Source organism: Eublepharis macularius, chromosome 5 (genome assembly GCF_028583425.1).
Source record: "Eublepharis macularius isolate TG4126 chromosome 5, MPM_Emac_v1.0, whole genome shotgun sequence".
Taxonomy (NCBI): Eukaryota; Metazoa; Chordata; class Lepidosauria; order Squamata; family Eublepharidae; genus Eublepharis; species Eublepharis macularius.
This window is the reverse complement of record NC_072794.1, coordinates 74,465,635-74,609,813: the sequence shown is the minus strand read 5'-3', so window position 1 is coordinate 74,609,813 and position 144,179 is coordinate 74,465,635. Positions and strand designations below refer to the sequence as shown.

Here is a 144,179-nt window from a genome sequence, read left to right as displayed (position 1 = left end):
CATTAACCCGTTTCGTGAGTGAAACTCACTTCATCCTGGGCATGAAAGAATTCAGGACTGGACACACTGTAAATATAAAATGCAATCAGCAAATACATACATAATATTACATGTAAAAATACATTTAAAACTCAAATATATGTTCACTTACAATGTGTTACAATCTCCAGCTATGCTCTCCTATGGCTTGTGAAGAGGTGGTGCTAACGGACAAGTAATAGATTAGGTAATGACTGTGTATATATCTCTCATTCGGGGCCGAATCAATCAATGTTCTATCTAAACCAATTGCAGCTGGAGGAAGGTCCGGGGGAATTCCACTACTTACAATGAATCACAATTCTCATAGGAAACAAGAGTAAACAATCTCTAAGTTTAATCCAATCCAAAGCAGGCCCGTGTGTGTCTGAGAATTAAGTTCCCAGCACAAAACTCTAGATACACATTTGCTCTGAAACCCTTTTGGCAGCCACACATTTGCCATGATACCTCTCAACCTGTGCATCAGCCAAGACAACTGAGATGTGACATGGGAGATCCATGAACAATATCCCCAGCTTTTTTTAAAGGCTAAAACCAGCGAGGTGTGTGTGATTTAGTTCAGAGCTTTAGCACTAAGGAAGGGGTTTAACTTCCCTCCCAGGTTGATGTAAATCACCTCTCTCTCCCTTCCTGCTGTAGTTACCATTTGCTGTTCAGAGTTAAAAATACATACTGCAATTAGCCTTTTAAAAAACCAACAAAACAGAGGGGGAGCTTCATGGCAGCGCTCCCAAGTCACAAGTGAGACCCCATTTTCTTCACAGCTGCTCCCTTGTCAAGTGGTGGCAATGCAAAACAGGATTCCCATGTCTTCAGTAGTCCTGCAGAAGGGAGAATTTCAACTAGTGCATCTCCTCCCATTACTGCAGCTTATTAAGGGAGAAACAAATCAGCCAAAATTCTTCCTTCTGGGCAACTATAAAAGTCACAGGAGCTCTGCCTCAAACTGAATATGGCAACCTTACTGGGTGAAGAACATACACATTGTTCTTGACCAGCACAGTCCCCAGCACCACCTTCCTGGTTATGCTGGCTCTGCCTACGTCTTCAGCAACTGCCCATGGAAGAAATAAATGTAGTGCCAGTTCTCCTCTGTGCCTCATGCCACCCTTCCATCCTTTTAAGTGCAAAGATGATGTCTGTGAGAAACAAAGAGTGAACTTTTGCTCAGTTTTGGACTGTATACTCTGCTTTATGCAGATCTTCATGTCAAATTCTGAAGAAACAGGTGAAGATTTTATGTAAATATCCAGGAATGCAATGGCTGATTCTTGCCATCAGATTTGGCCTGCTTCATTGCTTCGAGAAGAAATGAAGTCATAACAAATGTTTCTGTTGCTACAAACTACACATTCCTTGGCATTCTTTGCAGTATTTGTCTTCAACGAGCAATTCTGTAACTAAAGAAGTGTTCAGATTAAGCACCCCCCTTTTCCCTTCACTGTTGTCTCCATACACATCCCTGCTGTTGAATGGCTACCAACCCATCACCTCAATCACTGTGAGTAATTACAATGCAGCTCACCTACTGGCAGCCACTGTTAACATGTGGCAGATTACAAGCCCCAAAGGAATAGAAGATGGGGTAGTTTGATCAATAGTACAATTCAGAGCGGAACTACAAGTGACAAAAGGCACAGGTTGGACACTTGTCAGCTTCTCTCAAGTTTTGATGAGAAATGTAGGCATCCTAGTCTTGCAGCTTGACTCTCTGACTGCTGTCCAATGGACTTTGCAACTGTCACTTGTCCAACATTCCGCCAAGCTGCCTACATTTCCCAACAAAACTTGAGGGAAGCTGACAAGTGTCCAACCTGTGCCTTTTGTCACTTGTAGTTTCGCTCTCACAGTGGTATATTGTAAACTATTTGTTTACTTCTTTATTTACTTCGTTTAGATTTCACTTTTCTTCACAGTGGAGACCCGAAGTAGATACAACATTTTCCCCTTCTCCATTTCATCCTCAGAACAACTTTGTGAGGTAGGTTAGGCTGAGGGTATATGACCAGCCCAAGATCACCCAGCTAGTTTCCATGGCAAAGTGAATATTCAGACCTGGGCCTTCCAGATCCTAATCCAACACTGTATGCATAATGCTGTTTTATTTCTTCATTTCTTATAATAAGCCTGCTTTCTATAAAAAAAATCCAAACATGGTGTGATGAACCAGACAGGTTAGAGTGTCAAATTAGGATCTGGGAGTGGTTGTGAGGATGAAATGCAAGAAAGGAAAACAGCTGCTTTGGGTAACTGTTGGGGAGAAAAACAAGGTATAAATGAAGTATATGATGGTAAGTTTTGGCCTGCTTGATTCTGACTTCTGTTTTAAACTCAAGTCATCCACTTGGAGAAGTCACATAACTAATCTGTTTTATATTAAGTGTCTGTCACGCACAGCAAGGAGTCGATTCCCAATTTCCCCATACTTATGTTATCTGCTTCCCTGCCCTATATAAATGCTAATACATTTGTTGTTAGGCAGGAACTAGTCACCTATTTCAGTCATTAGCAGGAGAAATGCAAACAGATTATTAGCATAAGCTTCCCTGATTGGCTTTTCCCAAGCCCCGCCTCTTGCCATCTTGTGCAATACTGATTTTTGTTGTATCACTGGCTGTTTATACATGGAGGGGGAGATCCCCTTTGCCAATCCTGAAAGGTTTCAGTTTTTAATATACAAATGAGCCCAGATACTCTCATTTCTTGCTCATTTTACAGAATACCAGCATGAAGCCCATGTCATTTTTATGTACCTGGGATAAATCAAGAGCAGCCTAGCAAGTATGTAGTTGTGGATACCTTGAAATGGCCTAAACATGACTCTAAAATGATGATATGCCTTGTCCCTTATACTTTCCTGAGACAAAAAAACCTTTCCTTTTTACCAGATTAGAATTACCTTTTTAAAAATAACTATGCTTGAGATTCTACTTTCATAGTTAATAAACCTATTTTGCCTAATACACTAATCTGTCTCTAGATTTCAACCCTCTTTGCTTTACAGCCCCATCCTGAGACCCTGGCAAAGTTGCTGCTTTAACCCCAGTACTGTCTGGCTGCAGCTCTTTGGCCCTGATAGAACTATTAAGTGCTTAAAATGCTATACATACTTTTCAGTATAAGCCATACTTAAAATGACTAGATTTTATAGATCAACAAGCAGCAGGGGGGAGGAGGGGCAGGTCTGCAAGGACTTGCAGGGGCATCTCATTTCCCTCTCTCCCCCCACTTTCCTGCTTCCTTCTCTCCCATTAGCCAATCTATCTTTACCTATCTCCCTGGTTTCACTTTTCCCTATGCTTTGCAACCTCTACCCAGGCAAACTATAGCCCAGTTATGCAGTGCCAACCACTGGACTGATCCCCAGTATGTGGTGGTAGCTGCCAGCCCCAGTTACATTGCCCTGTACCCCACTCTCCACACTATTTCCTCTTTCCTGGCTCCTGGCAACTCCTTCCCCTGCTTCCTTCTCTCCTTCCCACCACCACCACCCAACTTTTTATCTGTCCTGTCCTGTGCTCTGCAGGCTGACTAGGTCTGAACTTCTCTGGAATAGGGCTGCTGGCTTGGCTGGCTAGACTTGGGAGCACAGACTGGAGCATAGAGCTGCAAACAGGGAGCTTGTGCCTAGTGGACTGGTTGATCGAGGAAGGCAGCCTTCTCAAGTCTCAGCCTAAACAGGCTCTTGGGCTGTACTGTGTTCTGGCCAGGATACTGCGAGGAAGTACCACTCTCAGCACTCTGCTCTGGATCTACAAGGAGGTTGCATGCAGCCAGTTGGCATTTTACTTCCTTTGTGCCATTTCAGCATGGCCTTCCACTGTTGCTGTTCCTGCGGGGAGAGAGAGGGTCCTGGGGAGCTATAGGCCCAGGTTCACATTTTGCCTGGTGAAGGCCTAGAGGTTATCTCAGAGGCCTGTGGCAAGGCTTCACTTGCAGCAGGTTCTGAGAGGGTGGCCTCGGGTGTACTGGAGCATGGTCAGCAGGTGCCTCTGCAGATCCTGCTGGGTCCTCCTGGTCCCCTGGCCTTGGCTCCTCAGGCTTTTCTTCTGAGCCCTGCAAGTCAGAATCACTGGGCTGGTCAGAGGGGGTCATGATGCCACCCCCCCCCAATCTTCAGCTGTATTTATTATGTGGTGGTGGTGGTGGTGGAAAGTAGCATCAAGTTGTGGCTAACTTATGGCAACCCTGGAGGGTTTTCAAGGCAAGAGACAAACAGGAGCAGTTTGCCTTTGCTTGCCTCTGCATAGCATCCCTGGCCTTCCTTGATGGTTTCCCATCCTAATACTAATTGGACTGACCCTGCTTAGCTTCTGAGATCTGACAAGTTACTTCATTTACATTCCACCTTTCTTCCCAATGGGCACCCAAAGCAGCTTACATCATTCTCCTCCCCTCTAGTTTATCCTCTCAATAACTCTTTAAAGTAGATTAGGGTGGGAGTATGTGATGGCTCAAAGTCACTAAGTGAGCTTCCACAGCAGAGTAGGGATTTGAACCTTGGTCTCCCAGATCCTAGTCTGAAACAATAACCAGTACACCACACTAGCTTGCATGGGGTGACAGCTGTTGAACAGTAGCAAGCTGCCAATCCTGGATAAGTCAAGCCGATTGAGATTCCATTGTAGCATGTTGCTTGGTAGTTGATACTCAGCCTGGCTCCAATAAGTCCTCTCACAAAGGACAAGAGTCAGCCCTGGAAAGGGCCTAACTCCTCTCCATGCCACTGCCCTTTTCTGACAGAAACCAAGGCTAGAACTATCTGGCATACTGTGTGGTTGCTTAGCAATGGCCACTGAGGATATTTGTTTCTTAAAACTACAGATGCTGCTTCTATTTGGGGAGGCTAACCCCCCCCCCTTTTTTTAGATTACATATTTTTCTGAAAACCTGGGATGTTTTTCAAAACTGTAGAAAGGTCTTTATCTATTTATAGCTCCAGTCAACAGATTTAAGTATCCACAAATTTGGCCAGGCTGAGAATTAGACATATTGATATATTGATGTTGGCACCCTTTGTATTAGTTGCTCTTACATTTATATCACAATATGTGGAAGTGCCATATATTATATGCTGCACAGAGACCTTTGCTAAGAAATAAAACAATTATAGCTTAAATTTGTAACACTAAAAATATTTTCCTAGCTCCGACTGGAAGCACCCTTTCCTCAAAATCCAGGCCTGCAAAGACAGTGGAAGTCTCTTGACCAAAAATTCAGTCTTGTAAACAATGGCTTGTTAGAAAGCTGCCCTCTGTGTTTCCCACTTCAGACTTTAATAACAACAACGAAAATTCTTAAGCTATGTATGTTTCAGATTTCTTTAGTGTGGGCATAGCTTAACTATTTTAGCTCTGTCAGGTTATGACAGAGATGTACAAATTTCTCATTTCTTTTACTGCATTTTTGCCAAATTTCTACTTTCTGAAATATCAGAATGAACACGTACGCAGGGGCTTCTTAAATACTAGCAACATTTATTCCAGCATATTTATGAATTAGAGCTCACTTCATTAGATGTATTGGAGTATAAATCCATTAGACTGATAACATGTAGGTGACTATAGAGTCAAGATTCATCATTATTCTTTGAGGTTTTAGCTATTTGTAACATATGTTTGGGACTTAGGAATTGGATTTTGGACATTCCTTGTAATATATTACAGAGAGGAAGTAAAAGGGTGAAGGAAAGCAGTCAGTGACATTGTTATGGTGCAATCATCTCATACAGTGATGGGCCCGGTGTCAGGGACACATTTTTTATCAGTGTCAAAGTGAAGTCCTCCTCTACTAGGATTGGTTCCTTGTAATGACAGCATATGCTTTCCAGTGCCATCACCCATCCCACCCCAAGTGGAGCAGATGCCTTTGCATCACTGCGAAGCAAATTTGAGCAGGCATTACACCTGGGAATATAGTAAGAATATTCCATGTTTGACTGCTGGCTGTCATGTTGGAAATTAAGCTATGGAAGCACTGCATCTGTACATCTGATTCCCTATCCTCTAAAACCAAAGAAAATCCAGCAGCCAAAATGCAGAGTGTAAGGCCCTATGCATACAGCTTCCTAACAATCTCAGCTATCCATTTTTATGGTTATGAGGATAGGCTTGCAAGTATGTAGGTGATAATTGCTGAAGGCCTTTGACACACTGAGGTTTTGCTACAGCTCAGCTTCTTAACTGCATCAGCTTTCCCCCTCCTTTACACACAATATATCCTGTCCTATACTGTTCTCCAAGTTCTTTCCAATTTTTTTCCAGACCAGTGGCTAGGATGAGGCTTCAGTGGCAGTCACAGTTCCTTGTCCATCCTCTGAGTAGCAAAATCAGAATAAATTATGCAAAATAGTAAAAATTTCTGAATAAATATGCAAAATAAAAGGATGTAATTTACCCCATTTGCCTCATTTTTATGGATAAGAGCATTTCCCTTTACTTTTGCAGATTACCTGTGTACAGAACTGTCAGTCTTTTTAGTATGTGATGTACATGGTCCTAAATATATTCTAGAAATTGCTAAAAGGTTCCCTTTTCTCTGATCATTTAACTACTTAATTGGAAGTAACAGGAAATTCAGATTGTGTGTGATATTTGCAGTATGAAGCTTATTGATAGGGTGTAGTGGTTTTACATGCACCCTATAATTTGCATTTTAGAGGGCAGTTTAAGAATCTCCCGCCTGGTGACTCAAACCATTTTCAAAAACACCTTGGAAGGCTGGCTTGGTTTCCTTACTTGTCTTTGCCGGAGCCCAGCTGGTAAGGTACAAGGAAACATATGGATGCAGTTTGATTTACTCTTGTTTGACATGAGCACTGCTCAGTCAATTTTCCATATACTCTGTTTGCTCTCATTTCACCAAGCTAATGCTCGGTGGCTCTTATTTTGACACTCAGGAAGCTTTTCTGCTTCATGCCTCTTTCCAGTTAGTCTGCCTAGCTTAATGAAACATTTATGGCTCTTATCTTTATACAACTTGTGGCATCCACCATCTATTGGACTTTGAGGCACTGTATTTTGTATCGGCGCATCACAAACTGGGGGACCTTTTGGCCCTCTTCTCTGTACTTTCAGTTTGGGTTGTTTTCCAGATTCCGACATTTTAAATCTTGTTTCTTCCTGAAGACATGGTATCTCTATGTAGCTTCAGCTTTGCCAGAGCATAGAGCTTCTCCAAATGCTATGATTTACCCATCAGGCCATTTCCACACTACTCCCCTTCATCCAGAATGCTGCAGAACATTGTGAAAAAAACGTGGAAGACAGCGTCTTCTTGTGCGAGTTTTGCGCGATGTCGCGCAAAACGCGCACGAGAAGATGCTATCTTCCACATTTTTTTCCCAACATTCCACAGCGTTCCAGATGAAGGTGAGTAGTGTGGAAACGGCCTGAAATATCAAAAGAAAGTTGCCTCAGCAAACCCTTCTGTTGTGGGGGAATCACAGTTTCAGTACTCGAACCACTAACCCAAGCTGCTTGTAAATTTCTGTCTCAGCAAACTCAGCTACAAACCGTAAGGATAGCATTTGTGCAAATGTTACAGAAATGCACTGAAAGATGCCTATAAGATCAAGGCATTTCCTTGCGTGGGAATATGGCTGAGAATGCAGAGAGAGCTGATTCTTCAGCAGGGAAGATCAGAGAAAAAAGGAGGTCCTCCAGCTGCCATTCATGTGTTTTGTGCATATATATTTTTTTTGTCCATCCTATCCATCCTGAATCTACTCCCAGTCAATTTCAACTTAGCAAGTACCCAAATTCTGTTATTATGGGAGAAGGAGAAAACTTCTTTATCCACTTTCTCTCCATAGTATATAATATAAAGCTCAATCATGTATCCACCCCCAAAGTAATTTTTCTAAACAAAAAAGCAAAAAACAAACAAACCCCACATTACATACATTTGGAGGAAGGGGACCTCTTCACATGCTAAGTAGCTCTTTGCAAAGTTGCTAACAATGCCAGAATGTTTGTAAACAAATCATGATGGGGGGAACCAGAAGCAGTCTCAAGAGCAATGGAAGAAAGTCATGTTTTATTTACTAACAAAGGTCCCCTATGTTGAATTAAACCATGAATAATCTCAAAAAAAATTTTAATTCAAAGTGCATGAAGTGCAAACATTACATCCAATGAGATTAATTACAGTCAATTACAATTAATTACAATTCATAACATTTCACAATTCCACAGACGCATACATTCCATCAGTTCTGTCTGAAAAAAATTAACACAACATTTATATCCCTAAGGACAATGACCAACTCCTCCCGAGTCATCAGCTATAACTTGCTGTAAACAAGAGAACTAAAGTGCAGAAGGTGCTGTGCAAAAAGCAAAGCTACTGTCTGTAGTGTTCAATCCTCCGAACGACGTTCCTGCCCTACGGACAATCGGCTGCTTCCATTTCGCACGTAGTACTCTCACGCCGTGCTTCCTCAGGGGCATAGTCAAACTAGTACAGGTTGCAATTAATTACGCCATTGCGTTTCTCTGTTCCAACTTCACAAATTCATTAGGGTCAACACCTAATGGTGATGGGTCTGATTTTAACAGTGAAAGGGATATATGGGAGTCCATCTGCTCATTGCTTACCTTCCTATAATCTCTCCCCCAAGCACTTTTCTCCCAACTAAGCACACTTCAGATATTGGAATGTCACTGAGGAGACAAGCACCTTAGGAGTACAGAGTGTGAGGCACTTTTCACCTGTGTGTCCATTTTAATTAATATATTTTAATGTTTTTATTAGTTTTATTTTGTGAGCTACCTCAGGTAGGTTCCTGGAGAGATGACATAAAAATATTCTGAATAAGCAAACAAATAAATAAATGCACCACTACGTTCTACATGACTGGGGCAGAACTAGGTCATGACTCTGCCGTTGTCATGTCTGGTTTGGTGCTCACAGGTAAAATCTGGGGATTGAATCCTAACTGCCATATCTCCTGCAGTCTCTTCTGACTCCAAGAAAGTACGTTCTCAAGATGGTAGGATTCATGCAGATAAGTACTAAACAGCCACGTGGGGTGGGGAGTTGTATTGGAAAGGAAGGGAATGAGATGGCCCTTCTTGCCTCTTCCAGCTGCAGAGCTATGCTGAAGGAAGGGAGGGGGGGGAGAGTGTGATCCATGCAGATCCCAAACTCCAAGAATCTGCTTTCCAATTGTCAAAAAGCCATCAAAGCCCTATGCTTAGAATCCTACATAAGGTCACCAGAATCAGCTAAACATAAGTTGGTATTACAGTACTTCTTACAGACTTTTTGAAGTTTCCTATATATTGCAAGGCATAGAATTTGAAGACAGGGTACAACTCAGTGGGAGCAAGAGTGCATTTCCCTGCTTACCTGGAGGCTGTACAGTTGTGCAGAGGAATCTGGTGTCCTGCGCCTTATCCTTGGTCTGCCTGCCTGATCTGGAGATAGCCCCATGTGCAGACTGCAGTGCCTGAGCCCTGGCTTTGGGTGGCAGTCATTGGACTGCGCTGGAGAGCCTTGGGATCTAATCAGAGCTGTTTGGCTCATTTCCAAAGCAGCCTGTAGACCACCAAATACAAACACTCTCACCCAACACAACCTACAAAGTTATGCCAAGGGGCAGAAGTGTTGGGATCTGTAGTGTATACTCATTTGCATTCAAAGTGCAAATCTTGCACAATGCATGCAACTGCAACATACTGGAACTGCAGCCGCAGTCACCTTTTGCTCTAGTGCACATGAATGTGCTGTGACAGGACAATCATGCAGTTTATTAACAAGATCTCATTGGCTGAAATTTTTCCAGGTTTGCACCTTAGGGCTGCCCCCGATGGGGGCGGGGATCACCCTCTCTCACCCTCTGCCCCTCGCCACCACTCACCTGCCCAGTGGCAGGGAAAGGAAGGGGAACAGGCCTCGCGGGCATGCTCCCAGGATGGTGCAACTACGTTATTAAGCCACCCTGAGAGTGCTCCTGCTTGGGGCCCAAACTGACCCATCTGGGGCCCAAACTGGCCCACTGCAAAGAGCGGGAGCACTCCCGGATCCTGTACAATGACATCACTTTCCAGAAATGACATCATTGTGCCACTCCAGGAGTGCATGCATGCATGCAAAGAGCACACAAGCAAAGACCACAAGGAAGGTGAGTGCCAGGTCCCTCTTCCCACCAGGAGGGTAAAGAGACCTGGCAACCCTATTCCACCTCCCAGTTCTGGCCTTCGCAAGAGAGTAATCACAAGTGATGGGATGTGCCAACTTCATTCAAATACAAAGCACTTTCCATGATCAGCTTGCTCTGGAATCTAGATTCCAAGACATCATTGCCCTTTGCTTTAAGGACTATTTGTGAAAACACTGTCCATACTAACATCTCATTAGTGCTTGATGGTAAAATGAGGCCGATTAATCCTACTAAGTTATCCACAGCAAGCAGATTGTTAATATTCATTTCAAGTGCTGAAAAGCCCAACCTTTGTATTACAAGACCAGCTACAACAAGCATGGGAGCGTTTTGTAGTTTTATTTCCACATGTAGGTTGCAATCTCAGCATGAGTAGAGGCCCTTGTTTTAGAAAATGCTCCTTTTGGAAGAGGGCCGCGCACTGTCTATGATTGTCAGAGTTTTCTTTGCACTTTAGCCAAGTGAGAACTGAAGGGAGTTACCCTACAGCTGAAAATACTCCCAAGAAAACAAACATTTTTTCAAGCTCTGCAGAGTATTTTCTCATGCCCTGGTGTCAGGGCTGTTCTCACCTACAGAGAGTGAGAGAGGAGGGAGAAAAAGGCATCCATTCGGTGGTTAGCACTGAAGACATTTTAGTGCAGTAAGTGATTACAGATGGCCTAGTTCAGACCGTTTGCCTGCTAGATAAACCTGATACAGTGTGAGAGACTATAGTTGTTAGGGCTAAGCAGAGAGCTGACAAATTAAGCAAGCTTAATTCAGACAGTCTTCAAACAATGCCTCCACCTGTTTTTCCATTGCCTGACCATCTGCTGCTCCTTGTTACCTGCTGCATTAGCAGCTTTCCCATGCAGTAAATTTTAAGTCATGTCATATCACATCTTGTCACTAGGACAAAAATGGCATCATTTCAGCTAATCTTACAAACCCATCTATTACAGAGTGGCACACACAACTAGGCAAAATAGTTTGTCACTTATGTATAGAGTGACGGCAGGTAGCTTTCATCCAGATTCCACTAAGGGGTAATCAAAGTCAGAAATAACTCAACCTTACAGACCACAAACATTTACGGCCCTGCTGAATGACAAATTCAAGCCATAATTTCAAGAGAGCTTACCAATGTATACAGGCTATATTATAACAATACAGCATTATCTATTCTGTGAATAAAATGATGTCAAGTACAGCCAACATATGGCAATCCCATTGGGTCTTCAAGGCAGGAGATGAACAGATGTGACATGCCATTGCCTGCTTCTGTGTAATAACTCTGGACTTCCTTGGTGGTCTCCATTCACGCACTAACCAGGGCAAACCCTGCTTAGCTTCTGATGAGATCAGGGTAGCCCAGGCCATCAAGGTCAGGATTATCTGTTCTATTAATGTATATTAGATTACATTAACAGTTCAAGCCCCCTAAAAATTCTCTGGTAAAACGATTGTAAGAATTGTAATACAAAGGACGTGGTCAGCTGTATTTTGTGGTAATGACAGCTTACAGCGGGCATGTCCAATCATGGCTGGTCCCTCCTACCCTTTCATTCCTTTTTTGGGGTTCTGGGGGGAGGGGCTGGCCTTGGTCACAGAAGATCAGGCAGATATCAATGGATTTACCATATCAAACTGGAAACCAGGGGGTGCATGTTATTTTAGTGTTTCTGTTGGCATCCTTGGAAATGAGGGTGTGGTGCCTGGGGTGGGCAGAGTTTGGGGGAAAAGGGAGATCAGTGGGGATGTGATGCCATTAGGGGTGCCAGTCCTCCAGTAAGGGATTCCCCACTCCCATCCTCCTCCCCCGCCACCAGTCACCAGGCTGGCTAAGGGAAAGGCACATGAATGAACTTTCCGGGGCATGCTTCTAGTGCAACGTCATCATGCAGGCTCCTAGAGTGCTTCCAGGCTTTGCATCGGGCTGATTCAGCCCATTTGGGATGTCCCCCTGGCACCAGGAGGGTAAGGAGACCTGGCAACCATAGATGCCATAGACTGTACCACCCTCCAAAGCTGGCATTCCCTCCAGAGAAACTGATCTCTGCAGCCTGGAGATCAGTTGCAATCCCTGAACTCTAGCCCCTACTTGGAGGTTGGCAACCCTACCTAAACCTCAGTGATGTCTTTTACTAGCCAGAAGATATGGATGTCAGCAGCATCTCTCCCCCGCCGCCACCTTTCTAAGACACAATTCAACAGAAAAATTTCTTGTACACAACCAACTTAAGCAATCAACTTTTGCCCCTGAACGTGAAAGTGTAGAAAAGCAGGGCTGTCTCAGCCCTCGAAGAATTTCATACATTAAAAAATGTACAGGGAGATGGTAGGTAGATGTTGGATAGAACTGCTAAATAATTACTGCCTAAACCTCTCCCTGCAACAGCAAGCACTATTTCAGTATTGTTTTGGAGTATTAAGTGCACCATTTAGCCATGGAGTCAGAGATTCAGTCCACTGCATGTAGGCAGAGGCAGGACTTTTTAATCCATACCTACCTGTGGTGGATAGAATCTCTGGCCACATTCAGGGGCTAACTGCACATTGCATTCTCCTCCAGGTCCTCCCTGGATCCACATGATCTAACATGTATTGCAAATTCTGTCCTGGGAATTGGGTCCCAAGTATACACTGGCCCAACTGGGATCATGACCAAAGTGAGCAAGGAGAAGGTACCTGCACCATTTTTCTGACCTGAAATAGCTCTGGGGGCATGCTATTTACATTGGGCATTCCAAGGTTTCCCTAATGGGTTAAGTAGCACCCCAAGGACCATTTCAGGGTGGTAAAATGGCATGGACTTAAGGCCTCTCTTCTCATGCATGATGGTCTCCAATGCAAATTGGGGGCATTTTGTGCCAGGGATTAAGTTCTCAACACAGAACTTGCAACATATGTTTGATTGTGGGGATCTGGGGAAAATGTAATTTACAGTTAGACTCACACACCACAACAAACATATGTTGTTCACTTGTGATGGATATGAATGCAGCTTGTTTGTTGTACTTGCCTGCTCTCACTCCTCCCTTTGTATGCAGAGTACAAATCAAAACTTCCTGTTTTGACCAATGTTCGATCCACTGTGACATCCAAATGCACGCATATTGATTGGCACATGGGAATTTATTTCTCTCTACAAACCAAAATTCTAAATCTTGCTTTAATCTCTGTTTAGTGTCCCAGTTTGTGGGGAGTAAATAAACTTCACTTTGTATTCAGACAACTTTCTTTCACTCACCCACAAGCCTATAAAAGTCTTGTTTATGGGTTGCTCATTTTCTGCCATTGTAAGGAAGCAACAAGTAACAGTAACAGAAGTAGGTGAACCTGGTCATTAGTAATCTCAGGGGTTTCAAAATCTGTTTACATCAATGACTCAGAAACCAGAAGAGACCTGTCTCCACCACACACAAACTCCATAAAACCCCTCTCCATTCTTCATCACATTTCTTGCCTTAATGTTCCAAATTCTGTATTAAAAAAAATACAACCTTTTCAAGTTTTGCCATTGTAACAAATAGGTTAAATATATGCTGATGTTCCAGATTTGAATAACTGATCTGCATTGCAAATTCTGTGTTTTGTGGTTGTAGAGTTTTGATTTTAAGAAATGTGTAGGGAAATGTTTTCATTTAAAAAACAAACAAAAAAAAGAAATGCAATAGATAAGAACATGTTAATATGAGTACTGGAAAACTTCCCTCTAGACCTTTTTTGATGCACACCACCCTGGCCTCCTTGGAACAAGAAAGAGATAAAAATGTATGAACCACTCTGGGGTCCATGAGCATTATATGTGAAATTAAGCCACTTCCTCTTTGTTATGAGCCTGTGGGTTTCATAGGTCAGGTTGACCCTTCTTGGACCTTTCTGGAGAAACAAATGCAACTTGCTCCTTTATATGGTAGGATTGATTCATTTTATTATCTGAAATGTAAAACCTTAGAAAAGGACTGGTTTCGATTCGGTTTCATTTTCGCGGCCATGTTGGACGCTCCTCTCGGCAGGTCCGAGAAGAAGCGGCCGAGCAGCCTGACCGGGCGGCTGATCTGCAAAGGTTAGCCCCCAGGGCTCCCAGGGAGGGAGTCTGGGTCCGGGACGCGGCGGGAAGAGCCCTCTGGCAAATCGAGGCAGGGGGTAAATTGCCCGTTTGTCCCTATGGAGGCCGGCAGACGTGCGTGGCACCTCGCGTGCTGCCGGGCCACGGAAAACAGCAAAGAACAGAACTAGGCGGAAGCCTGTAAGTAAGCGAATCCCTTCTGTCACTACAAGCGTATGTGAAGGAGTGGTGGGATCTGAAGTTTAGAAGATTCGGATTTCCCCCCCTCGCAGAGTCTCGGAAGATTGGCGGTCCCCCCCCCTAAAATGGCAGCGAAAAAGCAGAGTCCTGCCTTGGGCAAGTCAGTTACGGCTGCCCTGCAGGGAAGAGGCGAGTCGCTCGAGGAATTGGTGAAAAGATCGGTTATCGAAGCCATAAAACCCTTTGTTGACAAGCTGAATGAAACAGATCAAAGGGTGGGCTTAATTGAGAGCGATGTGAAAGCCATCAAGGAAGTAGCGGGGGGGCAGAGAAGTCTGCTCGGGAAAATGCGTCACTTATGAGAGCAACGAACAAGGAGCTAAAGTTGGTGGGAAACCAGCTGATTGGGCTGCAAGTGGAGTGAACACAGACCATTTTGCGTCTCCAGAATGTTAAAGAGGAGGAAAACGAGGATTTAAGGGATCTTGCCTCGGAACTTTTAGCGACACCTGCGAGGGCAACTAAAGAAGAAGTAAAAAGCGCCATTTTGGGAGCCCGTCGGGCATCTTCAAAATATGCAATGAAGCGGCAGCTGCCTCGCGAGATTGTTATTGAGTTTTCATCTAGGAGGGTCAGGGACATCATCCTATATAACTCATATAATGCGGACTTGGACTTTCTGGGAAATAAAGTCAAGATACTGAAGGACGTTCCATTTTTAGTTCGGAAGAGAAGAATCAAGTATAAAAGGCTGGCGGCTCTTTTGAGGGATCGTGGCATAAAGTACAAATGGCTATTTCCGGAAGGAATCGGGTTTAGTTATAAAGATCAAGCTTACAAGATTAATTCGGAAGATCAGCTAAGGGATTTTGTGGACAAAAACCAAGAATTTGGGCAAGACATCAAGCAAAAAGAAGAAGATTCGAAGCCTGAAGGGAGGGGGGAGGCAACGAGCGCTGCGGCTGTAGCTGCTCAGAGAGAACTGCGTCCGAGGCCCAGGAGGGGGGAAAAGATTTAATTTGAACTGTAATTTGTATTTGGTAAGATTAACCATTCCATCAGTACTTTATTAAGCTTTATTTTTCAATTATGGCAGTATGAAGGGAAAGCATTGAAGTGTAGTGTTTAGTGTTTGTAGGCTGCCTTCCCCTTTTTTCCACCCCTTCCTTCCCCCTCTCTTTTTTCCCCCTTCTTTTCCTCCCCTTGTACTATTGTAGTTTACTGTTTTAGATGTTAAAAATAAAATATATATATATATAAAAAAAGGACTGGTTTCACCTCCATACATTCAAACTCTGTTTTGTACAACATTTCATAGCACCTAATTAAACATGAACCATTGCTTTTAAACCATGTTCTCTGACATGTTCAATAACAACAAACTCTCCCTTGTAAATCTTGACAGTGAAAGCTGGTACATTTTATCAGGAGGTGGTTAACAAAAATGATGAGACAACAGTGGTATTTACCAAACTAATCTTGAAAACCCGAGAATAGTCCAAGGCCTGTCACACGACACGCGGATCAAGCTTATAAGACACAACAACACTGACTGCAACAGGGCTTTAGAAGAGCTTTTCAGCTGCATAAAAGGTCAACGTTTACCTGTATATAGGCATGTGTTTTTTCTGTTTATATATTGAGCATCAGAGAGAAGCTAAACACAGGCTTGGGGGCAGGGGGGGTGTTACATGCACTCCAACCACTAACTAATGCTACCCAGTATGGCCTGTAACGGCCTAACACAGCACGCAAAGATTTTCTATTTCTTTCTTTCTGATAAAAAAGAAACTAATATATGGCTGAATCCACATTACAGGTTTTTCCCCACGTTTTCCCCACCTTTCTTTCGTATTTCCAAGCGCCGTTCACACCACCGTCATAAAGTTCCGTTTTTTTCTCGCATTCCTCACGGTTTCCCCTTAACAGATTCTTTGCGGGTTTTTCACGGGGGACATGAACGCCGTGAAGCGGATATTTCGCGCCTTATTTCCAAACCTTCCTTACTTCCCTATCTCCGGATGATCCCTGCATTCCTATTTGCCAAGTCCGCTAACAAGTGCTCCATAAACGCCGATTTACCATCCACTGTCCAATTCCTCTGCAATCCAAAATCAGACGCTTCCGGAACTGTGATTATTTCACGTCTTAACTCATTATTAAAATAATTCTTTGGGTTGGTTTCTGTACACTTTTTAAATTTTTTTTTCGGAGAATTAAATGTCATATCGAAATTTCACCATTATGTTCTATCAGAATAAAGATTTCAACGAAAGCTATTGTGCCTTTTCGTGTTTTTCGGGGGGGAGGGATGGGGTGTTTTCAAGTTTCTTTTTTTAACTCGATAATTTGGTATAACAATAATATGATAAATAGAAAAAAACAGAAAAAAATGGGTCCCCCTCAGACTGCGGCGTTCCTGCAATTTAACAAAGCCTGTCCAGAAGAAAAATTTAACGTTGCCATATCACGTATGAGACACGTTGCAGTTTTGAGGCACCATGCTTTGTCAAAAATCCCAGCCCTTACATGAATGCCCAGCCTTGCTACTGTGAGATCGCCGAATCCTTCTCTTAACCTATTAATGGTTTGATGGTACACCGCGCTGCAGCAACATGCTCATTATTCAAAAGCGCATTTGATATTTGGAGACCTGTCCTCATGGGGGCAAAAACATGAATCCAGCTCTGAAATAGTATGTGTTTCATTGATGAAAACACAGCAAATTAGGTTTGGGCATAATCCTGCACATGGACAGCAATGTGCAGAGTTACTCATGTTGGGCTCAACTAGGAGCCCAACACTAGTGTACCTGATGCGCTGCTCCCATTCTGATTGTGCTATGGCTTGACCATGCCTATCATCCAAAGCTTGTTTGTATGTTTCAGCATGAGGACTCAACAGCAAGATAAGTGGAATAAAGGTTCGTGTTTTTTTTAAAGATGAAGCTTTCCATCCAAACACAAAGCCCAGTTCATGGATTGTATTGCCATGTGTTAACCTTTCCAAGTATGTTGATGTAATGCTGGTGACCATGCTCTGATTCCTGAAAACACATAACTTGGGAGCTTAAACTTTGTGATTGTAGTTTTGCTTTTCAGAGGTGCTTTGAAAATCGGAAAAAGAAATGTGAACTCAGGTTTAACATTACATGACCTCTAAGAGCACCTCAATGATACCCCACCTCCTAAAAATGTTCTGGATAGTTGAATATTATCAGTGTTCAGCGTTGAACCCAATAACTGTATGGATTCACCGACATGTATAAATTGTGCAAACCCATATATGCACACTAATCATGAGATACGATCTTCTCTAAGCCTGTTTTGGGGTTGTTATTAGCTGTCCTATGCAGCCCTCGAAAACAAGCTCATGTGAGGTCTGAGAGGCTAACCAGGGTCAACAATTGTGGATCACTTGAGGGAAGACCTCCAGCCAAGCTCAGGATTGCAGAGGCGGAACATGACCAACCACCCCTATTAACCCAGTGACATGGAAACTCTACCAGGGATCACCATAAGTGGGCTATGAGTTGAGTTAACTCTCAATTGCCAGTAACTATGCTTCAGATGGCTTTACTGGTGATGCGGAAACAGCAGAAAACATCAACTAGTTTCCAATTTGCCATTGACAATTTGTGGAAAAATGGCCCCTACTCTCAATCTCCTTCTTTCCAACTTCAAGGATGAAAACTTTAAGCAATCCTCAAACAAACAAATGACAGTAAGCTATACAGTTGTAAAATTAAAGGCATCCAAGGCACTGGTACAAATTGGAAACTAAAAATGAAAATAAAAGAAAACAATTCCCTCAGGTTCATCTCTATGAGGTGTCGATGATTTTTTTTTATTCCTGATTCAGGCCAGTTTCCTCACCACACCAACACACTATGCTCTGTATCTTTTAAAAAAAATTGAACTCTGTATCTTACATAAGGCACCCATTCGATAAAATACGCTTGGTGATGGGTTCCTTTCAAGACTAGGGAAGCGGTATTTTATTTTTCTGAAAAAAAAAATTTTTTATTAACATCACAGTGGTGGAAAACAACAAAATGCACATTCACAACAATGCGAGGTATGTTATCTAGATAATCAATGCCCAACCACCACATGACAGTAATCCTTGCCAATGCAGGGTCCTTCAGATCTAATGCAAGACATTGGTGCCATGCACGAATTTTGCAAGTGCATCACGCACCATCTTTCCCTCTTCCAAATGGTGGCGGTCTGTGGTGCTCTGTGGCTCCTCCAGCTGAGATAATAGAATGGGCGCTGGACTAGATCCTCTTCCAATTATTGGGTGCCCTTTGGTTTCACAAAGATTGTGCAGCACCACACACACTGTCACAATGGTGACCATGTTTTGTTCCCTGACCTGCAGTCTGTGACCCAGGGACCTCCATCTGGCCTTCAGCCGGCCGAAACTACATTCGACCACGTTCCTTGCCCGTGATAACCTGCTATCAAAGCGACGGTGGACTGTGGTTGTGGCTGAACGACCATAAGGCTTCATTAGCCACTTTCGCATTGGGTAGGCACTGTCCGCAATTACCACTGGCGGAATGCATATCCCATCCACCACAATGCATGGGTTTCCTGGCACCAGTGTTCCTGAGTCCATTGCTGCGCAGAATGCGGAGTGGGCGAACACAAAGGCATCGTGGTTTTTCCCACTCCAGCCCACCTCCACCTCCACAAATCTGCCCTTGTGATCCACCGTGCCCTGCAGTAAAATCGAAGAAAAATTCTTTCTGTTGCCATACTGGTAAGGATGACCACCTGGAGCACAGATAGGGATGTGTGTGCCATCGATGGCACCCACACAATGGGGAAAGCCAAGCCTTGAAAAGCCATCCATTATCTGTTGGGGGGAAAAAAGGGGAGATTATTAGATAACAGGATTTCAATTTATCAGCACAATTGTCATTTACACAACCTCCACATGCACCAACAAGTCATCCCTTGGGAAAACACTTGAAATGATGTGTATTCTACTTATTACAGAAGGTTTTGTTACTGTAAGCACCATTTAATGCTTTGTGTTATTGATTGTATTGTATTTTAATGGAAGGACTGTGAGCTGCCTAATGTTGTTGAGAAATAGGGTACAAATATCTTAAACAGCAGGTAAATCTGTTTCTGTTCCTGATGCTTCCCTTTTTTTTTTTAAATGTCCAGGAAAAATAGTTCAATCCTTTTAATAGAGGCATATTGTGTGGAAAATGAGCAACTGAAAATTTTCATTTCATGTAGGTAAATTGCATCCCATTGAACCTCTATTAAAGGGATAGCACATTTTTTTCCTCAGGTAGATGTTAACCTTGTGCATAACATCCCTTGGCAACATATGCGCAGAAAGGCCCCCCCCCCCGGCATTTTTTTCACAACCAGAAAAAAAAAGTTATGATCCCCCTGGGCTCAAATAATTCTGCACCAAACATTGCAACAGACAGCTGATGGTTCACTCACTTGTAACCTAAACCTTTACTCGCAGGGCAAAAAGCAAATAAAAGTCAACACTGACATGACACAAAGAACCAATGCCATATGCATTGAAAGAGGCTTTTTCCATAAGCATGGCAACCCGCATGAACAGATTCTCTAGCAAAGCATTATTGTGTTTGACAGAACAATGCGGTGTTATAACGATTTTATGCTTCATCTGTGTTAAACATACCTCGCCGATAGCACCTCCGAAGGTTACGGTCTTTGAAAGGAGCTCCATCTCTACCGCGAGGCAGAACTCCACTACTGCCAATGCGACGGTGGATTTCCCAATCCCGAAGAGATCACTAGCCACCTGGTAGCTGGTCCCACTCGCTAGCCACCAAATCGCCACCGCAACTCTTCGCTCGACTGATATGGGGCTACAAAGGCACGTTGTTTGTCGCTGAAGCCTCGGTCGTAGAGCCTCAACAAGTTCAAGAAAAGTTGTTTTGGACATCCTAAACCGACGCATCCATCTACGGTCGTCCCAGTACACAAGAACAATGTTTTCCCACCAGTCTGTACTGCGTGGGTACACCCAGTGCTCCCTCGGCTCTTCTATCTCTGCCAGCAGAAACCAACGCTGCATGCGCTTGCGCCTCCACATTCTGAAACATGCCAAGGCATAGGTAGTATCGGCAGTAGAAAACAGGAGTCTGGCAGCGACACGACGCCTCTGAACATAGTGTCGCCTGTAGGCGAGCATCATCTGTGCAGTGCACTGCATCATGATCCAAATCACATTAGCCATCAGAGAAATGATAGGATCCATGACTCTCAAAACACCCACTGCCACCGACAACTCCAAAACCAACCAGCCACTAACACCCACAAAGAGAACTGTCACACAAGCACCCCTTTTTATAGGCATTTTAAAAACCCCGCCAGAAAACACGAGCCAATCGTAACGAAAGCGAGCACGTGGTATATCGCTTCAATTTTCTTCCCCTTTATGGTTAAATCGAAATAACGGAAAACTTCCCATTTAAAATTTTTTTTTAAAAAAAGGGCGGGAACTGATCCGCCCGGTGGAATGCTTTTGCTAATAGTTTAGATGGAATTCTTTATATGGCTGAATCGAAATAACGGAAATCTGGACAGGAAAAAAAAAGAGGGGGTGGGGCGGGGAATAACGGATCCACCCACTTAAACGGCTTTTCCGGAGGTAATGTGAACGGCGGATGGCACAAGATAAACGCATTTCGGGACTGAATGTGAACGGGAAGGAGAAAGTTGCAGATGAGAAATACACAGATGTTTTCCGTTTAAAAAGCGGAAAATTGGTGAGTGTGGATTCAGCCTATATGAGGTTGTGTCAATTTCCATGAACTCTCTCCTCGGGTCTTGGGAGAGCTCTGAAAAAAGTTGCCAGTACTCAGTACCAGTGAGGACTGTTACAAAAAAAGCCCTGACAGAACCTAAAACCAATCTCCAGCTTTATTAATATCAGGACCACAAGCACCACATTTTACTTTTGCTCTCTGCCTTACAAAACATCTGTGCATTTTAATTAATGCTTTGGAAGGATCAGACTGACTGCGTTTACATTTTCAAAGGGAAAGCGGCCATTTTTTGCTTTGCTTCTCTATTCCACTAGGCTGTTGTGCTATATCTTGAAATCCATTTTGCATCCAAACTATCTCATCTAATTAAGTCCGCAACCCTTCATGGTCTCCATGCCAAGACGGATACAAACTGCAAGCCTTGGGCTCCTCCAGTATGCCATGAAACACTTTTTTGAAACATCTACTCCCCTTAGTTTTCATTCTGAACAACCAGCCTGAGGAAGAGTTCTTGGGAACTTGAAAGTTTGCTAACTATTTCATGATACTTTTGCTGATACTAACATAAAGGTCTTGCAATGCTGAGGTTTGGGGTGGGGGCTAGGCATAAAAAGATAGTACACTGTTGTAGTTTGACATCAACAAATACCTGATTTGAAATTTCTGTTATTAATACAGTAAAGATTGGGGTGCACTCGTATGCTGCCATGATGCCCATAAGAATTCTGTGTCATATTAATGCAGCCATAATTATTTCCAGTACTATACCAAAGTGTCCTTCCTGAATGTCTAATTTTATATCATTCAGAAACCCATTTAACTGGCGTATAGCCAAGTACAACAGCAGCTGAATACTTCATGGATTGTCAACTACAGTCCTTAAACAATTTATTCTTGAGTACACACTTCAGATGTACAAACTGTTTGTTTAAAGTCATGTATAAATGTATGAAACTTGGGACAAAGGAGTTCTGCAAGTTTGTGGCAGAAATTGGTTTTGAATGGAGCTGGTTGACTAGCATTAGTAATGTCACAAACCTATCTCTCTATTATTCCTAGATTTGCAACTTTAACAAAATGGATCGTGCTTAGAGATGCCTTTCTCCCATTTTATAACTCAAAACAGCACACACACAGTGCAATCTTAAACAGAGTTACTGCAGTCTAAACTCATTGAAACAATGGTCTTAAACTGGAGTAACTCTGCTTAGGATTGCACTGACAAGGGCCGTTTCCACACTACTCACTTTCATTCAGAACGCTGTGAAACGTCACGAAAAAATGCGGAAGATAGCATCTTCTCATGTGAGTTTTGCACGACATCGCACAAAACTTGTGCAAGAAGACGCTATCTTCCACAGTTTTTTCGTGACGTTCCGCAGCATTTCGGATGAAGGTGAGTAGTGTGGAAACGGCCACGGTTCTATAAGGTTCCAGGGACAACCAGATGCTTAGTTTTATGTAAGTTTGCTCTTGCACACTCCAAGAATATCTGGGATAAGGTGACAAATGAATGTTTCAATTAATAACCATATAGACACTTAGACAGCACTTTAAAAAATGGTATGTAGTACATCTTAAGCACAGGGAGAGAGGCAAGACAGACAATGAATCTGAGTTTGAATCATTGCTATATATACCTGTCATGTACACTGCAGTGGTGGTTGAAAGCCAGGCTTACCCCACTAGACAAAACTCTCTGTGACTTCTGTCTTAACGTTACATATTTACTTTGTCTGTAACTGACAGAGCAAAATGCTGCTGACTCATGCAACAGAGAACTTTGTACCTCTTCGAACTTGCAGCTGTCCTCATGGAATGTCAGTGCAGGTTGAGTGGGCAAATGTCATAAAGGTGGGGTTGCCCAGATATTACATTGCTTGGGTGTGGATTAGCTGTCATGTTTGCACAAAGAGTTTTTGTTTCAGCTACAGGGGTATCATAAAAGAGATGACTAAAAATGGCCCGCCCGCCCATTCCTCCCATTGTCCTAACAAACTGAATATGAAACAAACTAAAACCGAATATGGACCTTAATATAATGTTCATTTTCTTTCTCATGTACACACAAACTAAGGGAACTTAAAGCCTGGTCTGAAACAAAGTCCAACTTTCTACCTAGCAAGCATCAAGTAAAGAACAAAACTATACCTTTGAATTGCTAGCAAACAGTACTCTTTTCAACAAGAAAAACAGATATTATCCTCTTTTACATATCTAATCCTTTTTTCAGTGTGAAAATCTGGACTCTGCTTCTCAAGGCTAGGCAGCCGTTGCGACATTAACAGCTCTAGGGCTGAGGGAGGTCTTCCTGTTTCAACATAGGTACAAAGTTTCTCATGAGCCTTTACGTCAATAATTTACAGGAATAAGAAGGGTGTGATTCTGTGTCTTAAATAATAGAGTTGAGGGCCCACTCTCAAATAATGTGCTGAAGGAGCTTGGGGACAACCAGGAGAGGAGTTATTTTATGCCACTCATCCCACTTTCAAGTTAAAACCCCAGATTTCTTCCCCAAGTAACTTAAAAGAGTGACACATAGCAAATAGGAATAAAACCTAACACTAAGAGGTATGTATGCCTGAGCATATTGATAATGTTGTATACTTGGTAGGTGTTAGTGGACTAATGGTTAAAAATACTGGCCCAGAAAAAATAGAATTTATTCACAGGTAAGGAGATCATGCCTTGTCCTGGATGGCCCAGTCTAGCTTGATCTTGTCAGATCTAAGCAGGGTTTAGCAGAGGCAAGCAATAGCAAACCACTTCTGTTTGCCTCTTGCCTTGAAAACCCTACCAGGTTGACTCGATGGCACTTCACACACACACAAGGAAGCCACTCAAACACTTTTTAAAGTTACTTCATGCAGCACAGTTGCAATTCTTTCCTACACATGAATCTATTCCTCGCATTTATAACCCATTCTTCTGGTAATAAACTCAGGATAATACTTATGTCCCCTTTCCATTTAACCTTTATCCTCACAACAGCTCCATGAGTAAAGTCAGGATGTAGAAGGGCTGCAGTATATATAGATGCATAGTAGAAGCACCTTGGCACTAGTTATTGGGGGCCCTGGAATTTTGTACCCATAGTTTCCCCTCTCAGTGGCTTTGAAAAACCCAAAGTGGGATCCCTTGTCACCAGCAGATCCACTTGGGGAGAGCTGCTGTATTCTACTGCATAAAATAATGGACTGGTGCACTTCCTTATCACAGGATCAACTGTCTTGAAAAAGAAGGTTCTAGACTGTCATTTGCAATTGGATTCAGACAGTTATCTGGGATGTCTCAGAGATAACAAAGGAAATTCTGGTCAAATATCTCATAATACAAAGACTCCCTCTCCTGAGGGGGAAAATAGAAGTGGAGCCCTAATTAGGGACATGACCAGGTTGAGGTATGTGTTTTACCAGCACCTTCTAGGACTTATCTCATGAAAAACAGCAAAAAAAAAGCAAGTATAGATCCTAATTAAGGCAAATAAGAATTCTGACCTTTCAACATATAAGCATATGTTGAAAGGCTGACCAACATACATATTTTTACAACATTAATTATAAATGTGTTCTTTAAACCTCAGGACTTTTCAATTTAGAAATGAAATCCTGGTTAGAAAGATCAATGTACTATACTTCTAAATTAAATAATAAGCCTGTTATAATTTCTAAAAATCTTAGTATCATGCTCTACTTGTACCTCATTACACCCATTATTCTTGTCTTCCAACATCTCCTGTCTTAATTCTGTCTCTTGAACATGTATCTGCAAATAAAGTCTCACACCCAATCCAACCACACTACTTTATTGCTTCCAAGGAATCTGCATTGCTTTCACTTTTTTTCAGCTCCCTGCCTTTCTCTCTTCCTTTGCCCTAGTAAATCTCATCTGCCTTTAAACTATCCATATTCACCTCCTTCCTTTTCTTACTGTTCTTCAATTTATCCTTTGTTCCTCACAAACATGTGACCTTTTTCTATGCCGCTTCTCATTCAGCATAGCTAGAAGTATGAGATTATTATCCTAACAATGTAATTATGGATCTGGAAAACACAAAAGACATGCCAGATGGAGTCTAAAAGTGAAGCAGATAGATTTAGCTAGAGCAGATTTTCCCAAATGCTGGGTAATTTGGGGGTGAATCAGTGGTGGATACCTTATGACAGCAGGTGAAAAGCACCAAGATGCATATAATTTCAATTTATGTGAACTTCTTCCTCTTCAAAATAAGGCTAAAGGTGTAGTTATGGAATATTGGTAATGCCATTTAGTCTCTTGTGTATCATTTCTTAATGGGAAGAGAGCTATTTTTTAAAATAAAATTTATCTCAGTGTTGCTTTCTATTAATTGAAAAATGCAGACCATTCAAATACTGTGTTAGCATTAGTTGTTAAAATAGCCTATACAGGGGTCATTTTGTAGAAAAAGAGCTGGAACTCATTAGCATAACGCATTAGCATAACTCATTAGCATATGCCACGCCCCTTGCCATCACCGGAAGTGTGTCATTAGCATGACTGATCTGCGTTTGCCACACCCCCTGACATCACCTATCCTGGCTGTTTTGGACCTGGCCACTCAGGGCCGAAATGGGGCCGAAATGGCAAAAAAGGGCTGAAAATGGCCGAAAAGGGGCCCAAAATGGTCAGGATTGGGCCGCTGCTGAGTGGGAGAGTGATCCATCACCCGTCAGAGGCCCAATCCAGGCTGAAACGGACCCAAAAGGGCCGAGAGTCAGATGGGCGGGGCCACCTGACATGTGACCTCTTTGGGGAACTGCCGGAACTGCGTTCCTGTGTGTTCCCCCTCGAAATGAGCCCTGAGCCTATATCTATTGCTGGTCTCATTAATTAAAATAAATGGTGAATTGAGATTAGATACAAAAATGAAGGGGGGAAATCCTGAAATATAAAAAACCAAGACAAGAAATTCAATACCAAAATAGAGATAGGAAGATTCTCAAAAATGGAGCAGGAGGGAGGAAAAGAAGGAAAATTGAATTGCTAAGGGGGCAACTTGTGACCGCTATTTCACACACACCACTGACCTGCAGTATCTAGCAGCAGGTATTTTACAAAAGGTGGTAAAACTCATAATCTGATTTGAAGCCTTTCCTGACAAACATAGGAAGAGGAAAGACAGGAGAACAGTGATACTTCCAGAAACACCAATGAAGAATTACATTCATTATCCTATTTTTCAATCAGGTACAGAAAGAACACATTTGATGACCAGTCTTGGATACTGTGCTCACTAAATGGTATTGAGAACAGAGGACAATGCCAATGCAGAAGGTCTGGGGAGGGGATGATAAATGTCACACAAGTAATGAATGTGCAATCTGGATATAATAAATACACTTAGTAGTCACTCAGTTACATATGTCACTAGGTATCATACACATATTTGTGTTATATTCAACACCAGCAGGCCCTTTGCCTCTATTATTTAGGAGTTGTGATCTTGAACATATAATTGCAATTTTTACCATAATTATAGACAGACAGAAATAGATGAATGGATGAGATGACAGTGGTGTGCTGGATAAGAGTAGGAAATGAGAGGGAAAGATCTATTAGGAAACAGGAGCACAGGTCAATGATAGCACAGGCAAGAGATATGGGACTAGCTCCTGGATCACTTACCAAGAAACGTGGAATACTATTATAACTTCTACATGCCATCCTCCTTCAGTCACATGTGCAGCAACAGTGGAGCTGTTGCAGGGCTCAGTCTTGCCTGAAACGACTACCCTAATTCCAAATATTTGAGGAAAGGTGGTGATTATTTAGCAACAAGGATACACTATTTGTTTTATTTTTTATTTTATTCAATTTATATTCCACTCTTCCCGCAAGCAGGCTCAGAGCAGATTACATTCATTGACTTTGAGGCACACTTCATAATGAATACTTCAGAAGCTTGCAGGTTCGGCCTTGATCATCAGAACAGGATCCAGGACTTCAGATCTGGTTTAAATTAAGCCTTACCCATACATTTATAACTGTAATTAGCTGATAACTATTGGACATGACTCCTCAGTACATCTGCTTGAGCCAGTATAGATGCTGTTACCATGAATAATCTTGCTTTCTCCCCTTCAATCATTTAAGTCCCTGTGGTTGTTGCTATTAGAGTGCCGGGGAACAGTTTGATGTTGGAACTCTGGATGAGAGCAGCGCTGTCCTTTTATTGGGGGCGGGGGTGGTCCTTGTTGCAGTATCACAATCACACGGGGAGCCATTTCACATAAACCACTTCCTACATGGCACAGTGCCCGTGCCATTCCTTTTTCAAGTAGCAGCCATGCTGCTATGATATGAATTGGGCCTTACGGCTGACTCAAACCATAAGGCCCCCATGTGGAGTCTATTGAAAATTAACTCTAGGTTGATTTTCATGGAGGCTGCAAAATTTGAAAGTTGTTCCTCAGTCAATGTAAACAGATTTAAAGACTCAGTTAATTTGGAAAAATAATTGCACTAGATGCATGCAAATCCATTCCAACAGATCTGCACACTTTCTCTGTTCTGTACAGTGTATAGTCAGGATAATGTATGCTGTCTGAAGGATCAAGCCTTGCTTTGGGGAAAGGAAGGGGGAAGCTGGATTTCATGGCTGTTTTGCACATCCTGCACCGTAACTGCAACTTTAATGAGTTTGTCTGTCCTTTGCAATGGCTGTTTTATTATTATTATTGATTCATATCCAGCTTTGTCCCAATAAAACAATATCTTAGTAGTAGTAGTAGACAATGTGGGCTTTTAGTTCTTCTTTGGAGTTTAACTAGTGGCCCTAGAAATTGAGGGTAAGCTGTAGGTAAATTTGGAGGCCCTGTCAGCACATGTGTGTTTGCTTTAGCAGAGTTCCAAGTACATTTGCAGGTATGGTGTGTGTGTGTGTGTGCGCACACATGCATGTGTGCATGCAACCCATAACTAAATAGTCTAACTAGTTTCTTCTGCCATTTAAATAGGAATTGTGTGGTATTTATTACACTCTGGAATCTGGTTATACATATACATCCATTGATTGTTGTACAAGGTATCTGGCTGCTTAATGTGTGAATCTACTAGACCAAGTTGTGTTGTGTTTCAGGTGATGTAGAAGTTGCACCCATAGAATTATATCTGTGTGTAAGGCCCACTCATACGCAGAAGTCATCAATGTTCCAGTCAATTGATAGGCACACATGTGCAAATGAGGCTTTGATTATCCTGGAATGACAGCTGAGGCAAGAAAGACCTCCCCCCTCACACACTTGTTCTTTGCCTCAGCCTTGAACATAACTGACCTCTGACTTGTTTATGCAAATAAACTACTCTTAAACAACAGAAACGGAGAGGGGGGTGTCAATTTTTAGGGAAGAAATATTTTTAGCAGGGTTTTCATGGCTGATTGGTATTATTTAGGTTCCAAACAGGACAAGATTGTTGTGAAAGGCTGATAGCTGTAAATTTGTCAAGGAAGCAAAAAATGTGAAGCATGGATGTCAAAGCACTGAATAGTGTCAGCTGTCATACAGAGGAAGGATACCAGCTGGGCCTGTCTTTGGATACCCTAAGGCTTTTCTTACACAAACGTGTCTCATTTTTTAAACACACTGAAACATATCACAGAGATGCAGCTCAGGCCTTTTTTTCAGAAGTGACAAACATCTGCTTAAAAAGATCATTGCCCTGAGATTAATGTCCAGAGCAAGCTGTTGGTGCCTCATTAAAACCAAGCCATAAGTGTAACCTAAGGTCACAGGTCATTGCAGTTAAGCAGCAGCAGAGCCTTGCTCAGATACGAGAATTCCCATTAAAAAGCGCCTTCTAAATTCTCTCACTTGTGTGGTCTCACTCCCAACCCGCATTGTTCTTGGGAGCCCGATCAAAACCGCCATTGCGAGAGCCTGCACACAGCCACGCCAGGTCCCCGAGAGAGTTAAAGCACAGTGCAGCTCCTCTGTGGCTTTTACAACCTGCTTACTAATAATTATTTATTGTACAAGGGCGATCTGCAAAAGCATGAAGTCTGCAAACAGAAGCTTAAGGTCAATCCCTCCAACCCCCCCCCCCCCCCAAAAAAAAACAAAGGAGGAAAAATGTGCACCAACAAGAAAAACAGCTGAAGCGGGAGAGAGGGGGGAGAGAGACACCCACAGCTTTCCCTCCCACAGCAAGCCCCGCCTTCTCCAAACTTCGTCATCTACCAATCAGCACCAGAGAGGGCCGAGAAAGTTATTGTCCCCGCTTCCCCTGCGCGGGGTGGGGTGGGGGTCGAGTTGAGAGCCTCGGCTTATTTGCATAGCCCAATGGCGTGGCTGTATGCAAACGAGAGGGGAGACGGTTGGCTAGGGGTTGGCAGGATAACTCCAGCCTGGGGAGCCTTTGTCCCTCAGAGGTGCTGGGTTGCAGCGGGAGCCGCGGCGGAAAGGGACCGGTGTGTGAAGAGGCTTGCAAGCGTCGGAGGGAGAGCAGGGAATGTGAGCGGCTGGGGCAGGAGCCAAGTGCTGCGGCGCCCGCGGGTTGATCGAGGCACACGCACGGCGGCTGCAAGTTCGCTGGACGACTGCACCGTGGGCAGAAGCAGAGCGCGCATCCAGTCTGTCCAGAAAGGGGGTAGGGGGCCGAAGGAAACAGGGCAGGGCCGCCGGTTCCAACTGCCTCTCCCCTTTCGCTCCTTGCAAAGGATCTGCAGCTGCAGTATGACTCTGGAAGAGCTCGCTGGAGACCACCCGGCTTTGGGAAGGTACGAAATGTAGCTCCAACTGGGCAGGGCTGTGGGGAAGTCGCTCTGCCTGCAATACCGAAGCGCACCGTAGAGAGAGAGAGAGAGACGGTGGATGACAATGGTAGGGGACAAGCGCAGAAGCCGGGCAGCCGGCACACCGCCGCCTCACAGCTGTGAGGGGGGAAAGAGGAGGGGGATGAAACGGAAAGCGACGATGCAAAAATGCCTGACGGGGATCTGAGAAGAGGCGGCGCGGGGGAGGGAGATCCGCGCGCGCCCGTGAGTGTATGCGCGATGTCTGTGTGAGGCAGAAATCGGAGAGGCGGGGGAGGCAGGGATTGTTCCTGACAGGACAAAAGTCAGCACCCGCTTAACTCCCAGTCGCTCAGGCGGCGGCGGCGGCTGCATCTGACGCCCCGTCTTGATGAGTCCGGTCGCTGGGGATCAAAGGTGTGTTCCATTCAAGACCCTCCCTCAGTTTTGCACGATGAGGAGGACGGTGCAGGGCGGTTGTAGGCGCTGCCGAATAGCCCCTGGGGCAGTGATGCATTTTGTGTGCGCGCGCCCACGGTTGCTCCCTCTTGTCCGGAGTTTGGCTTTTGTTAGTTTTAAAATCTTACTAGTCTCTCTGGCTTCTTTCAGCATGGAGAAGGTGGGGGATGCCTTGGAGGAAGTCCTAAGCAAAGCCCTGAGTCAGAGAAACATCACTATTGGAGTATATGAGGCTGCCAAATTGCTCAACGTGTGAGAATTGATTTTTTTTTTTGGTTCCTTGTTGTGGGTTGTCTAATAATAACAATTTTCCTTGTGCGGCTGTGCCTGTTGACTTGTATGCTGGTCTCATTTTTGTTCTACCTGAGGAGACTTCTGTACAGTCAAGATCTGCTGAGTGTTTGAGGTGTGATCTTTATGGTGGGCATAGGGTTCAGGGCACTAATATGGCCAGACTGTAATGTAAATGTTGCTTCCTCTATAATATGCATGTCATACAAGCACAGAGTTTCTTTGGGACAGTTTTCAGAAGAACTTCTGTCTCTTTTACCCAGAATGCTAGAGTTCTAAGCACACAGTGACAGTTGACACAATGGGAACTGCTGACCAGCAGTTTCAAAAATGTGCCCTTCAGTTTAGTGCCTAAATGTAATCAATTAAAACAAAGCAAAAAAAAAACCCTTTGTCTATGAATCAGAGTATTAGATGCTGAGCACGTGAAAAAATCAATCAGATGAGTGTGAAAGACCAACTGCGTCCAGTATAATGTACCTGAACTTCATTTTGTGCATAGCCAGTATTAGCAGTTACATTTGTATACCTTTTGACTTTAGTTCCTGTTTTGTTCCTTTTCTGTTATTGTAAAGTGTGTTGTTATTTGTGGGGCTGTGACTAACTCAGTCTGCATTGTTTTATCCTTGCAGGGATCCAGATAATGTGGTGCTTTGTCTGCTGGCTGCAGATGAGGAAGACAATCAGGATGTTGCTCTACAAATTCATTTCACCCTGATCCAAGCGTTTTGCTGCGAGAATGACATTAACATACTCAGAGTGAGCAACCCAAGCCGGCTAGCTGAGCTGCTGCTCTTAGGGGCAAGTGGGGGAGGCGAGCAGCCAGCAGACCTGCACTGCATACTTGTGACGGTGAGTGACACACTTTATAAACAGCGAGAGCACTGAAACTACTGAACCAGGGCAGTTCCTGCTTCAGCTCTTGGGTGCAAAAGGAGCATTTCTTTGAGATAAGTTTGAATTGCAAATCTGTGTAAAATTGAACCTTTATCTTCTCAAAACGAGTTTCTTAGTTTAAGCTTGGTAGGCCCTGTCGTGATTCATTTGGTGTCCTTGCATTGGTGCACCTGCCTCTTTAAGTTTTACAAGGGAGGCACCTGACCTTTCAGTAGCCTTTTTCTCTACACAAATCATATTACAGCTTCTACTTTGCTCACAGAATTTTTCAGAGTACAGACATGTTCAAACACGTTCCATCCCATCGACAACAGGAGAAGACAACTCCATGAGTCACCTTCCTACAGTAACTCCCTGCCTATATTTGTCTTTCCTTATTACTAATTGGCACAGAGGTCATTATTAGATAGCTCAGTGTAACTCTGACGAAAACACTGGTCATTATTAGTCAGTGCTAAGTTGTTCCCAGAATTAAATGTGATTTGTGGGCAGTTGAAAGTACAGCCCAGAACATGTGTTTATGCCTTTAAGAAACATGTTTCCCATGCCTGTACTTTACTACAGTATTTCACAAATACAAAATTAAGCTTTTTCACAGATAAGCCATTAAAAGGTGTGTGTGTGGGGGGGGGTGTCTTACATTTGCATACAAGTTACAGTATATCAATAATGTTTTTGTTTGTATAACATTTTTGATGATCATTTTTCTTTGAGTAAATACAATATTTCAATTTTTTTCCTTTAAATCAAATTATTAAAATGTATATAGAAGGCAAATCCAATTATGAGTTTTTGTTTTGTTGGTATTGGGTGAAATAGGTCAGTTTCCCTCCAACTATGGAATTACAGGAGTGTGAGGCTTACCTGATCTAATGCCCTAATTCTTGCAAACGTTCATTTTTTTTTGTCTGACCATACATAGAATTTTTTTTAATCCAAGTGCTTGCTTAAGAATGTCTTTAACACAGTAAATGTTTAATACAACCAAAAATGGTAATCAAATTGTATTAAGGCTGCTGTTTAATCTTTATCATTAACTATGCTATAAGCAACTCCCTGAAATAATCTGGATCATTTGAAGGAATTTGTGAACAGATTATACTGCTGACTTCTACTCACAAAAAGTAGAAGTTAAAGCACGTGTAAACTTTTCAGCTGGTTAAAGTTTACTTGCACTGCATCCTTTACTACAAAAAGAAGATGACGTTAATGCCATAACATACAGTAAAATCTACTGTGGCAAGCACATACCAAAATCCATCGAATTCCACAAAAGATGTTCGGTTGCTACATAGTAAAGTAGAAGGTCCCAACCTTTTGCAGATTCTGGGCACCTTTGGAATTCTGACATTGGGTAGGTGCACCCACAAAATGGCTACTGCTGGAAGTGGAGCTACACTCATATAGGAAGCTTGTGTGCAGGGGAGAAAAGGATTTTTAAAACAATCTTAGGACATAGGACTGAGTGAGAGAATAAAATTGTCATACTGGTGTCAGCTGTTGCTAAAACAACATTATTTTAATATGTACAGCCAATCAGCTCTCCAGTGGCCAATCAGAAGCCCCATCCACCTTCTGAAAACACTTGGCAAGCAGCAGGAAGGGTGTCTGCAGGTACCATGCCACGTATGGTCACCGCATTGGGTCTCTTGTACAAGGATAGTTCCTTGCTAAAAATACTTGTAGCATTGATAGATAGACTTGTTTTATATTGAACAAATTTCATTGTATGGTGACTATATAATCCTTTCTCTTCTTCTCTCAACAGAATCCACATGCTTCTCAATGGAAGGATCCAGCCTTGAGTCAGCTGATCTGCTTTTGCCGGGAAAGTCGTTACATGGATCAGTGGGTCCCAGTGATCAACCTTCCTGAACGGTGACAGTATATGGACTAAATTGAACTGAATTTTAAAAATTGCACTGAAGTTTTAAAATACTTTAGAAGTTTGCTCAGGAAGTAATTTCTCAGCGTAACACAAAGATTACAGTAACTGATGTCAAGTGGGTAGGCTGAGGTTGAGCTACAAATGGTGTGAAACTGAAGGATGTTTGACTGCGCTGTTGGAAAAATGACAGATCTGAAAGCAGAAGCTGTGTTGGAACTGCAATAGGAAGTCTTTGGAGGAAGTCAGGCTTCTACAAGAAGGTTCTGAAAGCAGGGTGGCAAATGCGCTTAGTTGGAGTTGTACATGAGCAAATTTTAGTTTCCATTTTTAAGTATCTTTCACTTGTATGAACTAAAATGGTTAATAATTTTTAAAACCATGCTATTTTGTTTCAACATGCTGATTTCTTAAGTTTTTATTTTAAGAAACATTAAGTTATTTTATGATATTGATAAAAGATTTATTTATGCTACGGATCTTCAAGAGCAACCTGCTTACACCATATGTATTAAAAATGTTTGAATAGCTACATTTTAATAATTTGTTTGAAATTGGACTGTGTTCACTGAAATAAAATCTTTAAAACCACTGAAAATGAGTATCTTTGCTTTTTAAACATACTTCTTACAGCACATAAACTTGGATTTTGGTGACAGTTCCTCAAAAGCTGATAGTTACAAGAGTAGCTCCTTTATGAGGTAAGACATTTCTATAGTTTATAGCAGGGGTGGGCGAATTGCGGCCCGCGGGCCACATGCGGCCCGCTACAGAGTTTTTTGTGGCCCACCAAGACAGTAGAAAAGTGTGATAGGGTACATTTGTCTCATTAAACTGATTCTAAAATTAAATGTGCTTGCAGCTATAGATGATACGAAATTAGCACAATAAATAAATTGAATAAAACTACCACTATTTTATTTAATTTATATTTATTGATTTTTATGATACAATTTATACCTTTTCTGAAATGCAGTTAACTAATGAATGCAATCATTTTAAAAGGTGCGGCCCTCCGCTAACCTCCGCTCCCACAAAGTGGCCCCCGAGCCAAAACAATTGCCCACCCCTGGTTTATAGAAACCCAAGAGATTAGGAGCCCTGCTAACGGTGCAGACAGTTTTATAAGGTGGGGTCACAACAGAGTGTGCACATGTATGAGCAATTACTGATTTTGCCCAGTTGCAGAGTGTCACCTGCAGAAGGCCAGATGAGCAAAGCTGCCACGGCAGAGCAGAGAGACAGGGGCAGTCCTACAGAAGCGAGGGACCAAGGCTATAAAGGACTTTGTATGTGATAGACAATATCATGAATTAAACCTGGTAACTGATGGGTAGCCAGTGGAGTGACTGCAGAATGGAAGTAATATGTATGTTCTGCCTAGCTCCTGATAATAACTGAGGTGTGACATTCTGCAACAGCTGGAGTCTATGAGCTAACTTCAAGGGGAATATGTTAAAGTAGTTTAATAATAATAACTGTGCTTATATACCGCTCTTCTAGACAGATTACTGCCTCACCCAGAGCGGTGAACAAGTTAGTGTTGTTATTATCCCCACAACACAGCTGGGGAGCTGAGTTTAGTCTCAATGTTACCGTCGTGTAGATCTAGGTGGCCAGATTGGTCATGTCAAGGTAGGGGCTATCTTCCAGGCTAGACAGTTGGTAGAAAACATTTTTTTGCAGCTGCATTGCCTTGCTTCTCTAGCAGCAATACTGGATCCAGTATAACCTCTAGACTTTTAACAGACTACAAGGGTCAACTGAACCCTACTGAAAGTGGGGTGTACAATGTCCTTCAATATATCCACTTTCCCAACCAGCATCACTTCCATTTTGTCTGGGTTCAATTTTAATTTGTTCACTCTCGGCCATTTGACCAAAGTAGTCATGCATCGACTCAAGACCTTTACTGGATCACCAGGGCAATTTGGATAGTGAGATACAGAGTTGGGTATCATCTGCATATTGACACCCAATTCCAAAGCTATGAATGATTTCCCAAAAGGCTTTACATAGAGATTGAATAACATGGGAGGTAACATTGTGCGTTGTGAAATACCACAAATAATTTGTGTCTTTTAATGGTACTCTACAATGCGATGGATATGGACCAGCTCACGATGCTCGGTGGTAGGGCCAGTCTTGTGCCAAATGTCTTGTGTAAGGGGAATGACTTATGCCTCAGCCATGCCTTATGATGCATACTCCAGATCACACCTCCAAGTCTTATCATGTGGCAGCTACCATTAGCAATGACATAAGCAGCACACCTAGAAGCAGCTTAACATTGCAATCTTTTCAGGAAACATTTAAGCAAGATTGGATCTCAGAAGTAAGTGGCCTTACACTCAGTTATCAAATTATACTTGCAAAGGTGCTGCACAATACATCCAAGTCATGAGGCCAAATGTGGATGGTGCTGGGACTTATTCACCTGCCAAGATCAATATTGGTGTCTCATACTGCACTGCACATATAAAAGATGCATGGCAAGCCAAAAATGGAAAAGAGGACATCTGAACAAGACTCACCAGCTGGTGAGAAGCTGGCTATCTTTGGTGGAAAACAAGGGGTTAACATGGAACATAAACTGAAGAATAACATGACATTTTCAATAAAGGAAATTATACCATTATTTGTACAATGACACTGTCCTTTGAAACTGAATTACTGCTCTACATGCAATGTTAAGTGTCTGCTTTTGAAAAGAATACACACATTTAAGGTTTATTGGTTTTGGTCTTATGGTTTTCCACTGCATTTAAATCTCAGACATTTAAGGGCATAAATGTCAGATATTAAAAGTGTAATTTTGGAACTCCTTTCCCAGGGAGATTCATCCATCTTTCTCTATTGTTATCTTCCTCCAGCAGGTAAAGACTTTTTTTGTTTTGTTTGGTGTTCCCTTCTCTCTATTCTTGTGTTTACATGTTTTAAATATTTTATATACTTGGATTGTAAACACTGTTTTAATGTCCAAAATGTTGTAACATTCGCCTTGGAGACCCTGAGTTGGGTGGAAAGGATGCATAGAAATGTTTTAAATAAAATAAAATTAAAAATTAAAAATATGAAGTCCTTTAGAGAAGAGGGATTATCCTCTAAGGACTATCACTATGCAATCCTGCAGTTTACTGAACCTGACTGAAATTAGTGAAAACTATTCAGCATCAATACCATATGTGGTTGCAACAGTGAACATAAAGATCAGTAATTAACTACTGATGAAATTACAGTTAAGGAGACTGTGTATGTACACGCACTTACATGTGTGCCTGCAGAACTTAAGTCTAGTTTGCTAGGTCATGCCTTCAAAGCTATGGAATGAAAATTAGTCTGAAGTAGTAGCTAAATCTCATTTTCGCTGCACATGCTGGGGGTCCAAAGCATATTAGAAATACAGTAATAGTAGAATGGGCTGCTGCTATTTGCATACTTGCCTAGCTGTACCACAGGGAATACTTTCAAGCTGTGAATCCATAACAATGGTGTATTTTGGGGCAGATCTCTATTGTTGTTAGCATTTGTTCCATTGTGCTATTGTTCACCACTGGGGGTGCATAGGGGTAAAAATTCGGTTTTTCTGCTTTGGTTTACCCAAGGCAGGAAAATGATCCGTAAAAACCAGAATTTGGGAATTTAAATCGCTTTGGTATGCTCTGTAAATATTCAGAGCATACCAAAGTGGGGGGGGGGGAAAGCTGTCTCCCAGCCCACCCCACCACCCCACTTAGACTCCCTGTTCCCCCACCCCCACCTCCACTTACCTGTCCAGGAGCAACACCAGCTGGGCGATGGGGAAGGCCGGAGCTGGTGCCTCTGCCACCCGCGCCACCTCCTCCTCTGCCACCACAGCCTGTGGAGTGGTGGGGAAAGCTGCAACCAACACCTCTGCCGCCCATGCTGGCTCCTCTGCCGCTACAGCAGCCAGAGGGGCGGCAGGGAAGGCCGCAGCCAGCACATTCACTTCCCACGCTGCCTCCCCTGCCGTTGCAGCGGCCAGAGGGATGGTAGGGAAGGCCAGAGCTGGCGCTTCCGCCGCCCACACCGCCTCTTCCACTGCAGCAGCAGCCTGCAGAGTAGTGGGGAAGGCCGGAGCCAGTGCCTCCACCTCCTGCACCGCTGCTGCCTCCACCACCACCACAGCCAGCTGGGTGGCAGGGAAGGCCACAGCCGCCTCTTCCACCGCAGCAGCGTCACAGCAAAAGGCCAGGTAAGTGGGGTGGTGGGTGGGTGGGTGGGAGGGAGGAATGGAGAGAGCCCTTTAAAGTTTAAAGGCCCCGATTCGGTTTCGTTTTCCCGGCCATGTCGGACGCTCCTCTCCGCAGGTCCGGGAGGAAGCACCTGAGCAGCCTGACCGGGCGGTTGACCTGCGAGGGTCAACCCCCAGGACTCCCAGTGAGGGGGTCAGGGTCCGGAGCGCGCCGGGATGAGCCCCCTGAAGTCAATGCAGGGGGTAAATTGCCCATTCGCTCCTACGGAGGCCGGCAGACTTGCGCAGCACATCGCGTGCTGCCAGGCCATTGAAAAACGGCAAAAAGCAGATTTAAGGTGAAAATCTGTAAGTAGCGAATCCCTTCTGTCATTTCAAGCGTATGCGAAGGATTGGTGGGAGTTGAAGCTAAAAAGGTTCGGATATCTTCCCCTTCATTGAGTCTCGGAACTTAGTTGGCGGATTCCCCCCCCCCTAAGATGGCGACGAAAAAGCAGAGCCCTGCTATGGGCAAATCTGTTTTGGCTGCCTTGCAGGGGAAAGGAGAGTCTCTTGAAGAGCTGGTTAAGCGGTCGGTCGTTGAAGCTATAAAGCCCTTTGTTGATAAGCTGAATGAAATCGGTCAAAGGGTTGGCTCAATTGAGAGTGAAGTGAAAACCATTAAGGAAGCAGCCTCGGAGGCAGAGCAGTCTGCTCGGGAAAACGCAGAACTCATGAAGGCAACAAACAAAGAAGTAAAGCTTTTGGAGAATCAACTGATAGGGCTACAAGTGGATCGTGCTCAGACGGTATTGCGTCTCCAGAATGTGAAGGAGGAGGAAAGTGAAAAGGATTTGGTGTCAGAACTTTTGGCGACATCCGCAAAGGCAACTAAAGAAGAGTTAAAAAGCGACATTTTGGAAGTCCGTCGGACATCTTCAAAATATGCAACGAAGTGTCAGCTGCCTCGCAAGATCATTATCGACTTTTCATCTAAGAAGACTCGGGACGCCATCTTATATAATTCGTACAATGTGGATTTGGACTTTCTGGGTAACAAGGTTAAGATATTGAAGGACGTTCCATTTTTAGCTCGGAAAAGAAGATTTAAATATAAAAGGTTTGCAGCTCTTCTGAGGAAGCGTGAAATAAAATACAAATGGTTATTTCCGGAAGGTATCTGGTTTAGTTATAAAGACCAAGCCCACAAGATAATATCGGAAGCACAGCTAAGGGACTTTGTGTCTAATCATCAAGAGTTCCAACAAGAAGAGGACTTAGAAGCTGAAGGGGGGGGGAGGGAGCGAGCACAGCTACTGTAGTTGTTCAAAGAGAGCTGCGACCAAGACGCAGGGGGGGGGAAGAAGACCTGATCCTGATTGTAGTTTGTATTTTATAAGATCTACCAATCTAATAGCATATTATAAAGTTTTAACTTTAAACAACTGTAGTATGAAGGGAAAGCAATACCTGTAGATGTAGTGTGTGTGTTTTTATATGTTGTTTTTTCCCTTTCCCCCTGTTCCCATTTTTCCCTTTTTGTAGTGTTAGTAATTAAAAATAAATAAAAAAATATAAAATAAAATAAAATAAAGTTTAAAGGCCCCGAAGCTTCCTGAAGCGATACAAATCACTTCGGGAAGCGTGCTGGGCCCCATTCAGAACCCCCGAACCTTTACGGATCAGGTCCAATTTGGGATACCTGAAGCACACACCCCATTCACCACTCTCAATTCAGCCAATCATCTTCAGGGAATGAGGTTTTACAGAACCAGAAAGAGACTCCTCTCTTCTCCACTCATGTCAGCTTTCCTCCAATGGGTCAGTTTAAAAGCTGCCATGCTTTCATTCATTTCTTTTGCCACAGTTGGTGCTTTAATATTAAACAGCAGCAGTCTGGTTCTATTTCATCTGAAACCCATCCCTTCAGTACAGGATTGCCATATACCCAAATGTCACTCAATTCCTAACACGTCTGAACCTCACTTTCCAACACCATCTTATCTACATCTCAACTCAGCCTGTCTAGGTGGCCATGCATTTCTAAGAATACCATCCTGAAGGTGCTGGACTTCAAAATTCTACCTAGCAGCTTAAATTTATCATCCTGGACAACTCATCAATATTTCCCAGTATCATTGGTACCAACATGTGCCACAACCACAGGCTTCTACCTCACACTACCTAAAAAGCTATCAGGATGTGACAACTGTGACCTTGGTACAAGGCAGGCAAATCACCATACAGTCATCATGTCCAGCATGAACTGTCAGACATTCTTACTAGATGTCTGCCATACATCTCAGCTACCTGACTGGGCCCCTGTGGGTGTAGGGGAAGGGGAAGGTAGTGTGAACCTCCTCCTACCACCTTATTTGTCTCTTACTGTTGTTTACACATGCCTTCTTGCTATGTCTGAGGAGGGGCGGCCTTGAGGAACTCTTCTCATGGAACAGACTAACAATTCCCACTTAGAAGTTTCGCACCAAAGCTAATGGCCCAGGCTGGGGAAAGGGGGGTGGATGAGGGGGAAGAGGAGAGTATAACCATAGGTGCTTTACTTTGTACTAGCATTCCTGTCAATGACCTGTTAGAGTCATGAACTTGTGATCCTCTAATAAAGAGCTTTTAACTCATACAGCCTGGTCTGATGCAGTAAAGTATCTGGAAGTTCACCTGTCAGAACCTTGACAGGAATCCTTCCTCTAATTTTCTCGGACCTGGAGAACTTGTGAGATCCTACTATCTGTGCTATGGCTACAGAAGAAGCAGGCAGTGGTACTCCCGTGACACCTGAGCAACAACACAATCAGCCTAAAGACCCCACAAACCCACGTGGGCCCAACACTGATGTTTGGATAAGAAGGGGGTGCAAACCTCAACTTCCTGCAATGGGATGGCAGCTTCCTAGATCGGTTGGAAGACACCCCACCTGGAGTAACTCCTCAAGGGAGAGAGAACACAGAAAAGCCGATGGAAAAGCCTGTGTAGACGGAGAATATTCTTGGGGAGAGGACCACTCTGAAAAGAGAAAGGAGAAGACAGCGAATCAGAGCTGGACCGAGTGGGGATGGATCCCCTAGCTGAGCTTCAAGAAGAGATGGAGGTGCTGAGGTGCGACATGTATGCCTTAATAGGATTTGTATTCATGCTCCCGGGCGGCCTGCAAGATCAAGAGCTACTGTCTATTGTCCCTCAGGACAGGCCACTGAGGGGGGGTCCCAGCACTGATGGGAGGAAGAATGCCAGGGTGCTGCTTCAGTAGCCACTGGAATTAGGCAAGCTGGAGACTCGATTTGAAGGGGACCCCAAGGAACTGGGGTACTTCCTGGTGCAAGTGGGAGAGTTTCTATGAGAGTGGGGCCACCCATTTCTGGACAAGGCCAGCTGAGTAAGCTACTTGGGGTCCTGGCTGGGGGGAGCAGTGGCAAAGTGGTATGTGACCCTATATGTTGGCCAAACTCCAGAACTGAGAAGCGTGGAGGAGTTTGTGCAAGCCCTGAAAGCACAATATGAATACCCTCTCAAGGAGGAACAAGTGAGAACAAAAATAAAGCGCATGAGGCAGGGCAAACGGCCCGTCTGAGAGTTTGCCGCAGAATTCCATGAGTACACAGACAAAGTGAGAGACCGGATGGAGGGGGTGAAGATTGAATTCTTCCGGTCCGGCCTAAACCCAGACCTGGTGGCCAAGGCGATGGTGCACGATGATCTAAGAACCCTGCTGGGGTGGATCCAGTTGGCGTGCGAGGTGGAGAACCAGGAGCAGGTTGTTAAACTGCTGTGCTTACAGCACCAAGTAGCAACCCAAAGGAAACCCCCGAGGGGATCCCAACTGGGAGAAAGGGGTCGGCCATTGAGCTCATTTTCTTTGGGGGAGGAGGAGAGGAGGATGAAGCAAGGGCTATGCCTGAAGTGTGGAGAAGCTGCTCATTTCACAGTGGAGTGCAAGGGAGGACAAATGGAAGGTCCCAACAAAAAGTGCAAGCTCCAAGAGGTCATCGGTAAAGCGCTCTTGGCCCCGCCCTCAGGCCAGGCAATGGGGAGAGGAGGCTGCTGCGGCATCAAAGGCGACAGGAGGAAGCGAAGACTCAAGCCAGGAAACCCTGTCTTGCAGTGAGGAGGAAGCTCCATCGGTGGGAAATGACAGAGATCTGCTGTGAAGGGCACCTACCAGTAGGTCGCAGAAGAGTTGGTGCTACCGAACGTGAGACCCAAGGCAGCCCTCTTTTACATACTTGTTATGCTATTAAACCCCCAAAGAGGGACTCACATCAGAGCGAGGGCGTTAATTTAGTCTCAAAGCTTTAAATCATTCTGCTGAACTCACTTTTGCAAACACTCGTGAACCACCTACCATAAACTTATTTTGCTGTGGGCTGTACTTGCAAAACCATTTTTGCAAGGTAGACTTTGTTTTGCTTAATTCCCTTACAGGCTTGGAGTGGTATCCTTACACTCCGAGGCTTTGGGAAAACACTGAGAGACTGGTGGCAGATTTGTAGGGCATTTGGGGGACTTTTCCGTTTGCCAGTTTTGTAACTTGTGTGAACCGGTCTATAGGGCACTGCCAGCTCTTCTCCTCAGCTGGGTTGGAGCTTCAGGGTCCCATAGCCACGACACTCTTGCAGGAAGAGGATGAGAGAAATTTACACCCCTGTGCATATGTCTCCTGGAAATTTTCTGAAACAGATTGAAACTGGGCGATCTGGGACAAAGAGGCAGCAGCCATGAAATTAGCTGTCTCCACTTGGAGGCATTGGCTTGAGGGAGCCAGGCTGCCATTTGAGGTGTGGAGAGATCATAAGAACCTGGAAGTGTTAAGGGAGCCCTGCAAATTATGTGCCAAGCAATTGCAATGGGTGTTTTTCTCACAATTCAATTTTGTGATCAAACATCTTCCTGGGAAGTCTAACTTTCTGGCTGATGCCTTGTCCTGCCTTCCACAACACGAGAGCCAAAGGGAGGAGATTGTGGACACAATATTAACTCCTACCCAGCTGGGAGGGGCAGTCCTAACTTGGCAGCAGGCTAGGGAAACCCTCCAACGACAACCCCCCCAGTGAATGGGAGGAAAAAGTAAAAACTGAACTGGAGAAGGGAGTGGAGGACTTAGCTAAGCTACTGGAAAAACCCGCAAATGGTTGCTAGTATAGGAATGGTAAACTGTATATTCCTAAGAGTTTGTGGGGGGAGGTGTTACAAAAATGCCATGATTCCAAACTGGCAGGTCATTTTGTATACCTGTAAACACTACACTTAGTTCAACATCAGTTTTGCTGGTCCAGGATGAGGAAAGATATATCCCAATATGTATCCACTTGTCTGCATCATGGGGTAGTCTGCATCAGGGGGAAAAAGAGGGGGAACCGCCCGGGCTTTTACAGCCTCTGGAATTCCCGCCATGCACCTGGTCAACAGTATCAAGGGATTTTATTACAGACCTTCCTTTGAGCAAAGGGAAGACTGTGATTTTAGTATTAGTAGACCTGTTTTCCATGCAAACTCCCTTCATGCCCTATGCTAAGCTCCCCACGGCCAAGAAACTGGCTAAGCTGTTCATGCAAAACATTGTGCGTTTATATTCCTGGATGGATGGGACGGGGATTGAACAGGGAATGAGTAGTTTACATCATCCGCTGACAGACGGACAAACAGAAAGGATTAACCAAGTGCTGGAACAATTTTTGCAATGCTATATTAATTACCAACAGACCGATTGGATAGACTTTTTGCCTTTTGCTGAACACTGTTATAATAATTCTGTCCACAGTTCTACTGGAGCATCCCCTTTTCAGCTCACCCAAGGGTCTGAGAGCAAAGCAATGCCCTTCCTGACTGAATCTCTCCAAGGTAAAGGAGGGGACCTGTACACTTGGTGGTCCAACATTGTGAAGCAATGGGATGTGATTAAATAGACTTTGGAAAAGGCTAAACTGGAATATAAAAAACATGCATACCATAAACACAACCCCCAGTGGTCCCTGAAACAAAGGGATAAAGTACATGTTTCCACCAAGAACCTCAGGGGAGAACAGCCAAGTAAAAATCTCGGATGGAAATATTTCGGCCTTTTCCATGTACACAAACTGATTAATGATGTTAACTGTGGAACTTGAGTTGCCTAAAAATCTGAAACAAGTACATCCTGTTTCATTTCAGCCTCCTGAAGAAAGCCCCAGAACCAGACCTATGGCTCCCTGAATAAAGGGCCCCACCTCCCATCCTGGATTCCAAGTGGAAGCATTTTGATAAGAGGCAAACCGAATGGATCAAATCCTCTGTTGTTAAAGCTGGTAGATTAGTTCATGCTTTTCACAATCGCTTTCCTGATAAACCGAGGGTGGGATAGATTTTGAGGGAGCCAAATGTCAGACATGCTTACTAGATGTCTGCCATACATCTCAGCTACCTGACTGGGCCCCTGTGGGTGTAGGGGAAGGGGAAGGTAGTGTGAACCTCCTCCTACCACCTTATTTGTCTCTTACTGTTGTTTACACATGCCTTCCTGCTATGTCTGAAGAGGGGTGGCCTTGAGGAACTCTTCTCACGGAACAGACTAACAATTCCCGCTTAGAAGCTTTGCACCAAAGCTAACAGCCCAGGCTGGGGAAAGGAGGGTGGATGAGGGGGAAGAGGAGAGTATAACCGTAGATGCTTTGCTTTGTACCAGCATTCCTGTCAATGACTTGTTAGAGTCATGAACTTATGATCCTCTAATAAAGAGCTTTAACTAATACAGCCTGGTCTGATGCAACCTGGTCTGATGCAGAGATGACAAACCCACCCGTCCAAGTCTCTAGTTATCTAATTATCTATTACTTGGACCCCCCCCCTTCCCCTTAAAGGGCAAATTTTCATTACCCTTCTGAGGGGTCATCTTCCAGTAGCTCCATATGTTGGTTTTCCTGACTGAAGACTTTTATATTCTCTGTAACAGAAACTCTGTTAGCCCAGGGTTGGCACCTCTCTATTAAGTCCATGAAAGTCTTATCCACAACCCTGTTTCACTTCTTCCAGGACAGCTACTAAGAGCTCATGGTTCCAAGGATACACCTCTAAGTTCAAGCCAATAGACAAGCAGTCACCTGTGACAATTAAAACACAGAATACTGGAAAGCTCCAACCCTATTGCTGACTTTCTACCATCGTCGTTGTTCCAGTAAATACTATTTAAAATATAACAGTACTCACTAGCTCCTCACACAGAGGTGTAACTTGCTTTTTCTTTGATGCTTTTTGGAGCTGTAATGCTTCATTGCCGGAGCATTCTCATGCTCATGCACTCTGTCTGTCTCTGCCAGTGGAACAGCCTTCAGTACTTTTTTACTTCTGTTAATACTTTATGGGTTGCTCAAAAATCCTCAGGTGAATTGCTGTTTTATCAAGGGTCCCTTTTATGCCTATTCTTGTATCTATGTGATAAAGGTGCTGCTCTGTGGTGCAAGAGTCCAGAATTCTAGCACCACCTGCCTCTCTTATTTCTTCATCTAGCATTATTGCCAAGAGGACCAACCAAAAGACAGGCAAAAATCCATATATCCAGTTTGGATTTTAATTAACAACCACACCCCTAGCAAGGGTGAGGCACCCAGTCTGGGTCACACAGACCACTGAGCCACAATGTCTTGGTTTAATTCCTAATAGTATATAGTGCTGTGTGGTTGGCATAGCAGGATTAGAAACCACAACCCCAGTGGTGCTCTCAGCATAAAACATCATGGTAATCACACAAAAATATACAGTATTGGCAAGTACTGCATGGCAACATTGTCGCAAAAGGTGATTCTCTCTCCACACAGCTGAAATAGCCTTTGCAGGCAAGTACCACCAGCATAAACATGCCAGACTCAAACAGATTTGTGAATCTGCTGCTAGATAGTTTAACTGAAGCTCTGCATGAAAGGAATATTATTTTCAATAGTGAAATCAACTGAATTATAATGAAAAGCAGAAAAGTATGAAAAGTAGTGATATTTAATTAAAGTGTTTCATATCCATGGTACTAAATATATTAGCTGTGAATTGGAATATTAATTACAGTTCTTAAATCTTTCTCATAGCTACAAGAAACCCATCTTTCAATAAAAGACTGCAATGTATTCAGCTTTAATAAGAGATCAATTGCTTGCAAAAGACAAAAACAACTTAGCACTATTAAAATTTCACAAATACTTTTTAAAAAAATCAAAGGTAAATCATGGTGGTATTCTTGTCAATCTAGGATTACAATGATAATACAAAACAATATTTTGCAAAAGCAATTCAAAGAGATAAACCAGAGAAAACGTGTGCCTGTAAAAAGTAAGCAGAACATGGTATTTTTTTTTAAAAAAAGACAGAACACTAACCACTTTCTTGAGTAATGTTCTACTTCTGAGGCATTTCTAATCAAAGCACCAAGATGCAGTGTAGTGGAAAAGTTGCTGGAAACTCTTGTTAAACAACATACACTTAATTTCAAAACCTCACAGTGGTCTAGCAGTTATTTTGGATGGTTTGATTATTCCTGTTTTACAGGGTATAATCATACAAGCACCACTGCTGCATACCCCCATTCATTTCTATGGAAGTCTAATGCAAATCCCATAGAAATGAACTGAGAATGAGAAGCAAGATTGCTTACAAAGGCCAACATTCTCTTTACTTCTCTTTATGATTATACCATCACTACAAAGTTTGCTTTATTATGAATACAAAAACAGATAGCAAATGTATATTTTGATTCTTCAGAAAAGACAGTACACCTTGAAACAAAAGGGGGGAAATGAAATACATTTAGCAGTTACCTAAAATCTACTAGAACAGAAGCGACCCAAACTGACATTTTGTTGTTTAATTTACATCTGCTGTAACTGAAAACTGCTATAAAGTCAACACAGAAATTGCGCTGGACTTAACAGGGGCTCGTTTCAACCCATGTGTTTCAGAATAAAAGTCAAAAGGCATTTCTGACTCTCAAGTTGGCACAATTTTTACATTTTAATTATGTCCCTGCAGTTTTAAACAAAGATTTTCAAATACTCTCATGTTAATAAAATACACATGTGTATTAAAGATCTAAAGCACTGCTGGTGAAAATATTGGTTTGGATCCAAAGAACCACAAGGAGAAGGAAAACAGCAGTAGGCACTGATCCTTAAGCACAAGCGGAACAGTAAGTACAGTGTTCTAATAGGCAGGTCTGCTCTCATGCTTGCATAAACAGGGTTGCACATACTTCGCAGTGTTGTTCATCAAGCATCTTGTGTGCAGGCACACATTAAGCATGTGCAAGTCACACATGTGCAAGTCAGCCGCGAAGAATCTTGCTGCTTTGGAATGCTAGAGGGGTGTTTTTCCACCAAAATCATCATATGCCATGATGGGGGGAGCACCCCTTTCCTTCAGTTCTCCTAAGATGCTGGAAGCTCCAGAAGAAAGAGAAAGAGGCTTACAGCAGGGCAGGAGGGAGGGTATGTGTGCCTGCACAGAATACACTTAAGGAACAACAGTTACAGGTAACTGCAACCCTATTTTCATGTTTGGTCTTCTATGCAGTCCCATGCTGGGAGTCTAATAAGTACTAATCAAGGACATGGCAGTGAGACTCTCACCAAAACAAAGCATGCAATACAGCATTTTACTGTCGATTCCTTTCTCAAATTAATGTTTATAGAGTAATGGTGTACAAAAGGGTCAGCTGAAGACTATGTGCCAATCAGAGGGCATCAACTGAGTAATGCTGCAGAAAAAGTTTGAGCCCTATGGAGAAAAGCTGCAGAAAAAGTTTGAGCTCTAGTGGAATGTGTCCATATGTCGAAGGGACAACACATTCCATCTTGTTGATAACACAGTTTAATGGTGGTAACAATCCTTCGTAATAATGTTTGAGCAGAAGTAAATTTGTCTTTACTGGGATGTGAACAAAAAAAAAGATGTGGATTGTTCCTAAACGACTGTATCCTTTCTAAATAAAATAATGCACTTTTAACATGCAACATGTTCAGTGTACATTCCATATATGAGGGGAAAGGAAAAAACACTGGTAAAGTGATATTTTATGACAAATCTAGACACAACATTAGGAAGAAACTGGAGACTAGTATGCAAAACCAAATTTTCACTCTGCAACTTAATAAAAGGAACATCTGCACAGAGAGCTACTAGCTCTCCATCTCTTCTGACAGAAGTCATAGCCAGTAGAAAACAGACTTTTAGGGAAAGTAATGGCAGAGAACAAGTAGCTAGAGGGTCAAATGGGCTATGTGTCAACTGAGACAATACTAAAGAAATACTCTATCATGGGACTACAGACAGAAAAAGATTAAATATCACTTTCAAAAAAACGTTAAAGGTGTGATGTGGAAAACAGTTTTAACTTCTATCAGAGAATGAGAAGCTGATACGGCATTTGTAATGTTTATTCCAAAAACAGTCTGAGATCTTCATCTGAGGACACAGGAATGGGATCCCCTAAAGTTTCAAACTGGTGATGGATCCAAATGAAACTTGGAAGTATGTTCGTCATCCTGTGCCAAATCTTGGGAAGGTGGAGCACAGCAGTGGAACGGAACGGGAACCAATGGATGATCTCAAACCACTAAGGTGCAAGTTGATGGAACCACTTGTGGTGTAGAATAATAATAATCCCCCCCCCCGCCCGTTGGTTCCATACACTGGAGATGGAAACCATGGGTATGGTTGCCATGGCACCAATGTGAAAAGTGCAGGCCACAGAGCCTAGTATTCAGGGGTTTCAAAGAAACACAACATCTCTTAGCTAGTGCTGAGTATAAGGTGATGTCTTCCTGATAACTTGCATGCTTAGCTGGGGCCAGAAATGAGAGGCACTCATCCCGGTGCTTAGATTTTGTCCTCGTCTTATTTGGTGGAGGTTCTGACAAACTCCTATGAGAGGTAACTGGAACTAGTGATTGGCATTGGTGCAAAGACAGATCCAAGGCTGGAACTGACAAAACCAAGGACACAGACTCAACTCAAGAAGTATGTTTCACTGTGGCAGATGAGACTGCTGCCGTAAGTTGGGAATCAGACAATGCCTTTTCCTATAACGCCACCTCCATTTGGCTCTATCATGATGAGCTTTAGGACTGAACTGCTGACAGAGGCAACAAGTAAATACGTTGTGGGACTCAAGACACCAAAGCGGACAGACAGTATTCATCTGTCTGAGTCATTTTCATACTACACTTTAAATAAAGATTTCTGCAGCAGTTCTTTCTTTTTCTTTCATCATAAACCAATGCCGACTTGTAAGTAGAAAAAAATACCAAACGAGATGCTAGAAGAGGATCTTCTCTCAGTGGCAGTGAAGAGAGAACTGAGGAAAGGGGGCACTCCTTGCTCTTACCACATCACTGTTTTGCCGTGAAAATGCCACCTTGCACTCTGTGGGGGAGGGGCATCCTTCTAGTGTTCTAAAGCTAGGAAATTCTTATCCATGGCTGGCCTGCGCATGTGGAGTCCCAATGTGAGTCTCCACAGAAGACCAAAAATGTACTTGGATTTAGTTTCCATTTTATCATACATCTCTCTACTGTGAAGTGGAAAAATAGCCCTTCCATGAACGGAAGAAGTCTTCTGTACATGGAAAGGCATCTCTGGTTCCAACAAATTTTGCCTGGTACTGCAACACAAAAACAGGTAAAATACTTGAATAAGGTTTTAAAATACACTTAAGGTTATTATAGCACTGATATGGAAGGAAAATAATAAACATACCTAGTACCCAGAGGCCCATATCTTTAGCTGTACTCAAGAGGAGGGGGAGAGTGGCGGTATTAGAGGGGACATTGGTTGGTTGAAAGCAACTTCAGTGGACTTCCTTTCTCTCCTGTAATCATTCCGCAGCCAGCCCAAGGTTTTCCTTCCAGACAAGAGGGTTGTCTAGCTTGAGATCTTTTGAAGCTATCATTTAGCTTCCTAGTTCAATGTCAACACTGGCATACAGTGTATGCGGCTTTGTACAATGCTTTGTTTCTGTAAGTGTATATTTTTATTCAGTCATTTAAAAACTCTGTGCACAGACACTGAACTACCATATTAATTTCTGTATGCAAGTACCAAGCTGATTAACACCAAGAAGAAATATATTTATTTAAAGGATGCATCAATTTGATGAGTAAAAATTGCTATATTAAGCAGTTCCAATTGGCTTAAAAATATAGACATATATATATAATCTATCAGGGCTGGGGAAAGCATATATACTCCAAAAGTTTCAGCTTTTTAGAAGTTGGCATCACAGGTAAAAGGCACCTGGGATTTCTCCAGAGTTAGCTTTAGGCAAGTACTACCAAAAACGGACTCTACAAAGGAGACATTACTTGGCAATTTTGCCAGTCCAGGCTGTCTTCATTTGAAATATTACTTGTATGGGAGGGCTATCCTATCATCATAAATACTGCATTCTTTTTTATGTTTCCAGCAACACAATTCTGCGCTTTCCATGTTCCAAACAACTGCTTTAAGGCCACATGAATCAGTAATAGAGATGAGAACAAACTGAAATATGAACCAAAGTTCATCATGAACTGGGCTGGGTTTTGGTTCATGAACCAGTTAGTTTTTCACTTCGTCACTGCAGACAGCCTGGCACCAATCAATCTGTTACCTAGGCAATGGGGGGATGGGCTTTCTGCAGACCTTCTGCAGCCCCATAAGTGATGTACATATGAACCAAATGAACTGGTTCGTGAACTGGGCAAGTTCATGGTGGGTTGTGGTTCGTGAAATGTGACAAACCATGAACCGCAACAAACCGCCATTTTTTCAGTGTTTTCAATTTTTCTAGTGATCTACACAGATTGAATTGTAGGTTTTACATTCATCACATTTTGATTCAGAATGCTTTTCAAAGATTCTCATATGTGGTAAGTTATGATTCAGATATGTGGTGAATTTGACAAGACAGATTCAACTCGTACTAATCTACAGAAAATAAAGTGAGCTCTGAACGTCATTACATGATAACTGTTGTATGAGATAGCCTTTTAGAAAGGCATCCCTTGGTGCATCACACAAAAATCAACAGCTTCCCAAGATCTTAAAATAAGTCAAGAAAAACCAATGTCAGTGGAGAATGTGATCCTGACCCTGCTTACTTCAAAGTATGTTTAGAGAAATGCATGGGCCTTGCTTTCACATTAGAAAATCAGTATGCAAGTCAATCATTAATCTATATTGTCCATTATTCGGTCTTGGTTCTAAATGAATCAACCATTAAACTGCAAGCAAAATGGTGACAGTGTGTAGTTCACATATGGATGTTTGAGTTACAATATTGTTTAATGTGCATTCATTGTGAAAGGCCAGAGTGAACAACAATAAACAAAATTTTGAAAGTTGTTTACTGTTTTCAAAGCTCCCATTAGAAAAAATATTCTAATTTAAAAAACAGTTTTTCAATAGTAAAAAACAAACAGCAAGATTACTTTGTTGGTTTGTTTCTCACAGCTGGCTGATTTCCAATTTCAAGTTTTGGAGTAAACAAAGTACAAAATATCTCTTGTTATCAATATTTAATCTATAATTATGTACTACTACAAGAGAAACAGACAAGAAATTTAAGTTAGTACAACACCAAGAACTAATGAGTGGAATAGGGACCTTGGCTTGTTGGCTCTGTAGCCTGGTCTTCTTCCCTGCAGATACAGTGAAGATCTGGTTTTTGTTTTATTCCACCTGTATTGTAGCAAGATTTAACTGCCACATATTTAATGAGAGAAATCTGGCTCTTAATGGGTGGAAGCAAGCTGCTCCTGGACCCTGTGATAGGAAAGCCACTGGCTGACTTTGCTTTCTATGCTACCAAGGCTCTTCTAAAAGAATCTAGACCTATGTGTTAGGCCCCTTACCCTCATATCAATCTCTGTACATCTATTACAAGGCCAGCCACAAGGTACTTAACAGATTCTATAAATGCAAAGATATGGCAGACCACAAAATTAAAAGTTTAAAGGGCTGGCAGTGGCAACAAATGGAATATAAATACAAACTCATGGTTTGAAAAAAGTCAGTATTGTATGCTCACTTTGTATTCTAACAAGGCATGAAGTGTGCACAAATACTATAATACGGCTTACATTTGCCAGGGATTTGTTTCTGGATATTTCTTCTATCCCCCAAGTATTTTTTCAGCACAACCCCCATTTTTTTTAAAAAAAGAACAGTAGGCCTTGTATAGAACCAACAGCACCATGAACTGACTGCACTCAGCGCCTGCCAATTCCTCTAAGATATTATTTGGCATTTGTTTAATGTAAAATTAGCAAACAAAGCAAAATGTGTGGATGCTTACATACAATCAGTTCAACAGGAATTGTACAGGGAAGATAAGAGGGTAGAGAGTCCCCGTGAAGCAATGGAAAGGCGTAAGAATTTTTCCTTTAGACTTTGCTTTTAGAATCTGTGAGCAGATGGAACACTAATTGTAAAAGAAATATGAAAAAAATAAAATCAGGTAGTGAAAACCTTAAGATATACTTGATGGTAAAGACATGTTTATCAATAAATGTGATAAGTAACCTTTAGGGGTGCATTTTGTTAAAGAATGTACATGGAATGTGTGTATATACCGAACCAAATATATGTACACATTCTAGATATATTAGACACCAATTACATAACATACACAAGGATAGACACTAGTATAAAATCAAAATGTAAAGTAAGCTTGTCTACTTGTCTTCCTCACTAATAGGTAAATGAAGTTCAGGCAACTTTGGTCTTGATTGTTCAATCTAATACCTTATATGAGAACACTCATTGCACTTTAAAGTAAAACCCACCCCACACATCTCTCATCCCATAAAAGTCAACAGAATCCAATAGCTAACTATGCTTTTAGAATCATTCTATTGTACAAGGAGTAACTCTAACCTTGCATCCCCACTTTGACTTTGAACACTATAAAGAAAAGAAACTTTTTAGAAAACTTAAAAGTTCATTGATACACAATGTAAATGGATTGTTGTTTTATGCAGTTGGTACCAGATGATCTTCAGGTTACTTCTCTTAGGAGACTGCTTGGTTGGTTTCACAGGGAGGGTCTTGAAGGCATCTGGTTGCTTTGCCTATAGGATTATACAGGTCTTTTTATCCTTGAAGGGGTTTTCCGAAGCAGGTATACCCATTAGTAAAGGATCCTTCCTAGCATGCTCCTCACAATAGCACATTAGATCTGCTGACGCCTTAGATACCTATGCAGAGAAACAAAGTGTAGAACTATAAATATTCTAGAGATTTCCTAGAGGATTAGATGGATTGCTAATTAAGATCTATGTACTGCAAACAGATTCATTTGATACACATGGGAGTTAATATAAAACTGAATACAAGAATACAAAGGAAGAATGGTAATTTCTTAGCTTTGTTTTCCAGATTAGCTACAATGGTAAAGAAGAAACAAATTTCAATAGCAGGAAGCATTTCTTGAATGGAAATACTGTGCACCCTTCCCACTGTTCACTTCGGATGTCCCTGAAAGGCTGCTCCCCAAGAGTTCCCCAGAAACAGCATGAAGAGCAAATCATATGTCTGCAGGATGTGTCTGTGTGGAGAGGGGTATTAACAAAGATCACACAACCTTTCTATTAGTGGAAATTATCTTTGGTATTCAACCCAATAAATGCAAAATGAGACTTCATATTTATTTACTTACGTGCCTGGGGATGTCACTTTCTTAACAATTCACATTGGATTAGAGTATATAAAATCTACATAATTAAATAAGATTTTGTCATTAATAATTAGTGATTATATCTAGTAAAAGCAGCAGTTGACTTCCAGCTTCTAAGAGATTTAATCACCACTTTGGCAAGGCATTGCCTCTTCCTAAACAGCGATTGAAAAAAAGAACCTGCACTTTCAAAAATAGAAACAGATTATGTAAAAAAGAATTGAGTAAATAGGATGACAACATTAAATGATCATCAGTTCCAGTCAGCAAACAGGTTATCTGATTTAGAAGCAGTAGTTTTTGTCTCAAAGTAGCATAAAAATTATTCTGAGTGAGCCTAGAACTCTTTAGAGCCAAATTTTTACGTCTTTCACCAGAACAACATTACTAAAGTTCTCTGTTCATCCTGACACCATGTTAGGAAGAACTTTTGGTGACAAGAGATTTCCAGCCTCTAGCTGTATACAGAGAAATGGTGGAGAAAAACAGGGTTGCACTAACCTGCAATTGTTGTTCATAAAGTGGTCTTCTGTGCAGGCAACACTGGGACTATGCATACACAGGCCAGCCGCAGAAAAGAATTCCAGAGTTTTTTTAGAAGACTAGGAGCGCCTCTCCTCCCCATCACTCTTTCCCACCAAAACCATCACATGACCAGGAGGAGGGGTGTTGTTGCTACTGGAGACCTCGCCCCATCACGATGACACAGGAAGGAAGGATGTGTGCCTGCAACGACGACCACTTGGTGAACAGTAACAGGTAAGTGCAACCCTGTTTTCTTCTTTGTGACTTCTATGCAGTCCCACACCGGGACAGTAACAAGCTCATTTACTGAAGAAGGAGGGTGTGAAGCTCTCAAAGTAAGAAGCCATAAAGGACCATCTTCCCAACAGATGCTTAGTGTCTCACTGACATTCACCCAGAGGTGCTTATAAAGAAGGAGCTCTCTAAGTGTCCCTGCTGAAGTATATACAGGAATTTGGCAAAGAAAAACAGCACTCTGATGGAGAGAGCCATGACAGGTAAAGGGCACTGAACAGTCATGCACTCATTACCGAGCGTAATAGCCTCTATCAGACCACAGAGGAAGGGTTGTGTGAGGATACTGACAGGTCCCTCCTGGAGCCTGAATGGCTAATACAAATGACAGCATTGTGAGACAGAAAGCAAACCCCTGGAAGGGAATCTTGGCCAGGGCACTGGACACATTAACACCATAAAATCTTATGAATGGGGGGGGACATAAATTAGAACCCAGTGTGTCCTCATTCCACAGTGAAAGTGCTGCACACTAAAAATAAAGCACCAGGAAGGTGCAAAAAGTTACAGAGGGGTTATACCCCTACCTGGAATGTCTTTAGAGGTCTAAAAAAGAAGAGGACATTTATAGGTCGAGTCCCAACTAATGGCCAAAACATAATTAACTGCACAAGAAGAGGAGTCTAAGTCCTGCTGTGGCCTCAGTACAGACTCCTATCCACACAGAGGTGTGTGATATGGTAATCAAGGAATGGCAGTTGCCACTCAGAAAAAAACTAAGACTGAAAAAAAATGAAATCCTACCCTCAAGTCATAGTTGACTTATGGCAACCCCTGGTGAGGTTTTCATGGCAAGAGACTAACAGAGGTGGTTTGCCATTGCCTGTCTTTGCAACCCTGGTCTTCATTGGAGGTCTCCCATCCAATTACTCACTGAGACCAACCCTGCTTAACTTCTGAGATCTGACGAGATCAGGCTCTCTTGGGCTGTTCAGGTCACGGCAAGACTATTGTTATAGTGCAGGAAAGGGAGCTGACCAAATTTGCTAGTCATCAGCCAGAGTAAAAACATAGCAGATCTGCGCCAGAATAATGAAACCAGTGAAAAAGGCATGATGAGGCCAAACAAAGGCCAGACAGTATGCCCCATCAATGAATGTTGTGCTGCTCACAAAGCAATCTGCACAGCCAGGGAAAAACATAAAAACAGATTTGCCAACAGATTAGAAGGGGGTCCATGGCAGCAAAGGAACAAAAAGGGGAGAGCATGGACTGTCACAGTGTGTGGCAAGGCCAAATAGTTCATGCCTCTGATCAAAGTATCTAGGAATTGGCACTAGTTATTTGATGAAAACATAGCTGTAATTCATTGCATGACAACATGGAGCATGTATACTAAAACAAAAGCCAAAGAAAAGTAAGGTATGCCTAGCAGTATTAGCAGTATGAGAAGCTCATTTTGCAGAAGATCAGGAGCCACCTGGAGAAAACAGGGTTTCACTCATCTGTAACTTCTGTTCATCGAGTTCTTCTCTGCAGACACACATGGGACTGAGCGTGCGCAGGCCAGCCAACGGAGAATTCTACAACGCTTTTTAGAGCTCCAAAGGGGCCGTTGCTCATGAGCCTCACAGCAACCGTTCCTGCCTAAACAGTCACGTGATTCAATGGCGAGTAACAGCCCCTTCCCTCAATTCTCCCACACGCTGCCACGACTCAACACCAGACCAATGAGAGAGTTCACAGTGGGGTAGGAGGGAGGGCATGTGTGTCTGCACAGAAGAACTCGATGAACAGAAGTTACAGGTGAGTGAAACCCTGTTTTCATCTTCGTTCTTCTGTGCAGCCCCACATGGGAGATTACCAAGCTATACACCACACAGAGGCGGGGTGAATCTCCAATTTAAATTTATTAAACTAAGCAAAAACAGCACAACCACAAGTGCAGGAATAAAATTGTAAACATTAGGCTCATGGGGCTTTTACTTTTAAAGGACATGATATCCCAGCCATATTGTATGCTTTTTCAATGGCAAGCACAACCCATCGAGAAACTGCGCAGACGCCTTCTTAACACCTCTAAAGCAAACGAACAGATGTGTAGTGTCTCTAAAAGATTTTGCCCTATCTAAATAAAAGGCTAAAGCCCTTTTCAAATCAAGTGTGTGCAAAGCTCTTTCACCTTTAGACACCAGGTTCGGGAAAAATACTGGGAGGGAAATTTCCTGTGACAAGTGGAAAGCACTCACTACCTTTGGCAGGAACTGTAAGCTAGGCCTAAGCACCACTTTATTAGGGTGAAACTTCAGGAAAGGAGGATCAACCCTGAGCGCTGCCAACTCACTAACTCTCCTAGCAGAAGTGACAGCCACTAAAAATGCCACTTTGTAAGATAAAACATCTAGGGGACAAGTAGCTAACGGCTCAAAGGGTGATAAAATCAGCTGTGCTAATACCAGCGACAATGACCACTGAGGGACAGGCAATGTCACTGGTGGGTAAAGATTACACATTCCCCTCATGAACTGGCACGAACTCGTATGAGAAAAAACAGAATGCCCTTCCACTGGTCGGTGCATTGATGAGATAGCTGCCAAATGTACTTTCAGTGATGTCACACTAAGCCCAGCCAGAATGGTGCTATCAATATGCAATTGGCAATTGGCATTTTCCCTCTCTATTTTGCACAAGACCTTTGTTAAGAGAGGAATTGGGGGAAACATATAATGAAGACCGGTCATCCATGGGACCTGGAATGGACAGAGGGTCGCTTCCTGCCCTGGAGCAAAACAGGGTCGTTTCCTGCCCTGGTCGCTTCCTGCCTTGGAGGCCCCAATGAATAGAGGGTCGCTTCCTGCCCTGGAGCAAAACACTCTTGTTTTTGCATTGCTTGCTGCTGCGAACACATCTATCTCCGGTGTACCCCACTGATCGAAAATAGGGTACAGAATTTGTTGTTCAACTCCCACTCGCGATTTGACACAATGACCCTGCTTAGCACATCTGCTTTTACATTGTCTGTCCCTGCAATGTGGATTGCCTGAACCCACACATTGTTTGCAATTGCCCAGTGCCATAAAGTCACAGCTTCGTTGCAGAGTTTTAGGGATGCAGTACCACCTTGACGATTGATATAATACATTGCAGCAGTGTTGTCTGTCTGCACCAACACAGTCTGGTTTCATAGAAAGCCTGCAAATGAAACAAGCACAAATTGTATAGCTCTCAATTCTAATAGGTTAATGTGTAACTCTGAGTCCTTTTCGGACCAACTACCCTGAACAAACATACCATTACAGTGTGCACCCCAACCCGATAGGAGGCATCTGTTGTTAAAACCACGTCATGATGAGCGTAGCCAAAGACCATTCCCTTAAACAGGTTGTGATCACCCACCAAGACAAAGAACGGATTACCCCTTGTGGTACTGAAAACTGCACTGAAGGTGCATGTTCAGAGGGCTTATATTTTCTAACAAACCAGTTCTGTAGCGGCCTCATCCGTAGTCTGGCAAAGGGCACTACAGACGTAGTACCCCATGTACCCCAACAAGTGGTGTATGGTACGCACTGGCTGAAAACTGTTTATACTCAGAACTGAAACCAAGGATTTAATCGACCTGGCCCTCTCCTGTGGTAGAACAGCTCTTGTAATAGAGGAGTCTATCACTGCCCCAATGTAGGACACCCTTTGGTTGGGCTCTAACTTCGACTTGTCAGCATTTATAAGAAGGCCTAACCTCATATACCAATTTCTCCCTAGTGGGTGCCACCACCAACCAGTCATCTAAATAGGGAAAAACTGTACACTCCTGCTCTCTCAGAAAGGCCATACATTTTGTGAAAACCCTTGGAGCTGTAGAGAGACCAAAGGGAAGTACCCTATACTGGAACACCCTGTTATGGTACACAAACCCCAGGTATTTTCTGTGCTCCTTCCTTATAGCAATGTGAAAATACGCATCCTTAAGATCAAGGACCGCAAACCACTTCCCGTGTTTTAGTAAAGATAACACAATGGGTAGCATAACCATTTTGAATTTCAAAACTCTAAGGAAGACGTTGAGACCTCTTAAATCTAAGTTAGGGCATAAACCCCCATCTTTCTTTGGAACCAAGAAGAAGCGTGAAAAGAAACCTGGTCTGAAATTATCAACCTTTACTTCTTCAATAGCCCCCTTGCCCAAGAGAGCATGAATTTCCCCTTCCAACTCAGGTAATATATTATTAACTGCCATCGCTGGCGAAACACATTTAGGTAGTTCGGTGAACTCTAGTCCATATCCTCTGTCCACAATGGTTAGGACTCAAACATTGGTCATTATGGACTCCCATTCAGGAAGGAAAGGTGTCAATCGGTCTCTAAACAAAGGACTAGAGTTCACTTGCTCCCTTCAGAACTGTTTTACAGGGCCTTGAAGATCCTTTTGATGAGCAGGACCATGGGACGAACGAGGCTTGTACTGCCTATGTCTCCTTGATTGCTGAGAGGCAGGATACTGTCTTTGGGGCTGGTTCTGGAAGTACTGACGCTGCTGATTCTTCCCATAATAGCGGTATGGGGTGTGCCTGGGGAAATACCTGGTCTTGTAGGATGACCCATCAGATGCCATCAACCCCAGGAATTTTGCCGTCTGTTTTCCTTCTTCTTTTTTAGGGCCTCATCTGTTATTGAAGAGAACAGTTGATCTCCCTCAAATGGCAAGCTTTCAATTTTCGCTCTTGTCTCAATAGGAAGGGCTGTGGAACGTAGCCAGGCATGCCGTCTCAGAAGTACTGCACTCGTCATACCTCTAGCTGATGTATCCATTGTATGGCTACCTGCATTCATTTGCTGCTTGGCTAATCACACGCCTTCTGTCTGGAGCAACAATACTACTACCTTCTTATCCTCTGGTAGATCTGAAATATATAATGGCAACTTCTCCCAGAGAATATAGCTGATACCCAGCCATTATTGTCTGATAGTTGGCAATACACACGTTTAAAGCGGAAACTGTGTACTGCCGTCTGCCCAGTGCATCCAATTTCTTGCCCTCGTCAGGGGGCACAGAGTGAGAACCTGCCTTACGATGCTGAATCTCCTCAGTTACTAGGGAGGATGGAGGTGGGTGCTTTCTTAGTGCCTGCCAGGTGTCCTGTTTAACTTTATACATCTGTTCCACTCTCTTTGATGTAGCAGGTAAGTCAGCTGGGGTCTTCCACACCTTGTGCACGATTTCCTTTAATCCCTCTAGCATCGGAAATCCTACCACTGCAGGAGCATCGCCATATATCCGACAAAGCAATTTATCCTTTGTTCTCGGGGTAGCTGATGACATGTCGATGTCCAAAGCTTTAGCCATTCGAGCCATCTGCTCAGAATATAACCAAAGATCTTCAAATGGTGATCTAGCACTTGGACCTACATTTTTGTCAGGAGAAGGATCTGAAAATGACTCAGAACCAATATCAGATCGGTCCATCCCGCCATCTCCTTCCTCCGATACCGAAGACGTGTCAGGAAAAGGAGGGGGCAACCACCTATACTCCCTCGCACCCGACGGCCTCGAGTGTGCATAATCATCTTGCAGCTGATGCTGATATGGAACAGAGACACAGCAGGCATGGTGATGCTGGGTCGAAAGAGATCTTCTTGGTTCCGATGCGGTTCTCTCTCCAGAGATCTGCCAACTCCGATGAGATTGTACCAATGAGCTAGAGTGCTGATGGGCCCGACATGGAGAGGACTCAACTAGTACATCCCAGTCACAGCAGGGTGAACGCTCAGCTTCAGCGGTCCAAGATCTCTGTCTTGGTTCCAACCTCTCCCTCAGTTCCACAATCTCCACTTCCAACATCGAATGGCTCAGAGAGTTCAAACGTGGTGACGGGGTGCGAGGCATCACCAATATAACATCCTCGGTGTGCGCTGGCCTCGGTGACTGAGAGCAATGGGCTAAATCCTTCTCCTCTCGAGAAGAGTGCTTGGTCTTCTTAGGTTTCTTGGCCGGTGGTTCCAATGCCAACATGGACTTTGAACTGCGCTTTGAACTCTTCGCCCCCGGATCCGAGACTGGAACTGACAAAGAAGCTCTTAGACGTTGTATTCTATCATGCCTCGCTTTGGGCGTAAAATTCTGGCAGATCTTACATGCTGTTACATTATGCCCCTCTCCCAAACAAAACAGGCAGAGTTCATGGGCATCAGTCTGCATCATTTTCGTATTACATTGAGTGCAGTGCTTGAAAAGCGCCTTGGAAGACATACCGAGGCAATCAAGAAACTGAGGGGCAAGTCCAAAAAACGTTGTCAAACAAGCTGGGTCAATACACATCAACAATGTCCAATCCAAATCAGAATCCAAGAAATCGTAGTCAACAACAGTTAGAAGTCAGAAAAAGCCGAAGTAGTCACAAGAAGTTTGCAAACATGCACAGAGCTCAAAAGTTCCTCCTCAAGCGGCAGCAAGAAGAGAACTGAGGGAAGGGGCCGTTGCTCGCCGTTGAATCACGTGACTGTTTAGGCGGAAACGGCTGCTGTGAAGCTCGTGAGCAATGGCCCCTTTGGAGCTTTAGAAAGTGTTGTAGAATTCTCCGTTGGCTGGCCTGCGCATGCGAAGTCCCATGTGGGGCTGCACGGAAGAATGAAGATGAACACCATCACATCAGGGCTCCCACAATGCAGGGGCAACCCGTGAGATGGCTCTAACTTCCAGAGGCACAGGATCAAAAGAGTGTCATGGGAAGAATACAGTGCTGAGTGCACAAGAATGGTGCACATACAGTCTTTCTAGGAAAAAAAGAAAACAAATCTGGATATTCTTTGAAGTGTGAAACTTAAACCAAAGACCAAATTCTGCAGAAGTGTCATATACAGATATATAAGAACACAGGAACTGTAACTGTGAAAGTAAAAAAGCTCAACAACTAATAGAATTTAAAAAAGGGTGTTGCCTTGGAAAGTGTCAATAACCAACCATCGATAGAGCGGGGGGAAACCTATATTGCAGCCGTATATGGGATAACCTAGTTGTCATGCATTTTAGAAACAGCCAAAGGCCTAACCTTAAACAAAAAAGGGGTACTATACTTTTGCCACTAGCAGTTTGCATTCCTAACAGTAGAGGGACTCTCTGCAGGAAGGGTAGAAATGTATGAATAAGGCAACTAAGCATAACTATAAAGATTATAATACACAAAAATTTATCACCTGGACCTAAAATGAGCTTTTTCATCTGTTCTCCTTAAGGAGCACTCAAAATAACACCTAGTTTTCTGTCTCAGGAGGAGTATGGATTTGACTAATTCAATTAATAGGAGAAGAGGTAACCTCCCCTGAGAGGAGAGATGGGGAAGATCTTGGGTCTGATCCCACAAAGCAACACAGATGTGAAAAAGAATTGTAGGAAACCTGTGATTAGCAGACAAGGCAGCAAACCACTGAATTTTTATTTAGTGTAAATCACCAATGAGGACAAACAAATGAATTTACAGGATTTTTCACAAGTCTGCTACCAGGGACTCTTTCAGTAGAAGATGCTGGAGATAGAACTGGGCCTCCTGCACATGGAAAATGTGCATGCTACCATGAGACACCAAGCTATTTGAAGGAAGGGAAGAAGTAGTGGCTTTTAAGGATTTGACAGCAAGCCTGTTCCTCCCCATAGGGTGTTGTCCATCTACTCTGTAGATATGAGTCTCTGTACGAAGTAACAGTAACAGACACTTTCCCCCCTTCAAACACTAAGTCCTAGCATGGACTAGGGCAGTCTAAAATACTGACCCAAATTAAAGGAACAGACTTGTCACATACACTACAGTTATAGATTGTGAAACACACAGATACCTAAAGGGATAAGTTGAACTCACAAAACTCTTATCAAATAAATGTTAGTCTTTAGAGCGTCACTGGGCTTTTGACTTATTATACCCAGAGGCAACTGCCAGTGAAGACGTTCAATAGCTGCAATGTATAACATTTTGGCCAATATCCTTTGTGTCCAAGGATGGGGTCAAAATATGTGTCATCTCCTATACTGAAAAGGATCATAACGACCTGTTGATTAGTAGCTTAAATGGGCACTACAGAAGAAGAATTCTGCTTCCCACCCAGGCTAACAATTTATAGTATTCACACTCTTGGGAAAGTTGTGGGTGAAAATTTATGTATTTATTTAAACCAAGGTGTTTGGGGGTTGGTGATATCAGATACTTGTGTAAAATTAGCAAATAAAATGTATGAAATACCCTATTAATAATAAGATATTCTGCACATTTCTTAGTAACGCAGAGATGATGCACACTAACCAGGCAATATTCAAAGAACTGTAAAATTACTATTCATTTGTGCATATTCTCTATGATGTTCAGGTCCTGAGTTTACACATTCCCCATTCAGCTCACACTGATCATAAAACATATATACACACACACATTCCCAGTATATCAGAAGTATGACAGCCTGGCTGTCTGTGTCTAGGTGGTGTAACAGGCTCTGAACAGCTGCCCATTATAGACATCTGAATAATTTACATAGAATCTAAGGGCTTAGGCTGCAAAATACATTGCTTGAAAATAGACTGCAATACTAAACACCTTATTTTAACCTTTTAAGAGCTATCTTACCAGTAATACATTTTTTTAAAATCAGCAAATGTAAACACATTTGCCCTTCCTCAAATAAGTCATTAGCTGAAAGACAAAAAAGTCTTGTTCTTACCTTTATTCTTTCTATAGATGCTTCTATTCTCAACTGCTGAACAGTTCTTCTAGCCTGAGCTATATTGTTTGTTGTGCCGGAGGTTCTGCTAGACATTTTCAACAAGGTCTTTCAAGTGCTGTTAAGAAAAACCATCAGATAATTTTCTATCAACCAATGATGGTTAATAATCATAATTGAGAACTGCTGTTCAGCAAGTTTCATGTTTTATAACAACAGCATATCGTAACAGAAAGATGCAATAACTGCATGCTAATAAAGTATTAGGAGTGAAAGGTCATCTTTGTGGCTTCTGTGCCACAAACGGGACTGGCTCAGGCGTAGGCCAGCTGTGGAGCTTAAAAGTTCAAGATTTCTAGACTTTCCAAAGCTTTGGAGTACTCCCACCCACGTGTCACATGCTGTGATTTTCTAGCCCAAACAGCACGTGACCTAGGGAGGGGGAGCGCTCCTCCCTCAGTCCTTTCTTTGCCGCAGTGGAGTTAGGATGCCTTTTCTCAGCTTTCCAGAAAATATTCTTCAGGAACGATTTTTCTTTTGAGTTCTGTGAGTGAAACCTTTAACCTGATGGCCCTTTTTAAAATATGTTCCGAGTGCAGTACAAAGATGGCACAATAAGATGAACATGACTCGTGCCTCATTTGCCTGGGAGAGGGTCATAATATGGCATCCTGTAAAGCATGCCAGCAATTCACCCCTAAGGCATGTAATGAAAAGGCTTTGGGGGCTCCAGAGACACAGCCTCAAAAGCGTTCAGCTAAACCAGAGAAAAGGGCTCATACTCCATCTGCCCCAGTGCCCTTGGTTCAGCCATAAGACCTAGCACCTCCTTCAGAACTGGGATCTTTGTTGGTTCCACCAACCAGTTCAGAACCACTGCCTAAGAAGGCAAAGAAAAAAGCCATGCACACTTGCAAAGGCTCACCCAGATGTAGATCACCTTGCTGTAGCCATGGCTCTGACAGAGGTTTAGACTCTTGAGTGCATATCCCTGCCTCGTACACCATCTCCATTTATGAGGGTTTTAGAATCGGCTTCATCCTTAGATGAAGATCTGATTGAGATTCGCCACCACTGCAGTGGGCCCGCAAGGGACGTACCAGACCAGATGAGGAAGATATTGTACTCATGGTCATGGTTCCAGGCAGTCGGTTCCTCAACAACCCCTATCCACAAGCCCCATCCCTGATGTTTTATACACAATGGGGCCAGTGGAACCAACAACACTTTGTGCAACCTATGCCACCTCATGCTATAGAAGCGCACAACCTCAGCTCCAGAGTCGCAACATATCAGCAGTCTGCGCGAGCCAAGTCTTTGGAACTCGACCTTAGACTTGGGTCAGATTCCAAGGGAAAACCAGATGCTCCCAGATCAGATATCAGATCCGATGAAGCCTCCGATCCATCACCCGATGAGATGGTGGGAGATTGTTTACCAATTTCACCCTTGGAGGATCTGAGGTTGTATGGAGAACAACTAATACGAATGGCAAAATCCCTAGAACTGAATATTGCAATGCTGGATCTGAAGCCTTTGGATCCGATACTGAAGGTGCTACACAACACTGACACAGGTCCTATAGCTTTTCTGGTTCTACAAGTTCTGCTAGATATTGCATCCAACATCTGGTTAAAGCCTGCATCCGCAGCGCCATCAGTGCGTAAACTGGAAAACATGTATAAAGTCAGAGAGGATGGATGGGAATTCCTATTCATGCATCCCCCAACCAATTTCTTAGTAACAGGTTTTACAATCAAAACAAAGGGCAGGCAACCATTCCACACCGCTTGACAAAGAAGGACATAAATTGGATGCCTCAGGCAGAAAAATCTACACTTCAGATGCCCTGGCTTTTAAAGTAGCCAACTATAATGCCATCAAGAGCAGATACCAGATGTTCCTGAGGGATTGTATGGCTCAGCACATCAACTCCTTTATGGAAGAAAACAAGATCTTAGTTAAGGTCAAGGGAATCAAGTAGGCTAACCAACAGCAGAATACAGCTAGACATGCTGTAGACTGTGCAAGTATATCTATGGCGTCAGCTATAGTACTGAGACAACATTCATGGCTCCAATCATCAGCACTACCACTTGAATCAAGAGCTAAACTAGAAGATCTGCCTTTTGAAGGAAAAAAATTGTTCAGTGCCAAAACTGATGAATCATTGTATAGGATGAAGAAGAATAAGTTAATGGCAAAATCGGTGGGCTTGACATCTGAGCCGTCTATATCCTATAAACTGAGATATTTTCCAAGGCACTCATATCAGCAGCAGTTTTCAAGGCTTTATAGATACCAACCCACCCCTCAACAGCAGTTATACAGACCTTCTTTTGTTCCATAACCCCTGCAACACCAGGGCAAGAAGAACAAACAGAGAGAGAAGAGGAAGTTAGCTGAAAGATAAAGTTTAAAAAGATAAGGAGTTAGAATCTTTGTGCAGGGTATCAAAGTGTTTTTCCCAAGTTTCCAATTGAATGGTATTTGTCATAACCTTAGATTTCTTCTCCTGCGTTCCCGAAATTATTAAGCTTATATTATCCCTCTCCTTAGTGGCCTAGGGCAAAGCAGTAAAAGCAGACAATGCCTACAATGATCAACCCAGATGGCCACCTAGCTTGACTCAGCTCATCTGGCCATGTGTATGCATGCTATAAGTACCTCAAGGCTGGACTACTGCAATGTGAACAACATGGATCTGCTATTAAAGATGATTTGGAAAGTCCAGTTGGTGCAGAACATTGCAGACCAGTTACTATCAGCTACTAGGCAAAACGCACGTCACATTCATTCTGCAGACACTTCACTGCTTACTGATCAGTTAATGAGTTCAATTCAAAGTTCTGGTTATCATCAATAAAGCCCTTAATGGACTTGGACACACATACCTACAGGACTGTCTACCCCACTATGCTCCAGTGCAACAGCTTTGTTCATCAGAGCAAAATCTTTTAAAGGTGCTACCCTGCCAATGGGTAAAAGAACTAAAGTAAAACCGATGAGAATTTATTTCTTGGACTCTTGTTAGATGAACTTCTCAGAACTCTCAAAAATACGCACCTCAAATTTTCCAAACAATGTATAAAATGCACTTTCCAAATTTTCTATCATTCCTTATAAATATTCTGTTTTAAAGCAAGTTAACAATAGAAGTTCATGTCTATGAAATCTGGATGCTAGGATATCATTCAACTACTCAAGGGAATCAGAAACAACAGGCAATCTTTAAAAAAAATTAAATCCCTTTCTTCGGCCAATCCAATTTGTACCTCACTGCTGGAGCTGACTGCACTCTACAACAGAGGATGAGAATTCAAAGAAACAGTTGAGTTACAGGGTTTTAGCAATCCTGCTACTGGATGACTTACAATGAATTGTCAAGTTTTTGATCATCTTTTGTAGCCAAAGGCTAAGCCCCATAGTACATGACAGCTTTAGGGGAATGGTTCTCTGGATTATGTAATGGCATATGGGCAATCAAAATACAACCCTCAACCCAAGTGTTCATATCTAAAACAGTGACCCAAAAGTTCAGCACACAGTCATTCTGTTGCACCAAAACTCTAAGATGCAGCTAACACAATTCTTGTGTGTAAATAAACTTCAAGGGAACTTGAAAACTGTAACTATGTCAAGTCTGACTTGGTGATTACTAAAGAAAATCAACTGGAGCTCTAATTATTAGCCCAAATGCCATCTCAAACTGGTCTTTTCACACTTTAGCAAAATTTACAAATGCCCTGCTACGAAGGCTTTTCCAAACACACTTTTACTATATATACAACAGTGTATTCTATTATATCTTTTACTATATTTGTCAAAGTATCAAACTGTAGGTCAGTCTTTGGAAGCCACAGTCTCATTAAAATATGTAATAAGCCATTTTCTTAGATATGTCCGGTGACAGTTCTATACTGTTGTATAATATAACCTGAAAAAATGAACTGAAAGATATCACTCTGGTTTAAATGCAAAATAATAGCTTCTTATCACAGTAGATCGCAAAACAAAGACAAGCTAGACATCAAGAGTTATGTGGCAAAGCACAGCAGACTGGTTTCTGCCTGCTTTGGCCCATACATGGTATCAACGGATCCAAATTCCTCAGTTGCATGCCCACATCTTGTGCAAGATCTTCCACTTATGCACAGGAAAAGGGTCAACAATGTCTTCTTTCAGAAGCTCCATGTGATTTATGAGGTCCCAAGTCCAGAATTCTCTTGCAATCTTAGCAGATGGTTTTGCAGTGATAGCTGCTGTTTAAAGGGAGAGGCTGCTGTATATGAGTAGAACACACATCCACGCCACATTTAATATACAAAATTTTAAAGAACTTCATAAAATAGGGTTTACTGTAATTATCAATGTAATACATTCTAGGTGTGGCTGCTTTTGAAGAATCTCAGGAAATTTCAGCAGGCTAGCCAGCTAACTGAAACTGGATGTAACAAACTTATTTTACCTATACTAAAAAATATTCAGCGGCTTCCAGTTCATTTATGAGAAAAAAGTTTTTACCTTTAAAGCTATACATAATCTGAGGTCAGGGTACCTGAAAGACCATCTTCTCATATGAATGCCCATTGGAGATAACCTTTGAGGCCAAATAATCTTGCCTCTTCTGTGGTTGTGTTCTAGATACAGGACTCTGACAATTTTGCCTGGCTCCACCTTGGTTATCATTCGGTTAAAATCTGTCCTGTTCTCCCAAATTTTTGTTGATTAATTTAGTTCCTTTGTCTAGTGTCTAGTGTATGCTACTGTTTCTACAGCTGTTTTAAATTGTTCTTTTGTTCACTGATTTCTTAATACGATTTTCCCACTTCTGCTCCTTTAGTTACTTACTCGTTTTATTATAACTTTGTTATTTTGTTGTTGTTACCAGTAACTGAACTAAAATAATTCAGCTATATTATTCTCCAGTCATAAGCCAAGGAAGGTAATGATCATTAACAGACAATGACTAGTTTTTTTCTTTTTTAAAAACAGCAACTAGATAGAGACACTGATTTAACAGAGCAGGAATTCAGGACATGACAATTAATTACTTGTGTTTGGTTGGGTTATGTCATATGGTTTTACAAAATTAAGCACTGAAATTCCTATTGATTTCAGCAGAAGAAATATAAGAATGTGCTGAACCTTTCCAGCTTTGGCTGCATTCATGACCACATTTCCGTCTTTTTTTAACAGAGCAATTTGACAACAGAGGATAAAACAAGAATCACAGAGGATCATCCTCTAACTTGCCAGGACCTGAAATCATGGAAGCCAACAGCTACCTGTGCAAAATGTTAAAAATGCTAAAGTGAATATTTTAATATCATTTTTGGTTCTAAGAATTCTATGACTATTTATAAAGGTTATCTTCTAATAATTTTTAAGCGTCTAGCAAAAACCAAATTGGTTACACAACAGCAACAACAAAATATCAAATCAGAATATCAAGGTTATTCTGAATATTCAATGAGGAACTTGCCTAAAGGACAAACACAAGAGTAGAATCTCTATTAAAAATACTCCGCAGGTTAGATCCAAAAGGACCATTATACTGGCATAAGGGTATTTCCTTGGGGAAGAGCGATTTCCCCCCTACTTCCACCTGCAGCTCCCAATTTGCCCCTCTTCCTAACAGCCCCTTTACCCTTATAAGCAAATTTCCAGGGAGAATAGTGGGTGGCGGAACAATGGGGGAGATGGGAAAATTCTGCTCCATGAGTTTCACTTGGCTTGCAGCAATTTGGATTAAGCCCCATATTATTTTTATAGGGGCAAAAAGGAAATCTTAACAAAGTCTATTAGTTCTGCCATTGTATTAATTAAAATCCTCCTCCTGGGCTTTATATATTTACACAAAACGCATATACTCACTCAACTGTCCTACTTTAAAAATAATTACAGTTTGTGGTAAAGCTAAACTGCTATAGTAAAACCAAATACATATAATTAAGATTTTATAACACAAAAAGACTGAAGTTTAAATCATGACACAAAATTTTTAACCCTCTCACTAAAAATTAGAGAAAAAATGCCTCTGGAGCAAGAGATAGTTCAGCAGGAAGAAATACAAGTACAAGTTCATATCAATATCTGAATATGAGCTGATTGCAAATTATTGATTCAGCAACATGGTACAGAAGCTATAATTTTCCTGAACAGATCAGCAAGAAGAACCTAGATTCTTTTTGGCCCTACCCACGTTTTGGGACCCAGAAATTTTAAGTAATCATCTTCATGTGAAGCCACAGAAAGGGATTTCCATTACCAAGTCTTCTTAAAGTTCCCAAACTTTGTTCCCAATTCATATTAGATTATCCCAACTTTTCAAATGTTCTATCCAAATATTCAGAGATTAGGATGTGCTAAATTTCAATTTATATATTGTTGGAACACATAAAAGACCAGCTGACTGTAACAACTTTTGTTAACCTTCACTGAGTCAGTGCATAGTCCTACAGAAGGAAAGCTACTCTGACAAACTTTACAGGAAGCTTAAACAAAAAGATGTTAGGACTAGGGATGTGCGCTTGGGGATTCGGGTTCAATACTCGAATCAGGCCAGATTCAGGTAGATTCGGTATTCCTGAATCGGGGCCATCATGCTGTCCCCATTTTGGAAATATCAAAGCAGAGCAACCCGAACCGATTCAGGTTGTTTCAGGTCAACCGGGAGCACTTTGCTGCCTGTTTGCACTTACAAACAGCCAGTAAAGTTTTGCAAAAGCTTCCTGCTCTTTCTTAGCAGAGGGGAGGGGGAGAAGGAGTGAGTGACTCACTACAACCTCCTCCTTCCCTCTCCCATCTGGTAAAAATTGGTGGGAAGCTTGAAAGCAGCACTTTTCTTGCTCTTTTGCAAACTTAAAAACAGCAAGAAAAGTGCTTCTTGCAGAGATTCCCTCCAATTTTACAGGATGGGAGGGGGGAGTAGTACAAGGGGGAGGAGGGAGGGAGATTAGAGAAGGGAGGGGTGAGTTAGGAGTGTCCAATCCCACTGTTGCATCTTCCTTCCAGGCAATGGATTCTCTGGAAGGAGATACAGCAGGGAATTTAAATTGGAGGCTTGCCTTTGGGCCAGCCCACATTTTTCCTTGGCCTACACAGAGACATTGAGAGATTTTCACGGCTGGATAGACTCTGCCTCCATCTTGGCTGGGCTTCTGGACTCTGGAAGACTGGAATGTGAGGAGGACTTCATCTGGAGGATTCCCTGACTGACTGGCTCACTGCTGGACTTAAGGAATGGTGAGAGAGTCAGTGACTCACTGGGTTTTCTCTGTGGAGGGAGGTGGGTTTGCTGCTCGTCTTGTGGGGGGGGAAGGAAGGGGATTTTTTTAAAGCTTTACTTTTATTTACTCTTTATTAATTTTTGTGGAGGTGGATTCTTGCTTTTTTGAGTGTGTGTGTGGGGGGGGGTTGCTTTGAGTGGCTGCTGGCTGGGGCATTTGTTTGGGGGAGGATGGTCTTCTTTTAAAGTTGTTGGAGTTTCATTTTCCAGTTGTTGGTGGGGGGACTGCTGTTAGTGTTTTAAAGTTATTGTTGGGATTTCATTTTCTAGTTGTGGGGGGGGGCTGTGTGTGCTAGGGATGTGTAGGTGGGCTAGAGGGGGGCTGCTCGCTTGGGAGTTCTGGTTTCCTTTGCTGAGCTTCAGTGGGTGGGCCTGAGTTCTTTAATTTCAATTTAATTTGTGTTTTGCTTCTTTGCCACAAGTTTCTGCTGTGTGTGTGCATGCGTGCTAGGGTGGTGTAGGTGGGCTAGAGCGGGTGCTGCTTGCTTGGGGGTTCTGGTTTCCTTTGCTGAGCTTCAGTGGGTGGACCTGAGTTCTTTAATTTCAGTTTAATTTGTGTTTTGCTTCTTTGCCACAGGTTTCTGCTGTGTGTGTATGTTAGGGAGGTGTTGGTGGGCTAGAGGGAGGTCTCCTTGCTTGAGGGTTCTGGTTCTGTTTTCTTTGCTTGATTTGGGGGGCTTTGTTGGCAAGTTTTACAGTTGGTGTTTGAAATTGGTGGTTGGCAAATTTTACAGTTGGTGTTTGAACTTGGAGTTGGTGTTTTACAGTTACGGTTTGCTGTTTACTGCTATTGTTGTTTTGTTGGTTGGGGTGGTGGGTTATAGTGGTTGTTTACTAATAGCAGTGTTTGGGTAGCATTATTTTGGGTTTCCAAGAAATGGTTTGTTTTAAATAGTGTTTTTGTAAGGTAGGCTAGTTGTAGGCCTTTGTCATTCTTTTACCTCTAAAGTTAATTGTTAGGGAACCTAGGATACTTTTCTCCTTGAAGCCAGACCGGGCACTTTTTTAATAATAGGCTTCCATTTATATTGGGGTTTAGGGCCAGTTTGATTCCTGAAGAGGAATTCAGCTGTTTGGTGGTGCAGGTTTCGGTTCACAAAAATAAACAGGGCCGTTTAAAAAGAGATTTCTGACCATCTCCAGGAACAGAGCCACAAAAACATAGATCTAGAGCAGGTAGATAGTTTTTTAAACTAAAGCTTTTGGCTAGGTGCTTGGGGGTGTTTTAAAAACTTGAGAAATAGTTAGTGTAGGTTCAAGGAGGGGAACAGAATGAGTGACCGGAAAGCTAAGAGGGTCCCAGGGGGAAAGGCTAGGGCTAAGGTTAGAGGAGGGGAGGGGGGAGTGCTGCAGCTATCTCCCCACCTGAGCGGAGGAGGCCCTCCCCTGCGCTGCTACCGTTCACCAGCCTGGCTTCTGGTGTCAGCAAGAGGGTTCACAAGGCCCTCTTTCCTGAGGCAGCTGCTGAAGGGCCACCCCAACCCAGGTGTTTGAGGCAGGAGCTGGCACTGGGCGGAGGCCTGCTGCTGAAGCTCCCCCTTCTCCAGCTGTTGAGACCTAGCAGCTGGAGGAGGGGCAGCATGGTGTCACCTGGGATGGGCATAGGGCACGTGACTTTTCCATTCCTCATGCTCACTCCAGGGACCCGTCGGGATGTTGGAGGAACTGCAGGAGGAACCCTCCGCTGGGCAGCAGCAGGCCAGCAGCAGGCATATCACGGCTGTGCAGGAGGAGAGGGTGCTGGAGGAAGAGGAAGAGAGTGTGGTGGAAGAGCCCACATCTCTGCCCCTTAATCCTCATCCATCTGTGACTGCCCAGCCAAGGCATGGTGTGTCTGTCCCGAGCACCTAACAGGAGGTGTCTCTTGGGGGGCCCATAAGCGCCTCCTCTGTGTGGCATGGGCCCCCAACTACTTCCAATATCTGGAATCACTTCCAGAGGACCACCATAAGCGCCTCCCCTGTGTGGCATGGACCCCCAACTACTTCCAATATCTGGAATCACTTCCAGAAGACCACCGGTTTGCCTAGTGCAGGCATTGTAGGCAATGGATCAGTCACGTGATGGACAGGCACCATCTCTCCACGTCTGGCATGAGGAACCACCTGAAGAAGAAACACCAGGTGGTGCTTCTTCTGGGGGAAAGTTCAAGTGGCACCACACAGATGCCAGCTAGCCAGAAGGAGGCAGGCTCCTCTGGTGCTCTCCTCTCATGGGTTCCTGTAGGGCAGGGACACCAAGCATCTCTGACAGAGATGCTTGGTATGTAGGGCACTAGTGTGCCCAAAGGGGGGATCCAGAAGGTGAGCAGGCACATCACGTGCCATATCGTCAAGATGATTGCCCATGATGGCCAGCCATTCTCCCTACTAGATCAACTTGGCTTCCAGGAGCTGCTCCACGATCTCGCTCCCTGGCACGTGATCCCTGCTTGCACAACGTTGAGCAGGATCATGGTGCCCTTGTTTTACATGGCTGCCAAGGACCACGAGAAGGCACAGTTGTCCCACGCTGCCAGCAGAACTGTGCCCTTCACGTCTGACATCTGGACATGCTCTAGTGCGCAGCATGTGTACCTGTCGCTTACTGCTCACTGGTGGCAACGCAAGGACCTTCAGGATGGGGGTGGGGTGCCCTGTTTTAGGCAGAGATGGATGGAAGACCGCCGGGCCAGCTACTGCAAGGCCTTGCTCCAAATCGAGGTTCTCAATGAGGTGCACACAGCAGAGAACATCGCAGCCACCTTGAGGAGGGAGCTGGACACCTGGGTAGGCCAGGGAGGCGTGACCATGGGATGCATGGTGATGGATAGTGGCCACAACATGAGGGCAGCGGCAGCACTGGTGGGCCAGGAGCGCATTTACTGTGCAGCCCACAAACTTCACCTCATGGTGAAGTCTGTGCTTGGTTTGGGCTCCCCCAGGGAACCCCAGGACCCCGCAACTTATGAGCTCCAGTGTCTCCTGCAGAAATATTGGAGACTCACGAGTCACTTCTCGTGCAGCATGAAGTCCACTCATGAACTGTGCCAGAAGCAGGCCAGGGCAGGTGTGCCGGAGCATCGCTTGACCTCTGATGTTGTCACTTGCTGGAACTCCACCTGTGCCATGATGAAGCGCTTGGTGGAGCAGCAGGCCGCCCTTGAGGTGTGGCTCTCACAGAGCGATGTTTGGAGGCAGGAGGTGACTTCAGCCAAGAGGATTGACTCACCATCTCCCAGACAGTGGAGGTCCTGAAGCCCTTCAAGGACTTCACTGTGGTTGTCTCGTCTGACACGGCGACCCTGGGTCTGGTCATTCCTCTGGTGCACATGCTCTAGAGTTCAATGGCCTCCTTTGTGGACCCAGGCACACCACGTGCAGACTTGGTTCCAGGAGTGTGTGTGCGCTTGTGAAAAGGCTGCAGCAGGGCATAGCTGCCAAGCTAAAGCCTCTCACGGAGAAGGAGCCATACATGTTGGTGTTGGTGACCATATGCAATTCACGCATTAAGGGCATTTTCGCCGAGTGGAACAGGAACCTCACAAACACCAGAGATGCCCTCTGACTGCGGGTGAGGCATAGGCAGGCCAAGAGGGGCCACCTGTCATCAGAGGGGGCAAGGGGTCCCTCTCACAGCCCTACTGAGCAGGGTCCCTCTCGTGTCCCTTCTGAGCAGGCTCCCCTCATGGCCACCGTTGGGATGTCCAAGGAGATGGAGATGCTCCGGCAGGCCTTCAGCCCCTCTGAGATCATGAGTCGTGTGAGACAGGATTCAGCAGGGACTACCTTGCAGAGCCCTGCGAGTTGCCGTCCACTGATCTGCTGAGCTACTGGGCCAAGGAGGCGGTCTGGTCAGACCTCTCCCTTGAGGCGCAGCGGCTCCTCTCATGCCCTCCGACGAGCATGGAGGGCGAGCGCGTCTTTTCTTATGCAAGCGACATTGTCAGCTCACATCGCACTCGCCTTCTCCCATGGAGAGTTGAGCAGTTGGTCTTTCTGAAGTTCAACATGCGGCTCTTCAATTTCTCAGGAATGGATTTCCAGAGCGACTGAGGTGAGCCCTTCTTGTGGCCTGCATCCTCTGTGAGTCTAGGACCTGAGGAATAGCGCTCTTCCTATAATTAAAATTAGTTACAGCACCAGTAGGAGTAGGGTGGAACTCAGTGGCAGAAGGGATGCACCCTGCAATTTGGCCAGCCCCCCAACCACACACACACAGAATGCATCAGCACTGGCTCAGTCCGTGGGTACAAATTTGTTCTGATAAATGTCAACAGAGGCCCCAGAAATGTTGACTGCCACTGGAATGGGAAGACAGGGAGAGACAGGTTAGGTTAGGTAAACTGCAAACTGTAGAAGGACACATGGACACCCAGAGAAGCAGCCCCAAACTAAGCTATTTACTGTTGTTAAATGTTGTTCAATGTTTTAAAACTGCTGTTCTTAAATGTTGTTTAATTCTCTTAAATGTTGTTCAATTTCTGTTGTTGATGTTAAATGTTGATATTGATAACTGCTGTTAAATGTTGTTGTTGAAGGGGTGGGGGGAGTGGGGAGGAATGGTGTGGGTGGGCGCCAGCTAATGATGAAGGCTAGATCCCAACACTGCCTCATAGACAGTGTTCAGCCTAAAGCTGGCTGGGGGGGGGGAATCCTTTGCAACTGCGGTCTGCGAATGTTGTTGTATTGTGCTTGTGGCTTGGTACTGTCTGGTTCTGCTCAGTGGTGCTTCCCCACTGGCTGAACTCAGAGCCTGGCTGTAGGAAATAACAATGGTTCTGCTGGATTAAGTTGCAAGAGTGTCCCGGGTTGAATTTGGTTTGGGTGGAATGGATGATGTGCTGAAAATCCAAGAAATCCAAGAAATAAATACATTTTTAAAGATTTTTTTTTTGTTGGTGTGTGATTCTCTTGTGATGTTATTTTTTTTTGTTCAAACTGGATGGTATGTTGTGATTTGACTATGTAATGTAATGTTAATAATGCTGTTAGGTGGGGAGGGAGCGCAGGAAGTCCAAGAAATAAAATTTTAAAAGAAATTATTTTTGTAGTGTGTGTGATTTTCTGGTGTGATGTTGGGGGTTGTTTTAATCTACGACTGTTAAGTTGTGATTTAATAGTGATTATGTGAATTGTGATGTTTAATGCTGTTATTGAGAAATAATTTTTTGAAACATCATATTTGTGTGTGTGTGATTCTCTGGTGTGATGGTGGGGGCTGTTGTAATCTAGGACTGTAAATTGTGATTTTATAGTAATGATGTGGATTGTGATGGTTAATACCATTGAGAATAAATTTTTTAAAAATTATTTTTGTTTTGTGTGTGATTCTCTGGTGCTAAGATAGGGAAGAATGGAGAGGGTCTGGCCAGCCAGCTCCGAGAATGATGGAGGCTTTTGGGGGGGGGGGTATTTGCTTCTGCTTTGCTTTCCCAGGGATGAGCTTGCATCAGTGGTGCAAGCCTATGCTGTGTGGCACCCACCCTGTGCATGAGTGCCCCTGGGAGCAAAGTCTTAAAAGTTATCATAGGGAAAAATGGAGAGTGGCTGGCCAGCCAGCTCTGGGGGGTGATGGAGGATTTTGGGGCATGTGTCTTTGTTGCTGTTGGGGGATAAATTGTGAGTGGGACTGTGGCTGCAGCCATTGGCAGCTACAATAAAATGCCCCCCCCAAAGAGCAATCTCCCTGAAACTTAGCGGTGGGTGGGAGGAGAGGTAGGAGCAGGGCTTCTGAACATTGGGTGTTTTGTCTGCAAAATGCCACCCCAAGCCACGTAGAAAGCCCCTTTGTTTTTTCCCATAGGGAATAATGGAGAGTGGAGGAGGATGGGGTACCTTCTTTGGGGGGCCATAACATGGCCCCCTGAAGTCCATTTGTTATGAAACTTGGGGAGTCATTGGAGGAGAGTTAGGATAAGGTCCCTACCAAGGTTGGTGTGATTAGGAAAGAAAATGCCCCCCAGGCTCCCGGAGAGCCAGGAACATGTGCCCCATTGAAAATAACGTCTGAATCTTTCTGAATCATACCCGAAGCAACCGAATCATGATTTCCAAAGCAGCTTGCTGCTTCGGGAATTGCTTGATTCCAAATCTTTTCCCCGATTCGGGTAAACTGAATCAGGAAAACCGAATCACCCTGGCACTGCAGACCCCTAGTTAGGACAACAATTAAGATTTTGTAACAGAAAATTTAAAAAGTCTTATCCTCCAGTAAAAGACAAATTGCACAAAGAAAAGCACAGGAAACAAAAACTGACAGAGAATCATAAGCATGAATTAGAGAACTATATCAAAATGAGTAGCCGTGTTAGTCTGTCTGTAGCAGAAGAAAAGAGCAAGAGTCCAGTAGCACCTATAAGACTAATAAAATTTGTGGTAGGGTATGAGCTTTTGTGAGCCACAGCTCACTTCTATGGCTCATGAAAGCTCATACCCTAACACAAATTTTGTTAGTCTTATAGGTGCTACTGGACTCCTGCTCTTTTCTACCGTTAGAGAACTGTAGATATTAAAAACACAGCAAATTGTCTCTTTCCCAAAAACTTTAAAGCAATTTTGAGCTCACCATTAAGCTTTCCACCACCCCCCTTTTAAACACTATCATCATGCATTTCCTTTAGGGAAATACTTTATTTCCTTAAATAGTACAGGTATCCATCATCATCTCTTTTATACCACCATACAGCCCAAGTCTTAAATGCCCATTACTCTGTACGAGTGCATACCCCTAAAAAAAAAAGCTCCGCTATCATCAGAATGGTTAAGAAACTTTGGTTTGGGTCCTACCAACTTTTCTACCAATTTAGGAGGGAGAGGCCATTTTTGATCCCTGAAAAGCTATTCTTGGACCTAACTAGACAAAAAGTCATGTGGGATATGGCTTAGATAAGGAGGGGTACTAAGAGGAGGGAGAAGCAATAGAAAAGCTGATAGTGTATTGGAAATGCCAATGCACGGATGCAACATTTTATCATATGTGGTGGACTTATAAGGCACGAAGATATTGGATAAAAATACATGAAGAGATGAATATTTTTAAGCTTCAGTTTGTGTTAAATCTCAAAAATATGCTATTAAGTATTCTACCAAGCAATATTACAAAAGAACACGGTGAACTTTTCAAGTATATGGATACAGCTGCGAGAATACTATATGCAGCAAAATGGAAGACAGAAATTTCTCCAAATATATCTGAGTGGACGGATAAAGTATATGAATATGCATCGATTGCTAAATTAATTTCGTATGTGCACAACAGACCAATATCAGAATTCCAGAAAAATGGAAAGATTTCTTTGATTATGTAGCTCGAAGTTCAGAAAAATTAATATGGAAATAGGTTAATTACAAAATAGAGACTTTAAAAAATGTTGAGTAGAACATATGAAATAGATGATTGATTAAAGATATTGATATGAAATTTTAGGTATAAGAAATTAAGGAGAGGTAGAGGAGAAACATTTCATAAGTTAGCTATGTTACTTCATATTCTAAATATTCTTTTCTGTTGTAGTTTAATTTAGTATTCTGTATTTTGTACAAGGTTCTGTGCGCTTTCTATTGTTGTTTTTATTTTTCCCTTCAAATAAAATTCTAAAAATAAAAAAAATAGAAAAGCTGATAGTGTACAATCTTTTATATATATTTTTATAGATTACATTCAGAAAAAAACAGACATTTGTACGTTTGGTTATTTTCTCTCAAGAGAACCTTACATATTACCTACGCAAAGTTATTTGCTTTTCTTCACAGACTGTAGGAAATTTGCCCAAAGTTATAGGAAGCAATCTTATGCAGGTAGATTCAGGAGTCTCATTTTATTAAATGGGACTTACTCACAGAAAAGCGTTAGGACTGCAGCCACAGTGTAATAAGTATGTGAAAACGCTCGTGACAGGTATTCATTTCCATTTTTAAAGGGCAAGTCCCAGCTGGAATAATTAAAAGCTTATCTAGCTTCTTTTATTGACTCTTAAGACTTCAAACCTACAGACTACCTAGTGAATGAAATGTAATTAACTCACTGTGGCAGAGGTCCCCAATTGGCACCACAGCACCCACTGACACCTTTCCTGGCATCCAAATGCTTTTAGAAAGCGGGTGGAGCCAGATAGGGTTCTTGCACAACAGGATTTCAAACTGGCTATGCAGATTTTTAAAACAGCAGCTGCATTAGCTTGTTGTTCATTTTAAATCAATATATATGAAAAACAACAGTTAACTTTCAATTGTTATTTCTTTCAAACCAGAATAGAATTCAGCTATTACTTCACTCTGATTAACTGACAAAACCTAGTGACCACTTCATCAGAATAAAAATTCAAATCCATCTGCCCTGCTGATGGAGTTCTCTGGCAAATGGATACTTTGATGCTGTGAAACTAGTCAATTAACATTATTTGTTCCAGCAACATGGTGCTACAGGTAGGTGATGGAAAAGAATGCCCTCAAGTCATAGCTGACTAACAGCAACCCTTAGTGGGGTCTTCAAGCCAAGAGACTAACAGATGTGGTTTGCCAATGCCTGCCTCTGCAAACCTGGTCTTCATTGGAGGTCTACCATCCAATTACTAACCAAGTCTGACCCTGCTTAGCTTCTGAGATCTGATGAGATCAGGCTCACCTGGGCTATCCAGGTCAAGGCCTACAGTTAGGTAAGGCAACTATAATGTCTCTCAACTTGTTCATACTCCATGCAACCACAATAGCTTTCCTTTTAAGATGTTATGGAGTCTAAGAGTATGAACAGCAACAATGGTGTATAGTCATGATGACACTATGACATTTCAGTAATTTTATTTGTACAAATTGTGTGTGTCAGGGCTTGCGGCGGCCACCACCGGGCGGGACACCGGTCTGACTGGCCCTGACATCAAAGGGGTGCCAGGGATGCTGCAGGACCCTGCTCTGTGGAAGGAGAGGTGGTATACCTCACCCAGACTCCCTATCAGTCCACTTGCTGGCCTGCTCAACTTGTGCCACTCACCCGCTTTGATCTCCACCATCTCCTCCTTTGTCAATTCTCCTCCTTGCCTCTGCTCCAACTCCCCTCCATTGTTCCTACTCAACCCACCTTGCCCTGTGGGTGTGCTTCCCTTCAGCCTAGCCATGCTCCACCTGCCAACCACGCCCTCCTGCTGCCTTCCACCCATGGCCCTAGCTGGCCTAGGCAGCTGCACCAGGGCCAGTTTGGCTAGAAGCACTGGGACGGTCCACCTGTGCCTCCCGGGCTGGCTGTCCAGCCTCCCTGGCTGATCTGACAGCTGAAGGCAGGCACAGCTGAGCCTCCCTGGCTGGCTGTCCATCTCCTCCCGCAGAATGCCTCAGGCAGCTCCACCTGGAGCTGCTTAGCTCCTAGCATCCCCTGGGCTAGGTTACTGCTTTCCAGCTGGGCTGCAGGTTGGGGCGTGGCTCTGAGCTGCTGAAGCTGCTTCTCCTCCCTGGCTGGTAAGGCTTCAGCTTGGCCCGCTGCTGGCTGCCTGTCCCCACTGGCATGGCCCTCTCCATTTGCTCTAGCCCCCTCTGGGTTGCCACCAGTCTCCTTACCCAGCCCCCTGGACTCCCACTGCAGGGTGGGGCTGGCTGGCCTCCACCTGCCCCTTCTAACCCTCTGAGGCTTGAGTGTCTCTTCCCTTCCCCCTGTGGCTGGCTGGGGCTTGGGTGTCTCTTCCCTTCCCCCTGTGGCTGGCTGGGGCTTGGGTGTCTCTTCTCTTCCCCCTGTAGCGGGCTGGTGCTGGGCCTGGCTGTCTGCTGAGGCAACTGGGCCGCTGTGTCCCAGGGGTCTCTCGTCCTTTTCTCCAGGTAAGTGTGGGGGCTGGGCTGCAGACCCCGGACAGTGTGTGTGAGTGAGAGCTTTTCTTGTGGGTAAGGGGCTCTCAGAAAACATGCTCATACGTAGCCTAATCTAGTTGAAATTGAGTATTTTTACATTTTATTCATTTAAATAAGAGAAAAGAGAAAAATAAGCACCCTCCTTTCTAAATCATGTTATACCGATATGAACATGATTAACTTTGATTGGCTTACAAGTTGTTCTTTTGCCTTTATGATGAGAGCTTGAAGTCTGGTTATTAAATCCCATTAAAGAAAGGAGGCCCTATGACAGTCTTACACTTTCATTAATACAGTATTAGCCTTTCCATATAAGGCAATCTGCATGCCATTTCTGGCCTTGCATTACTCAGCATGATATGGTCATTTTAAGCTTGCTCACTGCTGAAATTCTGAGCTGATGAAAGAACAGTCTGACTGAGGAAAAAGCAATTCTTTCTCTAGAGAAACATTAAGCCTAAATATGATACATGTTCTTCCCACCACTGTAAAAATTATGCACTCCTTCTGACTTAAGATCATTTGCTTCAATATGAAAATAAAATATTCTGAAGAAGTGAAAATGTCCCCTGGTTCTTTAATGAAATAAACATTCCTATTAACCAGTGTTGAACCTTCTAAGGCAGGGAATTCTCCTTCATATGCTTTAACACAGACCTTGCTCAGGAAGGAGGTGATCACACCAGTCAAAAGATTACACAATGCAGGGTAAGCATCCCTGAACTGACCTTTGTACACAACCTCTAGCAAACAGGCAGGAAGCTTACACATTTTAAAGGAGAGATATAGAGACTTATTTCATTCCACAGGAAACCTCTGAAATAAAGAATAAATCTACGAACTCCCACTTTCCTTCTGGCTTATCGTTTTTTCTCATGTTTGTTAAGCAAAATACCTGTATGGATGATGTACAAGAAACAGGATACCCAAATGCAAAGGAAGACGTACTTCTAAATATGCTTGGACAGAGGTATGGTGCAGGTTTGTTAAACTCTTACAATGGTGTACTTGCCAACATTCTTTCATAAAAGATATAGTTACCTTCCCTTCTCTCACATTTCCGGTTATAAGCTATACACACCACTTGACTCACAATCCACACGTCTCATCTTATCATTTAGGCTCAAAACCCACCTTTATTTTCAAAATCTGGATATGCAATAATTAATTAAAAGCTATTAAAAGGATTCCAAAATTGACATATATTCATCAGGTGAAAGCTGCTTAACACCATGTACAATCACATTTACAGTAGTTATACCTAGACTCCACTGGTATTACCTGCAGTAAAGAAGTAAAGGGCGAATGGCAAATAGACATCCCTGAACATCTGAACACACATGTCGGGGAGCCATTACCAATCAGGGCTCCACAGTGTGTATCATTGAGGCTTTAGAAAACAGTGTTGCACTTACTTGTAACTGTTGTTCATCTAGGTCTTCATGCAGGCACACAGTGGGATTGCACAGGCACAGGCTGGCCTCCGAAAAAATTTACACGCTCTCTAGAGCTAGGGGGTACTCCTTCCCAGCAACACGCATGAGTAGAGCATTTCTGCCAAAACATGGCGTTGCTAGGTGGAGCGACCCCTCTTCCTCCTATGCTGCCGCAAGTACTTTTGAGCATCTCACAGAGGGACAGGAGGGAGACAAACAACAGTTACAGTAAGTGCAACACTGTTTTCATTGTCGGTCTTCAGTGCAGTATAGCAAGCTACTCACCAATGGAGGAGGGTGTGAGATGTTAGGACAGCAGACAGTGTAGGACAGCTGTTCCTACTGCAGCATCCTTCCTGGCATGAACACAGAGTAGTGCCAGATGAAAGCCTCTGCTGATGACCAAGTAGCAGCCTGGTAGATGTCCCGCATCGGGGTCCCTTGGAGGAATACAGCTGATGACAATTGTTCCCTAGTGGAGTCCACTTTGAAGGTCACTGGGCAGGGAACCTTGGCTGAGGAGTAACATCCCCTGATGGCAGCCACAATCCACCTCGATAGGGACTGGTTGGCTACTGGAAGACCCTTGCAGGGACCTGAATAACATACGAATAAAGCCCTAAGCTTCCTAAAAGGTTTTGTTCTATGGAGGTAATATAGGAGTGCCCTCTTTACATCCAATTTGTGTACATTCCAGCTCTGACAATGGATTGGGACAGAGTACTGGAAGGATGGCCTTCTGTTGCAAGTGAAATTTGGAAACTACTTTGGGTAAGAATTCTAAACTGGGATACAGGATTACCTTTTCATCAACAAAATTGTAAGAAAGGAGGGCTCACCCACCCTTCTTAAATAACTGATAGCAACTAAGAGGGTGACCTTCCAGGAGAGGAAATTAAGGTTGCAGTGGGATAGTGGTTCGAAAGGTGCTAGCATGAGTTGTCCTAAAACTAGGGAGAGACTCCATTGGAGTAAGGGAGGTCTCCTAGATGGGAAGGTGTTTGTCACCCCTTTCAGAAATTGTTTGGAAGCCTGGTGCGGGAACACCATCTTGCCACTGACAGTCTCACAAAATGTGGAAATGGCTGCAAGGTGAACCTTAATCAAGGAAGCAGCTAGGCTCTTTTTCAGAAGCAACAGCAATTACTCAAAGATGAGTGTGAACGGGCAGGAAAAGGTGGAGAAGCTGGTGTGTGTAGCCCATGTGGAAAAACGGGTCCACTTGTGGCTGTAGGACCTTGTAGAAAGTTTGTGGGCGTTTAATATGATCTCAGTTACTTCCTTGGAGAAGGGGACAGGGCTGGGAGCAGGAGCCAGGCCGTGAGTTTGAGGATGGCCACGTTGTGGTGTAGTATTTGGCCTCTGTGAATAAGATCCGGTACATTCAGTAGGCAAATGTATGAGCCCCTGGACATCTCCCACAAGAATGGGAAGCAGTCCCTGCATGGTCAGAAGGAGGTAATTAGAATGCAGTGAGTTCTGAAATGTAGGATTCTGCATAATACCCTGGGAATTGAGGGTATTGGTGGGAAGGCGTAGAATAGGCCTTGATCCCAGGGGATCTGGAAGGCATCTCCAAGGGACTTCTGGGCTGGAGCAGAAGGCCTTGGCCTTGGAATTTTCTGAGGTCACAAATAAGTCTATGTCAGGTGTCCCCCATTTTTGGAAAATGGTGTGTAAGTACATGGGGTTGATAGACCATCCATGGTGCGGTTTGAACACTCTGCTTAGAGAGTCTGTTCTGTTGTTTGCGCCTCCTGCTATATGTATAGCCTGGGGAAAGATGTTCTGGATTGCCCAGTGCCATAGTTCTGTTGCCTTGGAACAGAGGGTCAGTGAGGCCGTTCCTCCCTGCTTGTTGAGATAATAGAGGGCAGTCATTTTACCTGTGTGAACCTGTACCCTCTTGCTGTGGAGAAGATCTGCAAGGGAAGCAAGGGAGTAACAAATTGTTCTTAGTTCTAATACGCTGATGTGCACAGAACGTTCAGAATATGACTATGTTCCCTGTATTGAAATGTCCCCATAGTGTGCCCCCAACCTATCAGGGAAGCATCAGTGGTGACTAGACATGGACACGAACCAAAAATTACTGAACCAGAGGATCGTGGTTCGGTGCAGACCACGATCCCGAATTCCCGAACAGCAACGAACATCTCCTTTTCCCGAACCGAACCGTGGATCCTGGAGGCCACAGCAGAGGGGCGCCCTGCTGTTCCCAGCGATACAGGAACGATGGGTGATGCCGGCGGCCGCTGGGCCTGGCGGGCACGGGGAGGAGGCGGGGGGTTTCGCCGCTCGCTGGCGACACCCCCCATGTGCCCGCCCACCAGGCCAAAGTGGAGCGCCTTGGTATTCCCAGCGAGGGCAGGAATGTGGTTGATGCTGGCAGCCGCCGAGCCTGGTGGGAACAGGGAGGCAGCGAGCCACCTCCCCTTTAGGGGGCGAGGGGGTCTGGCCCACTGAGCTTGGCCCCAGAGCCAGGCAGCAGCCCTGGAACCAGAGGAGATAGATCCCTATCCACCAAAGCCAAGCACAATTGTACTCTCTCAGTCTCTCTCTCCAAAGGCTAGCAAGTGGCAAGCAAGAGCTCTGTCCCACTCCACTGCTAGCAGAAAGTGAAACCCAGCCTGGGAGCCCATGGCTATTTATAAGCATGGGTCCCATTCAGCAACACAGGAGGTCTGTGTTTGGCTGTCAGAGCTGCCTATCAGGGTTTGCAGGGATGAGATTGGAGTGCCCACGGCTACAGAACACCCCCTTCCTCCTCCCTCCCCTGGGTGTCTTCTCCCAACTTGTAACTGCTTTGCTGCTCCGTGGTTGGAAGGAAGCCCTGCTGATCAAGGAAAGCTGGGCTTCCATTCAGGTTTCCAGGGCGTCAGAAGGAGGGCAAACAGAGCTCAGGCATTCCCCTGGCTCCGTTGCCAGGGGAATAGATTGCTGGCACCTGAGTGTCTGGCTTTCCGAACTGAGCTCGAACGCCCCGAACCGGGCCTCTCCCGTCCGCTGGTTTGTTGGCCGTGGCCGATCATGATCCGCTGGGTCACGATCGCGCGATCACCATTTTCGTGGGTTTTTGACGCTCATAATGCGGTTCGTGCCCATCTCTAGTGGTGACTGAGGTGTTGGGTAGTTGGATCTCGAATGGGATGCCCCTTAGGAGGTTAGACTCCAGAGACCATCATATAAGTGATCTTATCACTTCCCTGGGAATTGAGAGTCCCTTTCGTTGGGGGTCTCTAAGGGGGTCAAAGTGTCTCAAGAACCAGTTCTGGAGAGGTCTCATATGGAGACAGGTGAAGGGCACTACACTAGTAGCAGGAGCCATGAATCCTAAATGTCTCTAGATGAGTAGCACAGGTTAAAAGCGTTTGTTTTGGAATCTGGTAAACAGATATTGGAGACATCTGACTCTATCTAGAGGTAAGAAGGCTCTCCCCACTGTGGCATCAATTCTGCTATAAACTGGATACCTAGATGGGCAGTAGTGAGGACTTCTTCCAATTGATAACCAGCCCTAAACGGGACACAGTTTGAACGGTGATGTTGAACGGTGAGGGGGGGGTCAACCTTGGAGGAGGCTTTGCGAGCAGACAACCAGGAGCCAGTCATCCAGGTAAGGATAGATGGACCAGTCCTTGGACCTCAAGTGTGCAACTACAGCCCCCATACATTTCGTGAACACTCAGGGAGCCGAGGTTAGACCGAACGGGAGGACTACATATTGGAAGATCTCTCCCTGGTAGTAGAATCTAAGGTACCTCCTGTGGTAAGGGTGTATAGAAATATGAAAATAGGTGTCCTTGAGATCAATCACTGTGAACCAGTGATCTGGTTCTAAATATTGCAAGACACTGGACAGGGTTAGCATTCTAAACATCTCACTTTAATAAACAAGTTTAACTGTCAGAGGTCCAGTATAAGGCAGAAACCACCGTCCTTTTTTTCTACCAGAAAATATCTGGACAAGAAACCAAGTGAGGAATCTCCTGTTGAGATCTTCTGAATGGCCCCTTTGGACAGGAGCTCTTTGATAACTGGGGCAAGGGCCTCTGTTGGACAAGTTGAGGCATTTGAAGGTGGGGACAACTGTGCTAATTCTGTAAAACGTAGATGGTAACTGTAACAAACAATCTGAAGGACCCAAGAGCCCAACGAGATCAATGTCCAGGAACTATAAAATGGGGGGGGGGTCAACCTTTCCTTGAATAGGAGGGATTGTGAAGGTTGTGGGGCAGTTAGTCAGAACAGTGACTTTTACCCTTGGCTCAATTTAGGGGAGCCTGGTTGAGGTTGTCTCGGTCTAGGTTTGCTAGGCCTCTTTGTTCCTGTATGAGGGTAGTTGAAATAAACTCTCTGCTGGTAAGGCTGGTATGTGTACCTCGAGTGCTGATGGTACGATAAACAGTTCTGGTACTGTTGCTTGAAAGAGTAATGCTGTTGGTGTTGTTGATGCTGTTGAGGGGCAATAACCCCCAGTGAGCATGCTGTCTGTTGATTTTTCTTCATTTGTTGCAGTACACTTGGAGAATAGGAATTCAAAAGGGAAGTCCTCGATCATATTGCACTTCTCCTGGGGAAAGGCAGTGGAGCGGAGTCAGAAGTGAGGTTTGAGGACTATGGCAGAAGCCATGGCTCTGGCTAAGCAATCTGCAGCATGTTTTCCCGCAGTCATTTGTTGCTTGGCGAGTCTCGTGGCTTCACCCTGCAGTGCTTGGATGAGGGCTCACCATTCTTCAGGTAAGTCTTGGGTGTAGTTTGACAGGTGGTTGCAAAGAAATAGGTTGTATGAGCCCATTATCGCTTGGTAGTTTGCAATATGGAATTCCAGCGCTGCTGAAGAGTAGATCTTAGGCCCCAAGGCATCCAGTTTGCATCCTTCCTTGTCCATCGGGGACGAGTGAGAGCCATAACAGTGTCTAGCCTGGGAAGATGAGGGAAGATGGGCGCGGATGCGTGAAAAGAAATGCACAACCTGTTGGTGTTTGTAGGAATTCTCAATCTTGTGGGAGGTAGCAGGTGACAAGGTTGGTTTCTCCCACACTCCAAGCACAATATCAAGAAGGCCCTCCACTGGTGGGAAGGCTACAGAGGCTGGTGAATTGCTATAGAGTTCCTGGAGTACCTTATTCTTGGGCTTTGGTGCTGCGGAAGAGACATCCAGGTCATGTGCCCGTGCCATCCTGAGCATCTGCTCAGCAAACAATCAAGAGTTTTCTGTTGGGGAAGAGGATGAGGTGTCACTCACAGTTTTTTCAGGACACGGGTCCAAAGCCAGGTCTGAAATTGCATCGGATCTGCAAGAGTCAACTTCTTCTCCATCCTCAGAGTCAGAGAGAAGTGATGAGCATGTACTGAACTGCTGGGATCCGATGGAGGAGGGTGTCAGATTCAATGGCGCTGGAACTGATGGTGTAGGTGCTGCTCCTGTTGGAACCAAAGGCAGAACTGATGCTGAGATAAGGGGAGTGGCTTGGAGCCAGGCGAGAAAGTCTTGCCAATTTGGGACCTGTGAGTAGGTTGTATTTGGTGGCCAAGGAGCGGTGAGGGGGGTCTGAGTCCCGGGCGGCAGGCTCCATACTGAAGAAGGCTGACAAATTGGGTCCGGAGTGGACGTGGTTGCGGCTGTCAGCGGTGGTGGAATGGAACCAAGCTCAGATCCGGTGAGAAAGCCGGGTGAAATTCTTCAGTGGGACTCATCTCTTCCTCATTTTGGTGCAGGAATAGGTAGGCGGAGGGGAAGGTGTCGCCAGTGCCTGCAGGATCTCTTCCTTGATTATGAGAGGAGTGGAAGAAGAGGAGCAATGGTGCTGATGCAAAGGTATTAAGGCTGATTTCCAGAAATGTTTCATCTTCGTCTGCTTTCTTCACTGGAGGTTCCAAGGTCACACATTCTCCTCAGTCCAAGAACCGGCGCTTCTTCAATTCTGACTTCAACTTTGAGAGCTTTGATGGAACTGAGAGCAGCGTTGAGGAGTCGGTCTTCGGAATGGTTGCTGGAACCAATGCTCCATGTCTTCGAGGTTGAAAGGTTTTGCTCGGATTGCTGTTTTTGGTCCTGCTCGGTAGGGTTGCAGCCAGCCTGTTGGAGCCCATGAGAGACATCTCCCATAGGGCTGCTTTTAAACGCGCAGCCCAACCATGCCTGGCCTTGGGGGTGAAGTGCTTACAGTGTTGGCAAGCCCCAACATTATGTCCCTCACCTAGACAGAGCAGGCAGAGGTCATGTTTGTCTGAATGTGGCATTTTGGTCTTGCATCAGGAACATTTTTTAAATAATGCCTTTTGAGAAGTCGTAGATGTCACGGAGTTGAGAACCCAAGCAATCCAAAGGAGATAGAGGAAAAGACACAAGAAAAGTGGAGAGATAGAAAGAACCTTTCCCAGCAGCAGCAAGAAAGGAAGTGAGGGAAGAGGGGTCTCTCCACCCAGTAACACTGCATTTCGGTGGGAATGCTCTGCTCATGTGTGTTGCCGGGAAGGAGTGCCCCCTAGCGCTAGAGAGCTTGTAATATTTCCAGCAGCTGGCCTGCGCCTGTGCAGTCTCAATGTGGGACTTCACTGAAGACCAACAACAAAATGTGTATTAGCCCTATGCCATGTATTTATTACAGGAAAAACAGAACTGGAACACAGGTCTTAACTGCCACAAACAACTGTTACATAAAGTGTGAAACAGCCCTTATAAAAATGCTAGTTTGTAACTACACCTGATGTACATGGTTTATAATCTGTGATCTGAGCTCTCCAGTTGTTGTTTTTGCTTGATTATTCTATCCCCTTCTTATAAACACTGTTATGAAGATAGACATTCTCCTGCATAAAGAGTTTGAAATAAAAGTACAGGCACTTATCTTTAACAAACAACTTGGGTTTTAAAAAATGTTTTCTGGATTTTAAGAAACATTCTACTTCGACCTTCAGCATCTCTCTCTTTCTACTCTCCTGGCTCCAAATCAACCTTTGAAGTAGAATTAATTGGTCAATAGACATTCTCACCTCATATTCTTTTACAAATGGACCTGAACTACTTTAACAGCCATCAAGAAAAAAATGGAATGTAAGAGAATAAAGAAGCATAATTTATGGCTGGGTATCTTTTCTGGCAGATTAAAATGCAATGTCTTCCTCTTTAGCACTGTATCAATTCAGATGTAATGTTTGGTGATTAGAAATACCCCATGGAATCATGTACTTCCTCCTCCTCTCTTGGGGTCGCACTTCCCTGTCCCTATATGGTATGATGTCTGAATCAGGCGGATTATAGTTAATACAAACTTTCTTCAAGCCATAATTTTAAATCGTAGTTTGGAGAGGATTCCTAGGTTGCACTAACCATAGCCTGTTGTACCCTACAGTACATTTCTGTTATAGCAAACCAAACAGAGTATCTTTGCACAAAACAAGAGGTACAAAATATAAACAGGAGAGTTTGGAGCACCTCCTAATCACCAAGCTGACTCGTGCAGGTACTCTGAAGAGGCAGCATAGAAATTTTCTTTAAAAATAAATATATAACCACCTTGGTTTGGCAATCAAGTGGAATGATATCTTCACTTGAGCCACTGTATATGCTTTATTTAACTAAATTTCTGACACCATAAATACACATGGTACAATAAATATACATGTCAGCACTTTAAAACTAAACTGGCATAGTTATCATAACGTCTTCAAAATTACGGAATTCCCACCACAGGGAGATTGGTCTGTTCCCTTCTATCATTGCCTTCTGCCAGCAAATGACGACTTTTTCTTTTTTGTTTCGTCTGCAGTTCTCTCATTGATTCTCATTGACCCATCCTCATGTTCATGTCTTTATTTGTTCATGTGTTCTGTTTTAATTGTGTGTGTGTGTGTGTATATTCTATATGTTTTTAATCTTGTTTAAATGTTTGTTTGTTTGCTACCTTGGGGCACCCTCAGTTGGGCGGAAAGGTGGCTTATAAATGTTTTAAATAAAGAAAGAAATGCAAATTTTTAAAATGGGATCTATTTAGCAGATATGTTTCAGCACTTTCACAAAACCACAAATTCCTTTAGCTCTTTAGAGGAAGTTATAACGTACAAAAGACTTTAAATCAAATTTAACTACATAGCACAGGTGTACCTAAATTCGGGGCTTTTTTTCAGCAGGAAAGCAGTGGAATGGAATTCAGGCACCTCTTAAAAATGGTCACGTGGCCAGTGGCCCCTCCCCCTGACCTCCAAACAGAGGGGAGTTGAGATTGCCCTCTGTGCCGCTTGGCAGCGTGGAGGGCAATCTAAACTCCCCTCTGTCTGGAGATCAGGGGGCGGGGCCACTGGCCATGTGACCATTTTCACCGAGGGCAATTTAAACTTTAAACTCCCCCCCCCGTTCCAGCTGACCCAAAGTGATGTCATTGTGCGGTCCTGAGTTCCACCACTTTTCCCAGAAAAAAAGCCCTGCCTAAATTCATCATGTACAACCCACAGACTGGTAATACTACTATGATGTGACCTGAAAGGCAAAATGTCTTACCAAAATAAAGTTCCAACTGTTTAATGACACAATGAGACAAAAGTGAACTGCAGAGGTATTCAGCAACTCCCACTGACAGTGAAACTGCAGTCATATAAACATATACTGCAAGTATATTGCAATTGAAACAAAATAAATTGTGATTCTGAATTAGACTCCTAAGCATCAAAAAAATCTTTCTCCTGGAAAAGCTGGACATTTTTCAAAAAAGTTCTTGTACATTAATGCAGATTCAAATACTGAGGAAACAGTGTTTAATATAGCTTGTTCTCCACACAATGTAAATGTTTTGAATGTCAGACATGATATTTTACTTATGATACATATGTTTCCTGCCTACATTTAAATATCCGGGGTTGGCACCATAGCACAGCTCTGGCAAAGCTACAGCCAGCAGGACAGTGATGGCCAGCCCCTACCCAGGAGTCCACCACCCAAGGACCCTGGGGGAACTCACCTGACCTCGATGGGTGGTGTAGTGGAGCCTGTCACTGGGGAAGCCTTTGGGAGTCGCAGGGCTGCTGCCAGGGCATCTGGAACACCTTTCCCAGCAGTTGCTGCAATGGGGCTGCTGTCATTACAAGCGGTGATCCACAGAGCTACCCTGGCTGACAGCTCAGAGGCAGGGCCCACAGCAGGCTCCCACCAGCTCCAGAAGCAGCTCCCTTCAGAAGTGTCATCAGCAGGCACCATGGGACAGCCAGCCACAGCAGCACTCAGGGGCAGAATCTGCTCCCACCTCCAGTAGGGGGGTGGGAGCAACCTTTGGTCCAGTCCCAGCCCTGATGAGTAAGGGCTGGGATAATCGCCCTAACAAGGAGGAAGGGTTGGACCAGGTGGAGGCCACTCAAGGGAAGGAAGTGATGAGCTGGGGCAAGGCCCAAGTGTTGTTCCTCACCCTGAGAGAGGGCACATGGGGGGGGTGGCTTAGCCATTCCCCTTAGAGGGAGAGGGATAAAAGAAAGGCTGAAGCCTCCAGCCTGGGAGGAGGTGAAAGCAGGTTCTGCTGCTAAGAGCTGTCTTGGGGAAGCCAGGGAAGCTGCAGAGTGAGGCAACCTGGCCCTGCTTCCCACATCTGTCAAGGGGAAGCCCGCCAAGGGTGACAGTAAAGGCCGGCAGGCAGCCACACTAGGAGGGAGCAGGCCAGGACCCAGCATTCTACAACATCATCATGGCAGAGGGGCAGGCAGCAACCCCACCCCAAGAGGAACCTCACATTAGATATTTATAAAGCTTTCATTTTTTTCTGAAATAATTATTGAAAAATATTTTTCATGACTTTTCACAACTAATCTTTTTGTTTACATTCTGCATATGTTTAATTATTAAATTTGGACTAAATGTGTTTATACTTAGAAAGATGGTTCATTGTTCTCAAGTCTTGTATATTTTGTTGTTTATACAGCTGAGCTTATGATCTAGAACTAACTACAGCCACACACAAGCCAATTAAATGTAACTAGGTCCTACAAGGAAGTACATCAGTATCACTCCCATTCCTGTCTTGGCCTTAACCGCCTCAAGCTGTCCAATTTCTATATTCCAGAGACTCCTTTTTCACAGATCCCAAAACCTGTCACAGCACCTAATTTCCTAGCCCCTTGTACCCTTCATACATATCTTGAAACTGTTTTCACAGAATAACTTGAAAGGCCATCAAGACTAGGCACTGGCACAGAAAAAAAATCTTTTATAAGCAAACATCTCTAGTACTGCCATGAACAGAAAACAGAACACAGTGTCAAAGTAGCTCTAAAGCAGAAAATGTGTTTCCTAATAAGCATATGCAGACAGCTTGCCTCTTACACCCTATTTATTTATTTAGGAAATGTGCATGCCACCTCTCTAGAACTATTTGATGAAGCTCACAACAATAAAACAAAGCCAATCAATATAATAAAGCAATGCAGTAAAATGAATTACATAATAAAGCCAGTCAATAGAACAGCCAACCCAGTAGGATAATTTAAAAAAACTAATCAATAAAAACATGACCATATCACAAGCTAAGTCAATTAAAATAGCCAGGACCTAAAAGTACATAAAGAAAATGAAGCAGTTTAAAAATTATATTCATAGATCAGGCCTTAGGCTAGGAACAGACCATAAACCAACTAAAGGAGCCCCTCTGTTAAAAGCCTGGGTAAAGAGAAATGTTTTATCCTACCACCTAAAAGAAAGGTAGGTGCCAGGTGAGTCTCAAGGCATTCAAAAAGTAAGGTGCCACCACCAAAAAAGCCTTATCTCTAGGCGCTACCAGTCTTACCTCTGCAAGCATAGGCATGGAAAGCAGAGCTTGCAAAGAGGATTTTAACTGGTAAGCCAGACAATATAAGAGGAAGCAGTTCTTGAAGTACCCCAGCCCCAAGCCATTTAAGGCCTTAAAGCCAAGAACTAGCTTTTGAATTGTGCCAAGAAACAGATGGGTAGACACTCTTCCTGTATCTAGCCCCTAGCAATAACTGGCCACCAGGTTCTGGACCAGCTAAAGTTTCTGAATAGTTTTCAAGGGCAGCTCCTCATACAGCACTTTATAGTAATCTAACTTAGATGTGATGAGAGCATGGAGCACCATGTCCCAGTCATGCTTTCTGAGCTAGGCCACCACCAAAGACAAATGGCTTCCTGATACCATCTAGCCATTGGCACAGGAAACATCCCTTTTGGTGGTATGAAGAATCTTTCTGTTTTTTCTGATTTCACCAAACATCTTCAGAATCATATAGTGAACAAATTTTAAAATTACTTTCTAAATTCAAACAAAAAAGTTTTGTGTATATTAGTTACCTCAAAGTGAATAACTAATGATCTGAATCATACAGACATGCTCTTGTAATTTAAAGTACTGTGACAGGTGCAGTAAGACTTTGAAAACAGGCCAACCAGACACAGCGGTTATACCACAAGAACAAAAAAAAAGAATATGAAAGCTATAGAGATTAGTCTCCATGAAGTAAAAACAAGTCAATTCTAGTGGAGACATTGGCTCCATATGAGTAGGCATAACAGGGCAGACTGCAGCCCTATTATACTGTTAGGTTGTTGTTGTTGCTGCTGCTGCTGTTTATAGCCCGCCTTTCTCACTGAGATCCAAGGCAGATTACACAGTGCAAGTGAAAATACAATATAATTGTCAGCTAGGACATTAATTGATCAAGATCATTTAAACGCACATGTGCCTTTGAAAAGTATTGCCAGAGAAGCAAGCACATCATCTGTCTATTTGTTACTCTTCACCGAAGAACAAAATTAAACTTTCTAATATAAGAGATTTTTATTGCTTTTAAAACACTTTGTAATGGTGGACTTGATAAATGTGTCATGCCCCTTTAATTTTAAGTCCTATTAGAAAAACAGTAGGTGAAAGATACAGGGGATATGCCTGCACTACAAACAAATTCAACTCAACTGCTGATTGTCTATAATGGAAGAATAAGCTCAGGGTTTTTCAGCTCTCAGTCCTTCACAGCAGGCCTCTGGGCAGAGCAACAGGTAGCACGTCTTTCCATAATGTTGTATGCATTTCCATATTATCTTTCAGCTAATCCTTCCTATTGAATCCATTCTTTAATATTGTTATCTCCAAGTACAGGGCGGGGGGGGGGAGGAAAAGCATACAATTGCTCCTGATCTTGGCCATAAGCATTTCCCAGATGTTTGAAAACAAAAACAAGAATCTTCCTGCTTTGTCACTTGTATCACATCAACTGTTTATTAGTTGATGTGATGTTTGGAAAATTTGTGACGGCCTATGGCTATAGACAATAAACTCTGCATCTTGTCACTTGTAGAAATATCTTGACTTTTAAATTAACATTAATGAGCCCGATCTCGTCAGATCTCAGAAGCTAAGCAGGGGCGGCCTTGGTTAGTAACTGGATGGGGGATCTCCAACAAAGACCAGGGTTGCAGAGGCAGGCAATGGCAAACCACCTCTGATCGTTTCTTTCCATGAAAACCGTACCAGGGGTTACCATGTCAGCAGTGACTTGAGGGCACTACATACACACACACACACACACACACACAAATGATCACACAGGGAAAATAAAGGACTATTCATACAAGGTCAGAGCATTTGCGGATGACATAATGTTAATTGTAGAGGACCCATTGGAGAACATGCCAAGAGTGATAGATAAGATCAAGGAGTTTGGAGACTTGGCAGGTTTCTTCATCAACAAAAAGAAGTCAAAGATACTATGCAAAAACATGACTAAGCAGAAACAACAATTGTTAATGGAAACAACGGATTGCGAAGTAACAAGTAAAGTGAAATATTTGGGAGTTGAATTAACTGCAAAGAACATAGATCTATTTAAAAACAATTATGAAAAACTATGGACTCAGATAGAGAGAGACTTGATTAAATGGAATAGATTGAATTTGTCATGGTTGGGCAGGATTGCAGCAGTTAAGATGAATGTGTTACCAAGAGTAATGTTCTTGCTACAGACAATACCAATCATCAGAGACTCCAAACAATTTGAAAAATGGCAGAGGAAAATATCAGATTTTGTTTGGGCAGGCAAGAAGCCTCGAGTGAAAGTGAAAGTTTTACAAGATGCAAAGGAAAGAGGCGGAATGCAACTGCCCAATCTGAGACTTTATCATGATGCAATCTGCCTAGTTTGGTTGAAAGAATGGATGACATTAAAGAACAAGAAACTATTAGTCCTAGAGGGATATAAAAAAATATTTGGATGGCACGCATATTTATGGCATGATAAAGTAAAGGTCAACTCGATGTTCCTGCATCACTTTGTTCGGAGAACTCTATACATAATCTGGAAGAAGTACAGAATTTATCTACAAGAAGGAACTCCTTTGTGGGTGGTTCCATATGAGGTGATAGACCCGAGAGCTGTTGACAATGAACAACAATGTTTAACCTACAAAGAAATAACTAAAACTGAAGCATCCAAACTCAGAATAAAGACACAAGAGGAACTATCACCTAACTACGACTGGTTCCAGTATAGACAGATCAGAGACTTATATAATTCGGACTCTGTAAAGGGAGGTATACGAATAGAGAATTCGGAACTAGAGCAGACCCTTCTTAAAGAAGATAAGAAAAGAATATCCAAGGTATACCAAGTACTGTTGAAGTGGTATACCGAGGATGAGATAGTTAAAACACAAATGGTGAAATGGGCTATAAACTTTAATAGAGAAATAACAATGGAGGCATGGGAATACTTGTGGAAAACTACAATGAAGACAACGACATGTACTAATATTAAAGAGAATATTTACAAAATGATCTATCGTTGGTACATGACACCAAAGAAGATTGCGCTAGGGAATTTGAATACTTCTAATAAATGCTGGAAATGTAAGAAGCATGAGGGCTCCCTCTATCACATGTGGTGGTCGTGTGAGGTAGCCAGGCAGTACTGGGGGGAAATAATAAGAGAAATGAGTGAAATTTTACAATTTCAAATTAATAAGAACCCAGAACTCCTGCTACTGAACTTGGGAATGGAGGGAATTCCAGCCCAATATAGGACGTTGATATTTTATATGACAGCAGCAGCTAGACTTTTGTATGCGCAAAAATGGAAAGTACAAGAAGTGCCAACTATTGAAGATTGGATTCACAAATTGCTGTATATGGCTGAAATGGACAAGATGACAAGAAAACTGAGAGATCTGGACTCAGGGCAGTTCAACACAGACTGGGAGAAGCTGAAACAACACCTGGAGAAGAAATGGGAGGTGGGAGGAAAACTGTGGCAGTTTGAGAACTACTGAAGCACTGCAGTAGAGGGGGGAGACTTTACCGGGGGGAGAAGAGATAAATGTGAACTAATAAGCAGTCAGATTAATAGATTGATATATATATAGATATATACAGGTTAACAAACAGAATATAGATAGAAAATAATTAATTATAAGGATTAAATATAAGGATTGATTAACTAACAATATTTTCTTTCTTTTTGGTAAGTTTTGTACCAAACTGAATGTCTGAAGATATAGATGAGGCAAATTGATTGATTACGTGATGAGTGATATATAGAATTATTACAAAAAGATAGAATGAGTAATATATAGAGAATAAGTCAAATTGTTTGATATAAATGAATGTATGATCTATATGGTTTATGATATATAGAAATATTTGAAATTGAAAAATGGGATAAATTGTTTATCTAAGATGGAAACAAAGACCTACAGTTTGGGCGTACAATGTTAAAAATAGTTAAGGATGTACTGCTTAGAATAATGGAGAATATATATTTGTTTTAGATAGAGGAAGCTAATAAAAGTAAGGGAAAGGGGACAAAGGGTTGGAAAACTGTTGGAAGTCAACAAAAAGGGGGGGAAAGGGAGGGGGTTAGAGACGAAAAAATTGGGGAAAATTGAATGTAAATGTAAAAATAATGGATTCTAACCCAATAAAAAAATTTTCAAAAAAAAAACAAATGATCACACAGGGAACTGTTTTTCAATTGCTCGGTCCAAAATTAAAAATGTTTCCCAAAATAAAGAATTCTATGAAACACTGAAGTTCATACATTCCTACAATAACCATGCATAAATAAGGTTGCTTACCCTATCAAAGAACAAGAATTGCTTTATCTAGTCCCGCACACTGACTCTGCCTGGGCACAGCCAGAGGCTTAGAATCACAGAATCATAGGGTTGGAAGGGATCTCTAGGGTCATCTAGTCCAATCCCCTGCACAATACAGGAAATTCACAACTACCCCCCGACTTCCCCAGTAACCCCCCGCTCCATGCCCAGAAGATGGCAAAACACCTCCAAGATCCCTTAGTTCCACATAATTTTCAGAAAACATCTCTGATCAGAATGCTATAGTTCCTGCAAAACTGTATATTTCATTCTGATTTAACATTATCAGTGTACATCCCTCAGTTTTAATCCCATATTTAGTTTAATTTTATAGGTAGAAAAACCAGCTAGCTTAATGAATAAATTCACTTTTAGCAGAGGAGTGACCCCTAGTGTACAAATTCAGCAGGATTAAAAACATAAGGAAATTTTAATTCCATTTTACATTCAGCTAACTGGGGAAAATATAAAATAACTTAGTTAAAATTGTGTAATGTTGAAAGACATGTTAAATCTACATCTGCAGAAAAATATATTATGGATTGGATCCCATCTAAAATTTCCACGTGTGAAGGGGAAGGGTGACTTTCACCCATTTCCTCCTCTTGAAGCAGACCTTCAACTGCCTGCCTAAACTATTCCTGTCTCCCCTGGTTCCCCAGGAAAAAGAAGGAGGGGTCAGTCTGCAGGAGGGGAAACAGAGCGAGTTGTGCAGAGGAGAAATCCTTCTGTGTGGATAGAAAATAAAGAAGGGAAAAGAAGTTTGAGGCTTAGAATTATCCCCTCCCTTCCATGCAGTCCCTTAGTGGAACTGTGCAAAGACTACCATGAGAGATAAGTTTAGTCACAGTAGTAGTCAGATATAAATTCAAAATTCCTTGTAAAGTTGGGGTCAGATTTCTCCGAAAGATCTACCTGAATCTCCAGGTGGCACTGTGTACCTAATCCTGGAATAGAAATTTTAACCAGAAAGCTACAAATAATGGCTGGAATTGCAAACAAGGGTTCTGGGATAGCAAAATGTTTACCTTCTGGTATGAAAGACAGGAACAGTCTTGCAATTACAGCACCAACTGGAAATCAGGTGATCTGGCTTCCAAGTCTTGTTCTGCTACAAATGTTGTACTTGGCCTTTGGCAAATCTGGGAGGGGAATGAAACCATACTGGGTTCAGCTAGAGCAATACAGGGAAAGAGTACAGTGTTCTTTGAACAGGAGAGTTTAGATTTTCCTTAACACAAATGAATTGTATAAAAGGTAATAAAGCTTTGATCATACCCTTATCTTTGATCACTTAATAGTCTAATGAAAATATCTACATGAACCCATAGTGTTAATAAAGCTAGAAGAGCAAAGAAATCTGGAACAATCTCACCACCAACTGCAAATGAATTGACTATTTTAGGCAGATAGGGGAAAGCAGGGGAGAAAGGACATGGAGGGATTAAAAGCAGAGTTAATTAAGACTAACTCCTTTACATGTTTTATTCATTTGAATTTTACACACAGACATTATTAAGCACTGCTTCCTGATTGTATGGCTCTATTTAACTGGAATATGTTTATGACAAGCTCAAGCTTGGACCACTGAGAAAGGAAGCTTCACGGTAAGTGAATATAAATTCTCCCATGGTCTGTTGAGTGAGGCAGTCCTGACTATTGGGATATATGTCTAGCAGTGTACCTCAGGGTGGGTTTTCTATTGTTACTTTCATAGGGCTTGCTGTAGCACCCTCCTTCCGAAAGCTGCTTCGGCTGATGCCAAATGATCTATTTTGTAGTGTTTTTTGAATGTGCGCACAGATTTCCAAGTCGCTGCCCTACATATCTTTTCTAGTGATGGAAAAGCTCTGTATGTTGTTGAGGTGGCCTCTCCCCTGAGAGAATGCGCTGTAATCCCTTCTGGTGATACTAAATGTCTAGCCTTGTATATTAAGGTGATGCATTCTCTGATCCATCTGCTTATGGTAGATGTTACTTTTCCCCCAAATGAGCACTTCCTAAAGGAAATAAACATGTTCTCCCCCTTGTGTATTTGTTTGGGTCTTTCTATATAATAACTTAAGGCTCTCCTGACATCTAATTTGTGCCATTCCCTTTCTTTTTCGTGTTTTGGATTTGTACAGAAGATGGGAAGTATTATATCTTCTTTCCTACAGAAGAATGAGTTCACCTTAGGTATGAAAGTTGGGTCTGGTCTCAGCACTATCTTATCATTATGAAAAATGCGTAAGTCATTGTTTACTGACAGTGCCCTTTTTTCTGATACCCTTCTTGCGGATGTCACACCTACCAAGAAGACGGTTTTGAGGGTTAGTTCTTTGAGAGGACAAGTTGCTAAGTGTTCAAAGTGCTCCTTTGTGAGTGCAGTAAGTACTACATTAAGATTCCATGTTGGGAACCTATGTACTTGTGGAGGATTTACCAGCATGGTCCCTCTCAGGAATCTTTTAATGTGAGGATGTTTTGTGAGTGAGATTCCCTTCTTAGATCCCCTTATTGCTGAAATTGCTGCCACTTGTCTTTTCAGTGTACTTGTGCTGAGTCCTTTGTCCAATCCATCTTGCAAGAATAGCAGTAACTGTTCTATTGATGCAGTTAGAGGGTTGTGTCCCCTATCCTCACACCACGAACTGAACACCCACCATGTCTTATTATAACTCTTATTTGTTGACTCTTTCCTGGATGCCAGCATTGTAGAAATCACCTTTTCCATGTATCCCAGTTCCTTCAGTTGGTTGTACTCAACCTCCAGGCTGTTAAATTTAGTGAGGTTGGATTTGAATGACATATCTTCCCTTGTGTTAGTAGATCTGCCCTGTCTGGTAATTTCCACGGTTCCACTTTTGATAATCTCCTCAACTCCTGGAACCACGGTCTTCTTGGCCAGAAGGGGGTGATCATTATCACCTCCACCCTTTGTTCTATTATTTTTTGTATCACCTTGTTTATCATCTTTATCGGGGGGGGCGTATAAAAGGGTCTGAGGCCATTCTTCGTTCAATGCATCTGTAGCTATCGCTCTCTGTTCTCTCTTCCTGGAGAAGAATTTTGGCACCTGATTGTTTTGTGTTGTCACAAACAGGTCCACTTCCGGTCTTCCAAATTTCTGGCATACTTGTTTGTTCAACTTCCATTCTGTCTGGTCCACTTTGTTCCTGCTTAGCCAGTCTGCCAGTGTGTTCTGTTGACCTGCTACATATATCGCTCATATTGAACTCAAATGTATCTGCGCCCAGTGAAAAATCTCTTCTGCCTCCTTGTTTAGTGTTTTGAACTTGGTGCCTCCTTGTCTGTTTATGTATGCTTTTGCAGTTGTGTTGTCGGTTTATACCATGACATGTTGATTTATTAGAATATCCTGCAATTCCAACAGCCCATTTTTATGGCCCTCAGTTCTAGTAGGTTTATGCTGTACTTGGACCTTTTGTTTGCTGTCCAGATTTTCGGAAGGTAAAGGGTCTGCTATCATTTCTTGGTCTCGTTGTCCATTGGCTTCTGAAGGGTCTGTCACTTCCCTGTTTTGAAGTTCTCTTGAAGCCTCGAAAGGAGTGCCTGCCCTTAACTTTCAGTTCTCTCTTCTTTGATGGGAGAACTTTTTTCTTCTCCGTGTCTTCCACCAGGTATCTATCTTCACCAAAAAGCTTTGTTCCTGAGAACGGTATAGCAGCTACCTTATTACATGCCGGGGGGTCCACGTCCCAGTTCCTCAGCCATGTGTTACATCTTGCAGTAACGTTAAAGTACATGGCTCTGGAGGACATTTGGAACGAGTCTAACGTGACATCTGCTGCAAAGGCTGCTGCCAGGGTTATTTTCTTAACTTCATTTTTCATTTCTCTGGGAACTTCACTGTCTGCCGCCGCTAGGTCTGATGCCCAGGTGAATGCTACTCTACTCTACTCTAGCAAATAGCGAGCCCGTGGCCGAGGCCCTTAATGATGCCGCTGATGCTTCAAAGTTCCTGCCCAACACCTGTTCTTTTTGTCTGAAGAATCCTTGGGCATACCTTCTGAGTCCATTGGAAGGACTGATATCATAGCCAGGCTTGTGACTGAGTCATCCACTGTGGGCAGCTTGATTTTCTTTGCTGCATCAGGTGCTAAAGAGTAGAATTTATTAAATATAGATTGATATAACTTTGGCTTGGCCAGGTTTTCCCATTCCGCCTTTAGGATATCATGGAATATTGCTGGAAGGGGTACTCCAGCTTCTTTTGACCCCATTTTCGGTAATGCCTTTGCAAACCTTGGGGATAGGTTTGGTCTGCATCCTCTTTCCCTGGGTTTGTTTGGGTTATCTCAAGGGCTCTCAACACCTTTGGGAGTAGTTTAGAGTACACTTCTTGTGAAAGAGCCTGGTCTGCATTGGCCCTACATCTTCCTCTTCTTCATCTGAGAGTTCTTCTTTGCTTTCTGATGGTAAATCTGAAATGTCCGAATCTGACTGCTGTTACTCTGAGGGGCTAGAATCCCCAGCTGTCCATTTTTCTACCCTTCTCTTTTTTGCTTTAGCCTGAGCAGGGGTCTTTGCCAACCTCTTACCCTTGACGGGTCCTGTTTTTGAATTTTCTTTTCTCAGTGTTGAAGTCTGATTCTTAAACTCTTTAACTGCCTTATCAAGCTTTTTAAAAAAAATTTTTGGACCTTATCCATGCTGGGGCCTTGCAGTGCTTGAGTAGAGAGTGGAGAGCTTGGAAGCTCTAGGCTACTGTGGGCTCCCTCTGCCATTTTTGCCTCTGCTAGGCCCGCCTTAGCTGCCATTCCTGCCTGAAGGGATCTTTTCCCGCCTAAAGAAAAAGGAGATGGGGGGGGGAGTTACTCAAGCAGTTGACAAAAAAAAACCCACTCTACTTTGACAGGAAAAGATCTCGGTTTCGTGATTTCTTAAGCTTTGGGGGCTTCCGGGGCTATTTTCCCTCCAGGTTTTGCCCCTACTCTCCAGTAAACCCTCTCTACGTTATCACTTTTGCCGGGCTCAGTTACCACGATTCAGAAGAGTGTGTGCTCCTCTCCTGAGGCTGTAGCCACCATTTGCATTCACAGCCGAACTTCCAGGCTACGCCAGCATCCCCCCCCCCCCCCGTCAGAGAGTTTTTTTCGCTGCAGCCTCATTTGAGCTGGGTCCTAGCCAGGCTATTAAGTGTCAGCTGCTGGCTCGCTTGCAACTCGCTCGGTGCGGGCACGGGGGGGGAGGGATGGAGGGACTAGCCCTTCCTTTTCCCCCTGCGAGCCAAGTACTGTGTTGCCTGGTGGCGTTTTCTTTCTGGGTTTTTTTTTAGGATCATTGCTCTCACAGCAAAGAAATTTGACTCCCTGCTAAGGCAAGGCCGGAAAAAACTGGCACGCAAGGGAGAGCCCCTCCTCCTACGGGATTGCAGATTCAACCAACCCTGCACGAGAGGAGGATGAGCTACTCCCAACGGTCAGGACTGCTCCACTCAACGGACCATGTGAGAATTTCTAATGTCTGAATGTAGCTTAACATTGGAATGACAACCTATGCTTAAATTCTGTGATTATTTTAAAACAGCTTTCTCTCCCCACCCCAAATGGAAAAAGTATTTAAGTGATCATAGAACAATATGTAGCTTATTAGCCCCATCCTTAGAGCAAACCTTAAGCTATATAAAAACTTCATTGCTTCAGACTCCCAAATGTTGATAAACATCAATTTGTTTTCCTAGCATCAACTGAAACCTTAAATTTTAACCCAACTTTTCACATATCTAATACACCTAAGTGTTCCAAATTAACCACCAACCCTCTGGGATGACATGAACATCACAGCTCTAGTATGCTAGCATATCTAAGTACTCTGCAGGTGTGCACTCACCAATTGCCACAGAGCAGTGAGCCCTGCATAAGCAGCACATGCTCTGCACTGACCATCCCAAAATTCGTAGGCCACGAAGTCACAAAACAACACTAACAAAATAATAACTACACACTAGCACAGGCAGCTGATCCCAACTGCCTCCCATCCAAACACATACAGACTAAAGATCCAGAGGAGTTAGCCATGTTAGTCTGTAGTAGCAAAATAGTTAAGAGTCCAGTAGCACCTTTTAAGACTAACCAACTTTACTGTACAGACTAAAGGCACACATAATATCCACACAACCAACACAATGGCCAATGAATGGCCCTCATCTTTTTTGGAGCAATTGCAAGCATATCTTACTAAGCTCATATGGTAGGGCTCCTGAGCCTCCTTACAATTAGGAACACTGCTACAGGCCAGTACTACCAGCAAGCACAGCTACAAAGGCTTCACCCACCCATGCAACACAGAATGCAACAGCAATAAGCGATCCAACTTCCACATGGATCCTCAGACTACATTCTGTCTGCACATGAGTTTAGAACAATAGTAACCACTTCAGAGAATCAAAGACATAGGCTCTCAAAGGAACCAATGTTTATTAATAGAAGTTCTAGCCTACAATAATAGCAACAATAACAGTGTGTTTATATACCACTCTGCTAGACAAATCAGTGCCCACTCAGAGCAGTGAACATAATCAGTGTTATCATTATCCCCACAATACAGCTGGGGAGCTGGGGCTAAGAGGATGGCTTACCCAAGGCCACCTGCTGAGCTCATGACAACAGAGGGATTCGAACCAGCAGAGTGCTGACTTGCAACTCAACCACTTAACCATTATGCTACAGCACCTCTCTATGATGACAAAGGTCATTGCTTTGACAACTGTTCTACTGTCTGCTGCCACTGCTTTCACCATTCATTGATTGCCTTGGGGTATGTGATTTGAAGATCTAGGCCCTTAATATATTGTGCATTCTCCAGATTCTTGTTCTAATGCTGGGTGTAGATGTCATGATGATTTTTGCAGATCACATTTTTTAACAATGGTTTTTAAATGTGGAAATCAATTATTGCTAGAAGACCAGACTAAATTATGACTACATTTATTAGACCAGGAGGGATTCATTGGTAGAAGAGAAATATACCAAATATTTAAAATGCAATTAATGTAATACAGAAAGGATGTCATATTAGCGGTAAAACTATATTGTTCTTTTTGAATGTGGAGAAAGCATTTGTTAAGGTGGAACAAAGTATTTAAATCAGGCTATTGAGACTTTCAATTTAGGGGGTAGATTTAAAGACTGAGATTATTTCATGTCCTCAGCAAGACTTCTAATAAATGGTAACATTTTTTAAAAAATTAGATTGAATGGATTAGATTTAATACGTCATTGTTAGTCAAGGAAACACAGTTAAAATACGTTCTATGCCATGGAGTGACCATCTAGTTATATTTGGGTTTTTGGATGTCACAAGATTCTGATCTTTTGATAGAATATAATCATAATAAAGTATTCAAAGAAGTGGAAAAAGAGTTAATATATTGCCAATCTCTTGGTTGGAAAGAATTTCTACTGTAAAAATAAGTATGTTACTTTGTCTATTATTTGTATTAATGAATTTACCTCTTAAAGTACAACCAGTTGTTCTTGCATCCTGGGAAAATTTAATTATTTGGGTCAACAACTTCCAAGAGTAGCTTCAAAAACATTGGTGCCCCCTTTTAATACAAGTGTCTTGGGAGTGCCCAATATAAAATTGTACTATAGGGCAATCAAATTGCCAGATATGAAGTAGTGGTTTATGGAGAAAAAAGATACACTGATTCCAGAATCATCATTGATTGGAAAAAGGCCTGACATTGAGTGATCTGATCTGATCTGGTATCGATAAACAGAGCTGGAAGTGAAGAATTTAGCTTTGCCCTATCAGGCTGGTACAAAATAAAATCATTTTAAAGTTCAGGTTTTTTTACCTCTAATTCTGCTTTGTTCAATGATCAACTATATGAAATGTTCTCATTAAATAACGTCAGGGTGGATTTGATTTAAATTGAACTGATTTAAATCATGATTTAAATCACTATTCAGTAAGTCTAGATTTAAATCATAGTTTTCTACATAAAGACTCATTCTTTTCTACATAAAGACTCCTCAAAGTTAGCTTCTTGTGAAGATCTATTCTATTCCCAACAATCTTCTATTCACTGAATTTTTTGAAAGTTAGCACTTAGGAGGTAAGGGGTTAGTTCTGTGTACAAATATTTGCAAAGGAACAATGGGATTAAGGTCTTTTTCTCAACTGTGTATGTTTATTTTATAACCTTTCTGCTGTGAAGAAGAGACATGATCTCTGCAGATACAAATTCACAGTTCTGAGAACTGTAAAACCAAGCATCTGTGATAATTATCTTCTAGACAGAAAAACTGCCCAATAATCTTACAGAAATCTCTGGAAGAGCATGAAAATCCGATTTAAATTTTTAAAAATCCATCTTTATTTTTTTTTAAAAAAAATCATTGATTTTTAAGATACATCAGAAAGTGTATCAGATGACTATGACAATAAGCTGAAGTTAGAGATTTAAATTCATAAACACCAACTTTTGCAACATGTAGCTGTAGATTAAAACTAAGTCATCAGAAATCTAAACATATATGCAGAATGGAGATCTTTTCAGACTGTCTCAACAACATTTAAATACGGAGCTAATATTTAGAACCTAAATGGGATTAGCAGCCTCACACAGCCCAATCTAGAGAGGAGCACATAAAAAAAATGGTATTTTCAGATTCAGGGAATGATTTCCATACTGGTATTCCTGTTATTTGGCTCCCTAATACTGTTTCAGAATTCAGATTGGAGGGGAGTCAGAAATATTTTGGGTTCTTTATTACCTATGGGGGACTCTTTCCAGATAGCTAGATTGGCTGATTTTCAAGTAAATGACACCAAAACAGCAAACATCCTAGTCCTGCCGGCCCACTAAAGAACCCTCAAATTTCAAGTAAATTAGATCAAGGGAACAAGTGCCTCAGCCATCCTACTTGTTTCCATTGATTCCTATGGAGAAAAAAGTTCCATGCTTTTTCCAGGGCAAATAAGCTAAAAGCCAAACACATAAGAAAAACCACTGGCAAAAAGGTTCCAAATGCAAACAGAACCAATAAGCCCAGCAGAACCAAGGTCAAACCAAAAAAACCAGCAGAACCTATGGACTAGTGTGGCAAGCCCAACACAATCAATGTCTAACCAAAGAAACTAAACCAAACCAACTTAAGCAAGAGACACTTTTGCAAGCCCAAAAGAATCAATGTCAAACCAGAGAATTGAAGCCAAACCAATCTGAAAAGTCATTACCAAGGCAGGCAGCCAGACATTACAAGACACCGACACACAGAGAGACACACTAATGTCACGTCCCCAAGGAAGGCCTCAGAAAGTGAGGGGGGGCACCTGAGTGCAGTCTACAGCCTATTCTGTGACTGGCTCACAACAGGAACCTTAGGAGCTGCAGCTGCCCTTCATCACTGGCACTCCCGTTCCCTCCCATCACTGTAAAGAAGGAACACAACACCAATACACCATGCACAAGCTTCATTTTAGATGTTTTTGTAGGTTCTGCTTGTTTTGAGAATTGAGATACATGTCTACTTTCCTAACATCTCATTCCAATGACATTTGTGGTTTTTCCTTTTATGAGAGTGGCAAAAACAATTTAGGCACTGTATTTATTTATATATTTTCTGCACAAAATAGAGCCAAAAAGTGCTGAGCCCAACCAACATCCTCCCATGCCATACAACAACTAGGGTTCAGCTGAAGGATTTTTTTTTAAGAGAACAATTCATAATGCGGAGAGCAGGCAAAGAACGCTCAAGACCTCAGGGCGCGTTGATCTCGGGCGAGGGGGGGCTCTACGCGACGGGCCCCCTCACGACCCTTGAGGTCCCACCCTGTGACAGGTCGGCTATGATCTCTGCGGCAGTTTCGGGGCCAATGCGGTTGGCATAAGACCTACGTACCCAAGCTTCAACAGGGGAAAGAGGAGTAGAGGAGAAACGAAGATTGAAACAGTGATTACAACCCACGGAAAGTGAATGGGAAGGTAAAGATCACTATCTTCTGATACGGGACAGATTGTTAAAAGTAAAGAAGATTAAAAGTAGATTTTAAAACTGCAACAGGCTAACTATAAGGAGGAGAAGACTCGGCAAGAGTCGAAATAGAAAAAAGACTAAGTTTAAAGAAGTTATTGGAGAAATAGGACTATTGTTTTGAATACTTGCGGTTATGGAGCTGTGAGAAAACTTTACCATCGCGAGAGCTGCTGTGGGAAGCCGGGAAACAGGAAGTGCGTAATAACAATAGAGTTGCTGGAGAGAAGTGGTCCCTGCCGGAGGGCAGGAAGAAGGGAATCACCATCTTTGAAAGGGGAAGAACCGCGGCTTCAGCGGAAGCGGAAGTAAGCCATTTTGGATTACAAAATCATAGAGGAACCATAGAGAAAAGACGCCCGACATTTTGGATTTCTAAAAAGTTTTTGTTCGAGAAGACCGGGACATTTAAATTAAAAGGACATTGAATTTAACGCCACGGAGTTAAGGAAGAGAGCGGACTCGTGGGAGCGAGCTAAAGCAAGCCCCACGATGTCGAAAAAGAGTGGCAATCGGCAATAGAGAACCTAGACAAAAAACTCTTAGAAGTGATTAAAGAACTCAAGGACATGAAACCGGAGCTGATCAAAGAGGTTAAACAGACAGTGAAAAGTGAGCTGTCAGAAGTAAAGAAAGGTATGGAAACAATGCAAAATGAACTGCAAGGAACACAGCAGAGAGTTAAAGCAGTAGAAGGCGCGGTGGAGAATCTAGCTGACACGCAACAAACAGAGATGAGGCTGATGAGGGGGAGAATGGCAGTTGCGGAAAGTAAACACATGGAGAAGCAGCTAAGATTTCGCGGCTTGCCGGAAGTGGAAGGAAAGACAGCGCAAGAACAGATGACTGAGGTGTTAGCTGAATACCTGGGGAAGGAGGAGGAGGAAGTTGTGGCTATCCTGGACGTGGTGTATCGTGTAAATTCAAGAATTGCGACCCAGAGGAAATTACCAAGAGATGTGATTGTGCAATTCACAACCCGAAATATGAAAGAGAAGATTGTGACTAAACAGTTTCAAGATCCATTGGAGACTGACGGCAAGACGATTATCATTATGAAGGAATTACCCAGATCGGTGTTATTGGACCGGAAAAAATATAAGGCGCTAATTCAGATTTTGAAGGACATGAAAATCAGGTACAGATGGGAATTACCAGAAGGAGTGTCCTTTGAATTTGGAGGGGCCAAAAAACGCATCAGATCCGAACGAGAGATGGAGCGATTTATAAGAGACAATGAAAAGGACTTACCAGCAACAAGATTATGATTATGGAGTGTAAAGTTTTATCTTGGAATGTAAATGGACTTAATTCACCGAATAAGAGAAAAAGCATTTTTCACTGGCTATTAAAACAAAAATGTGATATTGTATGTTTGCAAGAGACCCATATTCGAAAACAAGATGTAAAGTATCTAAAATCAAAAAAATTGGGCAATGCTTTTGCAGCGGCCTCTAATAAGAAAAAAAGAGGAGTAGTGCTTTATATTAAAGAGGAGCTGCAGCCAAAGTTTGTAATGAAAGATGTGGAAGCCAGATTTATAGCAGTGGAATGCGTATGGAATTCAAAGAGAGTGCTGGTAGTTGGAATTTATGCACCTTATGGAGCAAAAGAAAGCTTCTTTGAGGATTTAAGGAAGCAACTAGATGAACTTTCATATGACCAGATAATACTTGCTGGAGACTTCAATGGAGTGACAAATTTGGATTTAGACAAAAAATCATCAACTGCACAAAAGAAGAGAGGACTGTTACCAAAGTTGTTTTTTGAATTGATACAACAGGAAACCTTAGAAGATGTATGGAGAAGACAAAACCCAAAAAGTAGACAATTTACGTTCTACTCCGCAAGACACTTTACACTATCGAGAATTGATATGATCTGGGCCTCAAAAGACTTAGCGTTATGGACTAAGGAAGTGGAAATAATGCCGATGGTAGGCTCGGATCATAATCCAATTATGTGGAAATTGGGGAGAAGGAGCAAAAGGAAAGGATGGAGAATAAACGAGGACTTACTTCAAGAGGGAGAGAATATGGAGATGCTGAGAAGAGAGACAAAGTTCTTCACACAATACAACATGAATAAAGAAGTACCAACCAACAAGGTTTGGGATACTTACAAGGCGGTAATCAGGGGCATACTAATGGACTTAAATGGAAGAGCCAGAAAAAAGAAAGAGGAGAAGAGACAGGAGATTATGGAGAAAATAAAAGCCAAAGAAATACAGTTAAAGAAGAGACCAGGAAAAAAGAAAATTTATCAGGACATTAAAATATTACAAGAACAGCTGACAGCAATGAATAATAAAGAATTGGAGTGGAATCTTAAAAGACTGAATCAAAAAGGGTTTGAAGGTGCAAACAAACCTGGGAAATATTTGGCATGGCAATTGAAAAAGAGAAAGGAAAAGAAAATAATAAATAAAATATGTGAAGATAACAAAACGTATTTGGAACAGACATCCATTAGTAGAGCCTTCTATACATTTTATGCTAAATTGTATAATAAGAAAGAGGTGAATAAAGAATCAATAGCGTCATATTTGGAGAAAATGAAGCTCCCAGTAATCTCGGAAGCGTGGAGAGACAGACTGAACAACAAAGTAACGGATGAGGAAATAAAAATGGCAATACAATCAACAAATTTGGGAAAGGCGCCAGGGCCAGATGGACTTACAGCCAAATTTTATAAGACAATGGCTAACGAACTGGTACCATTCCTAAAAGAAGTGATCAATGGAGTATTAAAGGATCAACGGATCCCAGATACCTGGAAGGAAGCTAACATTTCATTGATCCCCAAAGAGGGCCAAGATCTGACTAATGTGAAAAATTACAGACCCATATCCTTACTTAATGATGACTATAAAATCTTTGCGAAGATACTGGCAGAAAGAGTGAAGGGATGGCTTTCGGAAGTTATTGAGGAGGAACAAGCAGGTTTTTTACCTGGTAGACAAATCAGAGACAATTTAAGGACAGTGATCAATGCTATTGAGTATTATGATAAGCGTTGTGACAAAGAGGTTGGTTTCTTCTTTGTTGATGCTGAAAAAGCGTTTGACAATTTGAACTGGGACTTTATGTTTGCCACTATGGAAAAGCTACAAATGGGAGAAAGATTCATAAGAGCAGTTAAAGAAATCTACAGAGACCAGAATGCAGCAATTGTGGTGAATGATGAGACTACTAAGAAATTGACTATAAGTAAAGGAACAAGACAAGGTTGCCCATTGTCTCCGCTGTTATTCATTTTGGTATTGGAGATATTGATGATACAAATACGACAAGATGAAGAAATCCGCGGAATAAAAATAAAAGACTTTTCTTATAAGGTTAGAGCATTTGCGGACGATGTGGAAGACCCAATGGAGAATATGCCAAAAGTGATAGAGAAGATCAAGGAGTTCGGAGATTTGGCAGGGTTTTATATTAACAAAAAGAAGTCAAAGATACTATGCAAAAATATGACTAAGCAAAAACAACAACTGTTAATGGAAATAACGGATTGTGAAGTAACAACTAAGGTGAAATATTTGGGAGTAGAACTGACTGCAAAGAATATAGATCTATTCAAAAATAACTACGAAAAATTATGGACTCAGATTGAGCAAGATTTGATCAAACGGAATAGATTGAATTTGTCATGGTTGGGAAGGATTGCAGCAGTTAAGATGAACGTGTTACCAAGAGTAATGTTTTTGTTACAGACAATACCAATTATCCGAGACTCTAAGCAGTTTGAAAAATGGCAGAGGAAAATATCAGACTTTGTTTGGGCAGGCAAGAAGCCTCGAGTGAAAATGAAAGTTTTACAAGATGCAAAGGAAAGAGGCGGAATGCAACTGCCCAATCTAAGACTTTACTATGATGCAATCTGCCTAGTGTGGCTGAAAGACTGGATGACGCTGAAGAATAAGAAATTATTGGCCGTAGAGGGATATAAAAAAATATTCGGATGGCATGCATACCTATGGTACGATAAAGTGAAAGTGAACTCTATGTTCTTACATCATTACATACGGAAAAGCCTATTTGCAACTTGGAAGAAGTACAGAGACTTTCTACAAGAAGGAACCCCCATGTGGGTGGTTCCATATGAAGTAATAGATCCGAGAGCTGTCGATACTGAGCAACAGTGTTTAACATATAAGGAGATAACCCGAATAGAATCTTCCAAACTTAAAATAAAGACACAGGACGAGTTATCACCCAACTATGACTGGTTTCAGTATAGGCAGATCAGAGATCTTTACAACTCAGACTGTGCAAAGGGAGGCATAAGAACAGAGAATTCGGAACTAGAGCAGACACTTTTAAAAGAGGATAAGAAGGAAATTTCCAAGGTATACCAAGTACTGTTGAAATGGTATACTGAAGATGAAATAGTTAAAGTACAAATGGTGAAGTGGGCCATAAATTTCAACAAAGAAATAACAATGGAGGCATGGGAACACTTGTGGAAAAACACAATGAAGACTACAACGTGTACTAATATTAAAGAGAACATTTACAAAATGATCTATCGTTGGTACATGACACCAAAGAAGATTGCGCTAGGGAATTCGAACACTTCTAATAAATGCTGGAAATGTAAAAAACATGAGGGCTCTCTGTACCATATGTGGTGGACGTGTGAGGTAGCTAGGCAGTACTGGGGAGAAATAATAAAAGTAATAAGTGAGATTCTACAATTTCAAATCAATAAGAACCCAGAACTCCTGCTACTGAACTTGGGAATGGAGAACATTCCAGCCCAATATAGAACATTGCTATTTTACATGACAGCAGCGGCCAGACTTTTGTATGCGCAAAAATGGAAAGTACAAGAAGTGCCAACTATTGAGGACTGGACTTACAAATTGCTGTATATGGCCGAAATGGACAAAATGACAAGAAAATTGAGAAACCTGGACCCAGGACAGTTCAACACAGACTGGGAGAAGCTGAAGCAATATGTGTTGAAGAAATGGGAGGTGGGAGGAGAACTGTGGCAGTTTGAGAACTATTGAAACATGACAAAATGTAGAGGGGGTGACTTTACCGGAGGGTAGAGAGAGAAATGAAAATGTCTAAGCAGTTATCTTGTTAGATTGTTATATATAGAAAAATATATAGAATATGGATAGAAAATAACTAACTATAAGGACCGACTAATTAATATTGTTTCTGGTATAAACGTGTAACAAGTTAAACTGAATAAGTCTACCTGAAGAAACATATGGATCAAATTGATTGATAACTTTTGACGATAGTTATATTGATGTATAATTAAAGAAAGAGGAAATTAATAATATAATTAAATATAACTAAAGTAGAATGAAGACAAGATATGTAGAAAAAGTAATATACAGAATATAAGTCAAATTGGTTGATTTATATGAATGCATGGATTATATGGTTTATATGGTATATGGTTTATAGAAATATTTGAAACCAGGAAATTATGAAATTATGGAAAAAGGGACAAATTGTTTGTCTAATACGGAAGAAGGGACTTAAAGATAGGGTACAGAGTGTTAAAAATAGTTAAAGAATTATTGCTTAGATTAAAGGGAAAGTATATGTTTATTAGATAGATGGATTTAAAATGAGTAAGGGAAAAGGGACAAAGGGTTGGAAAACTGTTGGAAGTGTATAAAAAAGGGGGAAAGGGAGGGGGTTAGAAATTGGGAAACGGGAATTGATTGTAATGTGAAATTAAATGATTCTAATTCCAATAAAAATTTTATTAAAAAAAAAACACTCAATCCACATTCTTGGAGGACATGAGAGGAGCCTCTGAGCCAAGAGAGACAGGGCCAGATCATCTCTCCTGGTCCAGTAGCTCAGTGGATCAATGGAATGCAACTTGTACATTCCTCACCATTGCATTCACTGAACGCATTCCCTCACCATTGCATCTGCTGAAACTTGGCATGGTCACTTCATATTTCCACTGGGAATGACTGCCTCCTGGATGGTGCCTCCATCTCCATGGACGTCTCAGGAATAGCTGTCTTGGTAGGTGTGGCATTTACAAATCAAGAGGGGCATGCTGCTTCCAGGAGAGGCTCTGCTCCTTCCCTTCTCCATGCCTTAGGATCCACACACAGTTAATCTCTCCAGTAAATGAGCTGACCAGCCCACTGGGCAAGGCTGCCCTTGATGCATGGGTCACACATTGTCACCAACATGCAGACCTTCTGCTTGGTGAGAGGGCCCCAGGCCGCACACTGATAGAACAATGTCTATACATTCTGCACCTGGGTACAGAAAGGTAGTCATCCTCCCTTGAAGTGTTTAGATCATGGGAATTATGAGACCAAGGCTTGCCGTGACAGACAAGAGCACTTTGGTGAATTCCATGAAGGGCTTAAGGACCTCAGACACCTGGGAGAGAGTCAGTCACTCCTTAATGTTGAACAATCTCTCCCCTTGGACAATGTTGACCTCCGAGGCACCTTGTCCAGGGTGTTCTTCTGCTCCAGTATGGTACAAGTGAAGTACCAGCAAGTAGTGATGCTGCTGATCAGGAAGTGATCTGGCATGCTTATCAGAAGGTGTTCTGGCACAGCAGATGGATAACCTTCACACTATGTGAGAAGGGACTCTGGCACATCTGGAGCAGACCCTAGAAATCACAGGTTTCAGCATCCAATTTGGAATTCTGTGCAGAACCCAACCAAGGGTACCCCTCACCACCAGGTGAAGGAAGTCAGTTGTACAGTAAATCTGCTTCAGGCTCACAACGTCTGCTACTACCCTAATATCTGTGGTGCCATATTTCACCATGTAGCCCACAGAGACATCCCTGCCTACACATGCCACTAACTGCTATTAGCCACCAAGTGTGCTTACCTCACTTTGGAGCAAAACCTTGCAACAGCCAGCCTGGCAGCTGCTCTCACCCTGCCTAGTGCTGGCTGCCCCACTTTCACCCAGAAAATTCCTTGGTTGCCACCAGTACATAGTCAGCAAAAAGTATACTTGTCGCACCTGAAGGCAGGTCCAAATGAAGGGTGCGAAATGCACATCTCTCCCATAAGTATAGGAGAAGTGTGCCTCCATATAGTCTCTGGCTGCCCTAAACAGGGCTTTCCTTTGACTGATCCTAGTCCTTCACAGCTGGTAGTGTGTGAAATAGGGATCCTCCATTCTCTGGAAGTGCTTACAGGCTGTGGAAGAATAGGGGCATCCATGATGACTAGCAGCTCTGGGCAGTGCTGGAGCCACTTCCACTGAGTGGCGATGGGCTGATCCACTGTGTCTGGGGGGAACAGGAGATGTCTAAGGCAGAAGGGATTGAGATGGCAGAACCTCAGGGTGCACCTCAATTTCTTTTTGTACCACCTCCAGCCTCTCCTCCTCTCTCTTCTCAGAAGGCCTGCTGGACTCTGGAGGTGCTAAAGAAGGGGGGTCCAGTCTCTCCTCCAGCAGTCACTGGGGTGATCTTAAGAGCTCCAGGACTCGCAACCTCCAAGTTCAACCCAAATGACAGCTCAAGCTACTCTTCCTACTAAGTCACAAGAACTGGAGGAGGGGTAGCCAGAGCCGCAAACCCCGCCCAGTGCCAGCACCACCTTAAGCACCTCTGCAGGTAGCACTCCAGCAGCAGCCTCAATAAAGGATGCTCAATAAGGCAGCAGCCTCAAATGAGGCCTTTTCATTGCACCACCTCAGCCAGACAAAGGGGTGATGGAAGACTGCTATGAGGCAGGTCTCTACACAGGTGTGTGTGTGTGGGGGGGGGGAGTCATTAGCCCCCTCCCCTGCCCTACTACTCTTCTGCTTAGCCTTTCCCCCATGCCCTAACTGCACTCTTCTCCTACCACTCATTCTCTTACTCTGGACTATTTCATCAAAGTAAGATAGCAGCTACATTATGCTACACTGCAGTCCAAGCCTGAGCACTAATTAACCTGTTCTTGAATCTGACTCACTAACTTGCTGCTCTTGACTTTTTCGATCTTCTTGAGCACTAACCTGCAATTGCTCTTTTCATAGCTACACAGCCTATTTTTTTAAAAAAAAAAACTACACCTAGGCTTGATTAATCTGAATTCCTTTTTTAATCCTCCTTCACTGCATTTAAGCTCTTTCTATCATAAAAGATGGTTATTTTTTTTGTAACTAGACCATGTGATGGAAGTATAGATGGTTTTTAAAAATCAAAGTTTATTTTTTTTGACAATCCCACAAGCAAAGCCCATTTTTATGCTTAATCCCTAGTTTTTCTGAGTTCATTTTTTGGAACGCTAAACAGTCAACCTAAACATACATGTTTAGTTTTGAAGCTCAAGTCAGCCTAATATTTTTTAAAATAAACCCTAAGCTCCAAACTTTAAAAAAAACCTCTTGCTCATTTTTGGCAGGTTAACCAAAGTCTACTTATTTTTTGTGAGAACAGTGAACCCTAAGCTGAAATTTATTTTGGGTGTTTTTAAAATACCTAAATCCTCATGTACAGATAGCTGTTTATTAAAATCTAACCAAACATTTTCTTCAGAACCTGCTGCAACAATTAAATTTTTCAAAACCAACACGAACACTGTGATGCATAATGGCAGGATCCTGGCATCTGTGAAGTTCACCACTTATGCATTGGACCCTTGCCCATCTTGACTTTTAAAATCATGTATGCCCCTCATAAATGAACCCTCGATGACTACCTTAAATCAAGGCACCTTCCTCTGGCCACTCAAACAGATGGTTATCCATCTACTATTTAAAATACCATCTCTACACAAAAAATGATGTGGCCAGTTATCACCAACTCTCATCTACCCTTTCGTGGCAAAGTGATTGGAAGAGCAGCAGCAGACCAACTTCAAGTCTTCTTGCATAACTCTGGTTATCTGGACTCTTTTTAGTTTGGGTTGAGGCTGGGGTATGGAACGGAGACAGCTCTGGTGACTTTAGTTGGTGACCTCTATTATGAATGGAGACAATGGCCATGCCTATCTGCTGTTTCTAGTTCATCCGAACGCATTACCTCTACAACTTGGGAGAAGTATTTTACTTCTATTTTTAAAGAGACATTTAGAGATGACTGTCAAACTGTTCAAACTGAACCCCCTTTAATTGATTTTTTGGCCCCCAGTTTCTCCAGAGACTGTGAATCAAATGATTAGGCGAATGTGCTCTGGTAAGGCACCTGGACTGGATCTGATTTCAATTGATTTATTGAAATCAAATTATATTTGGTGGAGCAATATTTTGGCCCCTTTATTCACCCAAATTAATATAACAGGAACTATGCTGGTCTCATGGGAGCATGCTATAATTGTGCCAATATCCTTTTCCTTTCCTGATACAGCTGTTTTGGTCACAGCCTTCAAACTAATCCCACATTTTAAAAAGGGAGGGGAGAATTTCACTCCAATCACAAAAAAAATTAATTTTAAGCTGGATTGCTAAAAGGTAGGATGTCAGTGACCTAGTAATGTATGGGTCCTTATTTTGTCAAAGAAAAGAACGGCTCTGATTAATATTTGTGAGCTCATTCTTCTCATCTATCGAGGTGATCCATCTCTGTCTCTCCTTGATGAAACTGGGACATTCAGTAGCTAGATGAGCCAAGTTAGCTATCTTCCCCATATTGCAGAAACACCTGTGTTATGAAAAAGGAATTCTCAAAAAGCTACCTTTCATTTCTGGGGTTAATATGGAATTCAATCTAGCAGCCAAGAAAATATCTCGTTATCAGCAGGGCTCATTTCGAGGGGGAACACACAGTAACACAGTTCCGGCAGTTCCCCAAAGAGGTCACATGTCAGGTGGCCCTGCCCACCTGACTCTCAGCCATTTTGGGCCCGTTTCAGCCTGGATTGGGGCTGAAACGGCCCGGATGGAGTCTCTGACGGGTGGTGGATCACTCTCCCACTCAGCAGCGGCCTGATCCTGAGCAATTTGGGCCACTTTTCGGCCATTTTCAGCCCCTTTTTACCATTTTGGGCCCAATTTTGGCCCTGAATGGCCAGGATTGGGTCCAAAACAGCCAGGATAGGTGACGTCAGGGGGTGTGGCATAGGCAAACCATTTATGCTAATGACACACTTCCAGTGAAGGCAAGGAGTATGGCATATGCTAATGAGTTATGCTAATGAGTTCCTCCAACTCTTTTTCTACAAAATGACCCCTGGTTATCAGGGAACTGTAACGGACTTTAAATATGCTGGTAAAGTAACTGGACATTCAAATCCATTGTAGGCAAGGGAACATACCCTTCTTGCTCGCTGATTTGTGCTTCCTGAATTTGATATCAATAACTGCTTTTTGACCCTTTGGAATGCTGTTTCTTTGCTTCCCATCGAAAGTAGTAAAATTGGAGTAAGCCTAATTGTTCCAATCTTTGACTAGCCTCCAGAAAAAATCAATGCCTTTACCGAATACTGCAAACAAGATGGGTTCTCGGTAAAATATAACAAATCAAAACTTACAGTTTTTACTAAAAAGTTAGGCCACACCTTGAAAACATGGAAAATTAAGGGCAATGAAATCAAACTAACAGGCCAATTTAAGTACCTGGGAGTGACTTTTAGCCAAAATTTATCTTGGAAATCACATCTCAAACTAGTTAGAGGCATAGCTAAACCAAACTTAAATGCTCTCATTAAGTTTTATTTTTCATTGGGTGGTCAATATATTCCGATGGCTATTAGAGCTTTAATTGTAAAAATAATCCTCCAGGGTTTTTAAAAATATTTTTATTAATTTTACAAATGTTTAAATATAACAATAGGAACATATAGCAAATAACAATAAAGAATCTACAATTACAATTTATAACTTTTAAAGCTTTGATAAAACTCTATACATTGGCATTTTGATAAACTATGGCTTATATTATGTTGTTTGTAAGCCTAACATTTTCAAATTGCAAAGTGCTTGTTGAGGAAGTTTTGTGACCAAAAAATCATTTCTAGAGAGAAATTCCAAAAAGGGTTCCCATTTAGTATAAAATTCCGTTGTTCTCATTGGATTCGTTTGAAAGCATATTTTATCTGTTATTTTTTCCATCATAATTTGGTCCCAAATTTTGCTATACCAGGTATTAAGGTTTGCTAATGTTTGTGATTTCCAGTATGAGGCTATTGTAGACTTTGCTGCTACTAGAAAAGTAGTTATTAAATTTCTCCTGATTTGTGGTACTGACTGGTCTTTCCAGATGTCTAAAAAAATCAATTCTGGTTTTAGGGGAATGGTGTATGATGTAATAAGGGCTATTTGGTGTAATATTTTTCCCAGAACTCTGTAACATGCTTGCATTCCCACCAACAATGTGCAAAGGAACCTACTTCACCACACTTTTTCCAACAAAGAGGTGAACTTTTTGAATAAATTTGTGTTAGTTTTTGGGGAGTCAGATACCAATGATTAATAATTTTATACGTTTGCAGCCTAGTGTTAATGACCTTAGAGTTGGATAGATTTGATGTCCACATTTGTTCCCAATCTTTTTTTGTTAGGGGTATACCACAATCTTGTTGCCACTTTGGTGCAGTTGTGATTTGGTTGTCTTCGTTATGTATTAGTATGTTATAAATGTTAGAGATTAAATTTTTACCAGTAAACTCTGCTACTTCCAAAAATTGTTCAAAATTTGTTTTTGGTGTATTTATAATTTCCTTTAGTTTGATATTCTTTGAAAAACAAGATAATTGAAAATATAAAAACCAAAGTATAGTTTGATCTATTTCTCTTTCCTAGTAATCCTTGTTTGGTGGCTATATCTGTTAGCCGTATATTTCCTTGTATAGATAGTGTGTGTCAGGGTGGTAAGGATCGGTGTGATGTTAAAGTGGAGTACCGTGAGCTCTCTGGAACAATTTTGCTTTTATATTTATCCCAAATATTAAGGATAGCTGCAAAAATCATGTTTTGTTTAGCTGTTTTTGATCTATATTTTTGGCAAATCCAAATAGTATCTTGTATTGTATTGTGTTGCTGTGAAGGGTCCAAAATATTATTCCAGTCAGTGTGTCCTTTATCTTGTAATGTGTGAATTACATTTATAAGTCTAAAAGTTGCATTGTATGTTGTGAGGTCAGGGTAATTCAGGCCTCCTTGTGATCTTTTCTTTTTTATTATGTTGAAAGCGATTCTAGAGTGTTTATAATGCCGTAAGTATGGACCAAAGTTCATATATTGAAGCAGTTCTTTTAAATATAATATTTCCAAAGAATCAAAAGCCTTTTAGTGAAAGCCTTCTAGTGAAAGCAATATTGAGTCAATTTGCTTCTGTTTACAAAAAGATAAAAAATTTAGAGTTTTATAGATATTATCCGCTATGTCTCTTCTTGGTATAAAACCAGCCTGAACTTGTTCGATATATTCTCCAATTAACATATTGAGTCACTTAGCCAACACAGCTGTAAATATTTTATAATCTGTGTTTAATAATGATATTGGTCTACGTGAGCCTGGATTGGAAGTGTTTTTACCTTGCTTAGGTATTAACATTATTATTGCTTCCGACCAAGAAGGAGGTTGCCTGCCAGTGTTGAGTATGTTATTGCAATTACTCATTAGTGGTTGTACAAGTGTATTGGCAATTTTTTAATAAAATTCAGGGGGGTAAACATCAGGTCCTGTTGCTTTATTATTTTTAAGGTTTTTTATTGTCTCTAAGATTTCTTGCGATGTTAAGGGATTTTCCAATATATTTTTGTTGCTTCTTTCAGTTTTTTAATGCCTTTATGATTTTGTAAAAATTCTTTGATTTTTTCTTTGCTCAGATTACTAGAATATAGTTTTAAATAAAAGTCCCTAAAAACATGGGAAATTTCTGTTGCTTTTGAGTATGTTTGACCTTTGTGGTCTTGTATTATTTTGATAATTTTTTTTGTTGTTTTTTTCTCCTTTATTTTCCAGGAGATAGTACGTAGCATTCTTGGGGAAGTGCACCAATATTTTTGTTTTAAATATAATAGTTTTCTATGAATTTCATTTTCTATCATTTCCAGCAGTTTCTATTGATTTAATAATTGTCTGTACACTTTTTTGCTACCTATTTCTTTGTGCGATTGTTCCAATTGTTGGATTTTTTGCATTATTTCTCGTTTTTGGAGATTTTTATTTTTATTTAAGTACGATGTTAAAGCTATTAATTGTCCTCTTAGTACTACTTTTAAAGCATCCCACAGTATGTGTAGAGCTATATTGTCTATTTGATTTTCTTTTAGATATTGCTTAATATATTGCTCAATCTTTTCTATATTTCTCATACTATACAGTAGATTTTTGTCAAATGTCCAATGTTTTTCTTTCACTGTTTCTTTAATTGTTGATATTGTGCATTTCACTCATGCATTATCAGAGTAGTTGATGTTTCCTATTTCTGCATATATATTTTAATTAAGTCTTCTGAAACAAAATATAATCAATTCTAGTCTATACATTGTTTTGTGAAGTATGTGTAATTTTTTCCTGCTTCATTTAATACTCTCCATATGTCTACCATAAGGAAGTGCTTTAATATTGATACAAAATGAGTTTTTGTTTTTTTCCTTTTCCTGTTATTAAAGTGAGTTCTGTCTAGTTTATTGTTCATGATGTAGTTGAGATCACCTACTGCTATCAATGCACCCTCCTGGAAATGCTGTAGTTCCTTGAGTGTCTCTTCTATAAAATGTAATAGGTTGGAATTTGGTGCATAAATTGAAGCTAATGTGTACATTTGTCCTTCTATTATTACAAAGATGTATCTACCCCTTGGGTCTTTTAGAGTAGTTATATGTGTAAACTGGATCTTTTTAGACAAGATTATCACTCCTCCTCTAGATTTAGAGGTGCCTTTGGCATGAAATTGCATTTAAATCCACTTAGTTTTTAGTTCTTCCTCATTCTTAGAGTGTAGATGGGTTTCCTGTAACAAGACTATGTCTGGATTGAGCTTTGTCAAATTTGTTAGAATTTGTTTTCTTTTAATCAAATCGTTGAGACCGTGTGTATTTTGAGATATTAAATCTAATTTTGAGGGAAAGGCCATTTGCTTCTTCTGTATAGACTCTTGTTTGAAATTATTACACCTTCCTTCTATGTTTTTCCTTAATCTGTTTATATAAAAGAGTAAAGTCAAATGACCTTTATCGAAGGTCACAATTTTCCTCAAAATGAGATTAAAAATCAGTATTACTTAACAAGACTTAACAAAATCATTTCACTTAACCAATTAAATTACGACTGTACTGTAGTTAGCTCAACTCATTTTCTCTGTTCCCTTTTATAACTTATACACACTTTCTTATTTTCTTCAAAATAAGTTGTGTGTTCTCATTTCAATCCATTTTGAATTACAATTAAATTCAATGCTAAGTAAAGAGAAATAAATTAAATGTTCAACAGTGAACTTTTGTTTTATCAACTAAAATAAATAAATAAATCTTAGTAATTATAGTTCTTTCTAGATAATTCTCAGTTCAGTTCACTAATTTAACACTTAACAAGCGTTAACTTTATTTCTATAACAAGCTTGTTTCCATGGTATTCCAAACTCTATATTTCTTATCTAACTATATCTGTCACTTCTTAACTAAAACATTCTTCTTATCTTTATAGCTCCTCTTGATGCTAATATTTAGCCTTGCATATAAAGAAAATTTGTAATTGCTAAACAATCCCTTATAACCCTGTGAATACATCTTCAGCAGGGTTACTGCGTATGAAACAGTAAAGGGGATTGTATGTTCTGAGAGCAATTAGCCTGACTTCTCCCCCCTCCCCCTCCCCAAAAACCCCAGAGTCTATCACTTGTATAGGCAAACACATTTTAAGTCTTTCTGCAAGAAAGAGAGGAAAAAAACGAGAAAAACAAACGAAAAATAACAAAGAAAAGATAAATTTTGTTTTTCCTTGTCTGTTCTTTACACTAGTTTCTTATGGGGATCTTGCTTCCTTTCTGTGGAGTAGATGTTTGGCTGTGTTTCCTTTTTTGTGAATTCGTTTTGATTTCCATTGATGTTGTTATGCCCAATGCATGCAGCATATTATTTCCAGTTTCTTGACCTGCAGTTTGGTATGTCTTATTATTGTAGTTGACCTGAAGATTGCACAAATTTACCCACTGGTATGCCAAATTTGCTTTTTGTAATTCTTCTGTTATTGGTTTCAGCAGTCTTCTTTTGTCCAAAATTTCTTTTGGTAGATCTGTATAGACGGTGATTAATGTCTCATTGAAAACTAGTGATTTTTGAGTTCCAGCAATTTACAATACCTTCTTTCTTTCTCTCCAGTTTGTGAAGGTTGCTACAATGTCTCTTGGGGTTTCTTTGCTTTTGGCGTTTGCTGGGCCAACTCTATATGTTTTATTTATTATTGGTGCAGCTCCATTTTCCAATTGCAATATTGGTGCTAACCAGGGGTCATTTCATAGAAAAAGAGCTACAGGAAAGTATTAAACAAGGGGTTGAGTTGTATGCCAACACCTAAATACTCCCCCTTTAAGACTAGGGTAGACATCTTTAAGCTCATTAGACAGCTGAAATTGAAAAAGTTATTTGAGGATAAATCCACTACAGAGCCCATTAGATCACATTTTCACATAAAATCCACATTTGTACCATTACTCACCAATTCAAGCACAGAAACTTTTGAGTTATTTTAAAAGACATTGAAGCAGCCAAGCAAGTAATCAAGAGCTCATGGCAAAATTTTATAGGAGAGGAGGGCATTACATGCCCTAGCTGATGACCATAACATCACAATTAAACCAGCTAATAAAGGGGGTGGGATAGTGGTTCTCAACACTACTGATTATGAGAAGGATTCCCCCCTTTACATCGAGCACTTTTGAACAAATGTCCCAAAGCGTTCATATTTTACATCCTTCCTAAGATTCATAACGGGGGATTTCTACCTAAGAGACGACCTATAGTCTCAGGTAATAATTCATTGTTGGAACCATTGGCGCAATATATCGATAGCCTACTCCAACTGGAAGTCACTGATTCTCCGTCATATTTGAAGGATACATCTCACTTTATTAGTAAGATAGAGTACCCGCGGGGGGGGGGGCGTTCTTATGATGTTAGATGTGGCGTCGCTGTATACTTCAATCCCACATGACGATGCGAGATGGGTGATAGAAGAGGATCTGACTATAAGGAAAAATTCCTCCCCTTCCACTCCATTTATCCTGAATCTAGCTGATATCATGCTAGAGGGGAAAAAAATCGGTATAAAGATGAGTATTTTTTTCAGATAAGAGGAGTGGCAATGGGATGTACAGCTGTACCATCCATTGCTAATCTGTTTATGAATAGATTAGAAAAGCTGCATATACTGAATCAGGAGCAGAATCCATTTTTTGACCAGTTGATTTTTTATCGGTGCTTTATTGATGATTTTTTTGTCATAGTGTAGAAATCAGAAGCAGCAAATAGATTTGGGGAATGGATTACTACACTCCATCCTGATTTGAAATACACCTGGGTAATAGACATGCACCAGGTCAACTACCTTGATGCAGTTGTGTATAAAAGAACACTGGATAACTTAGCATTTAGGCCATTTAAGAAGCCGACTGATAGGAATTCATACTTTATGTACACCTCCTATCATCCATCACACATGAGACAAAATGTATCTTTTGGCCCCTTCCTCCATATCAAGAGGAACTCCACATCTGAATTTGATTATCTAAAGGAAAGTAAGAAGTTAGCTGAGAACTTTGTGCAGAGGGGTTATCTGAGATATATAATTGACAGAGCACACTTGAAAGCAGCTGGAGTGGGATGGGATCAATTATTGGAAACCAAAAGCAGAAGGCAAGAACATAGGATACATTGGGTAGTAGAATTTAACTCAATGGCACCTAAAATAAGCTGGATCATTAAACATTGGCATCTGATAAATCATCTACCAGACTGTGCTGTAGTACCCTATATAGGTTTCAAACATACTAGCAACATATGTGACATGCTGGCAGGACATCATAGGTATGGGCACTGTAATGTCTGCTCCCCTGACTATGGAGGGGAACAGCATAACATTAAAGAAGTTCAATAGGACCTTTACGATCTAACACTTCTTGACGTGCAGCATTCCAGGAGTAATATACCTGACAGAATGCTCTTGTTTATTATTTTATGTGGGCAGTACCATGTAGCCAATATGTACTAGGATTCAGAAACACCTTTCGAAAATAAGGAGACAGATGGTGGAAGCTCCCCTAGTGATGCATTTTCTTGAATACCATCAACATGAAAGGGAGTTACGTTACACTGTGTTGGAGACAGTACATAACAGGGAGGGTAAAATCATACATAGACATTTATTACAAAGGGAAACGTTTTAGATGTTTGAGTTACAGTCCAGATCCCCGAAGAGCTTGAATCAGGAGTGGGACCTGTCATGTTTTTTATGAGATTAGCCCCTTTAAGTGAGTCAGCAAAGGGCATGTAGCAATAGGATACAGAAGAGAGGATTAATGGTAATGCTCACATAAATGGTATTGTTGAGAAGAAATTAACCAGGAACATCCAGTGAAATTGATGTGAATCAAGAGCATGAGTCAATCGGCATAAGATTTATTTATTCATTGTATGTTTTAATATTGATTTGGGATGTTATGAGTATGATATATATATGTTGTTCAGATAACATATACAGCCCTAGAAAAGGCACTGTTGTGCGATACAGGTGGGGCTAACTGCTTGTTGGATGGTTCTGCAGCTGGCGGCTTCTAGCTGGTGATATGAAGACCTGCAATTAAAAAGGAAACATATCTGAAAAGGCTTTAGAACTCTTACCTACATTCTGGTTGGAGCCACTGGCGCTGTTCATTGAACGTTATACAAAGAACAAGAACAAGGAAGACTCTTTAAGAGCAATAATGTTTACATGGACTGTACCTTTAAGTATTGATGGTAAAAATGTATATTGTTGGTGTAGACTGTTTACAGATTCTATCTGTAATGAAGAGTATGTTTGTTTATCGTATGATGAATTGTGATATTGTGATATAGAGTATTGAAGAGATTGTACATGCATTTTTGATACTTGAGGTACAATTGCACTTTTGCACTGTTTGAATAGAATTTTTGATATTTTGTATTTATTGTATTTATGCTAGTTATTGAGCAAGGGAGAACCTTGGATTGACTTTCAGCGTCTTCTCCCAGGAGAGCCTCTTGTGTTAGAGTACGCTTTTAAATTAAGACTGGTGGGGGGGGGGGGTTATTCCATCGTCTGAGGGTCTCCATCATCTACTGAAGTAGGAGATTATATAAATACTTTTTTAAGGTTGATAGATGAAAAGCTGGATTTGCTTGGTTTCCCTCTCATGATGTTTAATAAGATAACTCAACAAGAGGCTTGGAGACTGATTAAGCTGAAGGCTTTCAGTGTGGCTAGAGATAGTAGAGTTGCCCAAGCTAAATGTGTTTCTTCACCTCTCGCTTCAGGGATTCCTCCTCCACTAAATCCCCCTGCATATTTAAGATATCTTATAATTCCCACTTATGGCTTTACTTTTACTCTTGCAAGATTAAATCCTTTCCCATCAGCGGAACTAACAGGGTGATTTACCTAAATTTCTTATTCAGACAGTGTGCGTGAGTGTGCCTGGTATGATAGAGACTTTGGCCCACTTGTTATTTTTTTGTTGTCAATGGACTGCTCTTAGGTCCTATTGGATACTCTCTATTTTATTTAAATACCATCTCCTATTGCAGCCATGGATGATTTCTTGTTTACTGGCAGACATCGATCTGGAAATAATGGTCTTGGTGGTAAAATTTTTGGCAATTATAAGCTCATTGAAATTCCAAAATTAGTCTTAAATTAGTTTTTAGGAGAGATTCTATGCTGTCATTTGCCGGTTTAGAATAGATTCTATGTTGTCATTCACCTTTTACTCCGTAGATCTCATATTTTTAATGTATTGCTATTTGGTGATTGTATATTTGTATTTGATTTTAATCATGTTTAATTATGCTTAAGGCCTATGGTCATATAAGCAGAATACATTGATTGATTGATTGATTGATTGATTGATTGATTGATTGATTGATTGATCGATCGATCGATCGATCGATCGATCGATCGATCGATCAACTGATTGACAAAGGCCATGCATGGTTCTTTGCTGCTCTTATTGGACCTATCAGCAGCCTTCGATACAGTGGACCATACTTCTGGTTGAGGTGTTTGAAAGCAGAAGTATCAGGGGTTATGCTTTGACTGGTTTAAATCATTCTTCATAGAACAGACTCAAAGGGTTGCTGTTGCAGACCAGCTATATTCAGGGAGGGAGTTATCCTGTGGGGTTCTAGAGGGTGCAACTTTACTTGCATGTTATTCAATCTTTCTATAAAGCCTTTAGGAGAGAGAATTCATAGCTTCAGAATTGGATGTCATCAATATATAGATGAAATCCAGCTCTATGTCTCAGTATCCAAATCCTCTGCCGATGTAGTAGAGGTCTTGAGCCACTGCCCGACTGCTGTAGCCAAATGGTTGCAAGAGAATAAATTGAAACCGAACCCAGACAAATCAAAAGTGATGCAATTCGGGAAGACGGAGATCTTGAAAGGCATTGTGCTTCCCACTTTTGATAGAGGTTCAGCTGACTTGGTTAAGAGAATTTGGGTTATGCTAGATCCAATAGCACTGTGGGAGAAGCAAGTGATACAGCTGCAAAAAATGTTTTCTTCCAACTCAGTCTAGCCCACAATATGCCCCCCTATCCTGACACAGTGAAACTAGCCATCTGGATCATGCTACAGTTACACTGAGATTAGACTACTCTAATGTACTCTATAGGTGCATTCTCTGTTGTGGCCCCCACCTTATGGAACAGCCTACCTGATGAGATTAGAACAGGTCCCTCTTGGCTTGAAGAAGCTTACAGTAATAACTAAAACATCTCAAATTAAAACAATGAAACCAAATACCTCCCTCATCCTTTAAAGATGCCTGCTATTCATAGCCTATTAAAAGGTTTGAGGACACCTTGAGTTTAAAGTTCACTAAGTAATATTCTACCCATGACGAATGATTTCTCCTCCAGTTAATCTTACTGCATGGACAATAAATACCAAGTTGAGTATATGACCTGTTATATTTATCAGGCCAGATGCTTATTGAAATGATCCCATGGTGGTTATGATGGCCATGAAATCCTGAACTGGCCCAAGTGGCCTTGACATGGATGTTAAATTCCCTTAAAAGCACTAGTAGGCAAATCTTTCTGTCTGCACTGAAGACCGATGACACTGCATCATTGACAATGTAAACCAGTAAAACCCACAGAATTTGCTAATGTGGACATATTCTTATTGTACACAGGAGTTCAGAATGTAATGCAGAGTAAATAAAATTCCTCAAACTATACTAAAATAAATAGGTTTTTCCTATTCTTCCATTTTTTGGTGCAAAGAAAGGCAAACCCTACCTTTGTGATGAGAAAGATAACGTACACTTATTTATTTACGTTTTCTCTTCCATCTCAACACTTTATTCCTTCAAGCAAGTGAATATCTTAGGAAGAGGAAGTACTAGTCACATCATTTTTCTGTTTTGCTGTAAAAATGACTAGCAATTAGGAATGCAATATCATGCATAGCCCTTTTTAAAGTGTTGCAACTCCTGTTTAGCAAGGGTGGATCATGAAATAGAAGGGTGGTTAAGTACACAACTGTCACTACATGTCTTTTTCAGTCACAAAAAGTAGTATTTCAACATCATCTCACATGAGCTGTTTTTGTTCTCTGAAGGCAAAAATTACTTTTTATATGTTGCAAACCATTTTTACCAATGCCAATATCATTACACAGCAAACAAGGACAAAACAAGCAACTGCAACTACAATCTTCTATTGCTAAAAAAATGAAAGTAAACATGCTCAGTAAAGTAAAAGGTGCTTATGGTGCAGATTTTTACAAATCCCAGAAAAGAATGCAAATATATGCACAGACAAATAACAGTACAAGTTTTCTTTCTGTAGTTCAAAAGCCCAACTAAGAGTTAACCATTGGGAACAAGATTTCCTAGTTTATAAGCCTCTTATGAATATCTCAAAGTAGCCATATGATGTTCAGATAAGCATCACTAACTCACAATTCCATTCCTGAAGAGATTGTTAGCACCCAAAACATCCACTTTCATGTCCCAGATACATAATGTAACTGAATGGACATTTTGCTTTGTAACTTCAACAAGAACTTAGAAAACAAGATCAAAGAGAAGCAGCTACTCCTTATTTATATGTAGGCATAGTGCCTACTAAAGCTGAACCCACACTTCCAGCACTGACTTTAGGCATTATCATGATACATACAGATGATTTATTAACATTGCCATCAGAGGACATAATGCGTAGCAAGATAGACCAATGGTTTGCCTTTTTGTTAGGCTGACGTGGGATCAATTTGTAAAAAGTTTAAATTTAACATGAACATTAAAAACTAGCTGTTAAACTTAGCCTTAGCCTTTCATGGCACTATATATAGTTAAGTTACATGCAACCAGTGGTTTATTCATTGACAAGACAAAGGAACTTAAGAGCCCCCCAGATTTTGAATAACCAAGAATCCATCTAAAATTTCTTGGTGAAAACACAACTATTAAGTACTAGGTTGGGGGATGAGACTTTGTGTATATGTTACAGTGGTGCAGAAACACTCATCTGATTATTACTTTGAATCTGAGTTTACTCTGAGGACCCTCTGAAGCCCTTAAGCTTTTGTTTCAACCAAAATGTCAAGATTGACACAAGGCAATTCCAGATTATGTTCTTTGTACAATAACTGCACTGTTATTTCTTCAAGTTAAAGCTTCTATCACAGGAATATTAAAATTTCTCTAATATCCTAACACTGTACTACACTACTGGGAAAAAATTAGATTCTCCCCTTCCCCACTCCACCTAATATATTAATTATGGTAGAGTTTTTCCAAACAGTTAATTTAAAAAAAAATTAATACAAAAATCAACACAGTACTAATTATTTCAGTAGACCCATTAAGGAGGGGGGGAGGTGCAGTTCCTAATACTGACAAGGAGAAACATGTGTAAGTCCTGTGCTGTAATCAAACTAGACCATTGCTGTATGAAGATTTTTCTTATAAGCCCTTAGTGTCTTGTAAAATGAGGCAGCAAGAATGTTAAAAGATGGGGGGATGAAATCACTGACACCCTTGCCCACACTACTTGGTAAATATTTATGAACCTATTTTTAATCAAACAAGAAAATGTAATACGACTTCACAGTCATAAGACATCATAATATCTTTTGTAACCAGAGCCCTCCCCCATTCCAACCTTTATCCACCCCCTCCCAAAGAAAACCAAGCTTGTTCAATGTTGTTCCTGCTCTGTAAATTCCTAAAGCACTTTTCTAGACCTTTATACTGTCAGACCACTGGTACATCTAGAATAGTGCTATCTACTCTGACTGGCAAAGTCTTCAAAGATCTCAAGCAGGAACTGAATCTAGGGCATTCTGCATGCCAAGCATATGTTCTACTGCTGAGCATGGCCTCTCTATACCAGGAATTTATTCAATTGTTTATTACTCTCCACTGTAGCAATTGAGTCTGAAAGTATTCATAAAGCCCTTTAGAAAATAATATTAAAGACCAGCAACGGTTGGCCATTCTATGTCCACTTCTCTTTTATTCTGAATTTGTTTAAAATGCAAAAATTAATGCTCTCCCAAAGCAAGAAGACTTCTATGCCAGCCATAGTGATGCTGCTAATGCTAGATTGGAGCTATTGCAAATATTACCTGTGGGTCTGTTTTGAAATTATCTGTAATGCTCTTTCCACAGGGTTTGGTGCCATAATAACCTATTTCACATATGAATGAATTTTCTGCACTAGAGATGTACAACAGGGAAGCCTGCTGTCCCAAATAATTCAAAATAGAACAATTTTTTAAAAAATTGCAAATGGTACAGAAACAGGAAGGGGGGAAATCTTGTCACTAATAAAATATTAAGAAATTCCCAATAAGGACCCAGCATACATTTTACACAGCAAAAAAGAAAAAGGAAAAAAAAAGAATGTGCTACTTGGTGAGGCAAGAAAACAGACAATACATCATCCTAGTGGCAAAATAGTGAATTTGAGCGCTGAAAAAATGCATTTATGGGGGGGGCGGGGGAGAAAGACCAAAAGGTATTCACCATAATAAGCCACAGAACCTGAATTTTTCAAGTTCTGATATGGCATAAAATTTTTATCTATTACAATATTACAAGGTTAATTTCTCCTCAAATTATAAGATGGACTTAAATTTTGGCACAATTCTTTGCTAGAGTAATTTCAACTCTAACTAATTTTGTCACCACAGTGATAAAGATAACACGAAAGCAAAGAAATGTATGGTACCCAACTGCCAATCATCACTATATCTCACAGAAAACAAACAAAAATAAAACATTTTTATCTTAGAAAGATAAGAATATTGAATATTGTCAGAACATTTTCTAGAATTATGTAAAACTTTAAAAATAACAAATACTCTTTAAATAAATTAGTGTGGTTTTCTTATGACAAAGATGTTGTTCCAGAGCATTAGTTCAAAATATTTAAGATATTTAAGGCCAAAACTATTTTACCAGAAGATTTTATCAAAAAAGTCAAACACAACATTTACTAAAGAAAAACAATTCTAACTTTTAACTCCTCCTTACTTCATGAATTCTTTCATTTCTGTTGCTGAATTTTTTAAACAATCTCTACAAGCTGTCATATTTTGAGAAAGAAAACATTTTCAACGCCAGCTGAAAAAATCCTGTAGAAATCAAGAACATCTTATGATTACAGCCTTACAAAACAAACATGTACAAATCAAAAGAGCAAGGAAATGCTCAAAGCAGCAAGGAAATGATTGTCTGAAATGGCTAACAAACAGGGAAAAGCAAGAGATTATGGAGTTTAATCCAACTCTACAAGATTTTGCTTTTCATTAAGTCTGGTGTTTTATTACAATAGCAAACAAGCCTAACATTAAACATGACAGAACGTGTTCAATAACTTACTTCTTACATTCTCCTGTCATTTTTCTTGAGGCTAGGCTTGCCCATCATCAGGCCTCCACAAATCCACTCATCCATTTGCCAGCAACAAAGGCCCTGGGCTCAGCACAGTGTGAGAAACCACCCTCTCCTCTCACACTGTGGAGAAGAGAGAAGACCCTCATATTGTACAGTGCATGCAAGCAGAAATACAATATGAGAGATCCCTCTTTCCTTCTCCTAAGTCAAAGGAGGAAAGAGGATATCTCTCTCATTAGGCTGAACTTTAGATAAGGCAGAAGCTATGTGAAACGGCTGCGCCTGCTCCAGAGCCCACTTCAATATAAGAGGCATCCTTCTCTTTCCCCATCTGAGTTTGTTGGTATGCACAGAGGACTCAGGCAAGGAGAGGAAGCATTAATGACACCAATAAATGATAGATGTTTAGTGAACTAAGCCAAAACCTGCAGACCAAATGACTGGCAAATCATTGTGCTCTCTTTGGGGAAAAAAGTAAAAAAGATCCAGCAAACTCAGCTGTTGAAAGAGTGTGCTTCTGTTGCTTAGGGGCTGTAGTCCTACTGCATTCAAACTGGAACAATTACTTTCTTTAAAAAAACAAAACCCCTGTAACAGCATCAGAATAAGTTGAACATGGAGTTTCAGTCCCCCTTTTAGGAAAGTAGAGGGATCTGGAAAAAGTTAAACACAAATGGCTTCAGAAGAAACCAAAAGTAGAAAATCTCGCTACACACCCAGTATTTGGATTGTCCTACTCCCACATACTTATAATACCTCCTTGCTTTCATTGTCTTGTGTGATTCTTTCAGCAGACATATGCATCCTACACCAGTGCTCAAGCACTGGCCAGAAATCTTTAGTGTCTTTTTAGCCACAGTCCTTGCCCAATAGTAGACAAATGGAAGAGCATTTAGTCACTTTCAGTCATATTGTGACTGAATGGCAACCCCCAACAGAAGTAAATTCAGTATTGCTCATGCAACAAACATCCTAAAAAGTGGGCATTTAAGCTACAAAGCTGACATCAAGGGAATCAACACCACTAAATTTTGTTAACAAGCAGCTATCACTAATTGGGTCTGGTAAGGGTCTCCAATTTACCAAATGCCTGCCATGCCATATGGGGCAGCAACGTATATTCTTGCCATTCTGCTCACCACAAGCAGAACTTATTGGAGGGAGGGGCGGTATATTCATGTAGCACCTTACCCTACTGCGTGTGATAAACCAACCAGCTTTTTTAAAAATAAGACTTGTAAACTAAAAGTACTCTGGAGCTGGAATAAATGAGGCCCATAACTTTTCGGTTTTTTCTTAAATTCCCATAAGGTTTCATTGGTCCCCAAACCTAGGTTTGATTAATGCGGCGGGTACAACATTGTGCCAGAACTCTTGCTGATGAGACGACCCTTGAAGGCAAACGGGGGCATCCGGCGGCACTCTTACACCACGCCCTTAATTCTCCGCTCTATAACCCAGCAGCACTGTCACCCACAAGCACGAAAAGGACGCATTCTGACAAGGGGCCAGGGCCAAGAAGCTACCCTTCCCCACCTGACAAGAGGCGCCTGCTTAGGGCAAAGGACACCGGCCTAGCCCAAGAGACGCTAAACGGGCAGCCACGCCTCACGCCCCACGGTGGAGAGAGGGAAGGAAGGAGGAGCCCCTCGCCACCCAACCGAGCCACGCCGCAGGGCGGCAAGAAAAGGCTGGGGGCGGCAGCGGAGGGGCAAGCCTCGTTCTCCAGCCGCCCTCGCAATGGCGGGAGGCGGAGACAACGCCGGGGCGAGGAGAAGGAAGGGCAATTTTTCTCCACCTGGAGACCTCCCGCTCCTTCAGCCGGCCTAGGTCGCTGTTTCCACCCTGGGCCGACCTACTCACCGTCCGCGGCCGGGCGGGAGCCGAGAGCGTCTTCCTTGGCTTCCGTTGTCCCCGCTTCGGCCGCCGCCGCCCTCACAACTCGGGACTCCTCCGTCTCTATGGGCGACCGGAGCTAAGCGACCTCTCACCTCCTCCTCCTCCCGCTGCTGGCTCCGCCTGGCCCCGGGCGGGGAGGGCGACGGAGCTTCCTGGGCCAGGACCGAGCTCGCTTCGCCCGCCCAGCGCCTCCGCCAGTTTGGAACCGATCCCGAGCTGAGTCTGCCCTCCCCCGCACAGGGAACTTCTCGGGGCGGTTTCGCGACTTAATCACAAGGCAACTCGGAGGGGTAAACGGCGTCCCGGCTGGATGAGATGCAGTCTCCTCCGACAGGAAGGGAGGGCAGGACTTGCACAATAGTAGGAGGCCATTTAGGAACAGCGGCGCATGTGATCATGCTTGAGGAGCACTTCTCCATAGGAGGCCTATGCAGCCGGACGTGGCTGTACATAGACCGCGATTCTAAGCGCGTTTGGAAGGAATTCCCGTTGATTAGAGTGTAACTGCTTTTAATGATGCGTATGCTGGAAAAAGAAAGGTACACAGAGGACTTAATTTTGTGGGAAGCATCGCATTTGTTTAATAGGCTTGTACCTGTTAAGGTTAAAGGCGTACCCATGCTTTCAGTTCATTATACAACTACCAGTTCTTACTCAGTCTCGACTCCCCACCTTAGATTAGAATAATAATCACATACATTGTACACAGTTATAAGGAAAACGGGGAGGGTGGGGTTGGGTAATCTTAAACCGGCAAAGCAGAATGGCTGTTATAAAGCTTTATTTCGAAATGTTAGCACATCTGAACAAAGAGCTCCTCTTGGAACAAATTAAAGTCTTAATTTTGTACTTTAAGGACTTAAAAATAAACTTAAAATATAATTTGTAGGTGATATGCTTATTTCTGAACATTGCTATCTGAAAATATTTACTTCATAACTAGAGCATCTTTTTTATTTCCTGCTCCCGATATGGTGGTAATGTAATACTGGGTAAGTATCTTAGATCTGAAATAAAGCTGAGTAATACATAATGAGACTTGTAGTCTATATTTATAGATTCAGGAACAAAACTGTAGTCTTAAACATAAGGGGAAATCATCAAAGAAGACAGTAATGGAAAAATTCTACAAGGCTTGCTCTGTTTTGTTTCCCATTTACACAGAGATTGAAAATGTTCTTCTAAATAGTTTTCGTTCTTATATTCAGAGAAGGCAAACACAGTGAGCCTATCTGTCAGGACAAAGAGGATAGAACGTCTTCACATGACTCCAACAGTCTTATAAGTTTGTGACTATTCTTAGGATTGCACTGTTAGTCTTGCTTATATATGTTTAAAATAGATTTTGTGAAGAAGGGGGAAATTAATTACAGAACAGCTATTTATAGGAAGGTCCATTTAAATCAACAACCAAAGCAGACTTACATCCTTCAATAGATTTAGGATGGGTATAACTGTTTAAGATTGCAGAAATCTAAAAATAGAGGTTTGGATTGCAGAAATCTACAAATAAACAAATCTGAAAATAGCTAAAACCAAGCATAAGTATTGACATGACATGTTAAAATGGTGCAGAAATTACATAGTAGGATCATACTTACAGCAACAGACAGTACATACTAGACAGTAATATAAACCACAGTCCCTATTCTTTTACCAAAGCATCTTTCTGAAAACATGTAATTACAGTATAGTCCTCGTACCTGTGTAAAAAAATCCCTGTCTGAATAATTTAGTTTTACATCGTTTGTAGAATGCTATCAGCAGGTCAGCAGAGGCAGTATACACATTTTCTAAATAATAAATACGTAAATGTTCCCACAAATGATTACAGATTACATCCAGCACCACCATAACCAGGAATTTCCCCATTGACTTAGCTCAGCCATATATATCTGGCCCTGACTCACACTGGGATAGCTAGTTTTCGGAGGATTTATATTATACTGATGACATCCAGCTATAAATTTATTTATGTAAGCTGCTATCCTGGGCAGTGCCAGTCAGCTGTCATCAAATGGCTAAGGGAGAACAAACTGAAGCATAATCCAAATAAGCAGAGGAGATGTTTGTTGGAAAAAGTGGAACCTTGATGGAGTAAGTTAATCTCGTATTTAGTAAAAAAAAACTTGGGAGTGGTTTTACACTTTCAGTGGAGAAACAGATTGAGGAGAAGCAAGAAGTGCCTTCTATCAGTTACACCAACCTCACTAATCCATATGACAGAAACCTTGAAGCAAGACTATTGTAACATGTTCTACATGGGGCTGCCCTTGAAGACAACTGGAAATTTCAACAAGTGCAAAATGCAGCCGCACACTTACTGGCTGGGGAAAGCTGCTTCACATATTATGCCTCTTCTGAAATCTTACCACTGGCTGCCAGTTTGTTTCCAAGTTCAAATTTGATATGTTGTTTCCTTTAAAGCCCTTCTGGCCTGAGACACACACACCTTGAGACTGCCTCTCCTAGGATCAAACTATGTGATAGCTCCACTCCTCAGATCAACACCTACTGGTTATTCCCTTCTATAGGATAGTTAAGACAGTTATTGTTAGATCTAAAACTTTTATCAGTGGCTGCTTCTATTTTACAGAATAGCCTTACTGAACTTGTTAGGAAGGCTTCCACTTTGTCAAGATGCTGCTAGTTGTGTATGGTGGAATTAGGAGGGCTTTTGACATTGCTAACTAACTTTTAATTATATATTTTTTTATAAATTGTTATTTGTATATTGTATTAATTATCCTTGTAACCTATCTGGAGTTTTGTTTTGGAGAAATGGAGTGGGGGATTAAAATGCATTAAATACATAAAAAAGCTTTTATTACAGAAGGGTGTCAATGCTTTTTGATATATTTTGTCTACAACTGTTAAGTGAATGTACATACTCAGAAGTTCCAGATTTATGTCTAGATCATGCATAATGAACATAATTACATTTGGTCAGTAGATGGCACCATCTCTTTTTGGAAAGTTACTCTTAGGAACATTAATCTGACCATTCAGAAAAATATCTTTCATTAGGGCATTGATAGGTGATGCTCACCCAATCACAAAAAATGTAGTGTCCGCATAATTTAAGACAGTTTCCTATTCCAAAAACATTATCCAACTATTTGTGTTTGTTTTTCAGATGCTAGTTGATTTTCTGGAAAAGGCAAATTGACTCACAGTGCAATACTAAACAGTTACTCCAATCTAATCCCATTGATTTCAATGGGTTTAGACTGGCATAACTCTTCTTAGGATTGCACTGAAAGTCTGTTTACATTTCAAGGAAGCTTTTGATGAAGTGCCATATGGGAAGTAACCTTTTACTATATCAGCAGGAAATTGTACAATGAGGTCAAAAATGTAAATGAGAAGGAGTTATGGAGGATGCTTTGACGATAAACTGGAGATGAAAGATGGTAAATTGATGAAAAATTTACAGTATTATTAATAAATATGTATTATAACAATTTGTATAATATCGCCAAGATCCCTTAAAACTTGAAACAGGTTTATCAAATGAGACCTAGGAATTTTCCTATGAGTGTCTGCTCTCTTTTTTCCTGAACTCTTTCAGAATGGATTACGTAGAAAAACAGGTAGATTCTTATCTCTATAGAAAGATATAGATATATAAGATACCAACACTGCTACATCATTCAGGAAAAATAATGATTTCCTGGGTAGAAATGAACATGTTTTGTTTCAAAAGCAGGTGATAAAGACATGGAGAAAGTCTGCTAGTTGTTTTTTCTTTCTCTTAATCAGCTAAGAGACCTTACTTCATTTGGAGTCTCGTTCTGGTATCCTATTCTGAGTTTTCACACATGGAATCAGTCTGACTGGAGACAAGATCAAAGAACCAAACTACCTAGAACTTCATGAATAACATGAGCTTCATTTCTTCACCACTTTTCCCATTCCCGTGACTTTATTTGTATTAAATATAATAATGTAAGCTTTAGAATGTTTTGTTCATGCTTATTAGTAACAGAAGTTACTGGAAATTGTCAGAGAATTAGGTAAAAGGTAAAGAACCGAGTCATTAATGACCCATGGGGGGACGTTGCATCATGATGTTTTCTTGGCAGACTTTTTACGGGGTGGTTTGCCATTGCCTTCCACAGTCATCTACGTTTTACCCCCAGGAAACTGGGTACTTATTTTACCGACCTCAGAAGGATGGAAGGCTGGGTCAACCTTGAACCGGCTATCTGAACCCGGCTTCCGCCAGGATCGAACTCAGGTCATGAGCAGAGCTTGGACTGCAGTGCTGCAGAGAATTAGGTACTCACAAATTACTCTGGTATACTGTAGCGGTCATTAAGTCACTCTAGAAGCAAACTAGAGGCTGTTCTAGAGCAGAACATCTCATCCTTTTATTATTATAATGAACACAAAGATGCAATAAATGTTGCATTTTACCTTTCACCTCCCTAATAAAGTTTTCACAGCTGTATTTGTTGTGCAAGAAAATAAAGCAGAATGTTATGCTGTAAAACAAATTATTTCATTCTTAAACACAATTGTGAAATCGTTTAGTAAAGAGATAGACTGTGTAAGCCTGTTAAACAAATATCATCTATTATATTGAATACTTACTTTTTCCATAGCACCATGATATAATATACATAGGGAAGGATGTAGGAAGGCCCTTTGATAGAGTGGGGACTGCCAACGTTCCCTTATGGTAGAAGTCCCTTGGACTTAGTGGAATGCCATTATGAAGGATCTGAATTTTGAGAGTGACTTGGTGGTGGGGTTTTGAGGCTCCCACCGAAAGCAAAAGATGGAAGCTCCTGCTAGTGTGAAGATCATACACAGCACTTAGGATTCGAGCCGTGCAACATAATCTGACACAGCCAAGCCCTGTTAAGGCCTTCCTGATCACATCCATTACTTTTTTTGTTTCTTTTAAAGGGCTACATAAGCACTCTTTTCTTAAAGTACAACTGGAAACCTTCAACATCTGGTGTAAAAGGTGAAAGAATTATGAGATGAAGAGAAACTAGCCTATTTCAGCATTAATGTAAATCAATTTACAACCATCAATAACAGTTTAAAGGTAACAATATGACACTGAAGGAGAGGAGGGATAGAATACTGTAATGTTTCCTGTCCTGCTCAATAAGACATTTGCCTAACCTCCGGTTACATGTTAGTCACTATCACATAATGGAGGGGGAAAGTTGTACTTCAATAATGGAAAAAAGCAATTTCTTTACAACAGATAGGATTCCTTGCAGAAAGGCATCTGGATTCCCTGCCAACACAGTAATGGCTGTGCCTCTCTGGCTTAGAAAATGACTGACACCTAACAGTGGCTGACATAACCATTTGGCTGAAGGCCCAAAGTGAACAAGCCAGGCAAGAAGAACCAGACAGGGTGGCAGCAGCAAAGGAAAGCAGATGAGTAGGAAAACAACAGAGTGCCCATGATGTCTTTTGATGCCTAGAAGGAAGACACAAGACAACTCACTTGATATAAGAAAACAATTGTTATCAGCTAATCCAGAGTCTCAGAAGAAGATGCCTACTTCTAGCTACAACCACCAATGAAAATTCACCAGTGGATGACCGTCATAACTCCAATGGGTTGCCGATTTTAGGTCTAAGAGGATGAAGGCTCTGAGAGAGACAATTCAATATCTACGTTCTCTAATAGTCAAATGTTAATATTTTAAAGTAAAATTCAGATACAAAACAAAGCTAGTTTTATTCACCCACAAAATAAGCCCACTTCACTAATCATGACCAATTACAAGCTTACTTTGTACTAGTTTCTCAGCTAGTCCTGACTCCTGAGCAGCTATTTCTTGATGGTTTGTATCTGTACCGACTGATCAAGTTTATTTAAATATTGACCTGTGCTTATCAAGAGACTAGTAATGACAAATGCCAGTTTATGACCCAGAGATCTAAACAAGGAAAGAGGCAACTGCTACACTGTTCTTTCAATGTCACAGCATTTAGGTGGAACTAAAACTCATGTCATATTGGAATAGACCATCCATTGAAAGTCATCCTTCTAGTCCCGTATACTTTCTCCCCATAGCAGCCAGTCAGACGATAGAGAAGGCCCATGAAGAAGGCATGAAAACTACAGCTTTTCCTGCTGCTCCCTTCCACAACAAATCCCATGGCATTATAAGAAGACTAGATCTCAAAGTTAAACAACATACTAACAGTGTACAAGATGACATAAGAAATACAAAAACCAGATTATTGAAATTAGAGAACAATGCAGTAAAATGCATATAATAAACAATGCCATAAACTACAGTGCCTGTGTAGCCTTTGTAAAAGTATCTTCCTGAATAGTCGGGGGGAGCTTTTTGAAAGTCCAAGTTTATAATGTCTTCTCTTTTGTATTTTACAGGAATACCACTTCAACCAAATAAGACTCTGGCAGTGCAGTCTGGAAGGGTTACGGGGGCTGAAAGTGCACAGAAAGCTGACTAGGTGCTACACCAGCATATCTGAGATATATCAGCAGAAGGCCCAGGTGGTGCTGTGCCCCAACTGGGTGCTGGTGTGGAAATGCCATGGAGCAACATCTATATAAGTCACCATGCCAGCAGGGAAAGGGGCATACCTTCGGGTGTGGCAGGAATTTGCCAGCTGCATCAGCTGTCCCAGCTCGGGAACACCCCATCAACTGGCAGGAAGTTACACCATCAACCACCATGGCATAGACCATAGGCACCCATGCAATAGAAAAAGCCAAGTTGGTGGCAGAAGAGGCAGAGAGAAGACAACAAGCACCACTGAGAGAGCTCTTAGCACTAATACTCAAGGGGGAGAGCAAAGTCCATGCTGTATGGCTAATGTGCCTCATTTCAGAACCTTAACAGGTACTCCATCTCCAGAGGCTCAGCTCAAAGAAGTGACCACACACTGACATAGGAGCAAGGGTAGGAATCCAGCCACCCCAGCCCGGGAGTCTGCAGCTGCCTCCCCCATTCCCCTGGCACAAGCCTGGACAGTGCCTCAACAATGCTGGCCCCCACACCCGACTGCTTATGGAGGTGGCCTGATCCAGGCCCTCCCACTGCCATATCAGACAATGGAGCATAATTCCAGGGAATTGTACCCAGGGGATCTGCAAATGATGGGGGGGGGGCAAGGAGGGCTGTTAGCACATCCCTTTGCCAGAACGTCTCTTTCCCTCTGGTGAGGGGACAGGACACAACTGTAATTAGGGGCTTCTGGGAGTTGCTCCACTGTGCTCTGTGGATCGGCTGGGCAAGTTGGGATCCCAAGTACCCACCAATGGTGGGAAATCTTCCAGGAGTTTACCTTTTTGCCCACCAGTTGCTGGAGATCAGTGGAAGGTTTTGGGCTGCCACTAGGAGACACTCCAGGAACACACACATTGTGTGATCTTCCAAGGGGGGCATGACATCACTTCCTGAAGTGACATTGTTGTGCTGGCTGTGGGCGTTCTCCTGCACTTTGCCCCAAAAGTGCTAAAATTAGCCCTGTGCAAAGCACAGGAACATGCCCACTGCTGGCATGCTGATATCACTTCCTGGAAGTGATGTCATCATACAAATGCCGTCTGGAAGCATGCACACAGGAAAGAGAAAGATGTGCTTTTAACATGCAGCATCCTGACTACTTACAATCTATAGTGTATTGCATCCTCACAACTAGAAATGCTTTATGAGTTTTACCTCACATGTGCCTGTCCCCTTTTTACCTTGCCACTTGGAGCCTACAGTCCTACTTGCAAGCTCACTATTCAGCACAGATGTGAAAACAGTGCTCAAGTGCAGTTATAGCTGATTGGGTAATCAGCTGCTGATCATAGTACATGGAGCTGAGGTAGCCAGCACCTCATCACAGGTCCTGATTAGTATTCTACTTCCTGTTTTTCTTTCCTGGAGAACGTTAAACACGTATTACCTTCCTGAGATTAGAGTAATTTCACCCAGGACTTTCATCTCTGTCATTATCTCACTCGTTCCCCTTGTCTGAGCTTATTATTTGCCCTCTCCTTTTTTTGTATTAACTGATTTTGGGGATATCAACATTGGTGTGGGTTTGATGGGGGGAGTTGGTAATTTCTTTTAGAGAATGAGAAAGGGTTTTCTTATGCATCTGCCCATGGGACTACCCATGTGCAGAGTCAACCTCAAGACCCACACACTCAGGGGCAGGAGCAGTGCCCAGGCTTCAGGGGTCAAAGTGTGGCACCCAGAGGTCAAAAAGCAGAAATATTAATTCGTCTACGGATGAATGGTTCTTCTGTGTCTCTAACTAAGAAGATATCAGGAGAGAAAGATAAGCAAAAAAAGACAGCTGCTGTAGTGTTTAAAGAAGCTGCTACTGAGGCACATGGGTTTAAAAATGAAAGTATCAGCTGGAAGCCTAGTGCTTCAAAGGTCTTCACGGTGTAGCACAGCTATTTCCCTTGCTTTAACCCAAGCCCTAACAAGGCACGCAAAGCTGGGAGGCACAGAAAATATATATAAAATATACAGCTATTATCTCAAGTTGCCATGCCAGTAGGGAAAGGGTGCATTTTTATAAATTCATACTGAAGCAACCAAACAGGGGTGGCTGTCCGTTAGGCCCAAAGAAGCAGTGCATATATTGTACAGGTATGCCAGAGACTGAGAGACGAAAGAGCTGGAAAACATTTTCTTTCTTTCAGGCTCCCAGTGTTGACAAGGCTCTGTGCTAATGAAATGGCATCACTGTATTGGCTGAAGGCATCTTTATGATTCATAAGACTTCTCATCTGCTTCTCAGAAATGAAGAAGCATCACATTGATCACTCTCTTTTGAAATCCACTTAAATGTTTCACACCTAAATGAACAGAATCCGGATGGCTATTTTTCTTCTTTTCAAATGGCTACTCCCACACGTGGTCGTAAGTCAGGAAAACAAATCATGCTGGCTACAGCCTAGTCCGTGCAATACATTAAACAATGTCTCACTGACTCTTAACACACTCTGTATAATAACCAAAGAAGCTCAATGAGCAGAGATGTATAAATATTGAGTGTCCTTGTCTATAATTATCTGTTGCTGGGTATGACATTCATTAAATGATGTGAATCACCAGCAGTAATCCTTCATGGCCTATATAAAGGTGATGGGACATGAAACCATAGTAGCTCTTATGATTAAAGAAACTCATTAAAGGTACAATCTCATTAAATCTAAACAATCCGAGCATGATCCAGCCAAAGTTAGGCTCTTTTATGTCCACTGGATTTCAGTGGAAGACTTAAGCACATGCAAAATTCACTCCCATAGACATAAAAGCACCCAGCTTTGGCTAGATTGTGTCTGTTATTTTTAATGTAAAACACGTTCATAAAAAAGAAGCCAGCATTATGTAGCGGTTAGATTGTCAGATTTGAATCTGAGAGACCCAGGTCTGAATCCATTCCGTCATGGAAGCTTGCTGGACCAGTCACACACTCTTAGCCTAATATACCTGACAGGATTGTTGTGAGGATAAAATGGAAAAGGGCAGAATGTTGTAAGCAAGTTTGAGTTCCTATTGGGAGGACAAGTGGGGTATAAATAAAATAAAAACTAAAATAAATATGCCAATGACACCCATCCATCTCTATATTTCTTTAACATAACCCTCCCAAAGTGGCAGTCTCTGTCCTTTGGCCTCTCATGGTCAAATTGCTGAGGGAGAATAAGCATAAATTGAATCCGAAATGTCAGATGGTGATGGCTGAAAAAATTAATGGTCTGGAAGGAAATGCTTTGTCAACTACGTATAGTGTTAGTCTGTCTTTAGTGGATTCAGTGAACAGCTTGTGAGCTTTGTTAGATTCTGCTTTGCTGATGGAAAATCAAGTTTTTATGGCCCTGCACAGTACATTTTCTCAGCTCAGCTCCACTTGCTCATTTGCCTTGCCAACCTAAAGAAAGACATACAAAACAGGTTTATATAAGAGGATTTTTGCTTACTGATAGCAGTCTGTTTTTATTGTTTTTTTTCTTTTGATAGTGATGTCCATGCTTTGCAGTTTTTTTTTGGGGGGGGGGTAACTTGTTGCTCTATTTTCCATTGATGTATTGATACATTAGGAGTCACTCAGAGCCCACTTGGCAGATGGGGAGGCAAGATGAAAGATGCAAATATTTTACTAAGAAAATAAAATGAAGTTGGATAAAGGATAATAAAAACTTAGCAATTCCTAAAACTTTATGCAGTTCATTAAAAGATGGAGTCATCAGTTTTCTTGTTGTGTTTTGAGGTTTTAAGATCTGTCTTTCTTTGCCCTAGGCCATCTGGTCCCATAAACATCTGAGCCTGACTAAAGGCCTGAATAAGGGTTGCCAGGGGTCCTGGGGGCCAAAGTGGGGGGAGGGGTTTGGGGGGCAGGGAGCAGTGGGGTACTTATTTTCTAGGGTTGCCAGGTCCCTCGTGTCCTCCAGCAGGGGACTGGGATCCTGGCATCCACCCTACTTTTTTTTCTTTTTTCAAGTTCTCTCTTGTGCATGCCTTGGCGTGCATGATGACGTCTCTCACGGATGATGGCACTTCTGGGACTGGTGTCACCATGCGCACAGGAGAAAGGGTGCTTGTGTCCCCTTTCTCCCGGCCACCACCACTGCAGCTCATTTGCAACAGCGGCAGCAGCAGCAGCAGCAGCAAGAACAGCTTGCTGTTGCCACCACTGCCCGCTGCCACCGCCGCCATGCTGTTGAAAGCGGCCTGCAGCAGCAAGAGCAAGCAGCGGTGGCAGCGGGAGGCACTGGCACTAGCGACAGCAAGCTACTCTCGCTGCTGCTGCCGCTGCCACCACCACCACTTGCTCTTGCCGCTGCAAGCCGCTTTCATCAGCACTGCGGCTCATGTACTGCGAGAGCAAGCAGCAGCGGCGTAAGCGGACGATGCTAGCAGCTGCAGCGGCATTGAGAGCAGCCTGCTTTCACTGCTGCCGTCACCGTCACCTGCTCTCGCGGTGCGGGAGCACCCCCACCCAGGGGCATGCCGCACCCCCTGAGGGAGAGGGCGCCCCTGGGAATGCACACACCCCCGCCGCCAGGTGGGTAAGTGCGAGCAGGGTGGGAAGGGTGGGATCGGGGGATCCCCCGCCCTGGACGGGGGAGAATGCCACCCTATTATTTTCTATGCACGCGCTATGCATGCACACAATCCTGCACTCCCTCTTCACAGAGGAATGCCAGTGTGCACTGACTGAAAACCAGTAGTGACATCATCACGCTGAGCTAGGAGCGCACATGTGCTTCACACACAAGTTCATTAAAAAAGTAAATGCCCCTCTCCCCCCCCCCCAGGTCTGGTATTCTTCTAGACCCCATCTGGCAGCCCTAGCACGAAGGAACTTAAGAGTGCTCCCAAAATTCTAGAGCATCCTCCCATGAAATAATGTTGAGGAACCAATGGTCCATAGTCACAGCCTCCCAAGAGACATGGACCATTCCTGACTTGAGCAAGAGTGGGAAAGACTGCAGGAAGTTGTTAAAAAGCCTGTTGGGGGACCTAGGAAGGGTTGAGAGAAGGAGTTTTGGCTCTGCCTCTCATTATAGCTCCTCCTATTCTGAGGTGGAGGTTATTAGCATGAAGGACTTGGAGAGCTATAAATGAACTAATGTTGTGGGAACTGATAATGTTGCCCTCTGTAAGAATGGTAGGGTACACAGTAAGGTTATCCTCTCTGGGAAATCTGTTAGGTAAGAATAATAACTAGCCTCTAGGCTGCAATTTTTTCCCTTAATTCTTTCTAGGACTTCATCTGTTTTACCAGCTAAAGAGCTCTATGTCATTAAGGGGAAGAACTTCCACTTTCACAAGTGTTTTGTTGTGGAGCATAATCGTGGAGCATAATTTTAACTTCTCCTCTTCTCCT

At 42.2% G+C, this 144,179-nt stretch overlaps 2 protein-coding genes across 5 annotated transcripts; one reads left to right on the top strand and one right to left on the bottom strand.

Annotated features, from left to right (window-relative positions):
• The first annotated feature begins 29,585 nt into the window (after positions 1 to 29,585).
• On the top strand, positions 29,586 to 34,085 carry GADD45A (growth arrest and DNA damage inducible alpha). Of its 2 annotated transcripts, XM_054979070.1 has the most exons (4): positions 29,586 to 29,950; positions 30,575 to 30,676; positions 31,348 to 31,567; positions 33,381 to 34,085. In XM_054979070.1, the coding sequence occupies exons 1-4, from the start codon at positions 29,907 to 29,909 to the stop codon at positions 33,492 to 33,494; spliced, it is 480 nt and encodes a 159-aa protein (XP_054835045.1). In that variant the 5' UTR covers positions 29,586 to 29,906; the 3' UTR covers positions 33,495 to 34,085. The 2 variants fall into 2 exon arrangements, with proteins under 2 accessions (XP_054835045.1, XP_054835044.1); XM_054979069.1 differs by having other exon boundaries at positions 29,586 to 30,676.
• An 11,566-nt stretch (positions 34,086 to 45,651) lies between these two features.
• Positions 45,652 to 133,206, bottom strand: GNG12 (G protein subunit gamma 12). 3 transcript variants are annotated; one of them, XM_054979572.1, is made up of 4 exons: positions 132,297 to 133,206; positions 130,419 to 130,553; positions 62,834 to 62,951; positions 45,652 to 52,895 (listed from the first exon to the last, which is right to left on the bottom strand). In XM_054979572.1, exons 3-4 carry the CDS (start codon positions 62,927 to 62,929, stop codon positions 52,770 to 52,772), a joined length of 222 nt encoding a protein of 73 aa, XP_054835547.1. In that variant the 5' UTR covers positions 62,930 to 62,951; positions 130,419 to 130,553; positions 132,297 to 133,206; the 3' UTR covers positions 45,652 to 52,769. The 3 variants fall into 3 exon arrangements, with proteins under 3 accessions (XP_054835547.1, XP_054835545.1, XP_054835546.1); XM_054979570.1 differs by lacking the exon at positions 130,419 to 130,553 and adding an exon at positions 97,486 to 97,599 and having other exon boundaries at positions 132,297 to 133,203; XM_054979571.1 differs by lacking the exon at positions 130,419 to 130,553 and having other exon boundaries at positions 132,297 to 133,204.
• Between the last annotated feature and the right edge of the window lie 10,973 nt (positions 133,207 to 144,179).

Excerpts from the sequence above, each read along its gene's own strand:
- GNG12 (XM_054979572.1), bottom strand. The coding sequence starts at position 62,929 with ATGTCTAGCAGAACCTCCGGCACAACAAACAATATAGCTCAGGCTAGA. Across the intron at positions 52,896-62,833 it reads CATCTATAGAAAGAATAAAG|GTATCTAAGGCGTCAGCAGA; the intron begins GTAAGAACAAGA and ends TTCTCTGCATAG.
- GADD45A (XM_054979069.1), top strand. The coding sequence starts at position 30,357 with ATGAGTCCGGTCGCTGGGGATCAAAGGTGTGTTCCATTCAAGACCCTC. Across the intron at positions 30,677-31,347 it reads GCTGCCAAATTGCTCAACGT|GGATCCAGATAATGTGGTGC; the intron begins GTGAGAATTGAT and ends TTATCCTTGCAG. Across the intron at positions 31,568-33,380 it reads TGCACTGCATACTTGTGACG|AATCCACATGCTTCTCAATG; the intron begins GTGAGTGACACA and ends TTCTCTCAACAG.